Here is a 144,179-nt window from a genome sequence, read left to right as displayed (position 1 = left end):
TCCTATCTCTGGACCTGGTTCTCTATCCAATGAGCCACCTAGCTTCCCCCTGAAACTTGTTTTATTTTCACATTGGAAGGGTAGACCTTCATTATCTTCTATCCTCCTTCATGTTTCTTTTCTGGCTTGTGTTTGCATTTCTAAGTTTGTACTGTCATCTAGTCTTTTCATCAGAAATACTTGAAAGTCCATTCCACTAAAGATTCCTATCCCCAACCTCCCTTCTCCCCCTCCCTCAAATAAGATAGTAAGATAGTATTCATCTTTGCAGAGTTATTCCTTGTTCTATGCCTTTTGGGTTATTGTATTCCAAGATTTCCCTTTTACTGTTGTAGAAGTTGCCAAGTCTTGTGTGATTATGACTAAAGTCCCTTTGTACTATAATTGAATTGTCTCTTTCTGGATACTTGTAGCATTTTTTTCTTTGATATTTGGAACTCTGGATTAATCTGATACTTTGGGGATTTTCTTTTTTAGGACTTCTTTTAGGAGGTGATCAGGGATTCTTTCTATCTTTTCATTGACATCCAGTTTTAATAGATCTTGGCAGTTTTATTTATGATTTTTTGAAATTTAGTATTAAAGATTCTTAAAATCATGATTTTTAGGGAGTTAAATCATTCCTCTTTGACTTGTTTTCCAGATGAGTTTTTTAAAAAACCCATCAGCTTACATTTTTTCATTTTTCTAGCCTTTGGATTATGTCCAAATATTGCTTGTTTTTTCATTAAGTCATAGAATTTAGTCTATCACAGCCACTTAGTTGTAGCCAACTAGCATTTATTAAAGGCTCACCCTGTGCCAGACATTCTGATAAGCATTAATGAAAAATAAATAAAAGAAAAGCAAAACAAAACAACATCCCCTCTCACAAGAATGATTCTTTTTCTCCAGGAGCTGACAGTCTAATGGGGAAGACAACATACAATCATATGCCAAAAAAAAAAACTACATATATGAAAAATTAGAAACAATCTTGGAATAGTGTAAAATAATAGTTATATAGTGCTTACTCTGCTCCTGGCTTTGTGTTAAGTAACTTATAACTATTATTTCATGATATCCTTACAACAACCCTGGGAAGTAGATGCTATTATTATCCCCATTTTAAAGATGAAGAAACTGAGGCAGACAGAAAATGAGTTACTTGCCCAGGATTACATAACTTATTAAGTATTTGAGGATGGATTTGAATTCAGTCTTCCTGACTTCAGGCCTGGCACTCTATCTAATGCACTGGGAAGACTTCTAGCACTTTACCTAGGACTTCAAGGAATCCAGAGAAGCTAGGTGACAGAAATGAAAATGTAGAGAGTTGTCATGAGAGACAGTGAATGAAAATATTGAAGAACTGGGAAATGGAGTATTTTGCATGAAGAACACCAAGGAGGTCTGCATTACTAGATGACGAAGTACAAAGTAAATTTATTGTTACTGGATGATAAAGAAGCAAGACTTAAGATGACTGGAAAAGTACAGTAGGGAAAGGCCTGTCCTTCTACCTCTAGCATGTGGTTTGTCATTGTGTGGATGGAAGTAAGGCAGAATAGACATCTCCAGATTATTCTTTCCTCACCCTTCTCCAAGAGAGACATTACTTCTTGACAGGAGGAGAAGTAAAAACTTCAGACTGGATGCCACAATGCTCTCCTCAGAGACAAAAGGTACCAGACTAGAATTATATCTGCTCTTTTGAATAATTGCTGTCCAGGAGATGATGAGGTACAAGCTAACATGATTATTTTGTTATTGGGAGGGGGATTCCCAAGTTGCCAAGAGGACATCCAAGGTTGGCTTGATTTCTTTCTCACCTAATGCCATTTCCACAATGACCACAGGTACTGCATAGCAGAGAAAATCCATTTGTGCAAATTTGGTGACTAAATAGAAGAAGGTATACTTAGGTATATACCAGACAATACAGAGTGAAGGAGCTCTCTATTGAGAGAAAGATAACTGAGCTTAACCAAGAGAGAGAGAATACTAGATCTTACCCAAGGGTGAAGTCTTCTTAATGCCTATAGTATAGTAAGCTGGCAACTAGAAGAATAGGATTATGAAGACTGCCAGCTCCTCTCATGTCTTCCAGAGTCTTTTCCTTCAGCAACTTGTGGTCCTTTTTCATCTTCTCTCTTGAAGCTGGAAGCCAGAAGCCCTCAGAGGGATTAGATGCTCAAAGAAAACTTAAATTTTTTAGAATCCCAAAGGGAACTGAAAATGACTTGAGCTCTTCTCAGTTTTATGAACCCTCATATAGTGCAAAGCATCCATCTCCAACAATGAAGAGGAAGTCCTGTGCCAGTGGGTTTTGGGACAGGGATTACAGTAAGAAGGGGCAAAGTTATAAAGAGCTTTAAAAAACCAACAGAAGATTTTATATCTGATCCTGGATTTAATAGCAAGTCCACTGGAATTTATTGAATGGGAGGATGACATTGTCAGATTTGCATTTAGGAAGATCCATGTATCAGTAAAATGGATGATGGACTGGAGTAAGGAGAGTAGAGAGCTCTGTGATGATAAGGGCCTGCACCAGAAGGAGAGAAGGAAGTGTATACTAGAGATGTCAAAAAGCCTTTGCACCAGATTAGAAATGAGAGACAGTAAAGTCAAAGATAAGATCTAGGTTGTGGGTCTGAGGAATTAGGAGGATGATATTGCCCTCTACAATAATTGGGAAGAAAGGAGGTAGGAGAGGCTTTAGGGTACATTGAGTTTAAAGGTTAAAGATTTAGTTAAGGTCTCTTTAAGGCAGTTGGAGATGCAAGATTGAAGGTCAGCAGATAAGTAGACTTGAGAATTATCAGCATAGAGATAGTTAATTCCATCCATGGAAGCTGATGAGATCAACATGTGAAATAGTATAGAGAAAAGGAAAAGACCTAGGACAGCTTTTTCCCCCCCAGGAAGTAAAGGGCTTTTATTTAAGAAACTGGTTGTATGTAAGAGAAAATAAAACAGTAAAAAACAAGCAAAACAAAAAAACAAGGCATTGAACAAAAGGAGTTACTGGGCACGGTTTAGGCCCTATTTCTTCATCTGTAAAATGAAGTTGGCCTAAGGCCTCCTCTACATTTTTAGCTCTATGAAATTCAGATTTTATCTCAAGTATCTGGGATTTCAGTTGTAGTACAAGAAATACAACTGACTTCCTTGAAAAAACAGTACTATTCTTTGTATTAAATACAATCCTTCCTTCCTATTTTTGAGGAACCCTCCATTTGAGTTGGATCTCTTTCAGAAATGGAGAGGTTTCTACCAAATGAAGTCTATAATATTCAGCTGGACTTTCCTGTCATCATCTTGGGAAAAACTCCAGTTCTTATTATAATGGAGTCTTATCGGTTCTGAGGTGAAGTGGGGGTCCCTGAAAAATAAGAACAGTAAGAAGCCTGTCTGTTTAGGTGGATGAAGTTTCTATCAGCTCTTCTGTCAAGTGACAACCAATGTTACTGACCACACAGCCTCTGGAGGAAACCCAGTGGAGCAGGCTGCATAATTGAAAATCTGTTACCCTAATAATGAACTACATTTCACAGGAGCCCACTGACTTCCTGTGGGTAAGTACTTCTTGTAGACAGAGTATATTAGGGAGTGGGCAGTCCTCTTGGGCCTCTTTCTTGGGCTTGTAGCCAGCATGGTGGCAGTGGTAAGCTAAGTGCTGGGATTTTAAATGGGCTAATCAGCCATGGGCATGTGGTCTTTATTTTATATCTTCTTTATTCCTTGATTTCTAATGATCATTTAATAAATCTTTAAAATATAATATTTTTATTATTGATATTTCATTTTAATTTTTACAAGGCCCAGAGAGGAGGAGATGACCCTCAGATCCCTGCTCTAGGCCAGGGGCCCACAAACCATACTAGTCTTTTAAATTGGCCTGAGTTTTGTAGCTCGGTTTGCCATAAAAATGAAGGTAACAATAAGTGACTCCAGGAGCACTGATTTCCCCAGGTATCTTCCTCCCTTCTCTGGAATGGAACAAATGTGAAATGCTCAGGGTGGACTTCAAGGACCTCCGTGTCTCAACGGCACCTCTGATGTCACTTACAAAGGAATAATTAAATCTCCCCCTGAAACATGCTGGCTGCTTAAGAACTGAGCACAGGAAAAACAGTCACATATTTCATTTGGAAGAGGGTGACCACTGATAGTGAGCTATACCCATAAAGCAGACAAAGGACCTTTTCCAAAAGGTGGCCTCAGTCACTTCAAGCTATGTGATCAGATCCATTTTCATTGGACTGTCCCGGTAGCTGGCACTCCAAATACCTACTTCTTGGTGCTCCAGATGCCTTTAATTCCTAGCAGGTTTCCGCTCTGACCATCTTCATCCTTTCACTCTACAACAAAATTTCCATACTGGCACGGCCTGCTCAGTTCTCCGCATCTAGCAACAGCCTTCCTCACACAATGTGCAATCACCTTCTTTCTTCTTCCATTTCCCCTTTTCCCACACAACCTCACCACCACCAGTCCTCGGTCCTGTCCCCCCCATCCCCCATCCCCCACCCCCATCGCCTCCACCAAACACCCAAGCTCCCCGCAGTGGCCAAGCCGGATCTCTGCAGCTCTTCTTAAAACGTTTCCAGAGCGCCCCCTCCCCCCCCTCCCCCATCATGGAAAATGCCCCTGGAAAATGGCTCTTCCTCCTTTGCAACCTGGGGCGACTGAAAATATGCAAAGCACACCCATTGTCCTCCTCTTCCTAGTCTTTCCCAGACACTCAGACTCCAGCAGCAGCAGCACCTTTGTAGGACAGAGAAGGAAGCCGGGGTTTCAGCAGCAGAGCCACCGTGTGACGAGCGTAGATCAGTGACTCTGTGCCTGGGCTTTGGGAGTTGGGAAGGTTGGTAAATGAAAACCAGGGAAAGAAAGAAGTGGCTGAATTTTCTAGTTCCTTCCCTACTAAGCCATACCTATGAAAGGTTGACAGTTGATCCCGGGGGCAGCGTGTGTGCGCGTGTGAGCGGAGAATATCTAAAAGATCGATAAGCCCAGTGTCCATGCATTTAATGTTAAGGGCCAGACCAGAGAGGAGTGACGGTGCGGGTCTGATGTACTGGCTCCATTGGAGGAGATTTTTAGACCAATCTGCTCCAGAAAGCAAGAGATAAGCTTAGAGCTATTTAGTGTCAGCTACTCTGGGGGGCTACTCTCATGGTCGAAGGTCCCCAGCCCTTTCTTCGTTCGTCTTTCCGGATGTCTTTTAAAGCCGAGCAATATTATCAGATTCTCTCTCCGCTTTCCCGTAGGTGGATCTTTGCTGCTTTTCTGCTACCCACCCAGGTAACCAAACCCATAAAGGACATAAGCCATTATTCAGGTAAAACAATTTTTCATTGAGAATTCCCCCTCCTCTCCGCGGAGAAGAGAGGATGACATGTTTTAGGTGTACCGTAGAAGAGGCAATGCAGGAAGTTGCATTTGTGCTGGGCGAGGAGAAAGAAGTTAGAAAGATAATAAGTCTAATAAACAACGTCCCCCCTTCCCATTTTTTTTGTTGTTGTTGTTAAAGGATAAATAAATAAAATTTCCCCGAGCCATTGCAAGGGATATCAAGCAAACGTGTGTTCGTTGTTTTCGAGTTTCTTTTTTAATCCCCCCTTTTTTTTTGCAAACATCTGGTAAAGAATAACACCTAAGTACGTGAGCCTCTTGCCTTCCTCCTTTCCATCTTCCTTCTTTCCTTCTTTACCATGCAACGAGCCACATATGTGACAATGGCCAGTCATAAGGCTGGACAGCAAAGGAAAATGTTACCCTGGTGGCGTGCTTGGCAGAGGATCTGCGCGCGCTTCGGCGGATGTCAGAAGCTCGCCCTTCCTCTTACCCACCCCACCTGATTCCCTGGTCTACTGGGCCCTTCCACGGCGGGGCAGGCGAGGGTGGGGGTGGGGTGTAGCCCGGAACACTTAGCTCTGCAGACCTCGGGTCTGGAGGATCATGGTTTTTTTCTCTCTTTCACTCAATCTGTCCCTTCTCGGTGTGATGAATTCGGAGCAGGATTGCATACATGCACAATGACTCCTTGTTCATTTTCCGCCCAGAGTCCTCTCAAAATGGGGAGGAGAGGTCAGGGAAAGAAAAAGGAAATTCTTTCCTTTATGAGGGACTAGTGTGACTTGCCTGTGTTTGAATTATCCCTACAAATCACTTTTGAAGAAAACTCCCAAACCCACGCCTTGTGCCAGAGCTGAAGACGCCCTCCTTTCACAATGTGCAGTCTGTTTCATTGCTCGGTGAACCACCAAAGATATTGAACTCCCAGTTTCCTGCTGTGAAGACACGAGCCACATCTAAATTGGACGTTTTTTTACCAGTCCCCTCAACTACTACTCCTCCGCCACCGCTTGGCCACATGACTTCAGATTACATTAGCTTTCATGCATGTTGCTTTATTGAGTATTTATCTTCTTTAAGTGAGAATTAGGAACGGTAGGAAGGGGATTTGGAGACCAAAACCTTATTCGATTCTTTGGCACTATATTAAGGTTTTGTTCGTTCGTTTTTGTCTTTTTAAAGTGCACAATTCTCTATTAAAACAGATGAATTTTAGTCAACCTAGTGGAAGATGCTGGAATCAGACCCAAGAGAACTAGAAATCAGTAGACTTAATTGGATTCGAGTTTTGGTTTTTCCATTAACTGAGCAATAACTTTCCCTTTTTGGGGCCTTAATTTTTTAAGGAAGTTAGACATTGTAAAGAGATTTTTAGGGGTTCTTCTAGTTCTGAGTTTTTGTGGATAATGTTCATTTTCAAAGATTCAGCTCATTGGGTGAAAAAGGTGCCAATATTGTAATTGTCTTTGTGACATTCTTCTGGGTACTCTTGTATTCCATACAGTTTATTTTTAGAATTGTATAATCTTGCAGATATATACATGGGTGTTAATGTCCCCTGGGAGGGGCATTTAAAAAAAAAAAGACTGAGACCAGGGTTGGGGTGGTGGTAAGGAATGAGGAAAAGTATAGAGGAATAACAAAAGTAGAAATAATAGAGACCTTGGCTGTACAGGAAAAATCAAAATAATAACTGACACAGTGTGAGGTCGGAAGGGTTTTTGCCCAATGATGGCAGCTAAAATATGGTTTATTGCAGGCAACTAAAGGTTTTTAAAGGTACAGATCACAAAGAATGAAGTCATACCATTGAGAAGGGTCCTTGGGAAAGGCTGAGACAGTCCTTGGGAAAGTGCAACAAGGATGGTCAATATGACACCTGGTGCAGGATAACGATTCCAGGAAGTAGGGTGAGAGAATATTTTCAAGAAATATAGATGGGCACTTGCGGTAAGATTATGACTCAAACACCATCCGAGGTTCATGGAATGGATAGCAACAGCATGTCTTTGCCAGCAATAGACATGTATTACTATGAGAGGCCTACAGAAGGGGAGGGAGAGGGCACTTGGGCTCACTCTTAGACAGATTTTGAGTTTAGACCTCTTGTCAGAGGACACTCAGATCTATATCTAGATGAGCTCCAAGTTATTAATCTCTGCCACGTGGGCACATAAATCTGTTAGGTATTTTTAAAAAATGAAATGTTTTCTGATATCTTTTGTTTTTACATCATATCCATTTCCAAATATCTGCCACTAACAACTTGCCAGGGTTTCCCTGGTAACAAAGATTTTATTTCTTGAGGAAATTCCCTCCACTGATACAGATCTAGAGAGGAACATGCTCTGCTACTTACATAGCCTTACTTGGGTGCACTGTGAGGTTAAATGAATTACCCAAGGACACATACTTGTTTGAAGGAAGATTAAATTGAAAGTGGACATTGACCATATTTTTCCAGCCTCAAGGTATATATCACTCTTCTGCTGCACTCTGACATCCAGGCAAATTGGCCTTCTGACTCTTGAGCACACGGGATACTCCCAATCTTTTCTTATCTTTTTGCACCAGACATCCCCTATTCCTGGAATGCAACCTCTCTTCATCTCCAATTCAAAGATGTCTTTCTTCTTTCAAGACTATTACTCAAGCACTACCTTCTATTTGAAGACTTGAATCTCCACCCCGACTAGTGTCCCATGTCCCAAACTATCTTGTTTTTAAACAACTTTATATTTGTTCTCTGTTTATTCTATACACACTTAGGTGGGTTTTTTCTACATTAAAATGTATGATCCTTGAGAACAGGGAGTGTTTAGTTCTTTGTATTTGTATCTCTAATATATAGAAAATTCTACAAAGTAGACACTTAATAAATACTTATTTATTAATTGATTCCTAACTCTGAGACTAGTTTTCTGTTCACTCTGTCACGGTTGCCCCTTGTGACAAAAATTTAAATAGAAGAAAAACAATTGAGCAAGATCAACTAACACATCCATGGAAGCTGACAATAGATATAATAGTATAGCCATAGTTCTTCATTTCTGCAATGAATGAAAGAAGATATATTTTCTGGTCCAAAATTTATCTTACAATTATTTACATAGCAGTTCAGTTTCTTTTTGTTATTCTTTCTGTTTGTGTTATTGTACTTCTGAATTTTGTTTTCCTGATTCAACTTACGTGACTATCAGTTTATCTGACATTTCTCTGTAATCTTCATATTCGTTGTTTCTTATGGTACTTGAATGTTACATTTAAGCATCACATTTTGCTTAGCTACTTCTCAACCACTTCAAGTCTTTACTTCCATGAAATATGCTGGTCTATGAAATTTCACTTTCCTTCTTTGACCTCTGTGGATATTGTAGTCACATTTAAACATAATTACAAGTTGCTTTTCAGAATGTTTGGATCAATTCTTAGCTCTACCAACAGTGTATTAATACACCTGTCTTCCTGTAGCTCCTCCAATACTGTCCATTTCCATCCTTTTCTTCTCCCTATGTAACATCATTATATTGAGACAAACTTAAAACAAGCATAACCCCTTAATAATTTTATCTTAGGAAGAAAGTAGACATTAGGCATTTTGATGAGCCTTTTTTCAGTTTCCTTAAAGGAGATTGCAAATTTATTTTTTTAGAGTATAGTGTATCATGAAAATACGGTGCCACCTTTATGCAACAACTTGGGTTTTCTTTTCTTTTTTTTCTTTCTTTTGTTTTGTCACATAATAGAAACCTACCACCTCAATATAGATAATTTAGGTAACTAAAGTCAAAATGCCAAATTTCTCCAAGTCAAGGTAGAAAGTTAGATTTTATTGGAAGAGGGAAGAGGAAGATTTTGTTGGAAGAGGAAATGGGAAAAGGCTCCCAGATAAAACCAGTCTCCCACACATATTACATAATTGGACCCTGGCGAGAGACAATGCCCCGTGCCAGAGACCTGGTTTGTATACTGGGACAGTAACACAGTGAATATTTCCATACAAGTTTGATGACTTATATCATAAGACATATAGCATCGTATAGACTTTATTTAGAAACAGTTACCCAATTACACTGTTGATTGGTTAATTCATTTAGGAAAGCCCACATTAGTCTGAAGTTTAAACCACAAGGCAATACCTTTATTTAGACAGATAGTGATGACCATTACCTCAGACTCATCTGATCTGAGGGGAAGAATGATTATTTCCAAACAGGGAAGGGTGCATGAGGTTTGCACCATATCTGGACATGAGACTCAAATGGTCAGTATCTTATAATAAAGGGAACTGCAAACTAGAGAGAGGTTAGAAATCCCCTTAGAGGAGGCAGCTAGGTAGCTCAGTGGATTGAGAGCCAGGCCTAGAGATGAGAGGTCCTGGGTTCAAATTTGACCTCATACACTTCTCAGCTGTATGACCCTGGGCAAGTCACTTAACCCCCATTGCCTAGCCCTTACCACTCTTATGCCTTGGAGCCAATACATAGTATTGATTCCAAGAAGGAAGGTAAGGGTTAAAAAAAAAAAAGAAATCCCCTTAGAAGCAGTTTTATGCTTTAGTTAGAAATCCTTATAAAAATTGTTAATTCAACTGATTGTATGCATGTATATTTATACAGATTCCCTGGCAAACTTGAGTACTTTAGCTTAATACCAAAATTCTATCTTCACATCTCTATTATTATTGCCTGAAATTTGATCTCATCTCAGGGATTTTCACTATTGTCATCAAGAATCAACTAAAATGAAGCAGCATGGACAAGCAGAAATGAAATATCCAAAGGCAGCGTGATAGAGCAGGAGAGAACCAGGGGAAAAGATAAGGGAAAACACCTATTAATGATTAAGTATGAATAGCTCAAGGAAGTACGATGGGCTAGTCTAATGGAAAGAAGAGAGGGATAGAAATGAAGGTTTGGGTTGTGATTTACCACTAACTTGCTATGTCCGTGTCATTCTTTTTCTTTTTCTTCTTTGCTTAAAATTCTTACCTTCCACCTTCTAATTAATACTGTGTATTGGTTCCAAGGTAGAAGAGCTATAAGGGCTACCCAATAGGGGTTAAGTCATTTGCCCATGGTTACATAGTTAATGGAATTAGTTTTCTGCTTTATTTTCATTATGCGCAAAGTGAAGATAATAGAGACAATATTATTTATGGAAGCAAATGTTGAATTTGGAGCCAGACGACTTTGGTTCCAATCTCTATCACTCTTGCATTTATTGTCTATGTGACCTTGGATAAGTCATTTTAGCTTTAAGTCTCTTTCCTCATCTATATTCATTTGGGAGACAGAACATGTATACAAAGAAGAAAATGTAAAGTATGTAAAAACAATTACTGAGAGCAAAAATTTTTAACAATTGGAGGAATTATGAAATGATTTAAAAGATGGCACCTGAGCTAAGCTAAGCTGTCTTTGAAAGAAGTTAGGGATTTTAACAGGCAGACTAGAGGGAGTATATTATAGGCAGATGTCACTATAGGTATATCTATAAAATAAAGGTCTTGAACTAGATTTCTAAGATGTCTTCCAGCTCTAAATTTCAGAGTTTATGATTTCAGCAAACATTTATTAAGTACTTCCTGTGTGCCAAGCACTGAGGATGCAAAGGTAAAAACCAAAGTCTTCATAATCAAGAGTTTGACTTCTATTAGTAGGAAACAATTTATATGCTATCCTTTAAGGAGTTTGAAGTCTGTGAGGAGGGAAAAAGACACAAGCCTGTTGTGGTAACAAAAAAAAAGTAAAAATGTAGTAGATGTGAAAACATTTCAGGTTTTAAAGCACTGAAATATAAAGTATTATTCATCTGGAATTAACTTTTTAACTATTGGGTATCTCCTCACTTTGTGAAAACTTATTTTCCTTTTTTGCTTCTCTGTGATTTTAGAGATCAAAAGGCTTAATGATGTACTTTCCTGATGGCCAGCGATTCTTTCCACTATTACATTGCCTCCTTACTGAGAAACTGTAGAATCAAGGCTTTTAAATTGTTTTTCTTAATAACTGTGACACTTTTCTCCCACTTTTAATAATCTTTTCTTTTCCATTGGCATCCATTTTTAGTGAGGAGTGAGCTAGATTATTTGGATTGGGGCTAAAGAAAATTCCTACCTGGTTGAGTTTAGTTTAATTTAACAATTCTCTTAACAGAATTCATGATTTGTGCATTCACCTTAGCAAATCTGTGTTTACAAGGTGGTAGTAGGTGTAAAGGGGGTGGAACCTTCTAGGGTAAAGATATTGTAGACTGTTTTGCACCTGGAAGATGGTACATTCTTGGAAATTAAATATAATAAGTGTTTTTCACACAGGAAAAGAAATATTCATTATTTCTGTTGATGTTTACTCACAGTTTATCCTTCTCCCTGCTTGGCTAAATTAAACTTTAAATTTCATTTGTTTTCATGTAAGATGCAGCCTGGTTGATTTCACTGATGTATCAGCTTAAGCTGCTTCACTGTTTTTCTCTTATGATGAGATAAGAATAGTTTCAAAGCACTGGAAAATTGATAGGGTGATTCTCAAATATAGTTCAAGACCTATCTATTAACATTTCAAAGATCTATAATTGGTTGTCCTTTCTTCCTCTGTCATAGTTAATAATCCTTCTATAACTGGGTAGATGATTTTAGAAAAGTTAATATAGCTGGAAATTTTCACATTATGGCTAATCAGTCATTATTTTCATATTATGTTCCAGGCGTTCTTATTAAGGAGGCAAAGATAAAGGAAACAGTCCCTGCCCTCAAGAAGCTTACATTCTACTGAGGAGAAAACATGTACAGATAGGGTCATATATATAATAGGTGGGAAAATGTCATGAACTAGCAGCTTGTGGGTACCAGGGCAGTTTTCATGTGGAAGGTAATGAGCTGAACCTTAAAGAAAACAATGAATTATGAAAGGCTGAGATAAGGAGGGAGAGTTCATTCAATATATGGAATACAGACAATATATAATAAGCATGGAGAGAAAGGATGGAATGTTGTTTGTGAAGAACAAAGAGAAAGCCAATACAAAAGCATTTATATATATATATATGTTTATGTATAAATATATATGTATATATATATAAATGTGACAGCATGCACAAGATGTTTTGGGAATAGAAATGATGAAGTTTTGCAACTCATTATATACATGAGATGAAAACATAAGAGGCAATAATGACACCAAGTTTACAAACCTGGGAAGGATGGTGGTATCCTCAACAGAATTAGAAGAGGGTTAGGACTTAGAGGAAATATAATGCGTTCTCTTCTGAACATGTTAAATTTTAAAAGATTATGGTACCCATTCCTAAACGTCCAATAGTCAGTCATTTGTTAATGTGAGACTGGTGCTTAGAAATGAGAGCTAATAGTTGAATCTATGAGAGCTAATAAAATCATTAGGTGAAAGAAGACCCTTGAATACATCCTCAAATAGGGCTGATGATAATCTAGCCAAGAAGACTAAGAATGAATGTTTGAACAGGTAAGAGAGAACCAAGAAAAAAATAAGGGCATAGCTTTACAGTTAGAAAGGACCTTATATGGTCTATCTATCTATCTATCTATCTATCTATCTATCTATCTATCTATCTGTCTGTCTGTCTGTCTGTCTGTCTGTCTGTCTGTCTGTCTGCCTGTCTGTCTTTCCATCCATCCATCCATCCATCCATCCATCTATCTATCTATCTATCTATCTATCTATCTATCTATCTATCTATCTATCTATCTATTCATCTATCCATCCATCCATCGATCCATCTATCTATCTATCTATCTATCTATCCATCTAATTTTTTAAAACTCTTAACTCTTCCCCTCCATATAAAATTGCACAATTCTGAATAAGCTTAAAGTAAGTACCTTTATGATAACAGTTACAAATTCTTGTCCATCTGTGTGTCTGTCAAGTTTGATGAGTTACTTCAAAAATTCTCTTGGATTGTTGGAGCCTTGGTTTACACTGAAGGATTGCGGAAAAGGGTAATATTTTCTTAGGAGCTCCATATTTTTGTGTTTGTGTGTCTCTTTTCATTGTATCATTTATGTTTGAAATATATGATCCGAGTAGATTTCTTAGATCAGCTTTTGCAAGGAAATTCATCCCTTCGAAGAAGATCTCTCCAAATAGGAATGGACAATGTTCTCCTTGAAGGAATTTTCATAATCAGGTTTTTAAACTGTTTAGGGAGCTCCTTGCTAATTGACATTTTTCTGAGCCTGAAAAATTCTGAGTCTATAAGAGTCCTATGATTTCAGTCATAATTGTAGCCTCCATGGCACTCTACTGAAGTATCTTGATCTAGAAGGTATGACTCCAGCCATAAAAGTAGCCACTTGACAATCTGTTGAGGAGCTAACATCCCTTGCTGAAAAGTTTAAAGTATGGTGAAGTTTTTTTCAAGAAAAATTGAGAAATCTGGTGAACTGTCACCCTTGGGATCCTAACCTAGATCTTAGGGAAATATGGTGTGCCTATTTGTCTTTTATTTTATTGTTTTTTCTCTCTTTTCTTTCTGACAAGCCAGAGTAAATAGAAAATCTTTTCTTAAACAAAAACAAATAACAGCAGCTTTTGAATTATGAAATAATTAGGTTTGGATGAAAATAATTAATTAAATTCACTCTTTGGGGGGGGGGGTTCTTCATGGAGACAAGCATCAGTTGAAGAAGACAAAGGTGAATGTCACAGTTTTTAAGTGTGTTCCAGAGTGATAGCTTTTTATTAGCTAGGGAAATTGAAAAAAGTCATATTTTCCTTCCAGAACATAGACATTCTTTTTTCTTTGTAGTCACTGGGGCTCCCCAATTTTTGTGGCCATCAGTACTCTCCAATGTTATGTCATTGCTCTGGATAATATTCCTAGCCAGAGCGTCATGGAGTGTCTGAGAACTGAGGGAAACATTTTCAGCTGGAGTGTCATTTTGTGGTTTACTGTTGGTTCTGAGATTTCTAAGCAAGCTGGGGACGGATGGCAAAACTAAAAATTAATAAAGGCCGAAAAGTTTGGTATAGTATAGTCTTAGGCGACATCTAGTGATCTAAGGGGAAAATAACAGCATGTGTCTGTTCAAGCCTTGAGGAAAAGGTTGTTTCTGGATTTTTTTTCCTTTGCTTCACGTTTTTTCCTCAACAGAGATCAGAATTTATTGGCATCTATACGTTCAGCTAAGTAAGAAGAACCCCATGAACTCATTTGTAGAAGATAAGGGAGTACTGAGTCTATAGCCCCCTCTCTTTCCCTCCCTCCTCCCCACCAAGGTTTCCATGCATCTCATCCCTATAAGTTTTAGAGCTCATAGCACACAGTGAATAGAGCTCCAAGTCTGGAGGAAGGAAGATTTGAATCAAATCTGGCCTCAGACTCTTACTAGCTGTGTGACCCTGGGAGAGTCACTTTACCCTATTTGCCTCAGTTTCCTCATCTGTAAAATGAGCTGTACATAGGCAGCTAGGTGCTGCAGTGGATAAAGTTCCTGAACTGTAAAATGTGCTGGGGAAGTAGATGACCAACCTCTCTACCACCTTTGCCAAGACAACCCCAATTGAGATGACAAAAAGTTTGACTGAAAAACAAAATGGTCTCCCACCTGAAACCACATGGTCCCTCTGGAGGAATTATTGACTGAGTTAGAAATTAAATAAAAAGATTTTAGTCTAGGTCACATTTATGAAATTAATTATATATATCATACATAATGAGAACTAAGAATAGCAAAACAGCACAGCAGAGAGTTTACTTTCTAAAGTAATTTTTAAGGTTCTTCTAAGAACACCTGAGCCAGGGAAAAAAAATTTAAAAAGGCAAATAAGTCATCTAAAACATGTAACTACTTGGAAAAGGGTCATCTTGCCCCAAATTGAAAGAATTCTTAAGAAAGAAAAAAAGGTCCAAGAAATAAGATGGGAAATAACAATGGTAGGGTCCCTAAGAAGCATTAATGCATGAAAAGTGAGGGGGAAAGGGCTGTGGATTTCAAAGATAGATTTGCTTTGCCCCAAATCCTAAGCTCATAACCCCAACTTCTCTCCAGGTGTTCCCTTCACTCTTCCCCCCCCCCCACTAGTTTTAGAAGTTTAATAACTACTCTTTTCTATTGATAAGGTACCTGCTAGAAACTTAACAAATTCTAATTGATTGGGTGAAACTGAAGGTAAAAGGGTAAAAATAAAAATAGTAGCTAAAGAATGAGTTTTCTTCTTGTTTGAAGTCCAAATCAATAATTACAAAATGATCTTGAATGCTAGAAGTTTGTAAATCCAAGATAAATTCAATCCCCAAACTAAAGTTTGTAGATTATGTTCAATTTGAATTTTGGGAATTGTTAACCCTTTCCTGGTTTATGAAAAAGGGGAAAGGTCATTTAAAGAAGTGACTTGCAGATATGTGAAATTTTTGATTTGGGAGAAGAATTTTCTTGTTCCCCCAGGAGCTTACACCAGTTATTCACTAAGAATGGATTCTATGAGTCCCCTTTATAGAGAATCCTCCTTTCTTCTTATGCCTAAAGCCCCTGTGAATTACTGGGGATAAGATTTCCTGGGTAGACTTAGGAGTACTATTCTGATAGTATTCTATTCCCTACAAATTGCCCACCCAATATCTAACTTTAGGGCAGTGTGTTTAGAACTGCAAAAATAAGTTTTTGTTCTTTAACATACGCTTTGATAGTGTTTTCTCTAGAGTGGCCTTAAATGCCATCAATCTAGAATGCCAACCATTAATATATTTTTTCCAGTTTTAATTTTTATTTTTTATTTACATATAGAAACAATTATTAACAATTATCTGATACTTTATTACCCAGATTCTCAGTCCCTCTCCATCCCCAGATGGTAAATAGTCTAAGATTGGTTATATGCAATACATATTTCCATATTCCATATATAACATATTCCATGACAGAAGACACATATTGCACAAACAGGGAAAAAAACCATGGAGAACATAAAGTGAAAAATGGTGTGCTTCTATGGCATTTTTCATCATAAATCCCCTTGGGATTATCTGGGAACTTTGCATTGCTTAGTTTAGTCCTTCACAGTTGATCATTCTATAGTTTTGCCATTACTATATAGTGTTCTCCAAGTTCTGCTCACTTCACTTTTCATCAGTTTTCATAATCATCATCATCATAAGTCTTTTCAGGTTTTTCCAAACTCATCCTGTTCATCATTTCTTATGGCACAATAGTATTCCATTTCAATCATATACTACAACTTGTTTAACCATTCCCCAATTGATGGACATACCCTCAGTTTTCAATTATTTGCAACTACAAAAAAGAGTTACATACATATACATATTTTTTCTTTTCCTTTGATCTCTTTGGGATTCAGGTCCAATAGTAGTATTGCTAGGGCAAAGGTTATGCATAATTTTATGGCTCTTTGGACTTGGTTCCAGATTGCACTCCAGAATGGTTATATCAGTTCACAGTTCCACCAACAGTGTATTAATGTCATAAGTTTCCAATATTTCCTCCAACATTTATCATTTTCCTTTTGTGGTCATATTAGTCAATATGATACTGTGAGGTGGTATCTCAGAATTGTTTTAATGAGCATTTCCCTAATTGATGATGATTTGGAGCATTTTTAAATATGGCTATAAGCAGGTTTATTTCTTCCTCTGAGAGCTACCTGTTTATATTCTTTGACCATTTATCCATTGGAGAATGATTTATATTTTTATAAATTTAACTCGGTTCTCTCTATATATGTGAGAAATGAGGCCTTTATCAGAGATACTTACTATAAATTTTCCCTTAGTTTTTTGTTTCCCTAATATATAAAAACTTTAAGATTTAATGTAATCAAAATTATACATTTCATTTCTTATAATGTTCTCTATGTCTTGTCTGGTCATAAGTTCTTCCTTTATCCATAAGTCTGATAGGCAAACTGTGTTTCTCTAATTTGTTTTTAGTATCCTTTTTTATTTCTAGATCAAATATCCCTTTTGACTTTGTCTTTGAATATGGCATGAGATGTTGGTCTAGACCAAATATCTGCCATACTGGTTTCTAGTATTCCCAGAAGTTTTCATCAAATAGTGAGTTCTTTCCCTAAAATCTTGGATTGTTGGATTTATCAAATGTTTGGTTGCTTTGGTCATTTATTTTATTTGGTCATTTATTACTATGTATTGATTACTTAACATATTCTATTCATTCACTATATTTCTTAGCCAGTACCAGGCTCTTTTCACCATTACCATTTTATAATACAGTTTGAGATCTGATATGGCTAAGCTACTTTTCTTAATATTTTTTCATTAGTTCCCTTGATATTCTTGACCTTTTCTTCCTAGATGAATTTTGTCATCATATTTCCTAGCTCCATGACATAATTTTTGATAGTTTGACTGGTATTACACTGAATAGGTAAAGGGATTTAGGCAGAATTGTCATTTTTATAATATTGACTAGCCTTTAATGGAATTTAAAACATACGTTAGTATTAAAAGAAACTATTTGTGTGAGAAATGTTGTTAAGAATTGGAAAAAAAAATTCTCTTAATTTGGAACAGAATATTCGCTCTCTCCAGATTTGGAAAATGAAGGTTAAGTAAACAGAGATGAGAGTAAGTAGGATTTAATTTGGAAAAATGCTTTAAGTTGATCTTTGTGGACCACACAACTGACCTTGATTTAAAAAAACCAAAAACATTTACTTATTTATTCCGCTCCCATCTTCCTCTCCCCCCATACAGAGAAGGCAACACCCAGCAAAATATTAGATTATGTTTTTAATGTTTCCATTTCTCAGTTCATTCTCTGGAGGTGAACTTTCACAAGTTATTCTTCAAATATTAAATCTGTAGCTATATATAATGTTCTCTTGGTACTACTCATTTCAGTCTACATTATCTCATGTAGTTCTTTACAAGCATTCAAAAATTAATCTGCTCATCATTTCTTATGGTACAATAGGATTCCATGACAATTATATACCAAAGTTTGTTTATCCATTCCCGAATTGATAGACATCTCAATTTCCAGTTTTTTTGCCACCACAAAGGGAGCTGCTACAAATATTTTGGAACATATGTGTTCTTTTCCTTTTCCCCTGATTTCCTTGGGAAATAGACCCAGCAATATTGGTGAGTCTGAGGGATATACAAAGTTTTATAGCTTTCTGGGCAGAATTCCAAATTGCTCAAATGGATGGATTACTTCACAGTTCCACCAACAGTGTATTAGTCTCCATTTTTCCATATTCCCTACAGCATTGGTCATTTTGCCCTTTTGCTATTTTAGTCAATCTTAGGGGTAAGAGATACCTCAGAATTGTTTTGGTTTCTATTTCCCTAATCAGTAGTGATTTAGAGCATTTTTTTCCATGCATCTATATATGGTTTTGATTTGTTTATCCAAAAATTGTCTGTTCATATCTTTTGCCCATTTATCAACATGGACATGGCTCTTATTCTCATAAATTTGATAATGTTCTCTATATCTGAGAGACTGTCTTTGAAAATTTCTGCCCAAATTTTCTGCTTTCCTCCTAATCTTGGCAACACTTGTTTTATATGTACAAAACCTTTTCAGTTTAATATACTGAAAATTATCAATTTTACATCTCACAATGCTCATATATCTCTTGTTTACTCATAAATTTGTTTCCTAGTCATAAATCTGATGGTTAATATTTTCTTCTAATTTGCTTATGATATCTCCTTTATGTCAAATCATGTATCCATTTTGATCTTATCTTAGTGAATGGTGTAAGATATTGGAGTATTCCCAGTTTCTGCCAAACTATTTTCTAGTTGTGCCAGCAATTTTTACCAAATAGTGATTTTTTTTTTATCCAAATAACCTGGATCTATATTTTTGTTAAATACAAGGTTACTATAATCTTTAACCACTGTTTGTTGTATGTCTAGTCTCTTCCACTGATCTACCTATTTCTTAGCCAGTATCAGATAGTTTTGATAATTATCAGTTTATGATACAGTTTAAAATGTGATCCTTATTTCCTTTACATTTTTCATTAATTCTTTTGATATTCTTGATCTTTTGTTCTTTCAAATGAATTTTGTTATTTTTTTGTTATTGTTTATTGTTTTTTCCCTAGTTCAATAAAATAGATTTTTGGTAATTTAATTAAATAAAGGATGATATTGAATAAATGGATTACTTTAGATAGGATTTTCATTTTAATCATATTGATTCTGCCCATCCATGAGGAATTAGTATTTCTCCAATTGTTTAGATATAACTTCATTTATGTAAAAATGTTTTATATGTTCATATGATCTATTTCTTTCTGTGACTGTCTGAATAGTTTATATTTTTGTACATATCCTTCCATTTCACTTATATTGTTAATTTGTTGGCTTATACTTGAGCAAAATAACTCCTAATAAATTTATCTTCATTGGTGATATATTCACTCTTTTCATCTTAATGCTAATGATTGAGTTTTCTTTTCTTTTTAAAAATCATATTAACCAAATGGTTTGTCCATTTTGATTTTTAAAAATAAAAACAACTCCAAGATTTATATATTAATTGAATGGTTTTCTTGCACTCAATTTTATTGATCTTGCCTTTAATTTTTGGGATTTATAACTTGGTGTTTGGGGATTTTTAATTTGTTTTTTTTCCTAGTTTTTTAAAAGTTGTATTCATGATTCATTGATCTGTTCTTTATTTTATTAATATAAGCATTTAGAGATATATGTTTTCCTCTCATTACTGTCTTTGTTGTATCCCACACATTATATGTTATCTCATTATTAGAATTCTCTTTAATGAAACTATTTGCTATTTCTAAGACTTGTTCTTTTACCCACTTATTCTTTAAGATTTAAGTTATTTGTCTTCAATTAATTTTTGCTTTGTGTTTCCATGATCCTTTATTATATATAATATTTATTACATAATGATTTGAAAATGATGCATTTAATATTTATTCTTACCTACATTTAATTATAATGTATTTGTATCCTAATATGGAGTCAATTTTTACAAAACTACCAAGGACCCCTGAGAAGAAGGCATACTCCTTTCTATTCCCATTTAATTCTCTCTAGATATCTATCATATTTAATTTGCCCAAGATTCTACTCATTTCTTTGATGTTTTTCTTATTTATTTTTTGTTTATATTTATCTACTTCTGAGAGAGGAAAATTGAAACCCCCCACTATTATTGATTTGCTATCTATTTCCATCTATAACTCTTTTAGCATTTCCTTTAAAATTTAAATGCTACAACATTTGGTGTATAAAGATTTAATACTGATAATGCTTTGTTATCTATGGTACCTTTTTAACATAATATAGTCCCCCTGTTTATCTCTTTTGTTTTTATCTATTTTAGCTTTAACTTTGTCAGAGATCCTGATTGCTACTCCTGCTTTTTTTTTTTATCATCTGAAGTATAACATATTCTATTCTAACCCTTTATTTTTACTGTGTGTATCTCTCATTTTTAAATGTTTCTTATAAATTGCATATTGTTGGACTTTGGTTTTTGATCCATTCTGCTATCTATTTCTATTTTATAGGTGAATTTATCCCATTTACATTCAAAGGTATAATTGCTAATTGTGTATTTCCTTTCATTCTATTTTTCCTGATGATTTGTCCTCTTCTTCTCCTTTTGTCATATCCCTCCTCAGACATCCAATTTATTCTGCACACTACCTTTCCAATTTGCTCCCCTTCTTGGAACCCCTTCCTTATCCTTTCCCCTTGCCCTCCTAATTCTAAATCAATCCCACCTGTCTAAGGATCCCTTCCTTGTCCCTTCCCCCTACCTCCTAGTTCTTATACCATCTCCTTCCAAAAGTCCCTCCCTTATTTTCCATCTGCCTTTTTATATCTTGATATAAATCCCCTTAAAAAAATCCCTCCCTTATCCCATCCTGAGAGATCCTAACTTATCCCTTCATTTTGCCCTATTATTTCTTGATATGTACTCCCTTCTAGGAATCCCTCTTTGATCCTATCCCTTCACCCACTTGTTTCTCTGTATGTTAAGAAGCCTTTTATCCTTCTAGTTGTATATGTCTCCTCTTTAACTCAGATCTAATAAGGATAGAGTTATAGTACTACCAGTCCTCTGCCCTTTCCTCTCTGTCTCTCTTTCCACTCAAGCCTATTTTATATAATATAATTGTTCTATTTTACCTCTTCCTATCTTATTTTCTTATTATTTTTAGCTCATTCCATTAAGTTCAACATGATCCCAAGTCTTCTAATTATATATGCTCTTTCAAACTACCCAAGTAACAACATCATTCTTAGGGGTTATAGATACCATTTTTCTGTATGAAGTGAATAATTTCATCTTGTCAGGTCCCTTATAACTGCTCTTTTATTTTTACCTTCTTATTATTCTTGTAAATTGCATTTTCTGCTGAGTTCTGGTTTTTCCATCTAAGAATTATTGAAATTCCTTTAGTTTGCTAAATGCCTATTCCCCCCCTCCCCCTGGTGTAATTATGCTCACCTTTGCTGGATATATTATTCTCCACTATAAATTCAGTTCCTTTGCTCTTTGAAATTTTGTGTTCTAGGTAGCCTTCATTCTTTTAATTTTGAAGCTGCTAAGTCATGCTATTCTGATTGTAGCTATTCAGTGTTTAAATGGCTTTTTATGATATTATTTTCTTTTTTATTTTAAAGATATTTTTCCATGTTTACATATTTCATTTTCTTCCCTTCCCCTCTGCTCTCCCCACTCCTGGATCCCGTAAGTACTTCCTCTGGGTTATGGAAATGTTATTGATGAGATTCTTTTCAAAGAATCTCCTTACTGACTTTCTCAGAGTGAAAACAAAGTCCAAATACTACTAAATTGAGGCATGTTTTTTTTTTTCCTAAGCTAACCTGTCATACTAGTTAAATTTCAAGTGAATAGTAAGTTAAAACAGTCTCAGAGTTCCCTTATTGAAACTTATTTAGACTTTCATCTTTTATAGACACACACACAAAGGGCACATGAGACACATATATCTACATTAGTTTAGTGGTGGAGGGCAGGTCTAGGCTCCCTGTAGGCAGAAAAGCTCAATTTCTCTGGAATGAAAAAAAAAAGGCCAGAAAATCTGAAAACTCAATGAAGATGAGGAGGGAAGGATTTAGACAGAAAACAAACTCATTATCACTAGATTATCTACCAAAGATCTCAAACTTTAAACATATATACTTTTACATACACCCATGCCCCCTGGTGGACAGATAACAACTCCCCCATAACAGTTAATGGAACTCCAAAAGTTCTGGATACAGATATACAGAAGAGGTGAGAAGGGAATAGACAAACAGGAAACTCATTATCACTAGAATGCCTACAAAAGCTCTCAGCTTTTAAAGAAACACACACACACACACACACACACACACACACACACACACACACACGAACTACTCCTCCATGTTGTTTGCGTTTTATCTTTGAAGATCACCAGGATGTTGTTGTCCTGAGTCCTCTATGAATTGGATGTAAGTGAAGCAGAGTTACACAGAATCATCAGTCTCACTCTCTCTTCCAGAGATGTCATCGTCCAGTAGCAAGACAAGAATCAACATGACTGGCAGTGGCCTGGGATGCTCTAGATGAACTTGGCATCTTCGATGTCTGTCCAAACTCTACATGCTCCATTTAGCTGCCTTCATGGCCATTGGAACTAATTGTTCTCCTCTGCCCATTTGGCCAGGAGATTCCTTCATATGCTTGGGGTAGGCATCCCCTAAAATCACCAAAAGCCTGTTAGGTATCCCCAAGCCTGTCTGCAGGGTGGGTTTTACTGGGATGTGGCCATTGTACATAGTCCCACTTCTTGGAGGTACAGGTGAGAGCTAAGGGATGGATGGACACCAACGCGGGATCAGCAACCCTGGAGAGAGCTCAGTAAGCCCTCTGAACCAGAGGTGCTAGTCCTCCTTGAACACCCTATACATTCTCTCATAACAATTAATGAAAGTCATAAAAAGAAATTTTCTTTGTTTTCCTAATTTCTGCCACCACAAAATAAGCAGAAAAGTCTAGAATCAGTCAGACTTAACACCAAAAAACCAAAATAACAGGAACAATGGTTTTTAATACCCCAAACCCCTGCAAAATATGGGAACACAAACATCAGAAAAGCATCATGTGAGTTTGAATACAGAACTTTCTGATAAAATGAAAATGTGAAGTTTGAAAATCTTAGTTTGTTATGGATAAATTCAAGTACAGTAGGAACTTAGACTGTGATTTCATTGACATAGTATAGGCTCAGGTAAGGAAATCTTCTCTACAAATACAGGTCTGTAGCTTCTCTGCAAATTGCCTAGAGCACTGAAATTTTAAGTAGCTTGCCTATGGTTACAAAGCTACTATTTGTTCATTATAGGATTTGAACTTTCTGGACTTGAGGGTGACATTCTTTTTCCTATACCATTCTGTCTCTCAGTTTTAAGGAGACTAAATCTTCCTGGTTTTAATTTTTTTCTTTTAATTCTCTTTTGAAGAGTGATTTCAGTGAAGAGATTGGTGGATGTAGAAAACATTTGTTACTTTTTAGAACACAAACTTGTCTTACCTGCTAGATTATAAATATCATCGTGATACTGTTAGATTTAGATTTATGTTTTTATCAATCTGAGTTCCAAGTTTGAAGTGGTTTTGATACAGCAAAATAAAATTTTACTTTTGAGAAAACACAGATCATAACTAATTTTAAGAGGCTTTTTCTTGAAAAAGGGCTTATAAGAAGTTTTGTTTTGTTCAGTTTTTCAGGTGAAGATTCCAGGAGATGTCATATGTTATAGTTATATTATGAGATGTAATGGTTATGTTGTAGAAATGTTATAGTTATAAGGGGAAGGAAATTTATTGGAACAAGTACAAAATTAAGAGGCGAGACTGTAAAGTTCATATATCGAGATTGTTTTCTTTGACTTACACAATTGTTTTGTTAGGAAATTTGCCTATTATTTTAGTCATTATAAATAACAACTTAGCTCAGATATTTTAACTGCTTTCCACATTTTGTTTCTTTTAGGCTCATCAAACTTCCACTTTTGCTGCTATCTTCAAGCACTAGAATTGGAACAGATTTTTGACTCTATCCACTGCTTACTTCCAGGACCATGATGAATTTCAAAAGAAGGCTGGAATTGAAAGAATTGCCAAATATAACTAGGTCCAAGGATGATAATAATAGCAATGATTCTCATAAGTTTCCAGAAGTAATGGTTAGATAAGCAGGTGAGTATTTTGCTAAGAAGTCTTCTTAGATGACTTAGCTAGTGAAAGCTTTTGTAAAAATGTCTTTTGTTTTGATGGCACATTCATTTCTGAATATGTGTCCCTTCCACATCCAGGGGATTAGGCACTGGAAAATCCATGTTAAAAAAAAATCCACATTTTGGCCCTTTCTTCATAGCAGAGAAGTCTGAATTTTTTTCTTTTCTTTTATGGGATGTTTACAGTACCTTATTGTAAAATTTGGGTTAAGTATTTAGTCACAGACTGTATGTAGGTCAATGTTATATAAGAAACTTGAGATGCAAAGATCACTGCAAGTTCACCATGAGATGTCATGTGAGAGATTGCTATAAACATGTTTGACATCCTGAAATCAGTGTTCATTTACTTTAGATTTACTTGATTATTTAAATTTAATTTTAAGGAAAAAATTATGCAGCAGTTCATTTATGTTATTAAACAGTAAAATTCATGCTACACAGGTAATATTATACATAACAATGCATACATTTTATGTATTTATGAGTAATTAAACTAAGTTAGATATCTCCTTCACATTTCTAGCCTTTGTGTCATTTGCTGGCTTTCACATTATTTTGCAAATTTTAACTTTTTACTTATTTTAACTTTAAAAAAGAAATTGTGTATATTTATGGTATTAGAAGATAAAATATATTGATAGTATATAATACTATGCAGATATTTTATGCATTTCTAAGTTTCTGAACTTTTTTGTGTTGTCTTCTGGCCTTTGTGTGTCATCTGTGGTTTCTTCCAAACTCCCCCCAAATTCCCATTTCATTTCTTATGCTAACCAGCAGTATATTGAAACTGCAATAGGGGAAGTCATGATGTGGAAGGGAGACCTGTATATTCTTCTTCCCCTTAGAAATGGCTGAAAAAAATATTGTCATTTTCACATGTGAATTATTTATCATTAAATTATACTTTTTTGAAGACAACAATTAGAATTTCAGATGTAAAGTCTGTTGCGCATTCTTTAATAGAAGATGAAGCAAATAGAAAAGTCATTTATTTACATTTCCATATCCTTTAATTTTGAATCTAAAATATATATAAATGTAATATCCCCTAAATCCCACCTCATCCCCATTTAAAATATATACTTTTTGATATTAGCTAGAGATAGAGTTTTGAGTAAAGATTCCTTTAGCTTCATTGTCTTTCCTAATTTAATGTATACCACAAAAGAGTGAGCATCCCTGTGTATTATTACAACAGTCTAAAATAATTTAAATTAATATCATTGAACTCCATGTGCCATCAAAAGTTCAGTAGAAAAATTTTGCTTGAATATGGAAAAGAAAGGGAAGGAGTTATATTAGGGAAAGCAGAAAGAGGAAAGGAGGCTGATTTCTTACAAAGATTGTTAGAAATCATAAAAGATTACTAGAGAATTAGGCAAACTGTATACTAGACATAGCTTTGTTATTAATTAATGACTTTAGGCAAGTTGCTTAATCCAGCCTGTGACAGAGGCTGGCACTAGAGAAAAAGTGCCAAGCTGAAGAGTATGTGAAATTTATCACCTCGACAGGGGAGGGGGCCCCAGAAGTGGAATCGAGAGGAGGAGAAGACTCTGGCTGGGAGAGCAGTGAGGGGCTCTTGGTCTTGAGAAGCCTAAGAGAGAAGGTATAAAAAAGACTTTCTCCTGAGGATTGACCACTTTTCCTGCTGGTGACTGGAAATCCTTCCTCCCAACATTACCCAATTGAGGGGACTTTTTTTTTTAAACCCTTACCTTCTGTCTTGGAGTCAATACTGTGTATTGGCTCCAAGGCAGAAGAGTGGTAAGGGCTAGGCAATGGGGGTTAAGTGACTTGCCCAGGGTCACACAGCTAGGAAATGGGTAAGGCCAGATTTGAACCTAGGACCTCCCATCTCTAGGCCTGGTTCTCAATCCACTGAGCTACCCAGCTGCCCCCGAGGGGACTTTCTGAAGAAAAACCTGAGCAGACTTTACCTCAGCTCTGGTTGCCAAGGCCTGAGTTCCCCCCAAACTCAAGGAGGGAGGGGAAAGGGTTTAGATAGAGACAGGGACCCCTTTTCCCAATTCCTTTTCCCATTCTTCCCTGCCCATTATTCCTTTTGTATTACCTGATTGAGTTAACATTAAAAGTTATCTGTTCCCTAAGCTAAGTGGAGACCTTTTGGTCTTGAGTAGTGGGGGTGGGGGTGGGGGACAAGAGGGACAAGAGAGAATTGGAGAGAGCAGCTTTAGCTAAGGAGGGAAGGCAGAAGGGGGAAAAGCTTCAAACCCCCTCTCCTCTCTCTGAGCCAATCCATTATATCTGCTGTCTCCCCTGAACCCCGCTTTGAGAAGGGGGTTCTCTCTTTCCCCCTCTCCATACCAAAAGTCCAAGCTTCCCTGGAGGTACAAAACTTCTCTCTTTTATCTTTTTTTTTTAATACAAGCCCATTGGAAGAGTTAGGACAGAGACTAGGATAGGCCAGATTTTCTATTTGCAGTACAAATTGGTATTCTTGAAGATCAAGAAATAAATGAAAGAGTGGTATTTTTCTCATCAACTTCATAGTATTTCTGTAGATAATTTATGATACAGTGTGGCTATAGAAGATTAACTTCTTAACATGGCAGCATTTCCCCTTTGGCTCATCCTCATCTCTCTGAGGCCAGATTTGAATCCAGAATTGTCTGTCTCTAGGTCCGTCTCTCAATCTCCTGAACCATGCATCTCCCCCTTAGGAGTTTATATTCTAATAAAGATAACCCAGAAAACTTTGGAATGTCAGAAGCAGAGCCAGGAGAGTAGTAAAAGAAATCTGGGCTGAAGACTTAATTTAAAAAGAGGTTCTGAGAGGAATTCAGGTAAGAGATTGCTTACTTTTCTTTAAGTAATGGATTGCTGCTTGTCACTATCAGTTCTCCAACTAGGTACCTCTGGTTTGCAAGCTTAGAATTCAGGTTTGCCCATAAACTTGGAAGGTAAATGGTCACGAAGCAGACCAAGGCCAGGTAATAGCACATTGCTTCCAGATCATAGAGTCACAAAATCTTGGTTTTTGAAAGAGATCTTAGGGAATGGGCAGTCTAATATCACTCCTAGGTTGAGATCTATTTATGATATTCTCCACATAAATGTTTGCTTTCAAACCTTTCAGTGATGGAAGTCATCGCTTATAGACTGATAAAGTCATTCCATCTTTGGCCTGCCCTAATTGTTAGAAATTTCTTCCTAAATGTTAGAAAGTTCTTCCTTAAATTTCCTGAATTTTGCCTTCCCAGTTCTACACCTTGGAGCTACACAGAATAAATTTAATTCCTCTTTTACTTGTCTACCCTTCCAATATTTAAAGATAACTATCTAGTATTTCAAGACTTTTCTTCAACAGGCTAAACTTCCCAATTCTTTCAGTCACTGCTCAGGTACCCTCATATCCGGTTCATTCATCATCTTATTTCTTTTATTTTATGGATTATTTTGAGATTTCACTTAAGAAACCATGCTTTTAAAATGTGTTCTGTTTCAATGTCTCTTGTATATCTGATTAATCCAGGTAGTCAAGACTTTCTCTCAAATGAGTCTATTTTGGTTCTACTTCTTACTATTCCTTGACCTTCTGCCCCAATCAGGGAAGCCTCTTTCTTTGCTGTACCCCAAAAGCCTATTTCCCCTTTTTGTGCCCTTGGCCATGGCATTTTCCTCACTTAGAGTGGTTTTCCCCTTTCCTTTTGGCCTTTACACATCCTATCTATGCTCAGGTTAGTGACCACAGGCAAGAATTGTAGAATGAACGTGATATAGAAGAAAGAACACTGGTTTTATTAGGAAAGGGGCTTGGTTCAAATCCTGGTTTGGTTATATTTATGAACTGTGTAACCTTTGACAAGTCAAGCAATGTCCCTGGCCCGAAGTTTCTTCCTTTGTAAAATAGAAGAGTAGGGAGGAGAGAGGTTGGGCTGTAAGATACCTAGCATCCCCTTTAGTTCTAAATCTATATCTCTTCTTTAATCCTATCTGATGAACTATTCCTTCTCTGAAATCTTCATACGCCAATACCATGGTTACCCTGAAATAAAGAAATTGAGTGTGGACAACCAGGTGGCTCAAGGGTCAGAGAGCCAAGCCTGGAAATGGGAGGTCTCGAGTTTGAATCTGACCTCTCTCAGATACTTCCTCACTGTGGGACCCTGAGCAAACCACCTAATCCCAGTTGCTTAGCCCTTACAGCTCTTTTGCCTAGCCTTTACCACTCTTCTGCATTAGAGCCAACACAAAATATTAATGCTGAGACAGAAGATGAGGGTTTTAAAAAATAGAAACGAATATCATTCACATGACAATTCATAAAGCAATGCATAACAAACAGGGAACACGTATTTTGCTAATAGCTAAGGACCTTGACTATTGGTTTCTCTCCTTAATATACAATTTGGAAAGACAGAAAAATAGTAAAAACAGGATGAAGTGGTTATTTATGACAGCAGGGTTCTTACTGGTAAAGGATACTGAGAGATAATGAAGTGAGAGGTAAGGGGATATCATTGTGGTAGGGGAGAAGTGGTCTGGGGGAGTAAATTTGTGACTCAAAATCAAGTGACTTAGAAGCAATTGAAACTTAACTTCGAAAAATAGTGGTTAAAAAGCAAAATGGAGGGAGCAGCTGGGTGGCTTACTGGATCTAGAAGTAAGGGGCCTGGCTTCAAATATGGCCTCAGATATTTTCTACCTGTGTGACCCTGGGCAAGCTCCTTAAGCCCCATCACCTAGCCCTTACCACTCCTCTTCCTTAGAACCAATATTGGTTCCAAGGCAGAAGGTAAGGGTTTTATTAAAAAAAAAAGACTGATCTGATTTGAACTTACTAACTTATACTTATTAGCTGTGTGAACCTAGGCAGCTCACGTCATTCTCTTTGACTCAGTTTCCTCATTTGTAAAATGAGCTGAAGGAAATAATAGGGAAATAACACTGCCAAGAAAACCCCAAATGAGGTTGAAAAAAGAAGAGTCAGATTTGTGACCTCATTTGGGGCTTTCTTGGCAGTGACTGATATAAACATGCCCAATTCTGTCCTTATTTTATAATCTCTGTACACAAGGGGGCTATGTGGGTTTTAAAAATAGATTTATTAGAGTATGTGCATATTAAGCATTGTAATGTGCATATACACAGTTGCATGTGTTTTTATTATTTGCCAATTTAATAAATCTAATGTATATATCTTAAAAAATGAACATTAAAAAATTCCAGAATTACCTGTCCCCCATTGGCAGAGTCAGGCCAAGGGCATGGACAAATGAGTAACAGAGAGCCCTCCTGTTTCAGCAGAGCCGATATTATGGGAAGAACAAACAACCTGGAGCACAAAAGACACCTAGTTCTTGTGAAGATATTTAAAAATGCTTTATTATAGTTTTGATGTTGAACTTCAGTATAAATAATTAAACTTGTTTAATAACCAAAAAAAATAATATATATCTATCCAGTCACTTTTTAGTCATCATCCATTCACTTTAGATATAGATCCATACACACTCACATATACATATACATATACCCACAGACACTTACACATATACATGTGCACACACAGATATACATACATACAAACATATATGTGAATTGTTTACTTTTAACCTATACATGCAAACCTATATTTAGGTTTATTCTGATCATTTGAAGCAATGTTAAAAAAATTAAGCAATAATCTCAATTCATATAAGATCATCTAATCTAATATTTTTCACATTTGCTAATGGAAAAAATCATTTGGATAATATAAGCATTAGGGTTGAGATTTATAAATTTTAAAGCCCAGAAATGAGTTAACCTAGTGTAATGATCAAAATTAAGGTAAACTGAGGCACAAAGTTCTGAGTACATTCCATTTATTGAAGGCTGACAATTACCAATAAAGAGAGTCTTTAGCTCCTCAACAAGCCAAAAAACAAAACAAAACAGTGAATGAGGGCAAAAATATTTTTTGCAGACCAAGGGAGGAGCATTCAAAAGCTAGAAAGCATTATCATAGAAGGAAGGGGAAACAATACAATTGGTTACAAAGGCTATAGCATCATAGATGGGAAAACAATATGATTGGCTAGAAAATTTAGAATGTAGGGCTAGCAATGACTCCTTTCCATCTTGTTGCTATGGAAAGCTCATTGGTGATGTTCACCTTCATGGCTAGTTAGTGTCATCACAATAACTGACCAGACTTTCTTGAAGTACTGACTGTCATATAGGTAACAGACCAAACTCTCAAGCATCTACCTGCATCCTTCAAGGATAGTATTTCCTTGACATAAGACTAGAACAGGGATTATCAGAAAAAATCAAACTTCTAAATTTAACTTGAAGAGGAAAGCTGAAATTCTGACCCAATTTAGAGACAAAGACACATGATTTAAGCATTATCCAAAAGGATGATGGTGATACTGAATAGAATTGACAAAAATGGAGACAGTTTCAATTTGATTTTCACACCAGAATGGAAGAATGTTTCCAGAATGCCACGGTTTTATAGTTACTATCAAAAGTACAGTCAGAAAGCAATATTAAGTGTCTTTTTATGTGACAAATGTTGTATGATGGATGTGCAAAGAAAAGTGAAAAGGAGCTAGCTCATATTCTAAGGGGGAGACAACATGCAAAAAAATGTACAAATAAAATATATATGTGTGTGTGTTACTGTATATATGATATACTAGAATTAGTCAACAAAGAAAAGGTATTAGGATTAAGAGAGACTGGGAAAGGCTTCCTATAGAAGGTAGAATTTTGACTGAGACTTGGAGGAAGCATGACCTGGATAAAAGTAAAGTAGACTGAGAAAGAATGGTCAAGTTGGAGAACCAGGCGAGAATAGTGTCATGGAATCTAGGAGAGTGCCAAGAAAAGGGTGATTGATGCTATAACATAATTATAAATACATTTATAAAACATATTGGATAATAGTGGAGATGAAAGGATCAAGTGAGGGTTTTTTGAAGATGGGAAATCTGGTCTTGTTTGTAGACAACAGGGGAACAACAAGGATAGGTTTAAAATAAGTGACAGAATGGAGATGATAGAGAGGGTCATCTGCTAGAGAAGACAGGAGAGAATGGGATCATGTGTGCATCTAGAGGGATTTGCCTTGGCAAAGAGAAGGGTTACTTCTTCATGTGAGATGGGATGAAGGAAGAGTTAGTAGCAGAAGGCATCTATAGATGAGTTGAGGAGGCGGGGGAAAGCCCTTGGAGAATGGCTTCAATTTTTTTCATTAAATATGAGGCAAGCTTCTCATATGAGGAAGTGGTAAGGGGAAAGGATGTGATATTTGAGGAGGGATAAAAAGGTTTGGGAAAAGTCACTGTGATGAATGGGACAGTGTTTGATTAAAGGGATATAGAAAAATTGACTTACTTCTTTGAGGGTTTAGTTGAGATACTGTAACAGATTTGTAGTGAATCTAGTCACCATGGTTTCATGATTTTCTCCAGCTTCAATGAGCAGACACGAGTAGGAGAGAATGTTGGGAGTAATCTAGAGCTTTTTAGGCTTAGCAGAGCAAGATTGTTGATAGTATAAGGGATCAAGAGAAGAGGACAGTGTCCAGTTGAATTGTTTCACTAAGGAGTTAAGGGAAGGCGAGAAGAGTGCAGCTAGTCTAGGTGTCATGGCCAGAGAAAGAACTAAAAGATTGAGAAATTAGAGGTCACACCAAGGACAAAAAATAGGGGAAAGCAGAGGGCGATACAGAATGACAACAGACTGTGATCAGAGAAGATAATTTTAGAATTCATTAACATGGAAGTGGAACATTTATGATGGCAAAATCAAAGATTATGAACATGTCTCTGTGTCGTCCAGGTAGGGGAGAAATGAAGGCCATGGGAAATGAGTGATTTGTGAAACTGGAAGGTAAAGGTATTTGTTGAAGTTCTCTACTATGAGAATAGGAGGTGAGGAGAAAAAGACTGAACAAGTCACTGAACTAATTGAGAAAAGAAGGGGAGTGGTTTGTTCACAGAGATATGTTAGAGCTAGTTTGTCTATGAAAACCAATTAAAATTTTTTCAACGTGAGTGTTTTTACCTTGGAAATCAGCTGCTTCAAATAGGAGCTTGACTTTGTTGGTTGAATAGACTTAAGAAAGTGATGGGAGAAAATGGTAATGAAGATAAAAATTAAAAGCATGTTCTTTGTTTTTGGAGAGCCAGTTAAATACTAATTATTTATGCTTTTACCAACACATTCCTGGTCCTAGAGGTTGATATATATATATATATGTATATATATATATATTTGATATATATATATATATGACACTGTGTAACTAGTTTTTTAAAAATTATCCACTGAAGCAAATGAAATGAATACATAAGTGTTATATCACCTAACCACATTCAAGTAAACATACTCTCATATTGGCCACATTGAAAAATGTATTTATTATGCTTCATTTTAGTCCATCTATTTCTGTCATGAAATGGACAACATTTTTCTTTAGCAGTTCTCTGGAATCATGATTAATCATTGAGATGATTAGAGTTCATGAGTCTTTCAAAATTGTTTATTTTTATAATGCTGTTATTATAGAATAAATTGTTCTAGTTCTGTTCACTGCACTGGGCACCATCAGTTCTTGTAAGTCTTTCCATGTCTCTTTGAAACTATATTAAAACTTACAGTATAAAAGTGTTCTATTTTATTTGTATACCCCAATTTGTTCATCCCTTCCACAATGGATGATTATCATCTTAGTTTCTAGTTATTTGATTCTATACTATATATCACACCAATCATGCTACCAAATGATTACTTTATAGAACTAGAAAAATACAACAAAATTCAAAAAAAGAAATATGAAAAAATCAAGAATCTCAAAGGAAATAATGAAAAAGTTGGGAATAAGGAATCTCGAACTGTACTACAAAGCAATAATTCTTAAAGCAGTTATTGATTAAAAAACAGATGCAAATCTTTGGGACAGATTGGGTACACAACATATAAAAGCAAACCTACTAGGCTAGTGTTCAATAAACTCAAAGACGCTAGATACTAGAGTAAGAATTCACTTTTTAATAAAAACTAGAAAGCAATATGATGGAAATTAGGTTTAGATGAACACTTTGCACAATAAACTCCAAATGTATATGTGATCTAAAGAGTTATAAACAAATTAGATAAAAGAACGTGATCTATGGGTGAAAGAAGGATTCATTACCAGACAAGACAGAGAGGATAACAGAAGATAAAATTGATAACTGCGACTGCATGAAATTTTTAAGTTTTTGCACAAAAAAATCGGATGTATCTAAGTTAGAAAGAAACAGTAAAGGGCAGCGAGGTAGCTCAGTTTATTGAGAGACAAGCCTAGAAATGAGAGGTCCTGGGTTCAAAATCTGGTCTCAGACACTTCCTAGCTGTGTGACCCTGATGAGCCACTTAACCCTATTTGCTTACTCCTTGCTGTTCTTCTGCCTTGGAACCAATACATAGTATTGATTATAAAACCGAAGGTAAGAATATTTTTAAAGAAAGAAACAGTTAACTGGGGAAAAAAATTTGTAATCAAGTTCTCTGATAAAGGTCTCATTTCTTATATATAAAAACCTGATTTTAAATTTATAAAAATAAGAGCCACTACCAATTGACAAATATTCTAAGGAGATGAATAGTCAACTCTCAAGGAAAGAAACTCTGCTATCTATAGCCATATGAAAAAAAAATCTTTAAATCATTAAAATTTTGAGAAATATAAATTAAAGTGATTCTGAAGTTCCATTTTACTCATTAGACTGGCAAAACTGACAAAAAAGAAACTGATGAATGTTGAAAGGATGTGAGAAAACGTGTATAGGTGAAGTTGCGAATGAATGTTAATTATTCTAGAAAGAAGTTTAAAATTATGCACAAAAAAGTTACTAAATAGTGCATGCTCTTTGAATCAGACATCATTGGTAGACCTATACTCCAAGAATATGAGAGAAGAAAATATACCAAACAGATGTAGAAAAATATTTATAGTGGCTCTAATTGTAGTGGCAATAAAACAAAAATAGAAACAGTATAATTGTTAACCTTCTTACTATTTTATATATTTTTTCCTCAAAAGAAAATATACCCTTCCCAGATATATAATTATTTAGCTCCACATTTTCTGTTTCAAATTGACCAAGCAATAATGTATTGCATAATTTAGTGCCAATGCATCTATGAAAAATCAAAACCCAAGTGTCTGACAGTACTAAATTAACTCAGTTTATAGACCTTCATGCATTCTCATTGCTACAAATTTGTACATATTTTTCCTTCTCCCTGTCTAGCTTTACCTTTGTTTCCGACATCCTAACCCCACCTGACTGATCCTTCAAAGTCCAGCTCATAGTTTATTTCCTCTTTCTAGCCTATACTACCCATTCGCCATTAAATACATACCCTTCCTACCTCATTTCTTTGTCACCTTTGTTTTATTTTTTGGGTCATTAAGACTTGGAAATATATTTTGCAATTCTTTTTATCTCTTACAGCATCAAACACAATATCTTATGTAGGAGATACTTAATTTAAAAAATTAATTTGCTTATTTCTTTTGAAAATATTCTTTTTTAAGTTTTTTTTTTAATCTCAAGAGTGGGCACTCAGAGGAAAATCTGCATGAAGACCTTCAATAGATCAGAGCTTTGTGTAAGAAGCTACTGTTGTAGACAAGTTGGAAAATCAACCAAAAAATACTCTTTAAAAAAGTAGCTCATCCTATATAGTATATAGGCTATTACAGATGACTTTTATGGAATTGCTGATGATTTTCTGTATTATATTTCACTTATCACAGATATCTGCCTTTGCATCTTTTCATGATCTAAATGTATTTTTATTATAATAGTGACATTCTTAAATAGTTAAAATATTATCTTATAGCAAGTTTATTTCATATGTTGAAAGAAAGTCTTACAGTCATTTGGAAGCAAAGAAATGTGATGAATTTTAAAGTTTTATCATATAAATGGCTTCTAGTTTTTAAATTTAATATTCAAACTGGGATGGAGTAGACATAAGATGCATAATATAATACTATGGTATATAAAATCGCATTTCCCAAACTGCTCTGCAAACCCTGATGTTTCACACCAGAAAAAGTTTAGAAACTCAGAAATGTATAGTAGTTTGTAATATCAACATATCTTATTTTTTAATACCATAAATACCCACAATTTCTTTTTTTAAAGCTAAAATAAGTAAAAAAAAACCCCTTAATTTCAAAGAGAGCAGACAACAACAAAGGCTAGAAATAAAGAGATATCTTTAAAAACGAAGTAACTCATGAATGCATAACATATATGTAGTTTAAAAGATATCTTTTGTTATTCATGCATTATGTTCAATATTCTTTTTTTCCTTTTAAACATTATTTTATTTGGTCATTTTCAAACATTATTCATTGTAAACAATGATCATTTTCTTTTCCTCCCCCCTCCCCGTTCAGTATTCTTCTCCTCAAATTTGTTTCACTTAATTTTTTAATATATATTTCATATTTTTAAAAATGTCTTTTTCATATAGCATCTTAACATTGACCTAGATATAGCTTATGACCAAATATTTAGTCCAAATTTTACAATAAGGCACTCTAAACACCCCATGAAAGATAAAGAAGAAATTCAGACCTCTTTCTTTTGGGGGGGGGATTTTATTTAATTAGTAAATTTAGAAAACTTTTCCAGGGTTACAAGATTCATGTTCTTTCCCTCCCCTCCCTCCAACCCCCTCCCATAGCTGACACTCAATTCCACTGTGTTTTACATGTGTCAGACCCCTTTCTGGTATGAGGAGTGGACCAGAAAATTTTATGTGCATTTCCCAGATCTCAAGGATGCCTGTACTCAGAGGATGGTATCTTGCAGGTCTTCAGGAGGCAGCAGAGCTTGTTCACGTTCCCCGTCTGGCCACAGAGCTGAATGCTTGCTCTCAATTGAAGTGTATATAAAGGGTTAAAGCAATAACAAGGAATTTTAAGGGGGTGAGTTTTTTTTCTTGTGTATCTAATGTTTCTTCTTGCCCACAGCTAATTCCGATCTGCCTTCATAAGCTGCAGCCCCCAAATCACTCCATCCCCACCTCAACCCCTCCTTTCTCCTTCTGGACCTCCTCAACCCCCCAGCAAACTGAAGAAACTCCGCAGCTGTCCCTGGCTGTCACTTCCCATTTCCTCTTCATACGGGAAAATGTTGGTTAGAGGGTAGGGTCTTGTAGACAACGAAAAGGGGATCATCTTTGTGCCCATCTAGAGCCCCCCTCCCCCCACAAAAGGAATCAGTGTTTTTTTGGCCAGCTACAGGGCTGAAGACATGGACGGCTTGGCATCTCTGATGCCAAAGGAAATCTATGCACACACAAGAATGAACTTGCAAGAGGTAGTTTTGGGGAAAACGTATCTATGCACAAACTGCATGCCTGTGCTGGATTGTTAGGGGCTTAGAATGCTGCCAGCCGAAGCCTCATCCCTTCTCATTCCATTGTCTTCCAATATTCCAAGGACTCCTTATTTACTGGTTACTCTAACAACCAACACAATTCATGCCAGCCATAGAAGCAAGAGAGTTGCCTAGTGCGGTAGTGACCTATGGTGGCTGTTATATTGGAGGTACTTTCCTGTTCTCAGGCGATTCTAGCCTCTGTCGAATTCTGGGAAGGTCTCATTCCAAGTTATGTTATATTTTTTTCTTTCAGAGCCCTTGAGACATTGTCAGTTTGGGATATCTACTAAGATATAGTAGACTATTCGAGCGACCTCATACCAACGTCAGAGAATTTCAAGAGGATGTCGGAGCAGGTAGGCTGACTATCTACTTGAGCTCTGCCTGCTCACACCTCTCACACTTCTTTCTCCCCTGGGTGGTCAGGACCAGAGGTGGGAGAAGGCTGAATTTCATATGTTTGGTAGACAGGGGACTGAGAATGCCATGGAATCCCCTAGCACAGAGGGAAGGGAAGCACCCACAATACTGATGACCAGAGCAAATCAAGACCATCTTAGGTTCACCACAAAGGGAGGCTGATGAAGGCAATCCTGGGCACTGATGGCATGATTGTGTCACCTCCTCCTCCCCTCACGTCACTGCCAAACTACAGAGCAGTAAGCCATGAGGCCAGGAAAGCCCTTCACCCAACACCAAGGTGGCAGTCTCAGCTCTAACCAGGGACACTGAGCCTGTTTCAGAAGCAAACTCAAGCCAACGAAACTTCTCCACTAATGACACAGGACCCTCATGGTCTCCAAACCCTGATCATATAATCTGCAGTCCACTCACAACCAATGAACTCATGACTCAAGGGGCAATGACTCCTGGTTGATGTCCCTGTCACGCATCCCTGGTTGTGGAAGACAAGATAACCTCTAAACCCTCTCTAGCCTGCTCAGAGGCCTTCATTGACCCTATTCTATCCTGGGGTCCTCCAGAGAGCTCCCAGTCATCACTTCAAAAACCTCCTCATCCTCAGCACCAGCTGAAGAGGAATCCATTGACTTTTCTTTTCTTCTTCCATTAGGAGCTGCAGGAGAGAAAGGCCTCTGAACAGATGGAGGAGGTAAAGGAAGAGAAGGCAGCACATTGGGTAAGTAACTTGGAGTGCAAAAATGAAGGTCATTGGGTTGCCAAATGGAAACTTTTCCTCAAAATGCCCTCCCGAACCCCGAAACGCTGGAAACCTCAAACAAACTAGAAGTCCCCCAAGTACAGCATCAAGGAATCAGGTCTCTAGTCCCACCTGTCCCTAGGGTACCAGCCTCCAAGGTTCCTGGTCAAAGTGCTTTCTGTCCAAGACCCTGAACACTGATAAGTACAGCGCTCACAGCTATGTCCATTACCATAATCTTCTCAGTCTTGGGATCATGAGGACACTTCATGAGACCCATTGGGTCTATTCCACCCAAATTGACCCATCTTAACCAGCTAGCTCAACATTTTATCCAGTTACAAGTGGGGATCATCCAGACCCCTGCACCTGCTGCTCCCACATCCTGGCCACCTTCATGTCTCTATGTGATGGGTGATATCTGAAATAACTGAGGAAACAAACGTTGGAGCTTCCAAACATATCAATTTGTTAAGTAGTGCATGCCAATTGAACAACAAACCATAACCAGACCTCTTCAACTTGGCACCAGACCTCAAATTCAGGGGAAGACTGATTTTTAAAATGAGGATGAAAGACTAGATAATCTGAATTCTCATAGGAAGAAAGATTAGGGTTTTTCTAAATTGGGAGGGAGATGAGTGAGTGGAACTACTCAAACAAATCTTTTTTTTCCCTAAAGCTAGCAGTTAGATTGTGTTATATCACTGAATCAGGTCTGAGGCCTACTAGATCGGCCTTTACCTGATACAACCAGTGAACAGTATTTGAGCAATTACCATCTATATAGATCAAGTAACTTGCTTGAATATTTTCACACAGGGGAAAGGAGGGCCAAGGGAAGTTTTCCTAATCTCTAATTCTCTAGTTCTCCTCCCCCCAAAACTAAAAGTTCCTCACTGATCTATTATTCTGTTCTTGATGCTGCTTACTGCTAAACTGACTGTCTGTTAACCCAAAAATCCCTATCTGGCTTTCTTGACTATTGGCCCCCAAATATTATTGGTAGTCAAAATAAAGTTTAGGTTGCTTTGATAGGGTGAAGGGGTATGGCAAAGTCATGCTAACAGGTTGAGCCAAGTGACTGCATGTTTCCTTGATGACAGACAGATAGCTTCTTAGTATAGATAACTAGTAAGAAATTGGAACTCAGGAACACAGTCAGGTGGGAACAGATGTAACACCTATGGATAAATCTCTATTGGGAGACCAAATAGCTGATGGGAGAAATCTCGGGTGCAGAGTCAAATGGATTCCCAATTGTTAAAGGGGAAATGGAGGGAAAAGGTAGGGAAAGGAACAAAAGGTATCTAGGGGTCCCCCCCCCCGTAAGGAAATTAACTAGGCTTTTCTTTTCTTAGTATAATTATGGCTTGGGAATTAAACCAAATCAAGCCAGACTTCAAGGATTTTTAGATAGATTTATTTTTGCCAGAAAATAGAAGTCTGGAAAGGCTAGAGAAAATTAAATCCCTAGCCCGGGGGGTCAAAGGGTCTTGGGGCAAAAGGTTCTTCTACAGAAAAGGTGCCTTCTGCAGAAAAAGGTGCGAAACCCATGCTTCTCTCTTCTTTTATGCTTTCTCAGATACCTTCTACAAAGGAAGTGGGATGTGTCTGAGGAAGTTGGGGTAGAGAATCCTGGGAGATTTAGTCTCCCAGGGTTCAGAGCCATTTTTAAATGCACAAGTTCCCCCTGTGATCCTTTGGGAGATCAGTCTCCCCAGTGGATCAAAACAAATACAAATAATTTTATAATCACAATAAAATAAAGGATATATACATCAATGCAAGGGGGAAATGGCAGCAAGTTTTTACAATAAAATAAAACCAAATATTTGGCACTTTTTTTAAACCAAGAAATCAGGGGGCAGTCCCCTTCACAACAATAACACACACACACGTGTGTGTGTGTGTGTATGTAACAAATGGAATTTTTGACAAAAGAAATGAATTTTTAACTAAAATTAACTATTTTTAACCCTCCCAAAGTACAATTTTGAGCATCCAGGTTTTTTTTTGTCAGGATCTCCTAGAGAAGCATGCACTCTCCACAGGCATCACCATCTGGATTCTGGGAGACACCAAATTTCTTTTCCTAAAATGACTTAAAACTTTTTTTATATGAAAGAAAAACACATTCCTCCCTGAGGAGGATATAAATAAACATTGAAATCAGACAGGGAAACATGTCTGAGGCATGAGGCATATGAATCACTGTCGATTAAAATCATCAGGAAAAATATAGTTCCAAAAGGCCAAATAACTATTGGATGAAATTTCTAAATATCCAATCCTAAACTTCATATGAAGAAATTCTAAATAAGAAAAAATACAAAATTACAACAGGACTTTGAATAATACTCAATTAAAATAATCCATGTCCAGTGGACTTCACACTCAACAGCCAGGACCACAGTCAACCACAAGAAAGTTAGGAAAAGGGAGGGACTAGATTTTTATTCATTAGTCTGATATATTTCTTCTTTTGTCATCTTTTCTCAGGGATAGAATATGGAGCCAGAATAGCCAATTGTTAGGTACTTGATATAAATTTCACAATGAGTGTGATACAAGGAGTCCTGCATGTTAACATATGTTAAGTGCTGCAACCTCGAGTCTCATAGTAGGTTCAAGTCCTTTTTTATTGGCATAGAAGTTTCAACAAGTCTCAGCAATCCTAGCAGTATTGGTTTCTCTTTTTAACTTGTGTGCTCTTTTGTCACCATTCAGGTTTAAATATGTGCTTCTGTGGCACTGTGTAGATATCCATGCTTTGTTGGCACTGTGAGGATCGGGTCTGTGCTCCTATTTTTTTGTTCCCATTTCTTCAAATAACACATATATATTAAGTCCCAAAATATTAAAATACTAATGGTAGTTTCAGTAGTCTAAGGCCTTTTTGGGCAGGCAGTTATAGTTAGAACTAATGCACATAGCAAACCTACACTAATGTAATAATCTAAAATCTTTCCATTTATGTAGATGACGTGCTTAGGAAAATTAAATGGCACCTGCTATAATAAAAAATGTGCTAGAATTCAAAAATATACATCTACTATAATCAGTGACAATCAAATCAATATCTTACAATCTGTGTCACATAAGAAGGGGTAGAATATAAAGGTTCTTACCCAAGAATTTAGATGCATTTTCTCTTAACATTAGCCATGGTCCACAGTGTGAGTGCAAACAAGGTATAAAATCAATAATACATTGAAGTAAATATAAAAATTTCCACAAAAAATAAAAAATGTAAATAAAGTCAATGCAGTTCATTAATACAGTTTTTCTGTGAGGTAATATAGGTACAAAGAAAATACCAAATATTGATACACAAAATATAAGTTTTCCAAATTATCAATACAAGTTGTTATGGATTTCCATAAAGGCAAAAATGAAGATAAGAGTCAAATACAAGATGGCACAAATAAAGTAAGATACAATCAATTATTCAGTATCAACAGAAGGTACTCATTTCACATGGTTACAATGAATCCATGAGTCTTTTTCTCCTATTTTAATAAATGTTGGTATAGTCAATAGGACCTGGAATCATCCATCATAAGCAGGTTCAGTCTACCCAGTACATTTAAAATTTTTAATGTACACGCTATCACCTGGGTTTAAATCATGAAGTGCAAAGTCTATGGGGCCTGCCTGAACAGCAGCTCCAGAGTCGCGGAGTTCTCACAATTTTGTTTGTAATTGTTTTATATATGTGGCAATGGTTGTATCTCCTCTTAACAATGATGTATAGGCAGGGGTAATTGGTTGAGCCTGAATAGGTAGATTTCTGAATACTATCTCAAATGGTGAGATGTGTAATTCACCTCTGGGATGACCAAAAGTCCATTATTTCCAGTGGTAGGAAGGGATCTCTCCAAACTCCCCGAGAAAAAGGAACCAAAAAAGCCCTTTGCAGCACTGTGTTCTTCTTTATACATATTCCTGACACTCCTTGGAACCTTTCCTTTGTGTTCCATGCCTGAGCCACTGTGGATTGCAAAGCTAAGCCTCTGACTTCTGCAAACCTTCTCCCTTATTTTCTATCATTCCTATAAGGTAGTCTCCACTCAAACAGGAAGGTCTACAAAGCAAGCCGGCCTCAGAATGGTTGGCAGCTTCATACAACCTGCAACCTCCATTTCTGCACAGGACATACATAGTGTGGAAAGAGGACTTGTGAAATGGGCACAAGAATGCTCTTCACATTGAAGGATTGCTGGCCTTACATGTGTGTTGAGGAGGTGAGGTGTGGCAACCTACACAACATCACCAGAAAATGAAAGATAGTTTTGCATTCTGTCCCTAGACACATGGACTGAAGGGCAGTATTGTTAAGAGGCAAGAACGTGTCTCATCAAATTTGACCAGGGAACTCTATAGGGCTTTTCTCCTCTCAAATTGGAGCTGTGAAATATGCCCTCACATAGTAGGCATCGAGGGCAGCTAGGTGGCACAGTAGCTAGAGCACCGGTCCTGATGTCCAGAACACTTGTCTTCCTAAGTTCAGACATGACAGAAACAACGAACCAACAAAATAGACATTGATAAGGGACTTTGTCACTCATGTAGGAGTCCCATAGCCCATAATATCATCGCTGGACTGTCCAAGGAATTCCTTGCACCTCTTGGCCCTCTTAGAGCCAGCCATAATGGCCAGGACATACCTTCAACAGCCCAGATCATACAGCAAGGGCAGAGGACATTGGTATTTTGTGTGTCTTCCATTGGCTTACAGGTCCCAGGCTGATGATCTTATTGAAAAGCATAACAGACTCCTAAAAACCACCCTATTCAAATTTCTAGGGGGAAACTGGATTTCCAACTGGTTTTAGATAGTGCTGAAAATATTTAGCACACTGCACCCCAGCCCCATGTATTTTTTAGCCCCCAATGTAACACCTAAAACCCATTTCCTCATCCTTGCCCCTGGCCTCAGATGGCAGGTTGAGGGGATGCTAAATATTCCAGCCATCTACTTTAAGGGGAACATACACTTCTTTCTCCCCTGGGTGGTCAGGACCAGAGGTGGGAGAAGGCTGAATTTCATATGTTTGGTAGACAGGGGACTGAGAATGCCATGGAATCCCCTAGCACAGAGGGAAGGGAAACACCCACAATACTGATGACCAGAGCAAATCAAAACCATCTTAGGTTCACCACAAAGGGAGGCTGATGAAGGCAATCCTGGGCACTGATGGCATGATTGTGTCATCTCCTCCTTTCACGTCACTGCCAAATTACAGAGCAGTAAGCCATGAGGCCAGGAAAGCCCTTCACCCAACACCAAGGTGCCAGTCTCAGCTCTAACCAGGGACACTGAGCCTGTTTCAGAAGCAAACTCAAGCATATATCCCATGCTTAGAGAAGGCAGCAAGCACCACAGAGAGGGCCAAAGAAACTTCTCCACTAATGACACAGGACACTCATGGTCTCCAAACCCTGATCATGTAATCTGCAGTCCACTCACAACCAATGAACTCATGACTCAAGGGGCAATGACTCCTGGTTGATGTCCCTGTCACACACCACTGGCTGTGGAAGACAAGATAACTTCTAAACCCTCTCTAGCCTGCTCAGAGGCCTTCATTGACCCTATTCTATCCTGGGGTCCTCCAAAGAGCTCCCAGTCATCACTTCAAAAACCTCCCCATCCTCAGCACCAGCTGAAGAGGAATCCATTGACTTTTCTTTTCTTCTTCCATTAGGAACTGAAGATGTCGATAATGAAGGAGTCATTAGGAATAAATAATTCAGGGCAAGTGGTAAGAAACTTAAGAGTGCAAAAAATGAGGTCATTGGGTTGCCAAATGGAAACTTTTTCTCACTATGCCCTCCCCACCACCAAAATGCTGGAAGCCTCAAGCTCTACTGGCAAACTAAGTCAAGCTACAGAACAAATTACTTAGAGGACTCCTCATGGACTAATTTTAAGAAAGGAGCTTTACACATCTCCAAGGTAACCCAAGAAAGTTCAGTAAACATAAATGCCATGAAACAAAAGGTTAGAGCAATACAATGATGATCAATAATGATATTAAATAATATCATCTCCTTGTACCTTAGTAACCCATTCTCAATATCCATTGAATCATCACTTTTTCTATCCAAAATTTCTCATATGGTTATCTAGTCCTTGGAAATATCTTATCTTGGACATTCTGAAACAGAGGCCATCCTCAGAGGAGCTCTTAAGAGAGCTCTATTCCTGTTGTTCAGAGAAAGTTGCAGAGATTCCTAGGTAATTCTGGTAAGATCTACCCAAAGCAAAATTTAATACAGCTTAGAATACTGTCTTAAATTCTCCAAATCAGAAATTTCAATGAATTTCAGTTTTTACCTTTTATTTTATATATATACATATATATTTTAATGTTTAGCTGATATAAAAATCTTTTAAAAATTCATGAGGGTTTTACTTGTAAAACGAACCCCTTTGTATTTTAAAATATCTGACAGGTACTTTAAAATAGTCAAATAATTTCACTTTATGATTATCAATGCAATTTTGTATGTAAAATCTTTAATCCAACTTTCAAAACTTTTTATTAAAACATATTCAAAGCCTAATTTTTATACTAGATACATTTGAGATTCAATCTTATACAGATAAACTGTCTAATTCTGTTTCTCAAAATTCACTATTCCATTTAATTAGAAAACTTTTACATTCATCTTTGTCTTCTTTGTCTAATTTCCTCCTTAGGAGGTTATCATCCCTATATTACAATTTGACCACAAATATAAGTTAAAATAGTAAGATTTTTCATGCTTGCATCTTATTTCAACAACTCACATATGCTTTAGTATTAATTTGTTAAATAGACTTGGTATTGTACACAAAACTTCCACTACTCACCTGTCCTAATTATAGAAATTTTCTATGAAAGGAATAGGAGAGACATAGTTATAATGCCAAGGCATGACTCCTCAAGGAGAATAGACTTACCCAATTAAATGAATAATAATAAAAACAAATTGAGATTTATATAATGCTTGCCATTGTAAAAGGAAAAACTAAGAAACAATTTTATCAGCAAATATTGACTTTATCATAAAAGTTGTAAACCACAAAGTCAAGGTCTAGACAGATCCAGCATGGCCTTAGACCCCCCCATCCCCAGCCCATTTGTTGTCTGGTTTATATTCTTTATTCAAGCAAGTTAGAATTATACAAAACACTTCCCAAAAAGGAGGACTGGTCAGCTGAATATTTCTTCTCAGTGAGACAAACAGAATTTCACTTTCTACAAGGTTTCTTTCTTCTAAAAGTTCAGGTTTTTTTTCCTTATCTTCTTATGGGGGCAGATTACATAGTCCTCTGTTCTATTTATGGTGAAAATGAAGGTGGCCAAAATTATTCTATAATTTCAAAGCCAAATGAAATACCATATCTCAGGAAGTCTGGACATCTTCTTGGCAAAGGTATTTTGCTAGGCACACAGGGAATACCTCTTATTGTCTTACTCACAATATAATGATTGATTACTGATTCTAATAGACAATTAAATCAATTAATAATTAGAATTATTCTTTATTCTATTATGATTACAATTTTGTTATAATATTGGGTGCCTGATAGAATTACTTGCAAAAGTTATATAAAGCTCTAAATACACATAAAACAATTAATATAAACTGAATAAATCTGCTTAATTAATTTATTTTTACACTATATGCCAGGCATTGTGTCAAACAATTTAAAATCACTATATCATTTTGATCCTCACAACAACTTTAGGAGGTGGGTTCCATTATTTTCTTCTTTACAGGTAATTGAGGTTAACAGAGATAAGATCGTTTGCACAAGATAAAACAGTTAATGAATTTCTGAGACTGGAGTGTATTCATGTTTCTTTGATCCATTCATTTTTTCCAGCATTTTTTCTGCATTTGATTCTATGTTATTGTTGTTTGTTCGTTCATTTGTGTCCAACTCTTTGTGGCTCCATGCACCAAAGCTACCCATGAAGTTTTCAGTGAGGGCCAATGCCTTTAATTAATCCTAATAAATCCTAAATCTATAAATAACCAAGTTGACATGGACCCCCTTTTTTGGTTTCTCAGTATTCTCTCAGAGGGTATATCATGCTAGAATCAACATAATCAGTATAGAACAGTTCTGCCCCCTTACACTTGGCATAGTTGGCAGGAGAGTTTGGCCCTACACTCATCCCTCTTCTAATTTGGACTGTCCCTAATATTTCCTCTACTTGGAAATCAGATCACCTAATTTTGTATCTGGGACTATATCCAGTTGTTTCCTTTTAATACATAAAATGGAACAGCTAGATGATTCATTGGATAGAAAACTCATCTTGGAGTCTGGAAGGTTTGAGTTCAAACTATGGCTCAAACATTCACTGGCTTTTTGATTCTGAGCAAGTCACTTAACCCTTGTTCATCTCATTTCCTTCTCTGTAAACAGCAAACTGTGTAAATCTCTTGAAATTTGCTGACATGTCTAACAACAATGCCCTAAAAAATCCAGGCTACTCCTTCTCTGGCTGACCCAGTGTAGATGCTCTCTTTGAAAGAGCTGTCTCCACACGGTGATGGCCAAAGACTGCCTCTGCACAGAACTCCATCCAATACTGGGCATGCTGCAAGCCACTGGCATTTGGGAGAGGATGATTCACCAACACCTTGATACCACCACCTCCTTTCTAGTCAGTGTAGTAAGTTTATAAGCAGCCAGTTTAATGTAACAAAAGCAGGAAGTAAGATCACAAGGAGGAACCTAGATGTGACATAGACAATGCCAAGAATCAAAGGAACATTATTTGCATTCAATATTTCATATTAACCAAAAATCACATCCTGAGATTATGTGGGCTAAATGAGGGAAAGTCATCTAGGCTTTGTTGTCAGTGTCTTTAGATCCTATGAAATATAAACCTCAGAGCTCCACACATCCATAATAAGACCAGTACAATACCAAATGACTATAATTCTGGATGATGTGGAAATCTTAACTTTAAAGTTTTTATCACAACCTTAGGATATGTTAATGAATTAACTCTAAGGAGGCATGGATAAGAGTTAATCTGTTTCCCTCCCAAGCCTTATAAAATGAGATCCCCAAACTCCTGCTCCCCAATCCTAGCACTTTCCTCTCTTCATTTGGATCTATGCTGCTAAATAATCCCAACTCTAATCCATGGTTATATCAATACTATCTATGCCTCTTCCCCTCCCCATTCTTTTCTTCAAGCTGTCTGGCTTCCTCCAATACATTATCCCTGTCCCCCATGCCATCTACCTTTGTTCCAACTTCCCCTTTCATCACTTGTCTCTACACTTTCTGGGCTATTCATTTCTACACCTTCTATACTTTAATAAAATGGGATTGAAACCTCACCTCCAGATGCCATCATGTTCTTTCCTATTAAGTGCCCAAAGAATTGAGAGTGTCTACCCCATCTAATGATTTCATAAATTAGTTAGCAGTTCACCATATTAGTAATGTTTTACCCTTAAAACATAATAAATATGAAATAATGGACTTAATTTCCTCTATTTTGCTTCAACATTCCCTGAAACTCCCAGGTTGGTCTTTAGATTATATGACAAGGGCTTTCATAAATAACTTACATTTGTATAGTCTGTTAAATTGTATAAAACAACTTATATACATTGTCTCATTTGAGGCTCACAATAAACCTCTGAGTAATAACAGCTAAAATTTAAACAGTAGTTTGAGATTTGTAAAGTGCTTTATTATCACATTGAATCCTGTTATTGTCCACATTTTAGATGTGAAGAAGCCAGTTACGTGAAATAAATAGCTTGCACAAGATCTGGAATAGGATTCAAACTAGTTTTTCCTGGCTTCACATCTACTATTCCATACTGCCCTATATTTCATATCCATACTTATACCACTGCCCAATACACTATCATGAATGCTATTTTTTCTATTTCTCAACTTGAAGCCACTTAAAAATAGTGCAAAATAAACTCCCCCAAAAGGATCTTTCACCTCATGTTGTATTGTGAAATGTAATTTAGGTTTTATTTATGTTATTCTTAATGTTTTTTTTTCTTTTACGCAGCCAACTGAAGAAACCTCATTTCACATGTCTGTTTTTAACCTTATCAACTCCACTATGGGCAGTGGAATTTTAGGACTTGCCTTTGTCATGGCAAACACAGGAATTCTATTTTTTATGTAAGTATTAGCAATGAAATGATTTAGTTTTTATATCCATTCAAAAGTGTTTCTATTTATAAAATATGATTTAGAAAATATTTTTAGGTAGTTAAGTATTTTCTGACTTTCTTCCTACTAATAGGTGAAATTTAATTAGCACTCTATATTTTAAGATACTTCACATATATAATATCACTCTATATTTTTAAGGTACTATGGATAGATAGATAAATAGATAGATAGATAGATAGATAGATAGATAGATAGATAGATAGATAGATGGATGGATGGATAGATGTATATTATCTCTTTTCATCCTCACAATGATGCTGAGAGGTATATGTAGTAAGAGAATAATTATCCTCATTTTGTAGGTGTGGAAACTCAGAGAGGTTGACTTATCATAGAGCTAGCAAGTGGCAAAATTCATACTTTTTAACTTCAAAACTAGTGCTTATTCTATGTTGCCAATGGCTGCCTCCCTTTAACTTGGTTAAATCATTAGTTCCTTTTTCCCTACAAATCAAAAGTCATGATTTGGTAATTAGGTATGTCAATCTCAAAATGACTAACATTTTTTTTTACTTTAAGTTCACCTAATTATTAAGTAAAAAGGAAAGGGAAAATAATTTTTAAAAAAAGTACTGTGCCATGCATCATAATGACATTTGGAAATAGAAATTTAATATGTATGTCTTTTTCACTTCAAAACTACTTCATGTGGACCTAGTCACTTGAGTTCAACAAGAACTATTAGGTGCTCTCTTATTATGTCTTTGATGTTAGTTACCTAAGAGGAAGCTTTCAATGCTCTATCAGTCATTTTGTTTTTATTAGAAGAGTAGACAAAATTGAAATAAGTTTGATTAGTTTTGTCTTCTCTTTGTTGTCCATTATCATTGTTTCATCCATGGAAGTTTTTCCCTTAAAAAGCTACAGAAATGAATTGCTGATTTTCATTATCTTTGAAAGAGATATTATAAGGGTTTAATTAGGAGTTTTGATAATAATAAAAAAAGCCCTCTAAAGGCTAAAGCCAAAAAGTTCTCTCAGTAAGCTCAGGTCTGCCTTTATATTCCAGCAACTAAATGCCAACCACCAACCTAACACACTCCCAGCAGCCAACTTCCCCACAACTATCAGCAACTGTCTGACCAAAGTGTCAACCCTATCAGCAACTAACAGCCTTTTATACCCTTTTCCTACCTCACTTCCTGTCTCTATGGTTCCTTTTTCCTATCTCTATGGTTTCTCCTTCCTGTCTCTGTGTTTTCTACTTTCTGTCACTGCGGGCTGGTAATTTCCTACAAATTTCTATGGTAAGAGGACCTCCAGGTCCCCCATTAAATTAAAAAAGGGGTAAAGAATTCCTATTTACAATCTCCCCTATGATCCTTTGGGAGGCTAGTCTCCCCAATGGATCGATTAAATATATTTAACTTATACTTCCAAAAATCTTTGAGTTAAAGGTGCCTATACTAACTGATAGAAAACTAAAATAATAATAAAGGGAAATAAAAGAGAAAAAAAGCAAAACCAATGGTAGGTAGGTATATTGACAAAAAGCCAATTGGGGGCAATCTCCTTTGGCATAAGAAATTTACATTCATTAAATTCATTCAACCCCCTTAAGTTCAATCAATACTTCCCACAATTCACATTAGATTTTCCAATGTAGTGTAGGTTTCTTTATGGCATCTTCTTAAAACAGTTCACTTTTCTTGATTCTGGGAGTTAACAAATCCTAAAATTACTCTCAAAAGATTTTGAATCTTGGATTTTACAAAATACAGTTCCCAAATACAAATAATTACAAACTACAATTACAAATAATACAATCCTAGATCTTAGAATTTATGAAAATTATATAAAATTAAATATAAGAACCTGGAGATATCAATTTCAATCTAACAGATACTACATTAAAAAGTATACAATCTAATAGATAATACATGAAAAATTATACAATTAATTCCCCCTCTGAGATGGGTGTTGACCAACACTTATAACACTTTGTAACACTTATCATTTACTTATTTAACCTTTTTCTGTAGTCCTATAAAAGTTTAATAATAATAATAATAATTTTTAAACAGAATATATGACAGTATGCATAATTTAAAACAAAATACAAATTCTATAATATAAATTATACACTTACATATTGGCTAATGGATGTCTAAACTCATTCTATTGCAAAATCAAAAATTATTAATACTGGTATCATGTACTTCAAGTACAAGGAAAAATCAAATATCCTAAGAATAAAAATTCTGGAGTTCATTGTTGGTGAAAATAGTGTCCTGTTGTCTCTGTATGTCCTATGTCCACACATGTGACAAGATACAGTCAATCAATTTCAATGGAAGGTACTTTTTTTATGTGGGAACAATGTAACAATGAGGTCTTTTCTCCAATTTTTATAGCTGTTGAAGTGGTTAGAAGTACTTGAAACAGACCTTGCCAGGACAACCAAGTTGCCCCTATGAACTGGAAGTTCTTTATATATACACTTTGTCTCCTGGGCTAAGGTCATGAAGGGGAAAGTCTATAAGTCCTGCTTGTACTACAGATCTAGATTCTTGAAGTTCTCTTAATTTTATTTGTAAATCCTGTATATAAGAAGCAATAGAAGTATCTCCCCTAGCAATGATGTATATGAAAGGGGGAAAAGGCTTAGCTTATATAGGAGGATGTTCAAAAAACATCTCAAATGGTGAGATGTGTAGATCTCCTCTGGCCTGCTTCAAAGATAAAATAAGACTAGAGGAAGAACCTCAGGGCATTTTAAATGAGTCTCAGTGCACAGTTTTCCAATCATGGTCTTATATTCTCCATTTATTTTTTCAACTTTGCTTGAGCTCTGGAGATGATATGGTGAATGGAATTTAGGAGTTATCCCCAAACAGGAGTAAATTTGAGATAAAACCAAATCAGTAAAATTAGTTCCCCTGTCTGAATCAATACATGCTGGCAGGCCAAAACAAGGTATCTTTTCTTTTAAGAGCACTTTGGCAACAAAAGTCACTGTTGCCTAAGTGGTAGGAAATGCTGGTCTACCATGACTTGACAAAATTTATAATGCCCAATCTTTGGCATTATAATAAAATCAATTTGTAGATGTTCAAAAGGTGTGTAAACCAAGACATTCACCAAAATATTTTCCTCAAAGGCATGTTGGTTATTTGCTTGACAGGTGGAGCAGGCTACATACACTTTAGAGGCTATGACAGTTATACCAGGGACTATCCATACTCTTTTAGCAGAGTCTATAATGCCTTGGATTCCAAAATGACAGTTTTTGTGAATGGATTGATATATTTGGTGATAAAAACTTTTAGGGAGTAGGGGTTTACTTCAGATGACACCCATACTCCATTAATTTGTTTTGCTTTGAATTTTTGTTTCCATTTTTTCCACTTCTTTTTCATTATAAGAAAGGGTTAAATCTGATTTGTTACTAGTTGCCAAAGTTAGAATTAGTTCAGGCCCTTGTAAGACTCTCCCTTCTATCAGTCTCCTCTGCCTTTGATTTCCCCCCTTTCCTCCTAGTTCTCTTTAGAGAAAGATAAATTTCTATGCTTATTCTCTCTAAAGCCAATTCCAATGATCCTTAAGCTCAATTCCATTTCCCCCTCCAATCTAATAGCTATTCGTGCTTTTTTTAGGTAAGATAATTTACCCCATTCTCTCTTTCCCTTCTCCCTTCTCCCAATTCATTCCTCTTTCTTATTCCTTTAGTTTACACAGAAAAGGATCCTTCCTGGGTAAAGACCAAAGTGCAGACCAGGAAAAAAGTGATCTTATCTCCCTCTGAATCAGACCACTTTTGAAACATTGAAAACTTACAGACTCTCAAAATTAGCTCTGATAACAGCATCATGAAAAAATCCAAAACTTGGGAAAGGGTCACCCTTTAACCCCCAAAATGAGTTGAGCCTAACTTTAACATAAAGTTCCAAGTCAAAAAATAGGTTGGAAAAATCAGTAAATAACAACAACAACAATAAAAGATCTTGATCATAAAAAGCTACTACAGGATCAATGAAGACCAAAACACAAACTCAGAGGAAGACGACATTAAAATAACTATAAGCAAAGAGGCAAAGAAAATACAACATAGACCTAAGAATTCTTAGAATAGTTAAAGCAATAAGAGTTAGAGAGGAAAAATTAGGAAAAGAAATGAGAGTGATGCAAAAAAAAACTTGAAAAGAGAACTAACAGGAAATAAAAGAGGCACACACACACACACACACACACACACACAAATAAAGAAAATAAGACCTTAAAAATAGAATTGGCCAAATAAAAAAAAGAGGCAGAAAGATTTACTGAAGAAAATAATTTCAAAAAGAGGATAGATGGTACAGTAAATAGAATACTGGGCTTGGAATCAGGAATGTCTGACTTCAAATCCATCCTCAGATGTTACTATCTGTGTGATCCTGGACAAATCACTTAATCCCTATTTTTCTCAGGTCCTCAACTGTAAAAAAAAGGATATACCAAAGATGGAAATGGTGAGTAACTCCAGTCTCTGGAGTAACAAAGAGTCATACATGACTTTAGAACAACAACAACAACACCTAAAAAGCAGAATAGACCAAATAGAAAAGGGGAATCAGAGATTTACTGAAGAAAAGAATTTCTTAAAAGTTGAATTGACCAAATGGAAAAGGAGGTATAAAAAACTCATTAAAGAAAATAATTTCTTAAACATTCAAATTGGGCAAGTGGAAGCTAACAAATTCACACACACACACACACAAAATAGAAGAAAATGTGGAATATCTCCCTGGAAAAACATCTGGATCTGGAAAATAGTCTGAGGAGAGATATTAAAATTATTGAACTAGCAATATCTAAGTTGCATGCTAGGAATTAAAATGGTGACATGAAGGATGCTCCACCTAAACCCCACCTCATTACATTCAAAGAAAATAAATTGCCTCAACACAAAGGGAAGCAGGAAGAGCACATCTTCCTTGAGAAACAAGAGAGAATAGCCTAGGGAGTGTAGCATCTGTGAGAAATGGCAAAAATTCAGACTAGCCCAACAAATTCCTATGCAGTCAGAGGCAAAGAGATGGCAAAGCTGGAATGAGCCCAAGCTTGAACCCCTTGGCATGGGTAGTGAAGGGACAATGAACAGAAAACCAATACACATTTCCATGTGGCTTTGGGGAGTAAAGCTATAGAGCACCTAAAGTATCAAAATGGCAGAGTAGAGGATAAGGCAAGTCCAGGCCACTTGGTAGTGGTAGCAAAGCAGCAGAGTGGGAACTATCCCAGTCCATGAAACATAAGGGAACTGGCAACATGAGGAACAGAATATAATTGGACAAAACAGCTACAAGTCTCCATTCTGCAAATCAGCAGGGACACCGCCACTCCTCTGACAGACACTTTGCAGAAAATAAAGGCAGCTGGTCTGCTCCAAGTCCCAGAGAAGAATACTCATCAAGCTTGGAACAATGCTCTCTCTACTCTAGGGGCAGAGAAGAACCTCAATAGAAAGATAAGGTAACAAAAAAAAGTAAAAAAATGAGGAAAAGATAAAAAGAAAAAATGTGACCTTAGAAAGTTACTTTTACGACACAGGGAAGGTCAAAATATGAATTCAGAAGAGGACAATAATGCCAAAAAGGAAACATGTGAAGCCTCAAAGGAAAGTGTGAGATGATGTCAGGCCTCAAAAAAAACCCTGGAAGAACTGTTTAAAACAATTAAAAATAAAAGTATTATTGGAAAGACTCAAGAGCTGGGGGAAAAATTAACTGAAGAAATCAACTTCCTAAAAACTAAAATAAGCCAAAAGGAATAGAAGGCAGAAAAATACACTGAAAAAATCCAACAACTCCTTAAAGACTAGAATGGACCAAATGGAAATTGAAGACAAAAAGAAATCTGAAGAGAACTCCTTAAAGAGTAAAATTAGCCAAATGGAAAAGTACATACAAAAACTCAAGGAAGAAAACAACTCTCTAAAAATTAGAATTGTACACATAGAAGCTAATTAATTCATAAGACATCAGGAAACAATAAGAAAAAATCAAACAAATGAAAAAATAGAAGAAAATTTTAAATACCTCAATGGAAAAATAACTTCTAGAAAACTGATCCTGAGGAGATAATTTAAGAATCAGGGAAATTTGAAAACTATGATCAAAAGGAGAATCTGGATTTCATATTACAAGAAATTATCAGGGGAAACTGCCCTGAAATCCTATAACAAAAAAAGAAAATAGAAGTAGAAAAATCTACCAGATGTCTCCTGATAAAGACCCCAAAATAAAATATCCAAGAAGTATTATAGCCAAATTCCAGTACAGGCCAAGGAAAAAGTACTATAAGCAACTGGAAGGAAACAATTCAGATATTGTAGAACCACAGTCACTATTACATAGTACCTAGCAGTTTCTTCATCAAAGAACTGGAGGGTGTAGAATATGATATACTGAAAGGCAAATAATTATATACCTAGAAAAACTAACCATAATTCTTCAGAGGAAAAATAAATATTTAATGAAATAAAAGGCTTCCAAACTTTTCTGACCAAAAAACAAGAGCTAAAAAGGAAATTCCATGAATAAGGGATCCAAGATGGCAGAGTAGAAGCAGGGAAGCTCAAAACTGCTGTTAAGAATTCTCTCCAACCAATAATAAATTAACACCACAAAAGAGAAATATAAAAAAGTAAAGTGAAAACTTAAGGTTGAATTGAGTACATTCATAACAAGGAAGGTGATAAAGAAGATTCTTAAGATCTACAATACTTGAAATAATTAAGATACTTAAAGTACTAAAGATATAATACTTAAGATACTTAAGAACTTTATTACTAATAGGGCAATGAGAAGTATACATAGAAAGAAGGAAGGAGGTAAGCTGAAGAGAATGGACTGATATTAAAAAAATCAAGATGGGAAAGAGGATCATAGAGGGAGAAGAGAAAAGAAGAGATGGGGGGGTTACTCTCATGAAGAGGCTCATAGGAATCCATACTTTGAAGAAGAAATTTGTGGAGGAGGGCAGAAGGGAATATTTGAACCTTACCCTCATCAGAATTAGCTCAAAATGGGACTAACATCTATACTCAGCTATGGAAATCTTGATAAAATTCACTATAAATAATTAAATTATCAATAATAAACATATGCACCAGTTATAGGAGGAAACAGTAAAATATTACTCCTGGAGGACTTTAACCTTCCCCTCTCAAAAGTAAATAAATTCAACAAAAAAAAAAACCCAACACAAAACAAAACAAAACAAAAAGAAGCTAAAGAGGTAAATAGAACTTTAGGAAAGTTTGATATGGTAGACCACTGGAGAAATTTGAATGGGAATGGCACTTTCATAGAGACTGACCATTAAAACTTTACATCTAAATGTAGGAAAGCAGAAATAATAAATACATCCTTTCACTCCATAATGCAATAAAAATTTATATTCAACAAAGGGCAGCAGAAAGAATAAAAATTAATGGGAAACTAAATAACCTTATTCTAAAGAATGAATGGGTTCAAGAATAAATCACTAAGCAATTTCATTAAAGAAAATGACACAAGGAGACAATATACCAAAATGGAAGGGGTGCCACCAAAGCTATACTGTGAGCACATTTATATCTCTTAATGCTTACATCAGAAGAACAGAGCAAGAGCAGATCAGTGAATTGGGCATACAATTAAACAAGAAAAAAGAACAAATTGAAAATCCTGAAAAAATCAAAGGAGAGATAAATAAAATTGAAAGTAAGAAAATATTGAAATTAATAAGACAAGGAGGTGGTTTTATGAAAAAATAAATAAAATGGATAAACCATTGCTTAATTTGACTTTTTGAAAGTCTTTTTTTATTTGTATCACAAATGAAAAAGGCAAAATTACAATCAATGAAGAAGAAATCAAAGCAATTAATCAATGTTATTTTGTCCAAGTATATGACAATAAATCTGACAATCTAAGTGAAATAGATGAATATTTACAAAAATATAAATTAATCAATTAACAAAAGATTAATTTATATTTCCCATCACATAATATATATAATATAATATAATCCCATCACATAAAAATAAATTGAGCAAACTATAAAAAGATTCATAAAGAAAAAGACCCGAGAAGCAACAAACTGGAAAAAAAAATTTATTACGAATTTCTCTGACAAAGGTCTAATTTCTCTAAAATATAAAGAACTAAGTCAAATTTATAAGAAATCAATTGACAAATGGTCAAAGGACATGAACAGGCAGTTTTCAGAAGAAGAAATCAAAATTAAGTATAGTCATATGAAATATAGTCATATGTATAGTCATATTACTATTGATTAGAGAAATGATCATTAAAATAACCCTGAGGTACCACCTTATATCAGATTGACTACATAAAAGGAAAATGACAAATAAGAGATATGAAAAAAATTGGGACACTAATGCACTGTTGGAGTTGCAAACTGACCATTCTGGGGAACAATTTGGAACAAGTCAGGGTGCTTTCAGAAAAACCTAGGAAGATTTATGTGAAATAATGCAAAGTGAAGTGAGCAGAACTAGAACATTTTATATGGTAACAGCCATATTATATGATGATCAAGTGAGAATGACTTAGTTATCCTCAGCATTTCAATGATCAAAGAAAATTCTGGAGGACTCTAATTGAAAAGCACTATCAAAGAACTAATTGCAAACTGAAATATACTTTTAACTTTTTTTTCAGTCTATGTTTTCTTTTCCAACATGATTAATATGAAAATATGTTTTAAATTACTACACATGTATAATCTATATCAAATTGCTTACCTTCTCAAGAAGGGGTGAGGGGAGGAAGAGAGGAAAAGAATTTGGAAAAAAAGTAAAATAATTCAATGAAAGAATTCTGGATAGTATAAAATAATTAGGGGGCTATTTGGCAACAATCACAGGAACTACACGAACAAAATTACAAAGCATTTTTTCAAACAAAAACAGATCTGAATAAAAACAGATACTTCAAGAAATATTACTTGCTCATGGGTAAGAGTCAATATAATTAAAATGGTAATACTGCCTAAATTAGTTTACTTCTTCATTGCCTTACCAATTAAAATACCAAGGAGTCACTTTGTAGAGTTAGAAAGCATAATTAAAATATTCATCTAGAGGAAGAAAATGTAAAAAATATCAAGAAAATCAATGAAAAAATGAGAACAGGGTGCAAGATATCAGACTGTACTATAAAAATTTAATTGTCAAAAACAATTTGGTACTAAGATATTGAGAGTTTAATCAGTGAACCTAATTAGGTACACAATAGACAGTTGCAAATAAGCATAATAAACTAATATTTTTCAAGCCTAAAGGTATTTTAGGATATGAACTCACAGTAAAAATTGCTGGGAAAATTAAAAAGCAGTCTGGAAGAAAATAGATATGGACTAACTATGTACCAACATAAGTTCTAAAAGACAACATATTAAACAAGCTATTGGAGCACAGAAGAGATTTCTATTGCAAATTGCTTTCCTGGACAATTTTTTTTTATTCTGTTCTAGCATTTATGACTTATGCCATCAAGTGGATTGGGTTTTTAATCTTCTAAATATTTCCTATATGTTCATGGGCCATCCTTTAAGCTTAAGCAAATCTCTAAGCCTGTAAGTTATAGCTTATTAATAACATCTTCATTAATGTGAAATTGTTTTTTCTATAATTATATATGCAAATATAATGTTGCTTAAGAATCTTCTAAACAGATCTAAGGAGAGGACTGGGGCTTTGAACTGGTTAAAGGTTTTTATAGCTAGCTAGGTTCTGATGAGAACTTTTCTTTCTTTTTTTAAAAAGTATATTCTTAATGTATATTTTTAAAGAGGGGATGGGATAAGTAATAGACAATAAACATTGAGTTCTCTTAAAATAACTCTGTCCATTTAAATAAACCTTTACTTGTCTAAAAGTTCAATTCCAAAGAAACATTTCTGGTCTAATTATAACAAAATATTCTTTGCCTTGTTTTAGAATCCTTTTGACTTTAATGGCATTGATGACTACTTATTCAATCTATCTTATGTTGCTATCTGGAGTTAGAACAGGTAAGTTGAGACAAAATCCAATTTGGTTAAGTGGAAGAAGGTCAAAGGGAAAGATTTTCATCATGATATTGTTAGCTGGATTTCTTTTTGCCCTTTCAGCAACCTGGTCTGTAAAAATGGCAATTGGGAGGGCAGTCAAGAAATTCCTTTGGTGCTCACCTGGGGCCAAGACAAAATGCAATGTCAGTTGCATTATTTCAGTACACATAAAACAAGTGAGAAGTGCAATTTATTTTTAAAAAACCCTTGTCTTCCATCTTAGAATCAATACTGTATTTTAGTTCTGAGGCAGAAGAGGGGTAAGGGCTAGGCAATGGGGGTCAAGTGACTTGCCACTTCCCTGCTAGGAAGTGACTGAGGTTAGATTTTGAACCCAGGATCTCCCATCTCTCAACGCACTGAGCCACCCAGAGCTGTCACCAAGAGAAGTGCAACTTAAAGGAAACTTTTGATTAGACTTATTTTTCTCAGTTGGAGATCATCTTACACTTATGAGTTCTACTTTATCTCTCAGTTCACACCAACTGCCCCAGATTTTAAGAACAAGTATCTTCTGTCTTCAAATTGTCATCTCCAAGTTTTAAAAGGAAATAAATTCATTCATTCTCTGTTGGGCAAGTTCCAAAGAGAAAACATTACTTCTGTCCTAACCTGGAAGCAGCTACTTTGAAGCAAAGCAATTATATTATCTGAAATATATAATTCATGAAATGTATTATTTTGCTCTCTTCTTCCATACTGAGTTCCATTTGCAATATATTTTCTACATTAACCAGAGAATTTAGATTCCTGTTATAGTATACAGAATCTTACAAAAACATTCAGTTTGAAGTTGAAGATGTACCTGTTGCTTTCTTTTGAATATTTGTATTTAGAAGGATTAAATTACAATGTCATTGTAACCTGTCTTTCCTTGTTTTGGAAAAATATTTAGAGTTTAAATCATAAAGAACTATAAATAATATTTTTTAAAAAATGAATGAATTTATCTTTTTAGATTAGTCTCTTAAATGCTTAGAGTTTCTGCTCATGTATTTTGTGTTCTGGCAGACATATCTATCATGCTTTCATTTTGTCTTTCTAGTATTTTGATACCTGGATTTAACTAAGATCATTATCAAAATTATCAGTTTCCTAGTGCCACAATTTCTATGAGCAGCCCATGTAAATTCTTTTATTTATCAAGCGTATGTCCTTGATAGAATCAAATTTTAAAAAAATATATCAGCCCCAAAATAATAGGAAATAGTTGCAAAAAAAACCCCCAAATTCCATAAACTTAAATTACTTCAATGGAGGCAAAAAACTGCAACAGTCCAAAATGGATTATTAGAGCTTATTAAAGATTAGAACTTATTAGAATAATGCATTTTTATGGTAGTGCGGGTGGGTAGGGTATCAGCATAATTGCTTCAATCATTTTGGTTTGGTAAACTGTGCCTAAGAATAAGATTTAAACAGTAAGAATATCCAAAGAGACAGTGCCTACTTGAAAAAAAGTACAAATAAGCCACATGACCTATTAGGTCAATTTATATGCTTTTGAAGTCAAATCAAAAAGTAGAAATGGTGATCACTTTGACACTTAAATATTTTTAATGAGGATGTTTAGAAATAAGACTTTATTCACCCTTGTGACAGTCCAGAACACCATCTGATTTTGGCAGGGCAGGAGTAACAGAAATAAAGAATGATCACCGAGTCTTGGTTGTTTTGATTTTTTGACTTCTGTCATTTTTTTGTATTTTAAACAGGATTTATGAATTATGAAGAGGTAGGTGAGAAACTCTTTGGCCTCAAAGGGAAGTATTTGGTATTTTTAACCATCTTTATGCAGAATCTAGGAGGTAAATACAACAGAATCTTCCTTCCTTCTTTTCTCCTTAAAATGCATATATATATATATATATATATTTTAAAATGGAGTGACGAAAAATATTTTTCCTTTTAGTAGTTGTGTTTGGGTGGTCTTATCAATTAATTTAATGTAATACAATAAAAACATTCCCTACCCTTATAGCTAAAATGACAAATGATGTGAAGTCTAAACTGGTCTCACCTTTTGTTTATAGATAATTGTTAGAATATATAAAACTATTTGGTATCATAATGGATCAACCTAGGAATAAAGCTTTGTAGTCTTTTGTATGTCTTTCAACATGCCCTATAAGATCTCCTTTCTGAAGATGTTCTTATTTCCTTCTTAGGTATATTGAGTTATCTTTTTATAATAAAAGAGGAAGCACCCAGTATTATAAAAGCTTTACTAGGAAAGGAAGAAACATTTTCGTAAGTTACAAGACTTTTTTTTTTCAATTTTAACTTTAAACATATGCAGACCAATAAGAGTTCTTATTTTAATAAAATTCCAGTCAACTGAACTTATAGTAGACTGGGATGAGAAAAATAAAGGAAAACAAGAGAAGTATAGGTAGAAAACAGGTTTGGTAAATGGAAAACCATCTAACAGGCAACAGAGGGATGCTATTGTAATTTTCCAGGACTCTAAACTGAAGCCATTATCTAGTTTACATGAAATGAAATTTACTGCAGTATTTTCAATAAACTTAAAGCATGCAAAAATAGAAGACATAGTCATTTTGTTAAAGAAAGAATATAGCATGCTAATAATGTGTGTTTTATATGATCTACATCTCACAAAAGATTAAGGTAGTCTTAGATAACATTATGATTCCATTTTATTTAGCAATTTCCTTTCACTATTATTTTTTCTATTTTCCTTCAAGGGAAAATTATAGAAGCCTGTAGTCCCAAACCACGCATTCTTATACTAACATGAAATGTAGGGCAGCAGTGGGAAATAAATACTTACCTCTAATTAATTTTTACTTGCTAACATTAGCTTTATAAAACCAAACCCCCCAAAGGCATTTTCTTTCAATATATGATAAATTGATAAAAAATAACCTAACTGAATTTGATGTGTACATTTAGTTTCTAAGCCATTTAAATAATTCAAAATAAGTGCTTTATTTCAAGCAGTGGGAAAGAAAAAAATATAAGGTAGAATTACATAAAATGTCTTAGATCATGTAAAAAGGAAAAATATTATAAATTTGTTATTTGAGTGAAAATAAGCTAACAACATTTTAAAAAATTTTTAAATATCTTCTAGAGCATGGTATTTGGATGGACGATTGATAATAATATTCATTACCATTATTTTAATTTTTCCTCTCTGTCTCATGAAGACATTAGGTAAGGAAAGATTCTGTATTACCATAGTTCTAATTGTGCCTAAGTGATATAAAGTTTTAGAAAAAATGATGTGTTTTTTCTATTTAGGCCCACTCTGTGAAGTAAAAAAAAAATTTTTTTTCTCATAGTAGAACCAAAGAACTCATATAATGCTTATAAAATATTCTTTTCAAGTCAAGCAGTGAAGTTGAAAAATGTCTATTTTAAAGTTTTTTTTATTTTCCCCAAATGTAATTGGTTCTAATTAGCAGTAAATTTAATTAAAACTTACTAAAAAGATTAAAATCATATTAGAATGCATAAAAATAAAATAATCATGTTCATCTCATAAATTATAGATATATGACAACCTATAGATATAAGAATGTTTTTATAAATGCTGGAATCTTCCATTGTCTTGTAAGCAGATATAAAAACATATTATGCATAAATAAATTAATGAACAAGTCTTAATTTTACATAATACTTGATTTTTGTGGATTCAACTAATTTTTAAAATTATGGTATTCTCCAAAGTGGGGTCTTAGCCGGACTAAAGGATTTTTGGTATGATACCAAAGGATCATTAGCCATTGGAGAGTAGGAAGATGACTTACATTCTATCCTCCCTGAGGCTTGTCTCCAACACATCTATATCTACCCTTCATCCATGAAGATCTAGCATTTCTCATTTCTTCTGTCTCCCTGCTGAATAATCTCTCAACTTTCTCACCTCTCCATGGCACAGACCAGTGATTAAGAGCCTCATTCACTCTTTTCATTTTGGATGAAATGTTCCAAATTGGAAATTTCTAAAATGGAAAAAAAATGTTCTAGAGATGGGTTTTAATCTATATCTGCATTTCTTATTACATTCTCTCTTTCCTCAAATCTTGCCCATCTTTTGAACATTTCTAATTATTTGGATAGCATCCCTCACCCCTCCTTCTATTCATTCAAGGTCACAACTTCAGGATCATCATCATCATCCTTACTTGGACCCACTAAATCTTATTGCTTTATCTTCACAATAACTCTTGCCTTCTTTCAACTCACTTGACCATCTTAGCGCAAGGTCTTATTAGCTTTTGCCTAGGCTACTGCAAGAGCTTCTTATTTGCTCTCCCTTCTTCAAATCTTTCTCCACTCCAATTCGTCCTTCACATACTTTCAAAGTGCTTTTCCTAAATTACACATCCGACCAAGCATTACCTTACACAGTAACTATTGGCTACCTATTGACTCACCTATTAAATGTAAACACCAGCATTTAAAGAGCTTTAGAATCTAAATCTACCTTTCCTATTTCCTTGCTCTCTTTCCTCCATTTTATTGTTCAGCCACGCCATCTTTTCTCATGTTCTTTCTACATAAATATACAAAAAGGATAATGACAGATGCTAGACCTGTTACTTCATGACAGAGAACTCTCAGGTGAAATTTCTCCCTTTACCAACATAGGTCTGCCTCTTCTCGGGAACTTAAAATCTTAGAGAATTTTTTATAGCACTGAGAAGGTAAGTGACTCATATAGGGTCACACAGCCAAGTATATGCCAGAGGCATATCTGAACCAAAAATTTCCTTCAAAGCTAACTCTATCAAATACATTACACCATGGGTTTTTTTTCCCCCTCTACACTCATACAAAAACACAACTAAAATATCCAATCATGAATAAGAAATTAAAGCATGATACCATCCATTACATAGAATTAGGCAAAGAAAGATACAGAAAATGTTCTGCTGCATTGAAGGTTAAAGCAATTCACTTTTTTCTTTTTTTTTCTTTTGGCACTATATGGTGAATATCCATTACTAATTTGTGGTCCTTCCAGCTGGGCTTGTTGAAATGTAAACATTTTATTGTTATCTAATTGATTCATTATCCTACTTTCCACAGAGACTGTTTTAAATTTTTTTGACACAATAATCCCACATATTCCCTCCCCTGCCCTCTCAGCTAAATGGCTAGTCTCCTAATTCACTGAAAAACTTCAGACCATTCACCACTCTCCCTTTTCAACCTTCCTCATTTTTCATTAATATTACATTTTCCTTCACTATCTCCTCTGAGTTGAAGAGGTGGTTGAGTAATTAATTGAATGACGGATTGCTAAGAAAGTGACTATTTACAAACCTTCCATATCCCTCCACAGATATATAGGTATTTTTCAGCAAAAACATGAAGTATATTCAATCACATTGCTCCCGCTAATATTTTTTAGTGAAAGCAAAAAAGTTTTCTAACATGTTAAATGAAAATATTTTAAATATGTTTTTTATGTCATCTTTAACTCATGCTTATACAATTTTTGTGTATATTTTACAAGATATCTAACATTGATATAGTATATATGTCTAATTTTTACATATGTAATTTATATAAAACATGTTTATGTTTTATACTTAAAATACTCAAAAAAACTTTACAGATAAGTTTGAATAGTCAAAAATGGAGTCTACTGCTTTGATTATTAAATTTAATAAAATATTAACTATTAATATAAATGGAAACAGGAATAAAAATAATTCCAAAGTTATTTTAATTTAATCTTGGAATGTATTTTTTATTTAAATTTAAATATAGATATGTCCAATGTTATAGGAACCTATTTCTAACCAAATCTACATTGATTTAGGAAGAGTTGAAAAAGCATCCTGTCAATAGGCAACCGATTACTTTTTTTGAGTTCTGAGCTATCTGTCCAAGCTGAAAACTTTTATGACTACTTTACTGAGAAATGTCTAGCTTCCATATCTATTATACCAAAAGATCTTCAACAAGATAAAAATTAATGCTGCTCAGTTCTTCATTCCTTAGATTACTTTTTATGCATTTATATGTTGGGGATAGGGGACCAGCAGAGGAAGTTTTTCTACTTGAAGTTTGAGAGAGTGGGGTAACATCCAAAAGATAATTGATAATGCTTCTTGATGGCTATATCTGCTGTCAAAAAGAAAAATGCTTAGAAATAATTAAGTAATCTACTGAAATCAGGTTGTTCCCTAAGAGTTTTCTCTTTCTTTTTGCATACAATTCAGATTAGCATAGAAGTGTTTAATAAAATAGATGGATTAATCTGAACATAGAACTTCCACTATAGGACAGCATTTAAGATCTCTGGCCTGAATTTTAAGGTTTTCTGTTTATAGGTTTAGAACCTGTTCTCCTCAGTGTAAAGGAAGAAGGGATTTCATTACAAACCTATATTTTAGTATTTGAGTCTAGTGTCTTAATTTCTGCTAATTAAAGTAACGTGAAATAATATATTTAATAGTTCCTCTCATAATTTGGCATTTGTGTAATATTGGGATTTCATTTATATTTTGGAATTCTGATCTGAAAGTTGCATAAGGAAAAGTGATAAATGTTGTAACAATGAGTAATTTTTGAATTATTATTTCACTTAGGGTATCTTGGTTATACCAGTTCAATGTCTGTGGCTTGCATGATGTTCTTTCTCATAGTGGTAAGTGTTGAAAAAATTGGATTGAATTTTCCATAACCGTTTCTTTTAATAACTATTCTTACTTTGCAAAATATAATCTATCATGTTTCTTGTTTTATATAATTATAGGTAATAGTCAAGAAATTTCAAATTAGTTGCTCCTTTCCAGGAAAAGGATTATCATCCTGTCAGGCAAAATTATTTGTACTAAACAAAAGGGTATGTCTTAAATTAAATTATTTTTTCATTAGTGAGAATTAGTGATAATTTTGCTATTATTTCTCTTAAAAAATTATGTGGAGATGCCTCCTTTTCTCTTTCTGCCAAGGGCCTACATTGTTAGAGAAAGACTAGTAGAAAGACTCATTGGGTGATGTTAAATATAATTGTCCTGGTCTCAAGATTTATTCTTATAGCTTAGCTTTGTATCCATGGGAAGGTTGCTTGATCTTTCTGAAACTATTTCATCATCAAAAAAAATGGTATAACAATATTTGAATTATCAAACTCACAAAGCTGTTGTAAGGAAAGTATTGTGAAAAATTTGAGTACCATGTGAATAGGAGTGATTATTATTAAAGGATTTTCAACCTAAACTCCATATTAAATTATATCAGGAGTGAAGAACTGAAAGTATAGGTGTGATACTAAGATGATGTTCAATAAAATCATGTGGGATAACACAGATGAAGCATTTTGGTATTGTGTAGTAAGGATCCTGAGCAGTATAGCTCAGGAAGTAGTGGAAGCTAGAATCTGTGAGAATAGTGACAGATGCTCAGCTTCTATGTTATGCTACTATTTTGTTTAAAAAAATGTTTTAGTATTGTTTGTTTCTAAATATATATCTTCCTGCTTCCCTATCCAGTTTCCCTTTATTCAAATCCAGCTATTTCTTACAATAAAGAATAAAAAAAGAAAGAGAAACAGATAGCTTAGAATATGTAACCAGTACATCAACTGGGTGGAGCCGTATAGGCCAGTGATAGTGAACCTTTTAGAGCCAGCATGCATGCCATGCCCCCACCCCCCACCCCCCCGCCCCAGACCAAATGCCATGCCTCCCCCCAACCACTCCCATTCTACTGCTTTACCCTAGACAGGGGAGGGAGAAAAGGAGCTAGTACATTATATATATACATATAATATATATATATATTATATATATATATATATATATTACATAGTATATAGTATATTATATATATACTTTAATGTTAAAATAGTGCAAAGTAAACTGTATATTTTATGTGTGCGTACACACACACACACACACACACACACACACGAGTTTACCTTATACCATTTTAAGACCAAATTTAAGACCAAATAGTGGAGTCGGCTAGGTAGCACAGTGGATATAGTACCAGGACTAGAGTCAGGAAAACCTGGGCTCAAATCTGGTCTCTAACATTTCCTATCCATATGACCCTGGACAAGTCACTTAACCCTAATTGCATGGCCACTCTTCTGACTTAGAATTAGTTTTAAGACAAAAGTAAAGTGTTTAAAGGAAAAAAAAAAGACCAAATTAGGCAGTTAGATGGTGCAGTGGATAGAGTACTGGGTTAGGAGTCAGGGAGACCTGAGTTCAAATCCAACATCAGACACTATCTGTATGACCCTGGGCAAGTTGCTTAACCCTGTCTGCCTCGGCTTCCTCATCTGTAAAATGAGTTGGAGAAGGAAATGGCAAACCACTCCAATGTCTTTTCCAAGAAAACCCCAAATGCGGTAATGAAGAGTCAGACTGAAAAACAATTGAACAATATCAACAACCTTTTAATACCCAAGGCTTTATAAAAAAAAATTCTTCATGATAGATGAACTTTCTTGGAAAAGATACTGCTGTTAGATAAATCAAATTCTTCATAATAGTAATTTAAGAGCCTTAGAAAGACTTAAAGAATAAATGAAAGCTCCAGGAAGTCAGAGACAAATATTGTGTGGAAAAAATGTATTTTCCTAATACATTACCTTTTTTTCTTGAAGTCTATTTATGCTTTACCCACTACTGCATTTGCATTTGTCTGTCATCAAGCAATCTACCCAATTTACAGTGAGCTTGAAAGGTAAGACATACAATTTAATTTCTATGGCTAAATAGTTTACTTATAAAAATCAGTTGTTTTGCAGTGGCTAACCTCACTATACTACTGTTACTGTGAAATATAAAAATGAGAATATTTTTTAAAATCTGTAAAATCCAACAGAACACAATAGAGCCAATATCTTAGAGAAAAGGCAGAGACATGCCTGAGCTTCCTCAACTTTCTCTCCAAACAACTTTAAAATAATGCCTCAAGACATATTCTGGAGCAACCAAACACACATAAGCCAGAAAACAATTTTTCAATTCAAGACAACTTAGAAAGCCAGCAGGAAAGATCAATTGCATCAGGCAAGAGTGGAGCTCAGTCTCCATGGCAGATCCCACCAGGGTGGGCTCCGCCTTTGCAAGGCAAAAATAGGCCATGGGGACAACAGAATCTACAGCATCTTTTCTGGAGCTCTCAATACACAGATGGTAAAAGGGGTGGACAACCAATGAGAAGGTAAGTACAAGGTCCTTTTGCTGATACAGGACTTGTTGCACTGCCCAAAGCCTGGTCTTAGTTGCAGTTCTGGGGTGCGGTCCCAGGGATAGGAGGAACACTAGCATATGAAAACTTGTGACTGGCTGCAGGGGAACAAGAATCCTGGTCACAGTTGCAGGAGGGGAAAGTATTTCTGCAGTAACTCATAAACCAAAACACAGAATCTCTCCTCAGATCATACCACCTTGGAAGAACTTGAAGCTTTGGATGATACTCCATCAACCCCAGAAACAGAGCCCAAATTTAATCATTTTTAAAGATAAAAATCAAGACACAGGCTGCAAAAAATGAGCCAACAATAAAAAAGACTATAGAAACTTACTATGGTGATGGAGAAATCAAAACACAAACTTGGAAGAAGACAACAAAATCAAGAATGCTACATTCAAAATTTCAAAGAAAAATCAGTTTCAATCCAAAAAACAATTCTTAAAAGAGTTCAAAATAGATTTTAAAAAATCAATTGAGAGAGGTAAAGGAAAAATTGGAAAAGAGTGATGCAAGAAAATCATGAAATAAAATAGATAATAGCTTGATATAGGAGGTATAACAATAAATACTAAAGAAAATAACACTTTAAAATATAAAATAGGCCAAATGGCAAAAGAGGTAGAAAAATTCAGTAAAGAAAAAAACTGTTTATAAAGAAGAATTAGTCAAATGGGGGGGGGGGGGGGAATACAAAAATTCAATGAAGAGAAAGCAGAATTAGCCACATGGGGGGAAATGTACAAAAATTCACTGAAGAAAAGAACATTTAAAAAAGTAGAATTGACCAAATGCAAAAAAGATCACTAGAAAAACAATTTCTTAAAAACTATACTGGGCAAGTAGAAGTTAATGATTACATGAGTCATCAAAAAACAATAAAACAGAATCAAAAGAATGAAAAAATTGAAGAAAACATGAAATATCTCAGTGGAGAAGCAACTAACTTAGAAAATCAACTGAGTAGAGGGACAGTTAAATGCTTCTGTGGATAGAGCACCAAGCCAGGAATTTGAACGTAGGTTCAAATCTGGCCTCAGATACTTCCTAGATGTGTGACTTGGAGCAAGTCACTTAAGTCACCCATTTGCCTGGCCCAAACTTGACCTTCTATCTTAGAGTTGTTAATAAGAGAGAAAATAAGGGTTAAAAATGGATGGAGGAGAAATAATTTGAGAATTATTTTAAAGCTTGAAACCCATGATCCAAAAAAAGATTCTAGATATCATCTTTCAAGAAATCATGAAGGAAAACTCCCCTAATATTTTAAAACCAGAGGATAAAATAGAAATCTAAAGAATCCACAGATCACCTTGTGAAAGAGCTCCAAAAATGAAAATTCCCAGAATTTTTATAGTCAAATTCAAGAGCTCACAGATCAAGGAGAAAATCCTATAAATAGCAAAAAAAAATTCAAATATCATGGAGATACCGTCAAGATCATACAAGATTTAGCAGCTTCTACATTAAAGGATCAGAGGGAATAGAATATGATATTCAAGAGGGCAAAGAATCTAGATTACAACTAAAAATCATTTGCCCAGCAAAACTGAGTATCATCCTTTAGGAGAAAAATAGATATTTAATGAAATAAAAGACATTTAAGCATTCTTGGTAAAAAGACCTGTGCTGAATAGAAAATTTTACTTTAAAATATAAGATTTTAAAAGACATAAAAAGGTAAACAGGAAAGAGAAATCTTAGGACATTTAGTAAGGTTAAACTGTTTTCATCCCTACATGGGAAAATATTGTTTATAATTCTTAAAAACTATCATTATTGAGGCAATTTGGAGTATACTTAGAGGGTATAGTGTGACAAGGAAATCACCTTAAAAGACTGATATATATTAATTTAAGGTTGCCAAGGAATTCAGCTATGTAATTCCTTAATGAAAACTCAAGTCAGCAGTCAACCTTTTATGGAGTTTAATTACAAACAGGAGGAAGAAAGGTATGAGAGAGAGAGAGAGAGAGAGAGAGAGAGAGAGAGAGAGAGAGAGAGAGAGAGAGAGAGAGGAGGGAATAGGGTTTAAATACCCCCTCTGTTTAGGCTGGGCCAAAAGGCCCAAGCCCTTAGATAGCTGAGGCAAAGAAAAGAGATCAGTCCCTATCACTCACGTGACCAAAATGGAGAAACAGTCTCAGGGGCCTCCACCTCCAGCTTCCTTCAGAGCAAGCTTCTCAGAGCACAACCTCTCAGAGCAAAAACTCTCCAACCCCCCCTCAGTCCTCAGACCCCTTCTATCTTTAAGGAAACCATTTCAGTTCCCTCCCCTCAGTTCTCACATCTACCAATCACTGTCCATGTCTTCCCTGTCCCAATGGTGGCTCTAGCTTAACCCAGGACCGCCCAGAGGTCTGTGGCTTTGCACATGTCTGTTGAAGGTCATATTCTCAAATAATTAAATCTTGATCCTTTGCTGCAGCCCTTCCTAAATCTTGTTACTCTAAGTAGGGTAGAAATTGTATTTTCCAAGACCTGGTTCTGTCAAACCAAGTATCTCTATTGTATCAATTCTAAAATCAATCATGACTCAAAGAACTTCCTGTTCTATGCTTAAGCATAGGTCAAAGCCCTTTCCATTGTTCAGCAAAAGGTTTCTGTCCTAAAGTAATCTTAAGTAGGGAGGAGAAGGACCCTCCCATGCCAAAGGGGGGTTCACATTCCAATAGACTATCAGTAGGAAAATTTTCAAGTATGAAATTTCCCAATGGTGAAATTTCCAACATTTTTAAGTCTAAGAAATTTTAAGGTTTACAATAGTTATGATTTGAATATGATGGGATGATATCTAAAATGATAAAATGAAGAGATAAGAAATAAGAGTGTACTAGAAGAAGGAGGAAGAAAGTGAGAATGTGATGAATTATCTCATATACAAGAAGCACCAAAGAGCTTTTACATTGAAGTGGAAGATGGAGGAGGTGGAGGCGTAATTCTCATCAGAATTAGCTCAACGAAAGACTCACATATAGAAATCTATCTTACTCTTCAGGAAAGAAGGAGGGTAAGGGTTAAAAAGAGAAAATTGGCTACTGGTAGAAGAGAATATATATCAGAAGAGGTGGTGATCAGAAGCAAAACACTTGAGGATGGACAAGGTGAAAGGAAAAAGAAAGCAGGATAAAAAAGAGGGAAATCATATGGAGGACAATGGGATTTATTAGTGTGAAAAAATTTTTACAGAAAGTTTCTCTGATAAAATTTCTCAAATATATAGAGAACGGAGTCAAATACATAAAAATGCAAATCATTCTCAATTGATAAATGATCAAATGAACAGGAAGTTTTCAGATAAAGTTATCAAAACTATCTATGGTCACAGGAAAAACTGCTCTAAATCACTATTAATTAGAGAAATGCACATTAAAAAGACTACCCACACTTTTGATCAACTAATATTACAGAAAAGGATAATAACAAATGTTGGAGAGGCTGTGGGAAAATTGGAATACTAATGCACTGTTGGTGGAATTGTAAATTGATTTAATCATTTTGGAGAACAATTTAGAACTAAATACAAATTGCTGTAAACTGTGTACACCCTTTAATCCAGCATTGCCACCACTAAGTCTGTATTCCAAAAAGATCAAAGAAAAGGGAAATGACCTCTATGTACAAAAATATTTATAGTAACTCTTTTTGTGGAGGCAAAGAATTAGAAAATGAGAGGGTAGGATGCCCATCAATTGGGGAATGGCTGAACAAGTTGTGGGATATGATTGTGATGGAATACTATTGTGCTATTAATAAGGATGAGCAGAATGCTTACATAAATTAATGCAAAGTGAAATGAGAAGAACCAGGAAAACACTGAATACAATAATAGGGACTTTGTACAATGGTCAGTTGTAAATAACTTAAGCTAATCTCAGCAGTACGATGATCCAAGACATTTTTGAATGACTCATGCTGAAAAATCCCATCTATCTCCAGAGAAAGAACTTATTGAGTCTGAATGCAGATCAAAGTATGCTTTTTAAAACAATCTATTTTTCTGGCTTATTTGGGGCTTTTTGTTTCAGTTTTCTTTCAAAACATATAGAAACATGTTTTCCATGACTACATATGAAAAAGCGACATTAAATTTGGCAATAAATTTACTCTGGTAGTTCTCAATTAAATTTTTCTTCCAAATTTTGTGATATATATGGGACAAACCTATTTTTTCCCTGTGAATTACATTTTAATGTGCTTTTGACTTTTTAAAAAATACTCTGACAAAAAAATTAATTTGTTTTTTATTTTCAAATGTTAACTTTAATTTTGTCACATTGTTCACAGTTGTTCTCCAAATGTTTATGGCCTACCAATTTGCCAAGTTTGATATGTGCTCAAAAGACAGAAATATAGATTTGGGTATTCTAACAAATTTTAGAGCACACTTTAACCAGAGTCATCTTTCTACTAGAAATTGTCCTGAATCATCAGGGAAACCTTAAATGTCTCTCTGCATTACTATGGAGAATATCTGAAGTACCAGGAATATTTTTTTACAAGGCCTTTTAAAAAAAAGTAGTATCTTTAGAAGTGTAAAAATACCTGAGTTCCAACTCTCACTGATATCTTCTGGGAATTATAATACAGCATTTTAAATGTACTATGTCAACTTTTTATACATAGGTAATAATGGAAAAAGAATTACCATGAAATATGAATACTAGTGTAATTTTTTCAGATCCACAAATAAAACCCTTTTAAAAAATGAAAGTTCATACATTGATTGCTGGTGTCATGGGTTCTTTCTCTAACAATAACTATGTAGTATATTTTAAAATATCTAATCAATATAGATACACTATGGCAAGTCAGATGGCTGTTTTTGCTTTTACCTGAATTAATTGAGTAATTCCATCTGTATATCCTAACTATAAGTCTATGGAAGAACATAGAAAGCTCTTAACTGTTTCTTGAATTGAAGTACATATTCTACATTGTTAATACATTGAACAAATGCCATGCACATATCTATTAATATTTCAAATTATTTTAAACAGGACTTCAATGGAAAGAATGATGTTGGTTACTTATATTTCACTTGGAATAGTATTTTTCATTTATTTAGCATCTGCACTCTTTGGCTACCTAACATTCTATGGTAAGCAAGGAACTTTTGTCAACCTCCAGATATTCATATTAACTTTTGTATTTAAATACACTTATTTGTAAAATACATACTAATTTATATGCATTTAATTAATTCAGTAATAAATAATCAAAATAATCTGCACCATTAAAGTCAAAGAAAGCAATGAAATGTTATGTAATTATTTTTTTCTTAAAGACAATAGGGGACAGGTTTTTATATATTCATTAAGCTAAATAAGTACTTATATCCTCTTCTATTTTTTTCTTAGGAATTTCCACAGAGATAAATTAGATTTTCAATAGACATCTTTATTGAGATAATTTGTTAATGTATTAAAAATTTAAAGGAAGATCTCCCAATTGATATTTGCAAATTAGAACAAACTACCTTAATAGAAAAGCAATGCTGGGATACATGTTGAAAACTATAAAGAACAGTAATAATACTGGAGAAACTATTCTTTAGTTAAAAATATAATTCCTTTTTGTTCATGAAATTAAACCATCACAATGATTTGAAGGATGAAATAGAAAGTTAAAAGAAATGATCTTTGAAAAAGACAGTAAGGAATTTTAATTTTATTGGCACCACTGAACTGGAGTCAACTTGTCTTATTTTTTTTCTTCTCCAAAGTTCAGACACTCATTAGGGCCTTCTACTCTTTGCCTTATTTATTGTTGAATAGCTACCTTTTCATTGTTAGATTGTAATTTTTCAGTAACATTTGAATATATTAGTTATATTCAATTCAAATATATATACAATTAAACCTTAGTATTATAGAATAAAATGGAGAGAAAACAGGCTTTCATGAACTATTCAGTAGTCTGAATTTTAGAATCTTTTAAGAAAAATGCTTTTGTATTTTTAAGCATTTCTGTATATTATTTTAAGCACATAGCATAACAAGATTAATTAGTCATTAATACATTTGTTATTTTATGGTGATGTGCCTTCAAAATTTTTAAGTTTGACAGAAGAACTTGTAAAGTCATCTAAATATTCTTCTTGCTCATATGATTAGTTTCCTTAATGCATATTTCTTCTCTCTACCATAAAAGTAAACCATTCATGTATTTTCATGTATTTTTAAGTGACCAAGAATTCTGAACACAAATCAAAATCATTAAGGCCAGGTTTTATGCATACACTTTTGCTCATGTGACTAAGAGATAAAGTCGAAAGAAAGAAATTACTCTTGGTAAACATAGTAAATTAGTTTTATCTAATCCCAACACTAATCATAATTAATAACAATTTTATATGATGATTCCTTCCAGAAAAAAATAAAAAAAGAAATAAATCTGTAAACTTATAGGATAGAGATATGGAAAAGCAAACAGCTATTTTTCTGATGGTTTTCAAGCTCCCTTTAAATACTTTGTTACCTTTATAAAGAGGTCGGTTACAAGTAAGGTGGGAAATATTACACTTTGGTCCTAAGCTCTTTAAGGATAGTTGAACAGCCAGAAAGACCAGAATAACAATAGCAATGAGAAAAATAAACATTTATTTTAAATTTTATTTCACTCTGTAATTGATCCTATTATGTTACCTAATTCCATATTTTATATAGAAACCAATCCCTTTTCTCTGTCTCTGAGAATAGAAGCTAGGGGTTTTTGAGTTCTTTTTCTCATGAGTTGTCTCCTCTTAAATTCGATGGAAAGCTTTAAGTTTTGCCACAATTACTTTTAATTAAAGAAAAACTCTGAGCTAAGTTTACATTTTCCATGTTCTCACAAACCATTTTGATTCTAGGGGAATTGTTTTTTCAGCACCACCTGCAAATAACTTTGTGCCAAGGAAACTTCACTTCCTGGGAAACTCCATGATATCTCTGTATTCTTTTTGAGGGCTTACAATCTCACCCAGTCCCATCTTAGTACATTTTAGCCCAATTAAAAAAGTGTTGTTTTTTTTTAAAAAATCTCATTCCCATTTTACTTTTTCTGGTCAACTATCAATGTCCTTAGGATATATCTGGGTCCCATAAATCAATAAACTAGTCCTGTAAAATGGAGAGGAGTGGTCTTGGCCACACTTGTATATATGCCTGCTTTCTTTAATGCAACCAATTATGTTGTCCTCTCCTCCACGATACTGCCAACCCTTTAACCAGTTGTATTATTCCCCCACCTCTGCTTTATTCTTTGTTCTATGCTTATTAAAAGGAGTTGCATCTCCATCTTGGAGTCTTTTGACCTAAATTAAGTTAGTCATTGGGCAGCAAGATGGCACATTGAGTAAAGTACTAGGCCTGGAGTCAGGAAGATTCATCTTGCTGAATTCAAATCTTGTCTCAGACACTTATTAGCTATGTGACTCTGGGAAAGTAACTTAATCCTGTTTGCCTCAGTTTCCCAATTATGAAATGAGAACACAGTGGAGAAGGAAATGGTATCTTTCAGTATCTTTGCCAAGAAAACCCCATGAACAAAATGAAACCTTTAAAATATCAGTTTATTCTTTGATAAGTACTTTTGTTTATAATCCCAGTTTATAAAACACCTTGTGGCTTCTTTTACTTTAAATTGAAGAAAATTTACTAATAGCTTTTGAAATCTCATTTGGTTAAAGCTATGTAAATATTGGAGTCCCTCTCACTGAGAATTAATCTCAATAGGTTTATAAAATTGTCTCCTAAATTCAAATTATTCAGATCCCTGCCCTATCATTTGCTTCTAAACCACCAGTTGTTCAGGAAAAGTTGTGGAGTGACATGAATCTTAAAATATTTGTTTCTTTTTTTCCTTTTTAGAACATGTACATTCAAGTCTACTTCATACATACTATAGCAACGATCTTACTATCCTATTAGTACGAGTGGCAGTAGTACTGGCAATCATCTTCACAATTCCAATGTTATATATCACAGTAAGTCAGAACAGTTGAAACTACAATAGGGTAAGGTTCTTGGGCTCCTGAAACTACATCAGAGCAGAGTTCCCTGGAAGTTTAAGTCTATTCATGGAAAAAAGTGACAGGTAACAAGTTTATTCTACAATAGATCCTAGTTCTAATATCTATCCCTATTTTAAAATAATTGCATAATAGATAAAGTAATTGGAGCCAGGGTCACAATTTTAAAAATTATTTTATTATTTCATTTTTATTGTCACACAGAATACTCTTCTGTATTGGTCATTGACGTAAGAGCAAAGTCATACATAACCAAATCCCAAAATAAAACCAACAATACACTAATGTAAAAAATGACTCCAACTCTTCTTTCTCTGGAAGTGGATATCATTCCCTGTCATAAGCCTTTCAGTATTGTCCCAGGTCATTGCATTGCTAAGAGTAGCCAAGTTTTCACAGATAATCATTGCCCAATATTGCCGTTATTGTGTACAATGTTCTCCCAGTTCTGCTTATTTCACTCTGCATCAGTTCCCGCAGACCTTTCCAGTTCTTTCTGAAATCATCTTGCTTACCATTTCTTATAGCACAATAGCATTCCATTGCTAACATGTACCACAATTTATTCAATCATTCCCCATTTGAGGGACATCCCTTTAGTTTCGGATTCTTTGCCCCCACAAAGGGAACAGTTATAAATATTTTTGTACAAGTAGGTCCTTTCCCCTTTTTTGTTATCTCGTTGGCATATAGACACAGCAGTGGCATTACCTGATCAAAGGGTATGTACAGTTTTATAACTCTTTGGGTATAGTTCCAAGTTACATTTCTCTAATCAAGAGTGATTTAGAATGTTTTTTCATATGATTATTGATGGTTTTGATTTCTTCATCTGAACACTGCTTGCTCATATCGTTTGACCATTTGTCAATTGGGGAATGTAAGGGCACAAAATAACAAGGAAAAAATTCAAAGAATAAAAGAGAAACTAGTTTTAAATTAAGTATTCAGAGAAAAAAAATCTTTTTACCTATCCCCCAAGAAGCTCCACACATTTATAATCATTGATGCCTTTAGTCTTAAGGCTTAATCCAGGCTCAACTCACTAAATCTGAGCTATTTACTGCAATGGTGGCAGCCAAAATGTTGGAGTAGCAAGAAAACATATTGCTAACTCCAACACAACTCCTTCACAAAAATTTAGGAAATACTCTAGACTAAGTCCTGACCAAGAATCAAAGAAAAAAATTATCATAATATATCCAATCCAATTTGACATAAAGAAACAGATAGAGCTGAGAACTCTAAAGGCAAAAGTCCTATCAGAAGCACATCATGCAGAGTACCAGGGCAAGAACAGATTCCAAATCCACATAAAGGGATGCAGTTTTGTGTAAGATGAAGGAATTAATGGAGATTGGGAATGTGGTTGATCATTCTCCATTTCTGGATTACTTATACAGAACAGATTAATGTAGGGATCTATTCCTAGGGGCGGAGTTCCAGGGATAGGATTGACTATACATTTTTTGTTGAGTACTAAGAAAAGATGAAATTCAGAAAGAAGTACCAACTGTGTGACTTAGACCCCAGGAGTGGAGAGAGGTCTCAATTCCATCTTCCAGTCAAGTTTGAAGCCTACATGAGAATAATAATGACAAACAAAAGGTGTGCCTTCAGTTCTGCCACTCTGAATTGGTAGAACTTTCTAACTGGCTGATAGTGACTTAATTCTAGTAGTAGTCTATTGGAGATAAGCCCACAATCTTGTGCCTCAGATCCAAACCCAGGTCAGAAACTTAAAGAAGTCTAATCATGAGAACAATGATCAGACTATTCCCTAGATGAATCTACTTCTGAAAGTAACTGAAAGTTTGTAAGTCCCCGGCCTGAGCTGTCCCTGAGATCCTAGAATAACATAACATTTAATACTCCAAAAAAGCAGCAAAAACTCAAGAGAACAAAAACTTAGCCCAGATAGTCACTCTAGAAGTATGTCCTAACATAAAATCTGAAGTCAGAAAGCAGACTAACTGAAAGAATGACCAAAGTAGAAAAAAAAATCCTTCCTTAAAGTGTGATTATGGTGGCAGGTATGGAAAGTGGAAAAGAAGTAAAAGTTATGGAAGAAATAATTGTAAAGCTAATTAATAGCCTGACAAATATTTTATCCAAGAAAAAATTCCCTGAAACTTAGAATGAACCAAATATAAGCTGGTGACTCCATGAGGCAACAACAACAACAACAAAAAATACTAAATCAAAGTCAAAATACTGGAAAAAATAGATAAATATATAAAGTATCTCACATGAAAAATAATGAAAAGATCAACTAAAGCTAATTTAAGAATTGTTGAACTACCTGAAAACCAAGACATGATATTTCAAGAAATCATGAAAGAAAACTGCCAATAGGTATTAGAACCACAAGCTGAAAAGAAAGAATTTACTAGTCAGCACTTCAAAGAAATCTCAAAATGTAAACTCCCAAGAACATTATAGTCACAATACTTATTTTCTAGATCAAAAAAGAAATACTGAAAGTAGCTATAAAGAAAAAAATTGAAATACTGAGAGCCATAGTTGGTTTCATACATGATTTAGTAATCACCAATATAAAGGAGCAGAGATATTGGAATAATATTTTCTGGAAGACATATATAGATAGAGGAAGAAATATACATGAAATAAAGGGAAAAAGAAAAATGGAAAAATATCTTACATAATTGAGGTGGATAATATGTAGAAATCTATAATAAAAAGCAAAAAGAGGGAGGGAGGGAGAAGGAAACACTTGAACTTTACTTTTATTTGAATTGATCAAAAGAAAAAATACACACATTTTATTCAATGGAAAAACTAGGGGAAGGGGAAAAGGAGGTGGAAAAATGATGAAATGTTAGAGAGATTAGTCTTAAAGTGGCCAAACTCTTAATTAAAGTGGGTGGATCTTAGAAGACAGAGGAAAACATTCAATAATCCTTACTAGGAATTGGATGTACTCACCCACAAAATTGAAGAGGATAGAAGACTGGATTAGAAATCAGAATCCAACCATATATTTGTATTTATTTTAAAAGTAAATATTTACTGATATTTTCTATTTCTTACATCACCATAGTATCTAATATATCCCTCCCCATACTTCTTCCAGACAGCCATCTCACATGATAAATATTTTTAAAAGGAAAAAAAGTCATCACAACTGGCCAAAACATGAAAAAAGTCCAAAAACATGTGCAATATGTAAAACCTATAGACCTCTAGGGAGGGGTAAGGTAGAAGTATCTTATCATAACTCATCCTCTGAGTCTTATTTGATCTTTATAATTTTGTCACATTTACTTTTGAGTAAATGTGTAATGAGTAAATGAGTAAAAAAGTACTCTTTACATTTACATTGTTGTAGTTACTGTATATTTGGTTTTCCTGGCTTTGCTTACTTCAGTATGAATCACTTCTTCCATTACATTCAGGTACCACACTGTGTTTATCCATTCCCCAATTAATGGGCAGGTAACTTGTTTCTAGTTCTTCACAAAAAAGAAAGCCTTAAAAAATTGACCACATGGAGAGAGAGATATAAAGATTCATTGGAAAAAAAAGAAACTCTCAAGAAACAGAATTGGCCAGATAGTAAAACAAGTACAAAAACTCCTTGAAGGAAATAATTAAGAGTTAGGCAAGTGGAAGCTAATGACTCCATGAGACATCAAGAAGCAATGAAACAAAGGCAAATGAATAAAAAAAAGAAGAAAATGCAAAAAAAAAAGCAATTGATCTGGAAAATAGATCAAGGAGAGATAATTTCCAGAGGTTTCCCATATGTAACTTCTCTATGATTTTATTCATCATCTTAACTTCTTATTTATCTTAGGGTTGGATTTATATATATCTGATAGGGGGAGACTGAGTTCCCCTACTCTTACATTTCAAAGTCAGATTTCTAGTCACTTCTAGTCTTTTTATCAAGGAGGGTTGGAAGTCCTCTACTTCATCAGATAGACATTTTTTTCCTTGAAGGACCATATATTCAGTTTTGCTGGGTAGATTATTGCTGATGGTAATGCTAGATATTTTGCCTTCTCAAATATAATATTCTAAATCCTACACTCTTTATTGTAATAAATGTTAAATCTTGTGTAATTCTGACTGTGGCTTCACAATAATTGAATGGCTTTTTTTCTAACTGTTTGAGGTATTTTTTCTTTGATCTGGGTGCTCTGGAATTTGGCTATAATATTCCTGCAAGCTTTCATTTTAGTATGTCTTTTAGGAGGTGATCAGGGAATTCTTTAATTTATATTTTACCCTCTGATTTGAGGATATCAGGGCACTTTTCCTTGATAGTTTCTTGTGTAAAAAGGAATTCTTTATTCCTTTTTTTAATTTAACAGGGGGACCTGGAGGTCCTCTTACCAAAGAGATGTGTAGGGATTAACCAGCCCACAGTGATAGGAAGTAGAAACCATAGAGACAGGTAGGAGAAACCATAGTGACAGGAAGTGAGGTAGAAAGAAGGATATAAAATGAGCAGGGCATAATGGGTTGGTTGGTCTGTCAGTTGCTGACAATTAGGACTGGCAGTTGTAGGAAAGAGGGATGCTGGGTGTGAATTGGTCTTTGGGAGTTGGTTGCTGGTGGTGTGGGTTGGTGATTAGTTGGTGGTTGACATTTAGTTGCTTGAATATAAAGGTGGGCCTGCTTACTTAGAGGGCTTTTGGCTCTAGCCTTTAGAGGGCTTTTTGCCTTTTGGGTTTTGGGCTGTTAGGTTTTTTTCCCTTCCTTGAACTTTTTGGAAGGTGGCTGGTCTTCATTGAAAGACCTAATTGGGGTTGGAGTAAACACTGATTGGGTTGGTTTTGATTGGGTGAACTGGGTTGGAACTTTGTGGGGCGATTGTTATTAGCAGTAGTTATAGGAAAATATAGGCAGTTTTAGATAGTATTATAGGTAGTTATAGGATAACTAGTATAGACATTAGGAAACTTCTTTCTCTACCTCTTTCCTATATTTCCTTCCTTTACTATATCCATTTTAATATATTCTTTTACAATCTCTATTTTAATTAAACTAAATTTCTAAATTTTTAAAAGCTGCTAGAAGTTTTCTTTTCTCTGGCTTAAAGAGATAATATTAATTTGCAATTCTTCTATATTCTCATTAAAACTTAAATTATTAAAAGCTGCTTTCTTATTTTATCAAAACCCCTATTTTAATCCTTACACTTGAAATATCATGTCTAGGCTCTTTATTTTATTATAGCATTCAGGTAATCAAGTAATTCTTAAATTCTCTCTCCTTGATCTAATTCCCAGGTCAATTAATTTTTCCAATAGCATATTCCATATTTTTGTCTATATTTTAATTCTTTTAATTTTGTCTTATTCTTTCTGAATGTCTCACAGAAGAATTAGAATTAGCTTCCACTTTCCCAGTTCTCATTTTTAAGAAATCATTTTCTTCTAAAAGCTTTTGTACCTCCTTTTCCATCTGCCTAATTCTGTTTCTTAAGATGTTATTTTCTTCATTGTTTTAGTGCCTCTTAATTGTGTTTTCATAATTTCTTACTTTGCTACTACTTTTATTTGATTTTGAAAATTATTTCATACCTATTTCAGGAATTTTTCTTGGACTTATGTCCAATTCACAGTTTTCTTTGAGGCTCATTTGTAACTGTTTTTTACTTTTGTTTCTTGTTTTTGCTTACAGATGTTTTGAATTCATTGTATTCTGAGTTTTTGTCTTGATCTTTGTTGTTAGTATGGTAATTTTTTTGTTCCTAGGTTCTTTTGGTTGTTGTTTACTCAGTTTTTGCACCTTGTTTATTGACTTGTAACTTAAGGTTAATTTTGAGCTGTGTTTTGTAGTAGATAGTAATTCTGAGGGTGTATATTGATAGATATTAGATAACTAATCGATCAATGTTTGCCTACCCTCCTCCCTATTTGTCTCCCTTTTCCTCCCTCTCTTCAGAAGCCTTTCAGCTTTCCCTCCCCCTTATTCTTTCTCCTTTAAGTCACTCAGGGTGAACTATGAGGTTTCAGAGGGAATACTCTTTTCTCTTGATTTCTCAAGTAAGGGTTTATTGAGGAAAACAGAAAGGGTGGAGATTAATGTAAGAGGGATGGGGTTTTCCCTATTATCTACAGGGAACCTTGGTTAAGAGGATATTGGGAGAAATGGCCATCCAGTCACTCTTGTGAAACAAAGTCAGTCAGAGAGATATGAGGACAATTGTCTTCTTCTTCCTTCAGCCAGGTCACCTCCAAAGATACAATTAACTTCTTTCCTTCACCTCAGCCAGCCAGCCCTGTCACCACCAGAAGCCAGAAGCCAAAAGCCCCAGCTTCTTCTCCACCTCTGTCAGAAGCCAACAAACCCAGTTCACTCGTTGGCTTGACTCCAACTGTTTTCCCGGTACCATTCTAAAAGGAATGTTCATTTTGACAGACACATTATCCATCTCAGCTTTTTCTGTCCTTTGCGTGCATGGCTCTTTGACAATACCTCCATTTTTTGTCTTAAAAAATTTGCAACCACAAATTTTAATGGTACTTACCTTTCATATATTTCTAACTAATTCTTACCCCTTGTACTATCTTAAATATTCCTTTACCCTCCCCAAATATCAAATCCTAATCTTATCTTAGCTATTCTTGACTACCTATTTCAATGCTAAGATTGGGTATAGGAAAATGATTTAGGAAATAGGGGTTGTACATGAACATGGTTTTGACATAACAACAAATCATGTAACAATTTTCAAACCATTCCAACAATTTCAATAACATTTTGAATATGCAACTGTTTTATCTCCTAATGTCTATAAATTCAACTAAGTGAAATTTTCTATTACTAACAATTGCTAACCTGTAATTATAAAGCAATCTAACTTCTATACTTAAGTAGTTCTATGTCTGTCTCTACTTCTCTAAGACTTTGAACAGATTCTCAAAGCTATCTCTATAGTTAGTTATTAGAACATTAATAAATTATTCTAATATAGTTAGTTTGTTAGTACATTAGTATCTATGTGTGTACATAAGTTGTTTCTATATAGATTTACATATGTACATCCATATACAGTGTTCTTGATTTCTGTGCAAACTCATGCAGATAAGAAATATCTTTGTCTGTTTGAATTTTCCACAGAAATTTATATCAGTGTGCCTTTGTGTTTTGCCACTATGCTATACATTGTATACTTACCCATTCCATGAGATATCTTCCTATTCTATGTAGGATGTGTATGCATATATGTGATGTTAATATGTATGAGGCATTCTTACATAACCTCATGATCACAAGTCCAAAATTTCACAATCCTTCCATGTCCTTTTATGTTGCTTGTATAAACTCTGTCTTCATCATCTGTTCCTTCGTCTCTTGTCATCTGGCCAGCATGCCATTCTTGTTTTCCTTCTTCTATAGTCATTATAGTTATTTCTATCAGTTCTAAAATTGTGATTTCTATGATCATTATCATAGTCATTTCTATAGTTATTATTTCTAAAGCTGTTATTATTCCTTTTTTCCCATAGCCATCTCCTACAGACCATCATTACATGGCCTCTCTTCCCACAGAAAAGGCATATTAATGATTTATCTGTGGATTCCTGCAAAGGGGATATGATCTCTCCTTTATATTTCAATTGTCCCTTTAACGTTTCAATTTCTTTCTTTAAGTCTTCCACTGACGTATTGTGTTCCTCAGGTCTTTTTACATGACCCTTATAAACATAGGCTGCTACTCTCCTCAATTCTTCGAGGTCCATAGAGTCCCAATTAGGACAGCTAGTTTTAAAGTAGTCTTTTACCACTGAACAACAATTCTCAATGAATTTCCTACATATTTGCCTAATGTCCATTTCTCTGGATAAGTCAAGGTCCATATATGTATTTCCTATGTCAATAAGTCTGTCCATAAACTGGGAAGAGGTTTCATCAATTTCTTGTTGGGTTCTTTCAAATTTTTACCATTTTTCTGGTCTATCAGAGAAAACTCTCATGGCTGTCAATAATGCTTCTCTGGCCTGGTTTAGTTTTGTGTAATCTAATTCAACATTGGGGTTCCAATGTGGATCTTCAGTTGGCCAATAATGTCCTCTCCTACCTTGTTTCTGATTAGCCAGAGAGATGAGATTATTTTTCTCTCTCTTTGTCAGAAATTTTTCTAATAAATTTTCAACATCCATCCAAGTGGGGTCAAAAGTTCTGAATATGTTCTCTAATCTTTTTATAATTAATATTGATTCTTCCTCAAATGATGGAAGATCTTCCTTAAATTTATTTAAATCTTCAGGGTTAAAAGGTGTATGGTGTCTTATAGATATCAAGTTCCCATCTTTATTAAAAGTGGGTACTTCCCTTAAAGGAAATAAACTATCTGAATTATTTGGTACTCCTGTCTCTAGGCTTCTTGCTCTATTCTCAATGGGGTAGGTGTGAAGAAGGGAAGGGTTGGGCACGCTAAGGGGGAAGGTTTGTTGTTGTCCCACAGTGCCAGAAAGATCAGAGGTAGGAAGGGTATGAGAATTGAATTGGGCAGGGTGGGAAGGAGGGGCAAAGGAAGAAGGGTCAGTAGCTGGGAGAGAGGATGCAGAGGGGTTAGGGTTGGAGGAATGAGTAGGGTGTGAATGGGCAGGGTATGAACTTAGGGTTGAGGGGTTGGGATGGTCAGTATGGGTGGGGTAGTAGTAAGTTGGGTGTGGGAGGGGCACATTTGTGAACTAGGAGCCATATTGTCCAGAGCAGGGTGGGACAGAGATTCTGATAATGAGGAATTATGGAGAGATAAGTCACTTCTATTCTGGGATGTTATTGAGTCCCTTTTAATGCTTTTCATAAAAGCTATGATCTCCCCCAAACTTTCCTCTATACACTCAAGCCGAGTATTTAGCTCTGCATTTTGTTGAATATTAGAAGGAACAATCAGTTGGTTTGACTGAGAAGTTGGTTTTTTAAGGAGATACAATATTATAGCTACAACAATTAAAATCCCAAGGGGGAGTAGTGTGTTGATTAGACTTTGCCATAAGCTCCATGGGATGAGCCACTTCAGAGAGACAAGGAGTAATATATTTACAAGTTTGGTCATGGATCTGATAAGCCAATTGTTAAATAAGTTGTGGACTGGATGTAACCACATATCTCTAAAGTAAGCACGTGGGGAGCAGGACAAGGCCAAAACATTCTCCAGGTTTTGTAGCTAAACAGTTTCCCCAGTCCTGCCACTTTTGGTTTTTAAAAAAAGAAAAACAGCTAAATTCTATCTAATTTAAGGAGAAATTAAAATGTTTTTACTCACCTGCTCTAGCAGCTGTGCTTTAAAGCCGAGTTAGCTGTTTTAAAAAAGACTGACTGATTTGAGCAAGTAATAAAGAGAGAAAGGAAAAAGATTTCATAGAAATTTGAGGGTTCTCATCACAACCGACATGGTCAGCCAAAACTGTAAAGATAATTCTATAGTTGTGACTTAAATCTAAATTAATTTGGTTGCCAGGGAAAATCCCAAATAATAAAATACCCACGTCAGCTAGAAATTATAGTGATTTTAATTAATATAGAGAGAAGGAATTAAGGAGGAGGAGGAGGAGGAGGAGAGAGAGAGAGAGAGAGAGAGAGAGAGAGAGAGAGAGAGAGAGAGAGAGAGAGAGAGAGAGAGAGAGAGAGAGAGAGAGAGAGAGAGAGAGAGAGAGAGAGAGAGAGAGAGAGAGAGAGAGGAAAGAGTTAATTTAAATTGCTCTGGCTCAGGCTGAGTCAGGCAGGAGTTAAAGGCCTTGGACAAAGTGGCCTCCCTGAGCCCAAGGGAAAGTAAGTCAGTCTTACCCAAGTCTCCACAAGACTGTCTGAGGGAGCTCCTTCAGGCTGAGTTCCTCACCTGGACTCAATCGTATGTCTGAATCCGAATGTCCCCTTCTGGCCTTTACATCCTCTTTTTAAAGATCTTTTCTCTTATGTCACCTCCCCTAAATTTTCACATCTACCAATCACAGCAGATTCTTTTCTCCAGGACTGCCCATTCTTTATTTCTCACCTTCTTTGGTTATATTTTCTCCAGGATTGTCCACTCTTTAGTTCTCACCTTCTCTGGTTAGATTATATCTTTTGAGCTACTTCACACTTCTTTGTTAAGTTCACCTTTTTCTAGTTACTTGACCTTTTTGTGACCAATTTAACCTTTACAGGTACTTAACATCTTTTTGTATTAAGATACTAAAAATAGACTTAGCTTAATGTTTTAGCTTCACTATAAGGTGAGAACTAAGTACCTTCATTGTTCAATCAGGAGATTACAACTTTATCTTCCCCTAAAGTACTAAGTAGGGTGGAGTAATTTTAAAGTTCACAATCCCTTGTCTTTAGGCATGTTGATATAATCAATTTGAATACATTGGAAATGCTCTTAAAATGTCCTTGATTATACCTTCTGCATGTTTTATATGTCTGACAAGTTCTAATGGCATTTGTTGTTATTCCTGGTGCTGTCCAATACCTCTGTATGGTATCCAGAATCCCTTGCACTCCTTAATGTCCCTTTGCATGAATTACGTTGCATAGAAGTTGATACAGCTTTTTAGGGAGAATAGGCTTACCTCCTTGAGCAATCCAGATGCCTTTGATTAGTTTAGCACCTAGCTGCTCTTTCCATGACTATATTTCTTCTCCGTCATAGACTTCAGTGAGATTATGCCTTTCAATCAGAGAGAAATTCAGCACACGGTGGGGTCTGAACCTTGCAGAGCATTTTGATGTTATGTCTGCTCTGTCATTCCCTAGGGATATTCTGTCCTTTCCATGACTATGTGCCTTACAATGGATTATAGCCACCTCTTTAGGAAAGTCTACAGCACTTATAATATGGTCTATTAGTTTGCCATATGCAATTGGTTTCCCAGCTGAAGTTTTATACCCTCTGTTTTTCCATATGTAGGATGACCAATGTACAGTGGAGAAAGCATAGTGTGAGTCTAGAAAAATATTAGCTCTTTTCCCTCTAGCTAATTCTAAGGCCATAAACAGAGCCTTGAGCTCGGCTCCTTGGGCGCTGACATGACATGGCAATGTCATTGTCAACTACAACTGCCCCTGTGAATTTTCTCCCATTGCAAACATAGGAGGACCCATATGTGTATAACTCTATTTCTGGATTGATAAGAGGTGTGTTTTTAAGGTGTTAATTTGGCTTATGCATGAGTTCTACTATTTGATCACAATCATGCAATTCTTCTCCACCCATTAGCAAATCAGGAATCAGAGTTACTGGGTTCAATGGTGCACATCTATGAATTGTGATGTTATCATTGCCTAACAGAATTTTATACTGGGATATTCTTGCATTGGTGAATGAATGCATATTCTGTGGCCATAACAGTTTTTCAATTTGGTGTGCAGAATACACATGCAATTTACATCCCAGTAATATATAATATATTACTTAATATATATATATAATATAATAATACTTCTTGACCATTAGAGCTGTAGCTACTATGCTCTTGAGGCAATGCACCATTCCTTATGCAACCGAGTCGAGGATAGAACTATAAAACACAATGGCTCTTAAATTTAACCCAAAATACTGTACTAGCATTCCAGAAGTGATACCTTTTGCTTCATGGACATACAAGTGGAATTCTCTCTTATAATTAGGTATTCCCAAAGCTGGAGCTGATAGAATAGCTCCTTTCAACTGCGGCAAAGCATGTAAATGTTCTTTGTTCAAATGTAATAATTCTTTAATGTCTTTCTTTGTCAAATCAGTCAAACATTTGGAAATATGAGAATATCCTACTATGTACTGTCTCAAGAAGCCAGCAACCCCTAGAAAAGCTCTAAGTTCTTTCTTAGTTCTAGGGATGCCTAGCTTCTGTGTGTCTGCTATTCTTTTATTAGAGATTTTCCAGGACAAATCCTAAATATTCTACTGTTGGAAGGACCCACTGAATCTTCTTTTTTGAAACTTTATGTCCTCTCTTATGAAGCTCTATCAACAATTTCTTTGAATCCACCAAACATGTTTTGGGGTCAGGTGATGCTAGCAGCAAATCATCCACGTAGTATATTAATCTGCTACGTTTGAAAGTTATAGTGGCTAGATCTCTTTGCAACAGTTGACAAAATATTATAGCCAACTCACAACATCCTTGCACTAATCTAGTATAGCACAGCTGAGTTTGTCCCCATTGGAAAGCAAAAATATTTTGAGAATCAGGGTAGAATGGTATGATAAAGTAAGCATTGCTCAAGTCCAACACTGTGTACCACCTAGCTTCTGCAGGTATTTGGGTTATTATATCATTTGGCGACAGTGTGACAGTGTGTCTTTTCCTTATAAAATTATTCATATCCCTCAGATCCATGATAAATCTCCAGGTGGGAGTGCCATCTTCATTTAGCTTGTTCTTTTTAATAGCTAGAATTGAGCTATTATAGTCAGATACCGTAGGTCTCAATATGACTTGTTCAAGCAAACTATTTATGATAAGAGTTATTCCTTCTTTTGCTTCTCTACTCAATTTGAATTGCAGTATCTTAGGTGGTATTCCTTCCCTGACCTCAATCCTGACTGGAGTAATCGACTTGATCCTACCTACATCATTATGATGTTTTGTTAACACCCCTTGTGGTATATCTCTTGGTATGTCATACATAGATGTTATAACCTGAATTTTTTCAGTTTCTTCTTCTAGTTGTTCTAAGTATAACAATAGGTAGTGTTTCAGTGAATTCTTGGGTAAATGCAAATAAATTTTCCCAGATTTTTCACATTGTAAAGTAGCTTGAATCTTACACAAAAAATCTCGCCCTAAAAGGTTATCTGGACATGATGGAATTATCAATGGAGAGAGGACCCAGTTTGACCATAGTGCTTTTAAGCTCAGGGACCTGTTGTATTTGTCCCATTGCTCCAGCTACAGAAACCATACCCCCTATGTTGGTATCCCCTGGACATGTCTTTAGGACAGATTTTGAAGCACCAGTATCTAAGAGAGCCTTGTAGTTTTTCTTTCCCACCTTAATCCATAAATATGGTTCTGGCCTGCGTGTAGCTAAGGTGTTTATTGCCACCAAGTCACTGTTCATTCCTTTGCTACCGTCTGCCAGCTGTATGTGGGGATCAGTTAATTCTTTTAGATTCAAATAATTTCCTCTGAAGTCTTCATGTGAGGTTGAATGTACAATATCCTTTACTACATTGGAACATGAATTTAAATCATAGCTGTTGCTTATCTCACATAAGTTTATTTGGCCAGATTCCCCTCTGCCACTTAGAATGTTGGATTCAAGTCTGCCATTTGAATCCTTGGTTGTTCTTTCAGTTACTAAGACTTCCATTCCATCCCCTTTTTCAAATTCAACTGTCATGTCACCTCCATTACTTTGAATAGGATTATTGTTTTCAAATGTAATTTCAGCTTCATTTTCAGTGAATTTTATCTTAACTAAATCAGTCATTGATGGATGGAAAATTTCTGCCTCTGGATTCAAATTAGATGTTATTTCTAAGGGTATCTTTGCCATGCCACTATTGGAGGAATTAACTGAGTTCGGTGGGATGTCATGCAAATCTGTAAATGGTTTCAAAGTATTTTCATTTTTAGTAACAGTAACCTGTAGGGAATTGAAATTTTGTTTCTCTGTATCTCTCACTAACTCCTGCTTGAATTTTTTGTGACTTTGTCCTTTTCTTTTACTTCTACAAAATTCAATCCCTCGACCCAATCTACATTGAAAAAAGTTCTTCAAGAATGTTTTGATTTGGTTTGCACTTTTTTCTTGTGTGGTTCCTCTTTTGCACTATCACTTCTATCTCCATGCACCAAATTACATACATTAAAGGCCTGGCTTCATAATTCTTTCCTAACCATGTCAGAATACTTAGGTTTGGCTCCAGTTTTAATGGTGTTTTGCATCTCTTCTAAATCATTTTCTTGCTTAGTGAATTTTAGCTTACAATGAGAAAAGCAAGTGGAATTCTGTTTTGTGTATCTATTTTGTGTGGGTTTGTTGTCTATTTCACGTCTCTTCTTCAGAACACAGTCTTTTTATAAGGTGTTCTCTCTTGTGGCAGAAAAAGCATTGCCTAGTCTCTCTAGTTTCTCTCTGCGCTGGTTTTGGTTTTGTGTAACTAGATTTTATATTAAGTCCTAACCATGTTGAGTTTCTTGATTTCCTCTATCTTCTTTTCTCTCAAAGTTTTCTCTGTTATTTCTAATTTTTCTTTTAAGTCTTGCATTTGTTTATGCTGTTCTGAATGATTATCATGTAGGTAACTAGCTATTTCACGTAGTTCTATCAGACTGACAATGTTGTATTTAGGAAAATAGTGTTTAAAAAAGTTCTTTAAGTGAGGTGTACAACCCCTCAAAAACTGTCATCTCACATGACTAGAAGACTCCTCACTATTAGCCTCTAGACCCATAATTGATTCTGCCATTTCTGAGAGACAATCAATGAATGTGGCTGGATGTTCCCCCTTTGTTCTGCATGTTTATCAAATCTAGTCCATGCATTCGACTTTGAGCAACACTGCTTTATAGCTTGGAGTAAATCTTACCTACATTTTCTTAAGTATGACATGCTAGTGGGATTTGCAAATTCTAGATCTTCCCTTTGCTCCTCTGTTGGCCAACTCGTTGTTATTAGTCATGGTCTTTTCAAGGAATTGCCTTTGCTCATGGGGACTAAACAGTTCTTACAGGAGAAACTCTACATCTTCAAAGTCTGGGTCAAAGATCCTAAAAAGCATGTTTAAGTTCTTTGTGTCTTAAAAAGGTTGTTCTATGAAATTTGGAAAATGTTTCTTTAGGGATTCAAGTTCCTGAGATGTAAACTGTCTGTGTACTTTAGATTGTAGAGATTGTAGTACACCAGTTATACTTGAAAGCTTGGTGACCTCCTTTAATGGACAAATTTTTTCTGGTTCACTATCAGACTTAGGTGTCCTTGTCACCTTCATTTCCCTTAGCATTGACCTTAGATTTCTTTGCCTTTATTTCCTTTGTGTACTATCTGCCTGGCCATTGTTCTTGTCCTTAAACTGATCAAGCCCTTTTTACTTGTTCAATTTCTCAAACAAGTTCTTAATAATGTTTTCCAGGTTATTATCTACGAGTATCTTTTCTACCTTTTGGGGAATCACAAATCTATAAATCTTTTTCAAATGGGTCAGAGTCTATAAAGCTGCCATTAAGATAACGTAAACCTGAGCCAAAATCTGCCATAGTATGGTTTCAGTTTGAAATGGCAACTGCAGTGTAAACATTGTTGTGTTGCCAATGTAATCCAGAGAATCAAAAATCATGTGGGTCATTTTGCTATAAAGTATATTGTAGACCTAGAATCCAGCAATGGCTGCTAGTATCACAGCTCCACAGAGAATTTGCTTAAACATCTTTCTGCTTTTAAGGGATTGTGGAGTTCAGTCATTTTAGGGGTGCCAATCTGTAATAGATAGATATTTCTGAGGGTGTATATTTGGTGGTATATGATAAACTAATGGATCACTGTTTGCCTATCCTCCTCCCTATTTGCCTCCCTTTTCCTCCCTCTCTTCAGAAGCCTTTCAGCTTCCCCTCCCCCTTATTCTTTCTCCTTTAAGTCACTCAGGGTGAACTATGAGGTTTCAGAGGGAATACTCTTTTCTCTTGATTTCTCAAGTAAGGGTTTATTGAGGAAAACAGAAAGGGTGGAGATTAATATAAGAGGGATGAGGTTTTCCCTATTATCTACAGGGAGCCTTGGTTAAGAGGATATTGGGAGAAATGGCCATCCAGTCACTCTTGTGAAAAAAGTCATAGAGATATGAGGACAACTGCCTTCTTCTTCCTTCAGCCAGGTCACCTCCAAAGATACAATTAGCTTCTTTCCTTCACCTCAGCCAGCCAGACAGCCAGCCCTGTCACCACCAGAAGCCAGAAGCCAAAAGCCCCAGCTTCTTCTCCACCTCTGTCAGAAGCCAACAAACCCAGTTCACTCGTTGGCTTGACTCCAACTGTTTTCCCCGTAACATTCTAAAAGGAATGTTCGTTTTGATTGACAGATGATCCATCCTCAGCTTTTTCTGTCCTTTGCATGCATACCACTTTGACCATTTCTAGCATGGGGGATGTGGAGGGGCACTGACTCAAGACTCATGGTTTTGGGGGGTTTTTTGCCCTGCTGTTTTCAGCTAGTTTTGGGAGGTTGAAAATTTTTGATGCTTCCAAGATGATGTGATATAGAGAGAGGTTTGATTATTGCTCTCCTGATTTGCCCTCTGATTCTTACTCCGGAAGGATCCCCTGATACCTTGGAATTGCAATTGAAGCTTTTCTTCTGGGGCTATATTCCTTTGGAATTGGAAATGATACTGTTTCTCAGAGTCTCTGATCCCTTGGGGCCAGAAATGGTACTGTCTGAATATTATTTTAAAGTTGTTTAGAGTCAGATGTATGGAGGAACTCAACTGAGCCCTTTCAATATTCCACCATCTTGGCTCCACCCCAGAAGTTTCTATGGAATGATATTTATAGAAAAAGAAGTGATAGTCTTCTTATATTCAGATCTAGTAAAACCAAATCTAAATAATGATGTTAAGTTTGGGAAACCACATTTTAGGAGGGCAAGTCAGATAAGTCAGGGTGTTAGCTAGAAAAAAGTAATCTGTCCTTTAAAGTAGCAAGACTAGAGACTCTTCCATATGAAGACTGACTGAAGGGCCTAAAGATATATTGCCTTGAGAATAGGAAATTTAGGATGACATGATAACTATCCTTCATGAATGGAAATGATTGTCAAGTATAAAGGAAGATAAATTTTAACTCAGTGTATGATAAAACTTCCTAACAATTAGAACATGAAAAGGAACAGGCTGCTTTTCTCTTCATTAGAGGTCTTTAAGAAAAGGCCAAATGGAAAAGCTTTGGATAGTGCTCAGGAACCCTCCTTATCTTTCACAAATTTCCCTTCAAAAAAATTAGATGAAATACCTGAACATGAATTCTAGAGTGGTAGAAGCCAAAAAGGACAGGGTGAAACAATTTTCTATTCCAAGACAACTTAGGAAGTCAGTACAAATATCTTACACCAGGATGGTAATAAAGTAAAGAAACCAGTATTCCAAGGCAGCCTTCACTTCTGCAAGACAGTAAAGGCATTAGGAGTAGTTGAATCAGCGGCAACTTTTGGAGTTCTAAACCCACAAATAGTAATGAATAACTGATAAAAAGGAAACTACAGGGGTCCCTTTGCTGACTCTGGGTGTAGGACTCTGTTGTATTGCCCATACATAGATCTAGGTAGCAGCAGTCTTGTGTCTCAGTCTCTGGTTGCAGTTCTAGGGAGAGGAGGAACACTAATACACTCATGACTTGTAGCCCCCAAAGAGAAAAAGAGAGTCATAGTACCTGGGCAAAAAAGAGTGCCTGAGATCTCTCACAGATTACAACACAGGTCAGGAGAGTATAAATTAAATATTCTTCTCTTTAGATAGTTCCACCTTAAAAGTACTGAAAACTTATAGATTCCCAGACCTAGCTCTGAAAGCAGCTTGGGAGATGTTCCCTTCACCACAGGAACAGAGACCAACTTTAACAGGTTTTTAAAAGCTAAAGCTCAAGAAAAATGCTGGAAAAATAAGCAAGCAACAACATAGAAAGTTATTTTGATAACAAGGAAGAACAAAAAACAAACTCATAAGAAGAAAATGAAGTCAATACTGAGGTATTTAATGCCTCAAAGAAAAATGTGAATTGCTCTCAAGCTCAAAAAGAAGTCCTGGAGGAACTCAAAAAGAATTTTTAAAATCAAATAAGAGAGATAGAATTGTGAAAAGAAATGAGAGTGATACAGGAAAATTGTGGGGGAAAAAAATCAACAGTTTGATAAAGGAAGCACAAAAAAGAAGAAGAAAAAAAATCTTTAAAAAACAGAATAGGTCAATTGGTAAAATGGGCACAAAAATCAAGAGAAGGGACTAATTTTCTAAAAGAAGAATTGGCCAGATAGAAAAAGATGTACATTCAGTGAAGAAAATAATTTATTAAGTAGAGTTGGCCAAATACAAAAGGAGGCACGACTCCACCAATCACCCCCCTGAAAAAGTCCCAGGAATATTAGAGCCAAATTCCAGAGCTCCCAGGTCATGGAGAAAATATTTCAAGCATCCAGGGAGAAACAATTCAAACACCATAGAGCCACAGTCAGGGTGACACAAGAGTTAGCTTCTATATTAAAGGATCAGAGATCCTGGAATATGATATTCTAGAGAGCAAAGGAACTAGGATTGTAAACAAGAATTATCTACCCAACAAAACTCAGTATCATTCTTCATGGGGGGAAATGGGCATTCAATAAATAGAGAAATTTCAAGCACTTCTGATATTAAAAAAAAAAAAGAGATCAGAGCTGAATAGAAAATTTTACTCTCAAATATAAAACTGAAGAGATGCATAAAATGGTAATCAGGGGGCATCTAGGTGGCTCAGTGGATTGAGAGCCAGGCCTAGAGATGGGAGTTATTGTATTCAAATCTGGCCTCAGACACTTCCTAGCAGTATGACTCTGGAAAAGTCACTTAACCCCCATTGCCTTTTCTCCCTTGGGACCAGTACACAATAGGAGGTTGTTTGTTTGTTTGTTTGTTTGTTTTATAATCAGGAAAGAGAAATCATAAGGGATTCAATAAAGTTAGACTTTTTACATCCCTACATGGAAAGATGCTACTTATAACTCCTAAGAGCTTAATTGTTATTATTAGGGCAGGTAGAAGTATACACAGACAGAGGGCAAGGATGTGATTTGTATATAATGGGATTAGATTTTTAAACAATTAAGAGGGGAGTAAAATAAATGCACTGGGAGAAGGGTCAAGGGGAAGGTGGAATTGGGTAAAGCAACTCACATGAAAGAGATGTGAAAGAGTTTTTACAGTGAAGGGAAAGATGGGGAAAGGAGGGAGAAAAATGCTTGTATCTTACTCTCATTGGAAGTGAATCAAAAAAGGTAGAACATACATACTATGTTGGTAGTAGAAATCCATCTTAGTCTTTAGAAAAGTAGGAGAGGAAGGGGATGGGAGAGGAGAGGTTTCCAATTGAAGAAAGGACAAATTGGGGGAAGTGGTAGCCAAAAGCAAAACACTTTTGAGGACAGGCAAGGTGAAAGAAAAGAGAGAACAGGATAAACATGGAAAAATACAATAGTAATCATAATGGTAAAAAATTACATGTTTCTCTAATCAAGGCTTCATTTCTCAAATGCATAGAGCAATAAGTCAAATATATAAGAATATAAGATATTCCCCAACTGAAAAACAGTCAAAGGATATAAGGAGGGGGTTTTCAGATGAAGTAATGAAAGCTATTTATAATTATGTGAAAAATGCTCTGAATCACTATTAGAGAAATTCCTCCCACCTCTCAGATTAGCTATATTATGCTGGAAAAGGGAAATGACAAAAGTTGGAGATGTAGGAGAATTGAAATTCTACTGTGCTCTTGGAATTGTGAACTGATTATTCTGGAAAATAATTTCGAATATGGACAAAGGGACAGACTCAATAATATCATTACTAGATCTATATCCCAAAGAAGTATAAAAACAAAAATATCTATAGTAGCTCTCTTTCGTGGCAAAGCCTTGGAGAGTGAGGGGATGCCCATCAATTAGGAAATGGCTGGTTAATATGATTGCAATGGAGTACTATTGTGCTAAAAAGAAATGAGAAGCAGGATGATTTTGAAAAAACCTAGAAATCCTTACATGAACTGATGCAGAGTGAAATGAGCAGAACCACGTAACAGCAATATGGTATATTGATCAGCTGTGAAGGATTTAGCTATTCTAAGCAATACAGTGATCTGAGACAATCCCAAAGGATTCATCATGAAAAATGCCATCTGCCTCCAGAGAAAGAAATGGAGTTTGAATACAGACCAAAATGCATTATATTTCATTTTCTTTCTTCATTTATTAATCTTTTATTTGTTTTGTTTTGTTTTTATTCCACAAAAGGACTACTAATGTGGAAAAATGTTTTACACAATTTCCATGTAAAATTACTACCAGAATAATTACCATCTCAGGGAGGGGCAATGAGAGGAAAGGAGGGAGAGAATTTGGGAATCAAAAAAAAAATTTTGGTACTATAGTTGTTTTTTTAATTGAAAATTTTTATTTAATTAATTAATTTAGAATATTTTTCCATGGTTATATGGCTCTCAGTGGCTCTCAATCCACTGAGCCACCTAGATGCCCCCTTTCCCCTGTAGTCAATGTGCAATTCCACTGGATTTTAATTGTGTCATTGGGGCATCAAAATTTTTAAAAGAAGGTTAAAAATTATTTTACATGTAATTAGTGAATTATAAAGTAATAATAATAATAATAAAAAGAAAAGATCAAATTACCACTTGTAAAAGATACTAGAAAGGAGAGACCTATTCAGTTACAAGTCAGTAAGAGGACTTCTGATGTCCCTTCTAACTCTGGTATTCCACAAATATAAAGTTTATGAACTACTAGAAAATATTTGTGCTTTATATGCTATCTACTGATATGTTTTCTTTTCTTTCTTTCTTTTCCTATAGAGTCGTAAATCTCTAAATCAGATGATTGAGGACACAGAGTTCAGTTTTCCTAAGCGTATACTTATTGCTGCGGTAACCTTATCTCTTTGTGTCCTTTTGGTAATCTTAATACCCAGCTTAAAAGATATTTTTGGAATGCTAGGTACAATGTGGCTATTTTACACAAATTATTAAGTAACAGCTTTTGGGGAGCTTTAACTCATAATAACAGAAAATGGTTTTTTTTTTCATTTTATAGGAGCAACAACTTCTAACATGATGATTTTCATTATTCCTTCAATTCTGTTTTTTAAAGTAGCAACCCCGAAAAATGACAAATACAATCGAAAATGTGTGGTATGTTTCATGGTTACCGCTATATTTTTTAAGATTTTGTACATCATTAAAACTTATAAAATGATTCTTTTGAAAATATATGGTCATGCTTGCAAATATGCTATAAATTACTTATTAGAAATTGATTAGTTGAGTAAAAATATAGCATCATTCTCAATTCCCTTAAAAATGTTTATCTGAGGGGGCAACTGGGTGGCTCAGTGGATAGAGAGCCAGGACCAGAGGTGGGAGGTCCTGGGTTCAAATCTGGCCTCAGACACTTCCTAGCTGTATGACCCTGGGCAAGTCACTTGACCCCCATTGCCTTGCCCTTACCACTTCTTCTGCCTTAGAAACAATACACAGTATTGATTCTAAGATGGAAGATAAAGGTTTTTAAAAAATGTTTATTAGATTTCAATTACATTATCATTGATGAGGAATAAACCTTGATTTTCATATTGGACAGAGCAAATTATCTAAGTTTATATACTTCTTTATGTATCCATAGGTCAATGCCTGCTTATAAACCACTTTTAGGAAAAACCATGAAGATGCCTCATATAGCCAAAAGAACATAAAATTACATAACTTAAATAAAAAAATATGAATGAGTTTTTAAAATCTTATATTGAGTAGGTATGATAAATGTCAATTAATCTCTACATTGATGCCTTATTGTAGCATGAAGGTGATACTGGGTATTTGAAGGTTCTGCTAGTAGAGCATAAGTTCTGGCAGGTAGGTGCTACTAATCTGGAAAGAAAAATATAAATAGAAGGAAAGGATTGAATGATTATCATATAAGGATCGGCCTAGCTATATTGAGAAGTGTGGCCATTAGTTATGTTTTTTTCTGGCCATGGCAACTTATAGAAACTGTGTACTAAGGTACAGAGGTATTATGATCTTTCTTTGAAGAGGATAAGACCTAGATACTATTTAAGGAAGATAATATTTAAGGAAGTAGATTGACAGAAGTGCTTTTGTACAACAACAAGTTTCTGAATTCAGAAACTTCTTTTCTATTATTTGGGATACTTATTTTTAAATCTGATGAACTTCAATGGTATCTTGAAGTTCTTATACTTAGAAGCTACACAGTGAGGAAAGCAGGTGTGCAATGACTATTATATGAATCCATTCCTGAGCACCATTTTTGTTATCCCAAGAAGGGCTTCTGAGTTGCTTTTCCAGCTAATGTAAACATGATTGCATGCATGTGTTACTTGAGATGATAGTTGTCTCAAAATGAGCACAGGGTAGTTTCTTAGAAATAGTCTATACTATTAGAAGTAAGTTATTAATAGGTAACATTTTTCATATCTATTTGAGAAGCGTTATCTGCACTGATAAAAATATGAGACTTAGAGCTGGATTCCTAGGTGATCATTGTTATTTGCTTGTTTAGTCATGGCTAAATAGAGAAGTTTGCCATTTCTTTCTCTATGTCCTCATTTTATAGATGAGGAACTAAGGTAAATAGGATTTTAGTGACATGTCCCTATAGATGAGGAACTGAGGTAAATAAGTTTTTAGTGACTCACACGGATAGTATCTGGGCTCAGGTTTGAACTCAAATTTTCCTGACTCTTTTACCCAGTGCACTATTCAATGAGCCACCTAACTACTAAAAATGACCAGTAGGAGTTAATGAGGAAAAATGGAGAGTTTTGACAGAATTCATTCCAGATCTTCCTCAACTAACTGTAACCTCTCTCCTTATCTCTCTTGAATTTATTTTTAAAATTATTTTTATTTAAAAATGTATCATGTTTTAAAATTTTTTTTTCATTCTATGTATATTTTGCTATATCTTCCCAGAATAAGAATTATTTTATTTTTCACATTTGTGTTTCCAGTGCCTAGCACACAATTAATACATGCATTTGGATTGATCAATTAATCTAGCATTATATTGAGGGGAGAATTTAAAATGATGGTGTTAGTCATAAATCCCATTTGTCAAGATACCTTCATTTTCTAATAAAAACTGATTGCATTATTTTTTTAACTTTATTCACCCTCCCTTCTTCCCTGACCGGTATTGTTCTCATCCTATTCCAGTTTTCAATTTTAACAAGTAAAAAAAAAAACCAAAGAGGGAAAGTAGTTTAACTTTCTAAACAATCTTTGTTCTATGAAAATACCACTTTGCTTAAAATAATATGTACTTTATTTTTATTTTCCTTCCAGGTCGTTTTCTTAATATTAGGAATTGTATTCAGCTTATTGACCATTCCTTTAGTCATCTATGATTGGGCAACTTCTACATAAAAAACTGAATCAGAGCCCCATTAAAATTGGAAAATGATATACTCCTGTTGGCAGCTTATCCAATTTACCTTCAATCAAGTTTTCTCCTCAGTTGCCTTTTTAACCAGTTTCAACAACGAAAAGAAATCTATAAATAGATGAAAATATCTAATCAGACATCCATTTGAAATAATTATATCCTCCTGATGTTTGGAATTACTTAAAAGGATCTGACAGTATTTCATATTTTTTTTGTGATCTTATTTTTCATAACCATTTACTTGTAATTTGTCCACCTCTAGTTCATAGTCTCTTAGGCCTTTGAAAAAAAATCTTCAATCCTTGAGCCCGGAATTTTATTTATTAAACATTCTAATTAAAAAATAATTTTCCTACTGATATATAACAAAGACACGAAGTAGGTGCCAGTTCCTATTCTCAATACTTGAGACTTTAATGGAAATAGTGAAGAGCACCACTCCCATAGCTTGGCAGATATAAAATATTTCATCATACTCCTATACAGAGACAAAACGATCTCCCAGATGAAGTGGAATTATAATTTTGAAACACATCTTAAAGGCCAAATTTGTGATCATTTCCTTAAGAATGACAAAGTATAACCCTTTTATCTGCCTATGCCAAAACTTCAATGCTCCAAGTCAATTTCAATTAAGGGTGTAGTGCCTTTGTAGTAATGCATATATAAGGAATCATTTAATATTTTGCCTAATATGTCCAGAAAATTATATTTTGCTGATGTGATGTAAAAACCCTATAGTTTTATTCATACCCCCTAGTTTTTACACCAAGAATACCTTAATGTCTTGCTAATTAAAGATGATTTAAAATTTGTGATTCATGTTGTGTATTGAATACTTTTCAAGTCTTAAAATAACATTTTAATCTATAACTTTAGGCTTAAAAAACAGTATTTTGTACATTAATAAAGTCTTGGGGGCAGCTGGGTGGCTCAGTGGATTGAGAGCCAGGCCCAGAAATGTGAAGTCCTGGGTTCAAATTTGGCCTCAGATACTCCCTAGCTGTGTGACCTAGGGGAGTCACTTTTCTGACTTAGAACCAATACACAGTATTGGTTCCAAGATGGAAGGTGAGGGTTTAAAAAAAAAGGAAGTCTCATTTCTATTTCTTCAAATATTCCTCATCCTGATTTTTAAATTTTTTGAAATTTTATTCACCACAATTACAAATAAAAACAATTTCTTACATTTTAAAAATAATTTTAAGGCTTGAATTCTCTCCTTTCTTCCATGCTGAGGTGGTAAGAAATCTGATATAGAATCTTCACATATAATCATGTAAATCATTTTCCCATATTATTCTTTTTGTAGAAGTAACATTGAACAAAAAGAAATTGAGAAAGTGAAAAAAGTTTGCTTTGACCTGGAGTTAGACTTCATCAGTTCTTTCTCCGGAAGCAGGTGACATTTTTTAAAATCATGAATCCTTTGGGATTGTTTTGGATCATTGTATTATTGAGTATTGCTAAGTTATTCACAATTATTCATTGCACAGTATTGATGCCACTGTGTACAATGTTCTGGTTCTGCTTACTTTGCTCTGCTTAAGTCTGTGTAAATCTTTCCATGTTTTTCTGAGGTCCTCCTGCTCATCATTTCTTACAGCACAATAGTATTCCATAACAATGATATACTATAATATGCTATTACATTTACTCAGCCCTTCTGCAATGAGTATCCCCTCACTTTTCCAATTCTTTGCCCCCATAAAAAGATTTACATACTTTCGTACATATATATTCTTCTTCTTTTTGTTATTTATCTCTTTGGGATACAAACCTAGTAAGGTATTGCTGGTCAAAGAATATGTACTATTTTATAGTCCTGTAGGTGCAAAGTGCTCTCCACAATGTTTGAATCAGTTGACAAGACCCCCAATAGTGCATTAGGAAGTACTCAAGAATAGGAAGGGATTGTCATTAAGAAGGATCTGGAAAGACCTCACAGAAGGAGGCATTGAGACCAGAGTTAAAGGGAATCTATAAGACAGAATTGTGGAGAGAGAATTAGAAGCTTGGGAAGCAACCAGAGCTGAGAAATTGAGTTTAATGTGGGAGGAACAACAAGGAAGCCACTGTTACTGGATCAGATTACATGGGGACTGAAGGAAGTATGGTATAAGGAAACTAGAAACGGTAGGAGAGAGTTAAATTGTGGAAAGATTTGAATGCCAGAGTGGTTTTTATATTTGATGGGGGGGGGGGGGTTACAGGGAGTCACTATAGTTTATTGAATTGGAGAGTAATGACCTGGTTACTACCATGTACTTTGGGAAGATAAATTTGGTAGTTTAGTGGAGAATGAATTGAAATAGGGAGAGATTGAGGCAGTGAGACAAATGAGCAGGTTATTGCAATAGTCTCTTCGTCAGGAGATGAGTGCCTGAACCAGAGTGGTAGCAATGCTAGAAGATAGAAGGGGGTATACAGGAGAACTGTTATAAAAATAAAATTGACACAACTTGGCAACAAATTGGATATGAGAAGGAGAGGGGAGGTGAATTGAGAGACCGTAAAGAGTTGAAGACGACACCAGGGTTGTGAACCTGGGTAACTGAGAGGACGGTGATGTTGTCAAAAATAACAGGGAAACTTGAAAGAGAGAGGGTTTAGTGGGAGAACAAGAATGAGTCTCATTTTGGACATGATGAGTTTAAAATATCTACAGGATGTTTAGTTTGACTTTGGTGGTTTTTTATATCTGACCAAGTTCAACATATATAAATCTATTTCAGCTACCTTTCTGGCCATTGCAACAGATTTATTCTCATCTGTCAATTCTGCCAGGGGAAGTCTTCATATGCTTAAGGTAGACAAACCCCATTTTCAACAAGGAGTGTGAAGTCTGGTGGGTACCCTCCACCTAATCACTTGAAATAGAAAAAATAAGAAAGGATAGAAGTATAAAGCCTAATTTTCTAACCTAACTGACCACACGTGTGGCTTCTTCTGCCCTGTTCTGGGAAGTAGAGAGAGGGGGCGGTGCCACTCCAAAACTTTTATCCTCAGTCCCCACCTCCCCCCACACATGTGCATTCACGTCCATCCATTCACACAGCTTTTCACACAGGATAAGCACACAAATGGGATGATGGGTCAGATGAGCCTGGGGGGCGAGGGGAATAAATTCTATCTACATAATCCTCCTATGATTCTTTGGGAAATGAGCATGTTGAAATCTTCCAAATTTACATGCCTAGTCTCCCCAATGAATCATTTCAAATAACCATCTTATATTTCTAAAGATTTCTTACTAGAGGTGCATACAATATTGCACTTTCTAAGGGTTGGAAGTCAGACTATAAAGAGTAAAAAAGAGTGAGAAGAAAGAAAGTGAAGACATTAATTGTAGATGTCTTTTAAAGTTTATCCACAAAATATAGGAGACATATGGGATAGTTAGGTGGAAGGAACAAGTGAATGTTTTGAAGGAAGAAACAAGAATCTTTTTGTAGGAAGTAATGAAGAAGTCAGCAGACAAGAAGATATAGAAGATAAGTGAGAGAGGTATTGAAAAAGGAGCAATCTTCTGGAGAAATCTGGGTAAATTGAGATCACTTGTACATATAATAGGATTCTCCTTAGCAAGAAGAAGGATATCTCATTTCACACAGGTGTGAAAAGGAGAGTATATAAGAGACATCTGGGTGCTTTGATATGAGGATTAGAAAAGAGGGTTATTTTTTTCCTAATAAAATATAAGGTAAAGTTTTCATCTGGGAGGTTCAAGGGAGGGGGAGCCATGGAAGACTTCAAGAGAAAAGAAAAGGTTTGGAAGAGTCCAGTTTAGGTGATGTGACATTATAGTTGTTCATACATCATTTTTGAAAAGGTCAAATGATATCACAGGGTGATGTCTTGATTTGTGTATGAATTGAATTTAAGTAAGGAAGTTGTGAGCCTCACATTCTCTTTCAGAGTCTTTGAAGTCTAGTGGTAAGTCAAAAGTCAAGATGACTTGTAATAGCTCAGGATGCAGTGCATCAGTTTGGCTTCTACAATGTCTATCCAAATTCTGTAGGGGACCCAATCAACTTGATTTTTCCTCCCAACTTCCTTTAGTAGTAAGTATGTAAGTAGGAGAAAATGCAATGGGTGACGGGACTAATTTAAGGCTGAGATATGGCAGGGCAAAATTAAAACTAAGATAAGGGAGGCTAGGGACTGGGGGGGAAGAGGAGATACTAGAGTTGAATGAATTCACTAAGCAATCAGCATCAGAAAGGGATGACAGGACACCTAGTGCAGAAGTAATGGCTTAGGAAAGAACTGAGGTCATGGTGTAGATGAAGAGAATTGGGGGTTTTAAGGCAAAGGGACACATGGAAACAGAAGACATGGGAAATTCAGAGTTCACAAAATGGATATGCTGGATTTTAGGTTGATGGCAAGATCAAGGCTATGATCATTTCTATGCATAGCTGAGGAGTCATATGAAATTAGTTGAGAAACTGTGAAGTTAGGGTATTTGAGGGAGTATCTATATATGTTTAAGTCCCTCTTATGAAGGTAGGAATTGGAAACAAGAAACTTAAATAGGCACTGAACTCATTGAAAGAAGGGGAATGTTCCAAATGTTTGTAAATAAAAGGTACCAGAATTTTTATTGGGTAGTAGATCTAGATTGAGTAAACCTCACTTCAGCCATGCACAAAGATTGGCCATACCCTTGATCTTGCCATCTTCTATAAATGTAACACCTATACATTTAAGAATTCTGAAATCCTCTTATTTGAATATAATCTATTGGGTTTTTACCTCTTCTACTACATTCCCTTACAAATCTTTATTTTCATCTACATCATGATTTCCAATCCCTTGAACCTTCACTTCTCTCCCAGGTCATCTCCACAGCATTGACCCATCTCTTTTTTTCGCTCCATACTGAACTCTAGATGAACCAATGCAACTCTGACTATCATCCTCTCTTGAATATATAACTTCTTTATCTTACTGCTGATTATGCCTAGTCAAGCCTCAGCACTGGATTCCTCCCAGCATTTACTACCTTGCCTCCAAAACATGTGCTACTGAAAAAAGTACTGACTAAGGGAGAAAATCATGAAAATATGCTGACCTGGTTACCTACAAATTTATGTTACACAACTTTAACTGGGCCCTCACTATTCCTAGGCTATCTTACTATATGCCTCCCTTATCAATTTACTATCTCACTTTCCACATTAGCTCTTCTAAACGTTTCCATCTTTCAAACTGGCTCCCCTTCCTCTACTGTTTTGGCTAAGAATCCTGCATTTATAGGAAAAAAATTAAGGTCATGCACAATGAGTTCTCTCTTTTCCCCTTTTCTTCACGTCAGCAAGTAATCCCATTTTGTCCCATCTCCTCTGAAAGACTATCCTTTCTGCCATCCTCACTCTTTTACATATCTTCAATCTCTCCCTGTTTACTGATTCATTCCCTACTATCTATAAAGATACTAGCATCTCCCCATTCTGAAAACAAAACAAAAACAAAAACCTCACTTGGTTCTTCTATCTATCATCCTGGCTTAATTAATTCTTCAAAAAGGAAACTCTTACCATCCATCTTCAAATCTTATAATTCCACAAAAACTGCTCTCTCCAAATTACTAATGATTTATTGGAGGCCTAATCCAAAGGCCTTATCTCAATTCTCATTCTTTCTGACCTTTCTATAGTCTTTTGATACTATTGATCCATCTCTCCCCCTAGATACTATCTTCTTTCTAGGTTTTCAAAACACTCTCTCCTGGTTCTTCTACATGTCTGAGCACTCCTTCCCTATCTCCTTTTCACTGGATCCTTCTCTGATCACACATCCTAATCACAGGTGTCCATCAGGGTTTTGTCCTTGTCCCTCTTCTCTTCACCCTCTGTACTACTTCACTTTGTGATTTCATTGAGCCCCATGGATTTAGTTACCATTTCGTGCTGTTGATTCTCAAATCTACCTATACTACCCCAAATTCTCTGCTGTGCTTCTCCCACTACCTTTTAGACATCTCAAACTGGATTCTACTGAATGGCTAAAACATTAAGAAACTTTATATAATCCCTTTTAATTCCAGTGCCTTCCCTCTATTAATTATTTCCAATTTATCCTCTATATAGCTTGCTTTGTATACTTGCATAGTCTCTCCTTTAGATTTTAAATTCTGTGACCGTGAAAATATGGTTTTCAAGACTGTGAATTGCCAAAACTGTAAAGATAATTTTTAGTGTCTTGTTTTAAATCAAAAATAAGTCATCGCCATGGGAAAAATTCCCAAATATGAAAATACCCAAGTCAGCTGGGTTTTTATGGAGAATTTAATTAATACAAATGAAGGAATTAAGGGAAGGGAGAGAGACAGAGTAATAGGAAATAATAGGAAGGTCCTAGGCCAAATGGCCTAGGCCTGAGCCTTAAGAGAGACTGGTCAGTCTTTATCCACTCACCACAAGATTTGTCCCAAGCAAAACTCCAGTCCTTCCCTGAATTCCTCAATTCCTGAACTGAGTTCAGAGACCCAGCTCTGAACTCCTGACCTCCTCCAATTCAGCTTCCAAACTGAACTAAAAAAACTTCCACCTTGAGCTCCTTCCTTTTAAAGAAAATTTTCTCTTGTGTCACCTCCCCTAAATTTTCACATCTACCAATCACAGTAGATGTTTTCCCCAAGATTGACCATTCTTAGTTCACATCTTCTTTTGTTATCACCTTCTCTGGGTAGACTAAAACTTCACACCTCTTGTGTTAAGCTTGCCTTTTGTAAGTTGTTTGACCTTTTAGTGATTAATTTAACCTTTATAGGCACTTAGCACCCTTTTGTATTAGATCTAAAAATAGACCTAGCTTAAGGTTCTAGCTTAACTATAAGTATGAGTTAGGGACTTTTTCATTGTTCCATCAGGAGTTTACAACTTTATCTTCCCCTAAAGTATGCCTAAGTATGGGTGGAGTAATGTTAAAATTCCCAATATATTCCTGATCAAGTACCTCCATTTGTTACAATAAGGGAATAGCTTAACCAACTATTCTAAGGTAGAGTCTGAGCAATTTTTTAAGATTCACAGTTCCTTGAGGGTTATCTTTTGCCTCTTTTTGCATCTCCAGGGCTTAGTACAGTCTGATACACAGAATACAATTAATAAATGTTAATTGATTGATTGATTGAAGAATGCAGGTTGAGGGAGGCCTTGGAAATGGCATTGAGGAGTCAGGGATATTCCAACTCTTCTACCTTGACCACTAAATCAAAAAGAGGTAGTGGGCAATGAGTGAAAATAGAAAAGGTCAGGGACTCTTTGTCATCAAGGGAGAAATAGGTTTCACTGAGAACCAGAAGATGGTAGGTGTGTTTAAGGAAAAAGCATAACTATTAAACATACATCTCAGAAAGCATAGTGGAAGAGGTGAATAGTTTTATGGTAAGACATTAAAGGAGTTGAGGTTAAGGTAACCAGAATATATGATTATGCAGTGAAGGATGGAAAATTGGGTTTAAATGATGACAGGGATTCAGAATCATTGGGATGGAAAGTTTGTAAATCATTGGGGAATTAATTCAGCTAGGTTACCAAGGTCTCTACAATCATTCCCATTTTACAGATGAGGAATGTAAACCTCAAATTTCCTTAGACTTATAAATGTTGGAAATTTCACCATTGGGATATTTCATACTTGGAAAATTTCTTACTGATAGTCTATTGGAATGGGAACCCCATTGGCATGGGAGGTCCTTTCTCTTCCCTTCTTAAGCTTACTTTAGGACAGAAACCCTTTGCTGAACAATGGAAAGGACTTTGACCTATGCTTAAGCATAGAACAGGAATTTCTTTGAGTCTTGATTGATTTTAGAATTGATACAATGGAGATACTTGGAATAAATCTCCACCCTATTCAGTCCTAATAGGATTGAGTAAGGGCTGCAGCCTAGATCAAAATTTAATTATTCCAATCTCTACCCTACTCAAGTTAACAGGATTTAGAAAGGGCTGTAGCAAAGGAGTAAAGATTTAATCATTTGAAAATATGACCTTCAACAGACATGTGCAAAAGCCAGAAACCTCTGGGCGGTCCTGGGTTAAGCTAGAGCCTCCATTGACAGGGAAATTGATGAACAGGGATTGGTAGATGTGAGGACTGAGGGGAGGCAACTTGGAGGGTTTCCTGAAAGATAGGAGGGTCTGGAGACTTGGGAAGGAGGAGAGAGAGGAGTCTTGGTCGGTGTGATTCCTGTGGGCTCTGAGAAGGCTTGCTCTGAGGGAAGCTGAAGGTGGGGGCCTCTGAGACTGTTTCTCCATTTTGACACGTGAGTAATAGGGACTGATCTCTTTTCTTTGCCCCAGCTATCTAAGGGCTTGGGCCTTTTGGCCCAGCCTAAACAGGAAGCTGAGACTAAAAGAAATTAAGTGACTTTTTCAGAGGTATATAACTAGTAAATGTCTGAAGTTTTGAATTGAAAGAAGTCTGCTGTAGGTTTAACATACTATCACTGCCCAATCTAACTATTCTTCCTTGTATATAATATTTTAAAACCTACTTTATCACCACCTCACAGAATTCCATTAGCTCCTTCAAAAGTCTTTTCTTGATTCCCTTAATTTTTAGTTCTCTCTCCCATCACTATATTTTGTATATAAAGGGAATAATCATCTCTCCTCTCAGTTTTCTCAGGCAGATCATGCCCCATGGAATATTTGTGAAGATGATCTAAGCTTTCTTGAATACTTCTCTAGATATATATATCCAGCACTGAAGGAACTTGAGATGATGTAGTAATCCCTTGGAACCTGTAGGGGGAGCATAGGAAAGGTGTTGTGTCAAAAAATATTAAACTAAATCCGGAAAAATGGTCCACTTTATTTATGCCTTAAAAAAGTGATTCTGTCCCCCTTGCTTCTTTTATCTTATTGTCCCCTGGGCATGTGGGAACTTTTCTAATTTCTCACATCTGGTTCCCATTGTGGGAGAAGTTACTCTTTCCCAGACTAGTTACAGTTATAGTGGCTGTTCACTCATGGCAATGAGCATATGCTACCTAGACAAAGGTGAACCTACGCCTCAGAGGCTATTGGCTGTTCCATCTTTTTTTTTTTTTTAGTATAGATGACTAAATAACATGGATGTTTCTAGCCATGGAGGCAATATGGTAAATGCAAGAGATCCAGAGCTTTTGAATCTTTCAACTAGAGCTCATTGGCAGTAAAAGGAGAAAGCTGCAATTACATCCTTGACTACTATGGTCAGGATGAATCCAAGCCATCATGCTATAGCTTTTCAAGAGATGTAGACTTTGAGGTAGTTATTTAGAAAGTGAAAGCTAAGATAAAGATGAAGTGGATTTTCAGAAGTATCATTAAGTGCTCCTTCTTTTAATGTTTTAAGTTTTAACCTTGAAGGTTATGAGATATGATTATTTTACATTTCAATTCTTTATCAATTCATACTTTTGACTATAAGCATTTCTTTTGTATAGAGGAAATAGCTTTCCTATATCTGATCTTTGTTGTATATTGAATACTTCTCCGATCTCTCTTTGAGGAGACCCTGGACAAGAGTCAAACCCAACTTTTAAGATGTTTTCTCTAGAACTGGTATAAGGGAATAAAGAATCAGACTTCTTTCTTTTGGGACTAGTCTTCCCAGAGACTGACCCTTAATCTGTGTGAGTCCAAAACAGAAAGAAAGTTCATCAGTACTTTAGGCCCAATGATCCTGTTGTTACCTGTATGTATCCTATACTAGTTGATCTGTGAACATGCTGAATTATTCTTAAAACCTCTGCAGAATGTAAGTCAGGGGACTTTATTACTTTATCCTTGTATCTCTAGTGCCTGGCATGTTGTCCCTCACAAAGTAAGTGCTTAATATATTATTGCTATTTATTATAACATTCCAGGAATAGAACCAAAATTTAGGTTTTAGTCTAGACAAATTAATTTGGAGGTTTTAATGCAGTTAGATATAATGACATTTCTTTTTGAGATATGCATAGAACTTCAAATGTGCACATGCTCTTAGGTGGTGTGAAGATAGAATTATCTCTTTCGTTATTTCTAATGTAATCAATCAGCAACCTTTAGCTTGATTAAGCTAAAGTCAAAAACTGAAGACACCTCTACTTAACACTTGACCAGTCACTAGGTGGAAGAGTTCATAAGTCAAAGACTCTCACCTCCAAAGGGGACTGCCCAGCCTTGCTTAGGGCTAAGCAGTTTGGAATCTGTGATTGCTTCCTGTGAAGAGGGGAAGAGACAGGATGTGACATTGTCAAAGGACTATAAAAAAGTCCATGGCTTCCTGGATTTGGGACTTCTTCTCTTTTTGGACCTTCTGGCTTGGAGTTATTGCTACCTTGGTGCTTAAAGAGATACTTCTCTTGGATCCTACTGTGGTAAGTGGAGTGATTCCTTCCTTGGTTCTTGGCAAGAAGACCCTCTCTGTTCATTGGCACTTCAGTGGGACACTCCCTTCAGCATGAGTTCTGGTGAGATTCTTGGTGGTCTTAGCCTCATATGCACTGAAGATTCTTGGCGGATTCTTCAGTGTCTCCTGGCTCTTCATATTTTTGGCTTCCCAATTATGACTTTGGATTCTTGTGAGATTCTCTTTCAGAGTCACATTTGAGGTCTGCAGACATTAGGATTAAACTTAGGGTATTTGTAGCTGGGCAGTACTTTCTGTCTCTTACATTTCTTACTTTCAACCTTTCCTACCTTGTTGTAAAATAAAGCTGCTACAGTTATTTTGACTTGAGGGATAATATCTTAAATTGGCAAATACAATATTACTTTAGAATTCTCATATTTAGCATAAAACCTAAATTTAAACTCTTACAGTGGATGTGTGTAATGGAAAAATGATTTGTTGCCTGGATTCTGTCCATTTTTTTCCTCAGTGACACTCATTTTTTAAATGTTCATTTTGGTTATTATGAACTGAACAAGCACCAATAAAGACATACTTCCTTATACAAAGCAAAAAAGTATGGGTGACTCCTCAAATACTATGTACACAGGTATTTTGCCACAATGTTTTCTAGATGGGTGCCTCACGACACTGAAGCTAACTCTTAACCCATTCTTCCCATGGACTATGTATATATTTATATTAGAATGCACCCTACATGGCAAACTTTTAGAGACCAAGTGCCCAAACTGCAACCCTCCTGTCTCAAGTGAGCTCCTTGCTTTACCCCAGACAGGGGAAGGAGGAAGTGCTCCCATTGGGCTGCTGGGCAGAGGGGCAGGTCATATGAGAAATATTCTCAGGTATGCATGGAGAGGGGCAGGGGAGCAGCCTCTTTGGCATGATCCGGCATGTGTGCCATAGATTTGCCAACCTAGACCTGGACTTTTGGTGAAAATGTTTTTGCAATTATTATTCTTGCTAAACCTTCTTAGCAAATATCCTTTTCTAAAATTTAATTGAGAATACTGCCTGATTTTTGTTGAGAAACACTATTGGAGACCCATGAGCTCTTGTGATAGAAAGAGTCTATAGGGTTATGCCCAGAACTCCTAACCCAGTAGTAGCAGCTGCCCCCAAGAATATAATCTATCAATGCTAGTGTTAGTTGGAAGAATTTTGGGAGGGAATTACAAATTGTTTTTTTTTTCTGAGGGGTCCTTTCTTCACTGGTCCCTTTGGAAGCATGTGCTGAATACTAGTATTTCCAGGTCAACTGTAGTTTAATGATTTCAATCAATTTGTGAATATTTATTAAATGCCTAATATATGCCAGACTCTGTAAGTGCTAGAGATATAAAAAGAGGCAAATGAAAGTTTCTGCTCTCAAGGAGCTTACAGTCTAAGGGAGAAGATGGCATGCAAACAAATATATACAAAGCAAGCTATATATAGGACAAATTAGAAATAATATAAGGAAGGCACTAGAATAGAGTGGTTAGAAAAAAGCTCCATGTAAAAGATGGAATTTTAGTTGGGCCTTAAAAAAGATTCAGGGAAGTTAGGTGGTGATGAGGAGGGAAAGCATGCCAGGCATGGGAGAGAGAAAGAAAATGCCTAGGGTTGAGAAATGGCATATCTTGTTCTTGTAGCAGCCAATAGGCTAGTGTCATTGGATCATGTATGAGTGGGGAGGAAGGTGTAAGAAAATTGGAAAGGCAGGAAGAGAAAGGTTACTAAGATCCTTGAATGCCAAGAGAGCATATTTATATAGATCCTGGATGCAATAAGAGCCACTAGAGTTTAAGTTGGGAGTGGCATGGTCAGACCTTGTGCTGTGGTGGCTGGAGGATGAATGAATAATAATGAGACTTGAAGCAGGCCGACTTTCTAGGTCTATTGCACTAGAATTGCAATCTGTTAGAGCAGAGAAGGGGACATATGTGAGAAATGTTACAAAGGGGAAATCAATAAGCCAAGCCAACAAATTGAATATGGAGAATAAAGGACAGATAGTGAGGAGTCTGGAAGGACTCCTAGGTTTCAAGGCCAAGGGAATGGGAAGATAGTATTGCCCTCTGTTGGTGTTTGTCCTTCATTTTTGTAGAGGACCAGTGACATCAGAGGGTGACTTAAGCATGAATTAAATTTAAGTGAGATAGAGTGGTTGGCCTCACTCTCTCTTCCAGAGTCATCAAAGTCCAGTGTCAGGACAAAAGTCAAGATAGCTGGTAATAACTCAGGATGCAATGGATGACCTTAGCTTCCTTGATGTCTAACCATGCTCTAAATGTTACCCAGTTCCTGATCCTGCTGTTTTCATGGCTGTTGGAATAAACTGTTCTCATTCACTCATTCCACCAGGGAAAGTCTTCACATACATGCCTGAGGTAGCCACCCCCTAATTCACCAAAAGGTTTTTGGCCTGTCAGTTAACCTCAAGCTGGTTTAGCCTGGCTGATGAGATGGTTACTGGGATGTGGCCACCATGTATGCTATAACTTAATGGAGTCACAAGTGAGAGTTGATTGTCAGTTGGACACCAAAGGTGAATCCAGCAGGCCTGAAAAGGGCTTGGCAAGTCCTCACACTGGAGGTACTAGTCCTCCTCGAACACCCATACATTCCTCTGTAGAAATAGGGAACATAGGAGTAGGAGAATTTAGGGGAAAAGATGAGTTGAGTTTTGGGCCCTTTGAGTTTTAGTTATCTACCAGATTTGGAGTCTGAAACTGAAAGCTGGATTTCGGCTGAGTCTGGGAGAGGACTGGAGAATCATCAAATAGAGATGGTAATTCTGTTATTTACTTATTTATCTGTAAACCTGTGAACATATTTGCAGCATTTTTAAATATGGCTGTTGATAACTTGCCTTCTTACTCTTGGGACCTGCCTGTTCGTATTCTTTATTGGAAAATGTACCCTACACATTTGTATAAACTCTCTACATATCTTGAATAGCAGACCTTTATAAAAAAAAAGTTACAAGTAACTAGTACAATAAAATATAATTCTTAAAAGTTGCTACAAAGATTTTTCCCTCTAGTTAAGATTTTTCCAAATTTAAGAGAATTAACCAAGAAGCATTTATTAAAGCCCTACATGTGTCAGACACACATCAGTCCCTGCTATCAAGGAGCATCATCGTTGGTAGAAACAATGCACATAAAATTACAAAGGAACAGGGACTGGGGCTTGTGATTTCAGAGATATAAGGAATTGCTGGAAGAGAAAATCATAATTTTTGGAAACTAGCTTCCTGAAGTTGCCTATGACTTTAGGAGGTTAAATGATTTGCCCTGTTACACACCTACAAGTCATACTTGAATTCAGTCCTTCTCACTGTGTTCTCTACTTCACCTCACTTTCTCCCACAAAGATGAAAATAAACAAAAGTTAAGGGGTAGGTGAGGGAATAAAAAACCCTCAAATAAGAGTTGAAGCTTGAAGTGAATTTTGGAAAACAAAGCAAGGTAAATTTGTTAAGATTTGGAGGTAAAGAGGGATTCTATTCCAAGTATTGGGCAACCTACGCAAAAACACCCGAAGAGGAATGGTGTTAACGGAACCCGCCCCTCTCAGAAGGGGAGGCTGGTACTCTCCTCACAGTATAAAGACTAGATACCCTACTTTGTCGAACTTCTCCGTCCAAGTAGCGATTAAACCTGAGGTTAACTTTCCCCATTTTCGGAGCAGCTGAAATTTCCTGCGGCTTTAAATTTCCCTAGATTCCTTCTGGACTCCGGGGACTATTTTACTCTTGTCGCGCAGCCACAAGTTAGCCAATCCTCTGCCTGGACCAGGGAAAGACACGTGCAGTATTTGTAGAAAGCCAGTGAGCAGCAGGATAGAAACACACTCCTCTTTCCCCCTCCCGTCCCCTCTCTCCTACCCGCCCCCACCTCCTTTCCTCTAGTGTACGGTTCCCAGAAGCCTCTACTCAGCCGCTCCCTCTCTTCCGGTCCCAGCTGGTGTGACGCGCGACGCTAGCTCGCCACGCTATCTTTAGTCGAGATAGCAGCGCCGCCCTGTGGTCTCCTTGGGTGTAGTAGAACTACCCGAAAGGGAAGACAGGGGCGAAGAGCAAACGCTGTAGTGAGCAGGATTGAGGTCCAGTTGGTACCGCATGCCGACATGTGGTCGCGTAGCTGAGCAAGGGGAATCAGAGGGATCGGCTGGTGGGGGGGGTGGGGGGAGGAAAGGAAGAGGAAGAAAAGGAAAGAAGGGAAGGCGAGGCGAGGAAGCAGCGGCGGCGCCCGCGGAACAGAGAAGCTTAGCCTTCCTTCGGTCTCTCTTAACCCCGTCGCCACCTCCTTCCGGCGCGGCCCAGCTCTTGCAGCTCTCTCTAGTACCGGAGACTCGGCGCTCCCCGGAATAACCTCCGGCAGCGAAGTGGAGGAGTCCATGTTGGGGAACTTGGAAACTGAGTGACGGTGACCCAGAGACGTGTGTGTAGGAAACATCGCAGCCCCCCCTCCCTGAGCGGGAGCCTCATTTGCAGCCAGAGGTAAACATCGGGTTGGTGGGGCGGGTGGAGGGAGGAAAAGAGTCTCTGTGGCTTGGATGGCCTTCGGATCCGCGGGTGCTCGGCCGAAGGGGAGGGAGCGAGGGATTAGAAAACTGCTTGGGGGCGGGGGCAAAGTTTCAGCACCACGCGCGGCCTACTAGGCACCTCACTGGGAGTGGAGAGAAAAGTTGGAGCTTTTATCTCTCATTCCCTCCCCTCTCCCACTGGGGAGGCTGCAGCCCCCCTGCTGATACGCGGAGTTCGTCTGGCACCCCAGTTCTATTTCCTCCTTGTGGCCTATCCGCCCCCTACTGCCTCCCCAGCCTGCAGCGTTTGTAGCAGGATGGGGTGGGGGAAGGCGGATGAAGAAGAAGCGGGTGCAAAGCTGGACCCCTTTATTTCTTCCTCTCTTTCCTTGGAAGTCGACCCAATTTCCGTGCTTGTTTGACCCTGGGTCTTTTAAGATTGTGTTCCCCGATGTTTTCTCAGTTTTCTTGAGAAACCAAACTTTAAGACTGTGACCTTTCCATGTGGGCTAGAACAGCAACTTCTAAGCATTAGTGCGTATCTTAGCTTTAATTTCTCCCAACTAAACTGCTTCCTAACTGATTCATTGCTGTAATAATAAAAGGTCCAGATTGTTAAACTTAGTGGTATATCTGTACCCCGTTCTCTTCTAAATGGAAGCCTTATGTTTTTTATGAAAGGAAAAAGGAATACCTTTCATCTCTTGTGTTTTACTATCCTAAATTGTCTTTAAAATAAACTTCTAAATGTAAATTTCTGAACTGGATTAATTGCTGAATAAATTTACAGAATTTAATATTTTGTCTTTTGAAGCTCACCAATTGGTATCTAAATCAGTATAGATTGTTTTTTTAAGGTTCTGTCCTAGTCACTGCTGCTATTATTTATGTTATTCAATTGAATGAGAGAAAGCCAAAAATGTTACCAAAAAAACACCGCTGAGAACAAAATGAAATTGATTACTCCTGAACGTTGTAGACACCCTAAGAAGCTTATGGTTCAATTACGAATTTCCAGTAATAAGTTTTTTGCATGCGAAAAACTAGAAAAATTCGAACCAATTTTAGGCTTGTAATTTAATTTTTCTTTTGCAGAAGTGAGAATGCTTCTTATCCTAAAGCTGGGAATAAAGATTTTTTAATATATAAAATAAAATTCTTTGCAAACTTTAAAGCACTCCATTGTAACTATTATTATTGAAGATATAGATAAAAGTAAACTTCTTAATTTCAAAAAAGTAGAGGTATGCATATCATTGGATATTAATTCAAATCTTAATTGAATATGGAAAGCAAAAGAACCGTGCCTTAAATTCAATGGTTTCTGTTATTGATATTTTTGTTAAAACAGTTTCTAGAGCAGTCACTTCACTGCCTTTGAATTTTCCCTATGATGGATTCAGTATTTGTTAGCATATTCCATTGCAATATTTTAAATTTATGAAATAGTTTTACTTTTCCTGAAAAGGTTTATTTGGTTGGCAGGTAAGTGGATGTACCATTGATTAAAATGAGATTTTTGAATACTATTTGTGGCATTTTTTCTAATGCTACCTCTTATTGGCAATTTAGAGAAATCAAGAGAAGATGAGTTACACTGCATACAATTTGACTATCACAGTATTAATCCTTTCATTTTTCAGAGAGTAACTTTTTGTGCTGTGGCCTAAGTGAATTTAATTATGTAAAATTGTTCTGATATAAGCTTTTAACTTAAATACTATGTTGATAGGCTATAAATAGAAGTAATCTCAATCATGGAATTTGACAGTTGGAAGGGAATTGGGTGATTATCCAATTTACATCTAAAAGGAATTACCACTATAACATCTGAGGTGTGGATATCTATTCTCTGCTGGCAGCTATATAATAAGGGGGAACCCACTACCTTTCCAGGTAGCTCCTTCCAGTTGTATACAATTCTTAATTGTTAGGAAGTTTTTCCTAATAGCAAAGCCTAAATTTGACTTTTTACAACCTGTATTTATTTCTCTCAAATTCTAAGTCCAAGTAGAAAATAATCTGACCCCCTTTCCAACATGACAGCTCTTCAGATGCTTCAAAGAAACTATTGTGAACTTCTTAAATGTTCTTTTCATCTTTCACTGCATACTATAACCTTTTCTTTATTCACCAAAAGTACTACCTTATTACTATGTTCTGAATAATCTCTGATTTCATCTGTTAATAAATTGATCATGACCAAAATAAAGTAACCACCAAGTATTTACATCTCCATTCACATCATGAAAGGATCTAAAAATAAATGTGAACTCCCATTATTTAATGTTCAAAAGGGGATTATGTTCAGTGGTATCCAAATTTCTATAACTCTACTTTGTTCACAGTCATTTAGAAATTCAGTACAAACAATATGAAAGTAGAAAGTCCGGTGTAAAGTGAGAGAAATAAAATCTTAAATATTCAATGGGGAAACTACTCTCAGCAGGATCGGACTACATGCTTTGGGGACTTAGGGTAATGAGGGGGAAAGATATGAAGTCAGAAGGTCTTCTAACATCTTGGTATAGAGTTTGCTCCTTGTATCTCACAAAGCCTAGATTAGCCTATGTGTCTTTCTAGTTTAAGTTTCTATTCTGTTTTAAAACATGATTTCCTATAAATAACCAATATTCATGCAGAATTTTAAAAATGGGCTTAGCATGAAGAGACATAAGCCTAGTTTTCACTTTTTATTGCCTGAAAATTTTTATTAACACTTAGATCTGGGTTTGAATGCTTCCTCTTAATAGCTATGTGATCATGACTTAGTTTCTCTTATGTAAAATAAGACTAATTATCTACTTTGCAGTTTTGTGGTGGGGAAATTAACAAAGAAAGTATTTTATAAGTGATTATTGATTAATGTAATTGAACATTTATTAAGGTATTTCATCATCAAAATCATCCTGCTTTGTGAATCAAGTACCACACTGATGAAATCCTAGATCCCTAAAGCAGGGAAGCATTAAGTTACTTGACTTCTTTATGTGTTAATCTACCCAATCTTAAAGTGAGGAAATCCAGAATAATCCTATCCCATGGACAAAAACTTAATCCCTTTGGCTTGGATTTTAAGAGAAACTTGTAGAATTTTGCATCTGAAATTACCATGTATTTACTGGTACTAATAAAGAGCTGGCTTTGGAGTCAGGAAGAGCTGGATTTTAGTCTTGATGTATAGTTCAACAATATAACCATGGACAAGTGACTTAAGCTCTCAGTTACCCATGATAATTCTAAACTGATAAATTACAGAGTCACTGATTTGCTTTGGTAAAAGGAATTTCCAATGTAGTGGTTTTCTACATGAGTGAAATAATGGATTTGGATTACTCTGACAAAAAATGAGCATTTTATCCCCTCAATGGAATGTAAGCTCCTTGAGGGAAGGGACTTTTATTTTTGTTTTTGTGCTTTCCATGTTTCATAGATAGTACTTAATAGATGTTTGTTGAATTGAATTACTAAAACATGAGTGAAAATTCCTTAAACAACTTTTAGTACAAAGGTTTTGAGGCAGGTGTTGGAATGTCATGTGTGGAACAGAGAAGGCTAATTTGAGAGGTAGCTAGGTGTCATAGTAGATGGAGTGCAGACTTTGAGTTGGGAGGAATTGAGTTCAGATTTGGCCTCAGATATTTCCTAGCTGTGTGACCCTGAGTGTTCATGTGTTCATATTCACATATAAGTGTAAAAATTTGGTTTAAAACTACATATAAATGTTTTGGATTTGTAGGTTATCCTTTCTATCTTTAATTTGGCTCCCTGAAGTTCCTTTCAGCCCTGACGTTCAGCAAAAATTAGAGGGAGGTAGATTTAGGCTTAGTTTCTGACAATTTGAGCTCTCTTAACAGTGGAATGAATTAACATCCATCTCAATAAAACATTTATTAAATATAATGTGCTTGGGGAAATAACTATACAAAATGCATAAGAGTAATAAGCATACAGTGAATAAATAAAAACATATACAGAGTAGCTAAATATAGCAGCTAGGGGGGTGCAGTGGGTAGACCACTGGGATGGGAATCAAGAAGCCTTACCTTCCTGAGTTCAAATATGACTTCAGACTCTTAGCTGTGTGGCATTGTACAAGTCACTTAACTAAATTGAGCTGGAGAAGGAAATGGCAAACCATTCCAGTGTCTTTACCAAGAAAACCCCAAATGGGGTCATGTAGAGTTAAGATATGACTGAACTAACAAGTTAGTTTGGGAAAGATAGCAACTAGCATTGGGGGGGGATGTGGAAGAACTTCATGTAGAAAGTGCTTGAGCCATCTTAAAGAAGAGGTAAAAGTAAGGGAGGGGTACTTTTATTACAAAGGTTTTGAGGCAGGTGTTGGAATGTCATGTGTGGAACAGAGAAGGCTAATTTGAGAGGTAGCTAGGTGTCATAGTAGATGGAGTGCAGACTTTGAGTTGGGAGGAATTGAATTCAGATTTGGCCTCAGATATTTCCTAGCTGTGTGACCCTGAGAGAGTCACGTCACCCCTTTTGCTTAGTCCTGGCCCTTCTGTCTTTGAGTTGTTTCTAAGACAGAAAGTAAAGATTTTGAGAGAGAGAGAGAGAGAGAGAGAGAGAGAGAGAGAGAGAGAGAGAGAGAGAGAGAGAGAGAGAAAGTTTAACTGGATCTCAGTAGGACAAATGTCCATTGAGTTTGACAAGAGAGGTTGGGACCAGTTTTTGTAGAACTTTAAAAGTTAAAAACAGAAGCTTATATTTTATCCTAGAGATTAAGCCAAATTGCCTTTGCATTCCTGTGTAGGATGGATTGTAGTAGTGGGATACTTGAGATAGAGAGACCAATTAAGAGAGTGTTGTAAAAATTTAGGTGATGGGTGGTGAGGGCTTGATTGTGCTCAGCTTTTTTGGTGAAAAGAAAAGCAAGAGATATTGTGAAACTCAAAACAGCAATATTTGGGACCCGTGGGGTTAGAGAGGGAGATTGAAGAATCCAAGTTAATGTTGGGAAGTTGAAGTATATACTACTTTGATTGAAATATGGATACAGTAAGCTGCTAGGCAAACATGTGGATAAGTAATCTGTCCCAGAGCTTGGACTAAGAGACCCTTGTGTCTCCTTCCAAACCTAAGACTGGGTGGTTCTGTATTAATACCAATGAGATTATAATAAATGCCTGGATATTAAATGTAGCATTAAAATGTTGAATTTTTATGTGCCTGTTTCTTTTGCTATTTGGTCTATACTGATTTGTTTGGTTAATGAATGTTTTTAAACCCTTACCTTTCATTTTAGAATCAATACTGTATTGGTAATAAGGCAGAAGAACAATAAGGGCTAGGCAATGGGGATTAAGTGGTTTGTGCAGGGTCACCCAGCTAGAATGTATCTGAGGTCAGATTTGAGTGTAGGATTTTCCTTCTCTAGCTCTGGCTCTTAATCCACTTCGCTGTCCTTGGTAAATGAAATTTAAGGGGAAAAGACGAGCCTTGAAATTAGACTAGCTAGGTTTTATCTAGACAAGATTCACTAAAACACTTAAAATTCACTTGTTAAAGCATGAAATATTAAAAGAATGGTCACTATGTCTTTACAAGGAGAAAATCATGCAGTCCATTTAATTTTCCTTAGTAACAAAATTACATCACAGATTATTAAATTTTTGACTTGGCCACATTTTTCTTGATGTTAGGGAAAGTTCTGATTCAATGTTTACAGAAAAGTATGTTAGTTGGTTTGGGGGGTGTTCAACTGCCTTGAAGACTTATAATTCAAGGAGTAGTTATCAATAGTAATATTAATAAAAGAGTAGCATATTAACTGATATTTTCAGAGGTTGATGTTAGCACCTAATCTATGAAGCATTTTAATTCTCTTTAATTCTTCCAACACTTTTCAGTCTGGCTTCCATGTCATATGTCACACAATTGCAACTGTGTTCTACATTTTACTTAAGTCTATCACCTCTTTTAAGGAGGTAGGCAGTATTCTTCCTCATCTGTTCTCCAAAATCGTTAATTGTTGATCAGAAGTCCAAAGTCTTTCATAATTGTTTTTATAATGTTGATTACTTCTTTCTGCCTCATTCCATGCATGAATTTTTTTTTAAGCACTTATGTTTTGTCCCAGTAACAAGAAGGGCAAGGGCAAGGGCTAGGCAAAAGGGGTTAAGTGACTTGTCCAGGATCACAAAACTTGGAAGTGACTGAGGTCATATTTGAACCCAGGTCCTTTTTGACTCCAGGCCTGGTGCTCTATCCATTGTGCCCCCAAGCTGCCTCTCATACATGTGTTTTTAAGTTTCTCTGAAACTTTTCTTTCATCATTTTTTTAATAGAATTATAGTTTTGCATATGCCAGTTTCCAATTTCTGATTCTTTGCCACAAAAATGCTGCTCATATAAACGTTTTTTCACAAATAGAACCATTTCTTTTTTCTTTGGTCTCCCTGTGATCTAGGCCTAATAGTATTGTTGGGTCAAAAGTTATGCACACAGGTTAGTAACTTTTTTGGGCAGAGTTCCAAATTGATTTATAGCAAACTACCAATTTGTAGTTCCTCCAACAGTGTATTAATGTGACTATTTTCTTTTTGCTCTTCCCTGATTTGTTATTTTTGTTTTGTTTTGTTATTAAAGACTTTGATGGGTGTGAAGTGGAACCTCTGGGTTGCTTTAATTTGTATTTCTTTAATTGTTAGTGATGCAGAGATCTTTTTCACATCACTACAGGTAACTTGGACTTAGAGGTTCTGTGGATTGTCTGGATTTTTTCCTTTGAGAACTACCTGTTTATTTAGTTTAACCTTTTATTTATTGAGGAATGCCTTATTCTTAGAAATTGAAATGAGTTCCTTATCCTTCTTGGAAATAAGACCTTTAACCAAAACTTGTTGCAGAGAGGTTTTTCCCAGTTGATTGTTCTCCTTCTAAACTTAGTTGCCTTGGATTTATTTGCCCAAAAACCCTTTTGGATTTTAGGTATTTCTCCTCATTTTGTTTTCTTCTACTTTTTCTTCTCTATCCTTCTGGAACCCTCTTTACATCGAGGAGAAGGGGAGACAAACAACATTCCCCTCCTCAGTCTCTTCTCTTCCCATATCCAGATCTTTATCATAGTGTTTTATCCTTTCTTTCTTCTGAGCCCCTTTTTCCTATTCCTTCTTTAAATTCAGGGTGTGTTTTGATTATGCCTAATCCCTCTATAGATTTTCCCTATTTTGAATATCTAATCAAGCTCTTTGCACATGTGTTTGAATGCTCTACCTTTTGACCAATTCAGATGAAATTGAAGCTCAAGTGACTTCAAGCCCTCTCGTCCTCATTTGTGTAGAGTTGTACTTGTACCTCTGATTATCTGAGATAAGTTGCCCTACAACAATTCTCCTTTTCATCTCTCCTTTTCTCTTTCTATAAAATGATCAAAACATAACAAAAATTTGTTAGACACCTCCTATGGCCCCTCCTCACATGAAGTTCTATGGGGAACTTCTCTACCCGTTAGAATGCACTTTATTCTTAAGTATTCTGATTGCTACCTTGTATTTACCTTTTTAGGTTTCTTTTTGCTTTTGAATATTTCAAAGTTTTGAATGTGTTCTGGTCTTTTCAACTGGAATGCTAAGAAGCATTTTTCATTTTCATTAAATGTCCTTTTTCCTTTTCTTCCTTCTCCTGTAGGGTTAAACTTAGCTTGGTTAGTGAAATTATTCATGTTTGCAATCTTAATAAGCCTAGATCTTTTATGTTTTAGAACACCATTTCAAACACTGCTTCTTTATAGTCCTAGCTGTGAAATCTTGTTTCACAATTCCTTGGAGAGACTAGAAGGAGGGCAATGTCTATTGTCAAGATAAGAGAGCATGAAGTGTATAGGTTGGTTTATTAGTTGTCATTGTCCTTCATATTTGAAGAGGACCAAAATAATATCACTGACAAAATATCTTTTGACTTAAGCATAAATTATATTTAAGTGAGACAGAGTTGCACAAAGTAGTTGGCCTCACTCTCTTTTCCAGAGTCATTAAGTCCTTAGTCGGGACAAGTCAAGATGACTGGTGATGGCTCAGGATACAATGGACATCCTTAATATTTGCTGACTGACCAAGCTTTAAGTGTTCCACAGTGCCCTTTTCTACTGCCTTCATGGCCATTGGAACAAATTCTTCTCATTTACCCCTTCCACTGGGAGAAGTTTTCATGTGCCTTGGGGAGACTCCCCTCTAACGCATTAATGAGTTTGAGGTCTGTCAGTTATCCTCAACTTGGTTTAGCCCATCTGCTGAGATGATTTACTGGGGTATGGCCATTGTACATATTACAGATTCTTGGAGCCACAGGTGAGAGTTGGGTGCCAAGTGGACATCAAAGATGAATGAACAACCCAGAAAAGGGCATGGTAAGCCCTCACACCAGAAGTGCTAGTCTAGTCCAGATGAAAAAGAATTTTTTTTACAGTATACCTTTACAATAGTTTACCGAATTGTACCACATCACAAACAATTTTAAGAATTTAAAATATGAAACAAAATTTATTATTAAATTATTTTACAAAGAATTGCTTCAGCTTTTTGCCCTTTGTATTGTTTTATCACATCTAAAACCCTGTGTAAAGTTATCTGTGACATAATTACATTCCCTTAAATAGATAATAATAGCAATAGTAGTTAACATTAACATAATGTTTGCCAAATACCAAACAGGATGTTAAGCCCTTCAGGTATGGTCTTTTTGATTTTACCCATTAGACCAAGAAGCCACATGACTAGGAAAATTATTTTTTTGAAGCCATGTATTTATCAATGTATTTATAAGAATAGTTTCAACTAACAAATACATTTATCATTATTATTATTATTCACATTGAGTTCCAAGTCAATAAAATTATAACCCAGTAGGAAAACATACTTCATTGTTAATGAGACCACAATATGATTTAGTTTTAGTATCAATCTGGAGTGATAATGACAAGTGAACAGTTAAGTCCCAACTTATAAAAGCTTTAACAAAGTTATTCTAAGTTTTCTGAACCCAGGGTATGGATTCACAGTAATGATAATGGTGCAAAAAATTTTACAAATCTCTCTAATAAAGTCATAATTTCTCAAATATATATAGAAAAATGAGTTGAATGGAACAGAGTACAAATCATTCCCCAATTGATAAATGGTCAAAAGATAAGAACAGGCAGTTCTCAAATAAAGTAATTAAAGCTCTCTATAGTCATGCAAAAAAAATGCTCTGAATCATTATCAATTAAAGAAATGCAAATTTAAACAACTAAGAGATACCACCCCATATCTAAGAAATTGGCTATTATTACAGAAAAGAAAAATGACAAAACTTGGAGAGGATATGGGATAACTGAAACAGTAATGCATTGCTGGGGGATTTATGAACTGATTAAGTCATTCTGGACAGATGTTTAGATATATGCCCAAAGGACTATAAAAATAGTACATAACCTTTGACTCAGTAAAATGATTACAAAGTTTGTATGCCAAAGAAACAAAAAACAAAAAGGGGAAGTACCTCTATGTACAAAAATATTTAAAGCATCTCTTTTTGTGAGGGCAAAGAATTGGAAAGGGAGGTGATACCCATCAATTGGGGAATGCCAGAATAAGTTATAGTATATCATTGTAATGGAATACTATTATTGTGTTGTGGTGAATAGAGGGAGCTCAGAAAAAACTGAAAAGACATGCAAATTTAAGCAGAGTGGAAATAATAAAGAATCAGAATATCTTATACAGCAACAGGATACTCACTATACAATGAACAACTGTGAATAACTTAGTTATTCTCAGCAATACAATGATCCAAAACAATCCTAAAAGACATATTCCATATGCTTCTAAAGAAAGAACTGATGGAGTCTGAATCCAGAAGTAAGCAAACTTTTTCAATTTTTTGTTCGTTTGTTTGAGTTTCCTTCACCAAGGATCAATGTGAGAAAATGTCTTACATGACTATACTTGTAAAATCTATGTAAGTCTGCTAACCGATGGGTGGGGGGGTGGGGGTGGCAGGGTAGTTTGAGACTCTTCTTAAAATGTTAAAAACTGTTTTTATATGTAGTTCAGGGGAAATAAAATTTAAATTTTTGAAAATACCTCAATTTACCAATTTATTAGTGTAACATAAATGTGATAATTCATGGCATTAGGAAGTATTCACATAACCTGGGTTATAGTTAGTGTGATCCTTAGCCATTAAACCACATTGCCTAAAACCTTCAGTTTATTGCAGGTAAAACAGATAAGTATCTAGGCGAGTCACCTAGTCCTCTAAAGTCATTTATAAGGAATTTTTGCTTGGCTTCAGGACTTTGCATCATAATATATATCAGATACTATATGATTGTTGGTTATTGTGATCTTTCGTGCTTTATTATGTTAATTGAAAAATATTGCATTAAATCGCTTTTAAAAATGTAAATTAATTTATTTAATCAATTTAGAACATTATTCCTTGGTTACAAGAATTATATTATTTCCCTCCCTCCCCTACTCCCACCCTTCCTGCAGCTGATGTGGAATTTCATTGGGTATTACATGTGTCCTTGATCAAAATCTATTTCCATGTTGTTGGTGTTTGCATTAGGATGTTCATTTAGAGTCTACATGCCCAATCATGTCTCCTTGACCCATGTATTGAAGCAGTTGTTTTTTCTTCTGTGTTTCTACTGCCACAGTTTTTTCTCTGAATGTGGATAGTGTTTTTTTCTCATAGATTCCTCCAAGGTGATCTGGATCACTGCATTGCCACTAATGGAGAAGTCCATTACATTTGATTGTACCACAGTGTATCAGTCTCTGTGTACAATGTTCTCCTGGCTCTGCTCCTCTCACTCTGCATCAATTCCTAGAGGTCATTCCAGTTCACATGGAATTCCTCCACTTTATTATTCCTTTGAGCACAATAGTATTCCATCACCAACATATACCACAATTTGTTCATTCATTCCCCAATTGAAGGGCATCCTCTCATTTTCCAATTTTTTGCCACCACAAAGAGCACAGCTATGAATATTCTTGTACAAGTCTTTTTCCTTATTATCTCTTTGGGTACAAACCCAGCAGTGCTATGGCAGTCTTTTAGCGCCCTTTGGGCATAGTTCCAAATTGCCCTCCAGAATGGTTGGATTAATTCACAACTCTACCAGCAATGCATTAATGTCCCCACTTTGCCACATCCTCTCTAGCATTCATTACTTTCCTTTGCTGTCATATTAGCCAATCTTCTAGGTGTCAGGTGATACCTCAGAGTTGTTTTGATTTGCATCTCTCTGATTATAAGAGATGTAGAACACTTTTTCATGTGCTTATTAATAGTTTTGATTTCTTTGGCTGAGAACTGCCTATTCATGTCCCTTGCCCATTTATCAATTGGGGATTGGCTTGATTTTTTGTGCAATTGGTTTAGCTCTTTATACATTTGAGTGATTAGACCTTTGTCAGAGGTTTTTGTTATGAAGATTGTTTCCCAATTTGTTGCTTCCCTTCTAATTTTGGTTGCATTGGTTTTGTTTGTACAAACCCTTTTTAATTTGATGTAATCAAAATTATTGATTTTACATTTTGTGACTCTTTCTAAGTCTTGCTTGGTTTTAAAATCTTTCCCTTCCCAAAGGTCTGACATGTATACTATTCTGTGTTTACATAATTTACTTATTGTTTCCTTCTTTATGTTCAAGTCATTCACCCTTTCTGAGTTTATCTTGGTGTAGGGTGTGAGATGTTGATCCAAACCTAATCTCTCCCATACTGTCTTCCAATTTTCCCAGCAGTTTTTATCAAATAGTGGATTTTGGTCCCCAAAGCTGGGATCTTTGGGTTCATCATAAACTGTCTTGCTGAGGTCACTTACCCCAAGTCTATTCCACTGGTCCTTCTCTCTGACTCTTAGTCAGTACCAAATTGTTTTGATGACCACTGCTTTATAATATAATTTGAGATCTAGGACTGCAAGTCCTACTTCCTTTGCATTTTTTTTTCATGATTTCCCTGGATATCCTTGATCTTTTGTTCTTCCAAATGAACTTTGTTATGTTTTTTTCTAATTCAGTAAAATAGTTTTTTGGTAGTTCGATGGATATGGCAATAAATAAGTGAATTAATTTGAGTAGGATGGTCATTTTTATTATGTTAGCTCATCCTACCCATGAGCAATCAATGTTTTTCCAGTCATTTAGATCTAGTTTTAATTGTGTGGAGAATGTTTTGTAGTTGTGTTCATATAGTTCCTGTGTTTGTCTTGGCAGATAGATTTGTAAAGTATTTTATATTGTCTAGGGTGATTTTAAATGAAATTTCTCTTTCAAATTCCTTTTTTTTAACTTTCAACATTATTTTATTTGGTCATTTTCAAACATTATTCATTAGAAACAAAGATTATCATCCCCCCCCCCCCCCCCCCCCCAGTATCTCTTTCAAATTATTGCTGCTGAGATGTGTTGGAGATATATAGAAATGCTGATGACTTATGTGGTTTTTGTTTTTGTTTTTTTGTATCCTGCAACTTTGCTAAAGTTGTTATTTGACTAACTTTTTGGTTGATTCTCTAGGACTCTTTAAGTATACCATCATATCATCTGGAAAGAGTGATAGCTTGGTCTCCTCATTGCCTATTTTAATACCTTCAATTGCTTTTTCTTCTCTAATTGCTATAGCTAGTGTTTCTAGTACAATGTTAAATATTAGAGGTGATAATGGGCATCTTTGTCTCACTCCTGATCTTATTGGGAATGCATCTAGTTTATTCCCACTGCAGATGATGTTTGCTGATGGTTTTATATATATACTGTTTATTATTTTTAGGAAAGGCCCTTCTATTCCTATGCTTTCTAGTGTTTTCAATAGGAATGGTGGTTGTATTTTGTCAAAGACTTTTTCTGAATCTATTGAGATAATCATGTGATTTTTGTTAGTTTGCTTGTTAATATGGTCAATTATGTGGATGGTTTTCCTAATATTGAACAATCCTTGCCTTCCTGGTATGAATCTTACCTGGTCATAGTGAGTAACCCTTGTGATGACTTGCCTGGAGTTTTTTTGCTGGAATCCTATTTGAGATTTTTGCATCTATATTCATTAAGGAGATTGGTCTATAGTTTTCTTTCTCTGTTTTTGACCTGCCTGGCTTTGGAATCAGTACCATATTTGTCTTGTAAAAGGAATTTGGTAGAACTCTTTCTTTGCTTATTCTGTCAAATAGTTTGTATAATATTGGGATTAGTGTTCTTTGAATGTTTGATAGAATTCATCTGGTCCTGGGGATTTTTTCTTAGGGAGTTCTTTGATGGCTTGTTCAATTTCTTTTTCTGATATGGGGTTGTTTAGGTAATCTATTTATTCTCTGTAAGTCTAGGCAATTTATATTTTTGTAAATATTCATCCATATCCCCTAGATTGCCATATTTGTTGCCTATTTTAATACCTTCACTTTCTTTTTCTTGCCATATTTGTTGCCACATAATTGGACATAATAGTTTTTTTTTTTTTAAACCCTTACCTTCCATCTTCTAGTCAATACTGTGTATTGGCTCCAAGGCAGAAGAGTGGTAAGGGCTAGGCAGTGGGGGTCAAGTGACTTGCCCAAGGTCACACAGCTAGGAAGTGGCTGAGGCCAGATTTGAACTTAGGACCTCCCATCTCTAGGTCTGGTTCTCAATCCACTGAGCTACCCAGCTGCCCCCGGCATAATAGTTTTTAATGATTAATGATTGCCTTAATTTCCTCTTCATTAGAGGTGAGGTCTCCTTTTTCATCATGCTTACTGTCAATTTGATTTTCTTCTTTCCTTTTTTAATTAGATTGACCAGCACTTTGTCTATTTTATTTGTTTTTTCAAAGTACCAGCTTCTGGTCTTATTTATTAAATCAATAGTTCTTTGACTTTCAATTTTTGTTAATTTCTCCTTTGATTTTTAGGATCTCTAATTTAGTCTTCATCTGAGGATATTTAATTTGTTCACTTTCTAGTTTTTTAATTTGCATGCCCAATTCATTGACCTCTGCCCTCTCTAGTTTGTTAATATATGCACTCAAGGATATAAATTTCCCCCTGAGTACTGCTTTGGCTGCATTCCATAGGTTTTGAAAGGATATCTCATCATTGTCAATTTCTTCAATGAAATTATTAATTGTTTCTACGATTTGTTCTTTAACTGATTTTGGAGAATCATATTGTTTAATTTCCAATTAATTTTTTATTTGCCTCTCCATGTACCCTTACTAATTATTATTTTCGTTGCATTGTGATATGAGAAGATTGCATTTATTATTTCTGCTCATTTGCACTTGTTTGCAATGTTTTTATGCCTTCATACCTGGTCAATTTTTGTGAATGTACCATGTGCTGCTGCAAAGATGTATTCCTTTTTGTCCCTATTTATTTTTCTCCACATATCTACTAACTCTAATTTTTCTAAGATTTCATTCACTTCTCTTACATCTTTCTTATTTATTTTTTGGTTTTATTTATCTAGTTCGGATAGAGGAAGGTTCAGGTCTCCCACTAGTATAGTTTTTCTCTCTGTTGCATCCTTGAGCTCCACTAGTTTCTCCTTTATAAATTTGAATGCTATGTATGCCATTTGGTGTATACATGTTGAGTACTGATATTTCCTCATTGTCTATACTGCCTTTTATCAGGATATAATTACCTTCCCTATCTCTTTTAAGTAGGTCTATTTTTACTTTGGCTTTGTCAGATATCATGATTGTGACTCCTGCCTTCTTTTATCAGTTTGTGCCTAATAAATTTGGCTCCATCCTCTTACTTTGACCCCATGCGTATCTACCTTCCTCATGTGTGTTTCTTGTAGATAGCATGTGGTAAGGTTTTGGATTCTAATCCACTCTGCTATTCACTTGTGTTTTATGGGTGAGTTCATTCCATTCACATTCAGAGTTATGATTACCAGCTCTGTATTTCCCTGCATTTTGATTTCTACTCTTAGTCTTGCCTTTTCTTCTTTTACTATTTCCTTCTACCCTAATGTTTTGTTTTTAATCAGTCCCCCTAATTCCCACCCTTATTTTACTTCCCTTTCACTTTTACCTTTTTGCCCACCTCCATTCTTATTTCCCCCTTATTTTCTTTTCAGTCTCTTTAAACTATCCCCCAACCCTCTCCCTCCCTTGTACTGTTTCCCTCCCCAGCAGTCTGTTTGTTACCCTTCTACTTCTTTATAGGGTGCAAATCAATTCTCTGCCCCAATGGATTGGATTGTTCTCTTTGGGTCAATTTCAATGCATGTAAGAGTTGAGTGTTTCTATCTCCATTCTCTTTACTCTTCCAGTGTATTGATGTTCTCCCCCCCTCCCACCATGTGCTTCTTTGTGATATATAAATTTATCCCCTTCAGTTTCTTTTCACATTCCTTTTAGTATTAACCTCTTTTTTAGCTCTAGTTATACACACACATATCTGTATTTATGCATACATATATCTGTATACATATTCATGTCTTTTGTCATTTCTTCCTATACAGTTTGTCACTGTTCCTTCTAAGTGTACTTCTTCTACCCAGTTGATAATAACAATATTTAAGAGTTACAAATGACCCGTTTTCTTATAGGGATACATATTTTAACTTATTGAGTCTCTTAAAAAAAAAGTTGGTTATTTTTGTTTTGTTTTGTTTTTCTTTTTTCCCTCTTTTTAAATTACCTTTTGATGATTCTCTTGAGTTCTGTGCTTGGGCATCAAATTTTCTGTTCAGGTCTGGTCTTTTCTTTAAAAATTCTTGGAATTCTTCTATTTTGTTAAATGACCATACTTTCCCCATAAGAATATAGTCAGTTTTGCTGGGTAGTTGATTCTTGGTTGTATACCCAGTTCCCTTGCTTTCTGGAATATCATATTCCATGCCATTTGGTCATTAAGTGTAGATGCAACCAGATCCTGTGTTATCCTCACTGTGGTTCCATGGTATCTGAATGACTTCTTCTTAGCAGCTTGTAATAATTTTTTCTTGGTCTGATAGTTCTTGAATTTGGGTATAACATTACTGGGTGTTTTCAGTTGGGGATCAAGTCCATGAGGTGATCTGTGATAATTTCCACTTTTCCCTCTTGTTCTAGAATATCAGGGCAGTTTTCTTGGATAATTTCCTGTAGTATGATGTCCAGGCCTTTTCTTTTGTCATGGCCTTGTGGTAGACCAATGATTCTTAAGTTGTCTCTCCTGGAACGTTTTTCTAAATCTTCTGTTTTGGGAATGAGATGCTTCATATTTTCTTCAATTTTTTTCATTCTTTTAATTTTGTTTTATAGTGTCCTGCTGTCTTGTGAAGTCACTTGATTCTAGTTTTTGTATTCTGGTTCTTAAAGACTGGATTTCATTCCTGTCTTTTTGGTCATCCTTCTCCTTCTGGTCTGATTTTCTTTGGAGGTCATTTTTCATCCTCTTTACTTCATCTTTCATCTCCTTTGCCTCATCTTTCATCATCTTTGCCTTATCTTTCATGTCCTTTGCCTCATTTTCAAGCTGCTTGATTTTGGCTTTCAAGACACTATTTTCTTGTTTTAGTTCAAGTGCCTCTGTTTCCAAATGACTGATCTCAGTTTTTAAGTTCTTTTCCCAATTGTCTTCAGCCTCTCTTAATTGTGTTTTGTATTGTATTTTGAGTTTTTCTAAAGCCTGTATCAAATTCATTGGCTTTTCTGTTTTATTGCTTGGTGTTCTCTCCTCCTCTGTTCTGTTTGCTCTTTGTTCATTGCCTTTATAGAAGCTGTCGATTGTAATTTCTCTTTTCTTTTTCTGTTGTTTGCTCATATTTACCCCTTCTTTACTCCTGCAGTTTTCTGTGCTCTTGCTCTTCTCTCTCTCTCTCTCTCTCTCTCTCTCTCTCTCTCTCTCTCTCTCTCTCTCTCTCTCTCTCTTCTCTCTCTCTCTCTCTCTCTCTCTCTCTCTCTCCCTTCTGTCTCTCTCTCTCTCTTTTTTTTTTTTTTGTTTTGGGCTTTTCTGTCAGTCTTCCCTTTTGAAATTTTGTCAGAAAATCTCTCAATGCATTCTGTGGGGGAGGAGTATTGGAGCTTGAGCTTCTTGCCCTCTGGAGGCTATGATTGGATTAAAGACCAGCAGTCTGTGGGGGAGGGGTATTGGAGCTGGAGCTTCCCTGCACTCTGAAGACTTTTGATGGGATTAAGTGTAGCTGGGTTGGGCTAGGTGTGCCCTAGGCCAAAACCTCCTGGAAAGGGGGAGCAATATGGAGGGTCTCCACTGCTGCAACTAGGTTGCCTGCTCTGCGCTCCTTCTCTAACTTCTTCCCTACCTCCTGTGTTCGAGGCTCTGAGCCTGGCAGAGCTTTGCCTGCAAGGTAAGCCCTCCAGATCAGTGCCTTTGCCTGCCCAGAGGTTCCAGCTGCAGCTGGAGGCTTAGCATTCTAGGTGGGGGGAGGGTCCGGGGACCTTCCTTACCCCTTCCCCTTAAACTGGAGTGTTCTCAAATTCAGGCTTTTGGGAGACATACCTTTTAAATTGAGTCCAGCAGGAGTGTTCCTTGTCTCTGTCTAGTTAGGTTTGATTTTCAGTCCCCTAAGAGCATTTAGTTTGTAATTGGTAAGGAAGGGTTTTCAGAGGTCTAAACTTTCACAGCCTCTACTCTGCCATCTTGACTCTGCCTAAATCGCTTTTTATTTATTTGAATCTATCCTCCACCCATACTCCTGCATTTCAGCTGAGATTAGAATTTGAAAAGCTTTACTTTTTGTTTGACAGTGTAGTGTGTTTTCCTAGTGGTTTATGATTTTATTGACTCAGAACTCAATGGGAGAGAACTCAATGTGAAATAATAATGATAAATGCATTTGTTAGTTAGCATTATGAAAGAGTATGTTACTTTTCATCCTATTTTCCCCTTTTACCAATTGTTCTATTCCTTTTTTTTAATGTATTAATTTCCTTAGTTTTTTTTTTTTGGTACCTCTTTTACCAAGTTGACCCCTTTTTTTCATGATTTTCCTGTGTCACTTTCTTTTCCCAATTCTTCTTATACCTCTGGTTTTAAAAATCTACTGCATTAATACTTTTGGGGTTTGAAAGCAATAAGTATTGGAGGCTTTGGATGACACAGTATTGACTTTCTTGTCTTTTTTTGAGTTTCTGTTTTGGTCCTTATCACCAATGTAACTTTCTAAGTTAAATGTCTTTTTTTTGTTGTTTGCTCATTTTCTGGTCGTCTTCTGTTAATTAAAAAAAAAAAACTGTTAAAGTTGGGTTTTATAACTGTGATGAAGGGAGCACTGTTACAAGTTTCAAGTTCTTTATGCTGCTTCCTTCATAGCTGGTTCTAGGTATTTATCAGGATTTATTTGCTTTTAGTTCTTTCAGGTGGCATGATGTAAAGAGAGGTGTATATCTCCTGGCCTATGTTCTGGTCTGTGAATAATCACCAGCATTTTTTTCCCCCCTTTGAACTGTGACCAGGGTTCCCTGCTTTTGCTGTGACTGTAAGCACTGGTGTGTGCTGGTATTTTTCCCCACCATGTGACTGTGCCCCAATACTGTAACCTGGATCTGTTTATGGATAGTGTGCATGTCTTGCACCCAGAGCCAGCAAAGAGATTCCTGTAAACTCCTGAGCAATTATCTGATTGCCTCTTATTGTCTGTGGTTAAGAACTCCAGAAGCCTTTGCTGCTGATTCAGCTGCCCCCAATGCCTGTTGTGCCACTGAGGCCTGATTTGGCATACTGCTTTGTGCTCCCTTTGCACCCTGGTGCACTAAATCTTTCATGCTGATTCTTATAAGTTCTTTTGGGCCTGACATTGATGTTGGAAATGACTTTATCCAATATTTCCTTGCCTGACTTTTAACTTCTCTCCTAACCTCCAGGCTCACATCTCCAATTTATATCTAGGTATCATTCTCCCAACTCTGAGCATTTTCACTCCTGTTTCTCATGTCTGGAACTTGCCTTTCTTATCCTTGCTTCCTGATTGCTTTCTTTTTTTTTAATTCTTTTTTTCTTTTTTTAATTTTATTTAGTCAATTTAGAACATTATTCCTTGATTATAAGAATTGTATTCTATCCTTCCCTCCCCTCCCCCCACTCTTCCCATAGCTGAGGGCAATTTCATTGGGTATTACATGTGTCCTTGATCAGAACCTATTTCAATGTTGTTGATGTTTGCACTAGGATGTTCAGTTAGAAGTATGCCCAACCATATCCCTTCGACCCATGTAATCAAGCAGTTGTTTTTCTTTGGTGTTTTTACTCCTACAGTTTTTCCTCTGGATGTGGATAGTGTTTTTTTCTCATAGATCCTTCCAAGTTGTTCTGGATCACTGCATTGCCACTAATGGAGAAGTCCATTACATTTGATTGTACCACAGTGTATCAGTCTCTGTGTACAATGTTCTCCTGTTTCTGCTCCTTTCGTTCTGCATCAATTCCTGGAGGTCATTCCAGTTCCCATGAAATTCCTTCAGTTTATTATTTCTTTGAGCACAATAGTATTCCATCACCAACATACCACAATTTGTTCAGCCATTCCCCAATTGAAGGGCATCCCCTCATTTTCCAATTTTTGGCCACCACTAAGAGTGCAGCTATGAATATTCTTGTACATGTCTTTTTCCTTATTATCTCTTTGGGTACAAACCCAGCAGTGCTATGGCTGGATCAAAGGGCAGACAGTTTTTTAGTGCCCTTTGGGCATAGTTCCAAATTGCCCTCCAGAATGGTTGGATTAATTCACAATTCCACCAGCAATGCATTAATGTTCCAACTTTGCCACATCCCCTCCAACATTCATTACTTTCTTTTGCTGTCATGTTAGCCAATCTTCTAGGTGTTAGGTGATACCTCAGAATTGTTTTGATTTGTATCTCTCTGATTATAAGAGATTTAGAACACTTTTTCATGTGCTTATTAATAGTTTTGATTTCTTTGGCTGAGAACTGCCTATTCATGTCCCTTGCCCATTTATCAATTGGAGATTGGCTTGATTTTTTTGTACAATTGATTTAGCTCTTTATAAATTTGAGCAATTAGACCTTTGTCAGAGGTTTTGGTTATGAAGATTGTTTCCTAATTTGTTACTTCCCTTCTAATTTTGGTTGCATTGGTTTTGTTTGTACAAACCCTTTTTAATTTGATGTAATCAAAATTATTGATTTTACATTTTGTGATTTTTTTCCCCCTAACTCTTGCTTGGTTTTAAAATCTTTACTTTCCCAAAGATCTGACATGTATACTATTCTGTGTTCACCTATTTTACTTATAGTTTCCTTCTTTATATTCAAGTCAATTCACCCATTCTGAGTTTATCTTGGTGTAGGGTGTGAGATGTTGAACCAAACTTAATCTCTCCCATACTGTCTTCCAATTTTCCCAGCAGTTTTTATCAAATAGTGGATTTTGGTCCCCAAAGCTGGGATCTTTGGGCTCATCATAAACTGTCTTGCTATTGTCTATTCCACTGATCCTCCTTTCTGTCTCTTAGCCAGTACCATATTGTTTTGATGACCACTGCTTTAGGGTATAGTGTAAGATCTGGTATGGCTAGGCCACCTTCCTTCACATTTTTTTTTCATTATTTCCCTGGATATCCTTGATCTTTTGTTCTTCCAAATGAACTTTGTTATGCTTTTTTCTAATTCAGTAAAAAAAAATTTTGGGAGTTTGATGGGTATGGCACTAAATAAGTAAATAAATTTGGGTAGGATGATCATTTTTATTATGTTAGCTCATCCTTCCCATGAGCAGTTAATGTTTTTTCAATTGTCCTGGCTGCTTTCAAATCTTAGTTGAGTCCCCTTTTTCAAGAAAACTCTTTCTATCTTGTATGTAGTTGTTTTCATGCCTTCTCCCTCATTAAACTGTGAGCTTCTTGAGAGCAAGGATGTGCAGGGCCTGGCACAAAGTAGGAATTTTAATAAATGCTAGTTGTAGTGCTCACTGTAAAATTTGTTCTACAACATTAAAAACTGATTCTTTAACCTCTGATTGAAAACTCAGTGACAAGAAACCCAACTCTTGTACCACATAACATATTTAATTTTTTTGGACTACTCCAGTTGTTAGAAAGTTTTTTTTTTTAAAATATTGAGTTGAAATGAATTATTTTATGTAATTTCATGGTTTCCTTTAAACAACCCTGGTTGCTTGGACAGCGTAAATATTCACCTTGTAGAAAGGAACAACTTTTCTCTATGTCCTATTGTGATGTTTTATCATGGCACAGAAGCAACCCAGGTTATAACCAACTTGTCATACCATTCCATTAATCAGCAGTATTTGATTAAGTGTTTATACAAGCCAGGTACTGTGCATGGTTGCTAAGAATACAAAGACAAAAATGAAAATGTCTCTGCTTTTAAGGAACTTATATTCTGTTGGGGAGAAAACTTACTCATTGGACTTTTCTTTGTGTGTCCTCTACTTTTTTTAGAATTTTAAGAACCAGGGTTTGACTGGTATGTATCAGGTCTAATCCTTTGTTACTGTGTAATGTTGGAGTTTCTGAGAGATCCTGATTTCCCAGAATATAGAGGCTATAGAGCTACTGCCTACCTTTGTTAGTCAGGAATAGGGCTGTGAAATTATAAAAGATTTTTCTTTTATCTAGTACATGGTTTTTCTTTTAGTCTTGCCATCCTTTTTACACATTAAAATATACTAGAAATGTGAAGATTTGAGTGTATACTATATGAAGGAGAAATGATAGTATAACTGAAGAAATATTTTCTAATACCTAAGAACTAGAAAAATTTGCTTCCCCTTCAGAATATAGCTTTTATAGTTATATAGTTTATAGTTATTAACTAATTAATACATTGAATAAAAATTAGTCAAAGCCCTGAAGGGTACTTTATGCCTAAGGATTTTCAGTCTTCAATTTTTCTATATGATAATGTTCTAATATTTCCTGGTGTCATACCCATTGGTTTTTTCTTTCTTTCTTTCTTTTTTTAAATAATATTTTATTTGATCATTTCCAAGCATTATTCATTAAAGACAAAGATCATTTTCTTTTCCTTCCCCCCACCTCCCTATAGTCGACGTGTGATTCCACTGGGTGTCATATATGTTCTTGATTTGAACCCATTTCCATGTTGTTAATATTTGCATTAGAGTTTCATTTAGAGTCTCTCCTCTGTCATGTCCCCTCAACCGCTGTAGTCAGGCAGTTGCTTTTCCTCGGTGTTTCTATTCCCATAGTTTATCCTTTGCTTATGCATAGTGTTTTTTCTCCTAGATCCCTGCAGATTGTTCAGGGATATTACACCACTACTAATGGAGAAGTCCATTACGTTCGATTATACCACAGTGTATTAGTCTCTGTGTCCAATGTTCTCCTGGTTCTGCTCCTCTCGCTCTGCATCAATTCCTGGAGGTTGTTCCAGTCTCCATGGAATTCCTCCACTTTATTATTCCTTTGAGCACAATAGTATTCCATCACCAACATATACCACAATTTGCTCAGCCATTCCCCAATTGATGGGCATCCCCTTGTTTTCCAATTTTTGGCCACCACAAAGAGCACAGCTATGAATATTCTTGTACAAGTCTTTTTCCCCATTATCTCTTTGGGGTACAGACCCAGCAGTGCTATGGCTGGATCAAAGGGTAGACATTCTTTTGTCGCCCTTTGGGCATAGTTCCAAATTGCCCTCCAGAATGGTTGGATCAGTTCACAACTCCACCAGCAATGAATTAATGTCCCTACTTTGCCACATCCCCTCCAGCATTCATTACTTTCCTTTGCTATCATGCTAGCCAGTCTGCTTGGTGTGAGGTGATACCTCAGAGTTGTTGTGATTTGCATCTCTCTGATTATAAGAGATTTAGAACACTTCTTCATGTGCTTATTAATAGTTTTGATTTATCTGAGAACTGCCTATCCATGTCCCTTGCCCATTTATCAATTGGAGAATGACTTGATTTTTTGTACAATTGATTTAGCTCTTTATAAATTTGAGTAATTATACCTTTGTCAGAGGTTTCTATGAAGATTTTTTCCCAATTTGTTGTTTCCCTTCTGATTTTAGTTACATTGGTTTATTTATTTTACGTTTTGTGATTCTTTCTATGTCTTGCTTGGTTTTAAAGTCTTTCCCCTCCCAAAGGTCTGACATGTATACTATTCTGTGTTTACCCAATTTACTTATGGTTTCCTTCTTTATGTTTAAGTCATTCACCCATTTTGAATTTATCTTGGTGTAGGGTGTGAGGTGTTGATCTATTCCTAATCTCTCCCACACTGTCTTCCAATTTTCCCAACAGTTTTTATCGAATAGTGGATTTTTGTCCCAAAAGCTGGGATCTTTGGGTTTATCGTATACTGTCTTGCTGAGGTCGCTTTCCCCCAGTCTATTCCACTGATCTTCCTTTCTGTTTCTTAGCCAGTACCAAATTGTTTTGATGACTGCTGCTTTGTAATATAGTTTAAGGTCTGGGACTGCAAGGCCCCCATCATATGTGTTTTTTTTTTCATTATTTCCCTGCATATCCTTGATCTTTTGTTATTCCAAATGAATTTTGTTATGGTTTTTTCTAAATCAGTAAAGAAATATGGGAGTTCAATGGGTATGGCACTAAATAGATAAATAAGTTTGGGTAGGATGGTCATTTTTATTATATTGGCTCGTCCTATCCATGAGCAGTTAATGTTTTTCCAATTGTTCAAGTCTAGTTTTAGTTGTGTGGAGAGTGTTTTGTAGTCGTGTTCATATAGTTCCTGTGTTTGTCTCGGGAGATAGATTCCTAGGTATTTTATTTTGTCTAAGGTGATTTTGAATGGGATGTCTCTTTCTAGTTTTTGCTGCTGAGCTGTGTTGGAGATATATAGAAAAGCTGATGACTTATGTGGGGTTTTTTTGTATCCTGCCACTTTGCTAAAGGTGTTGATTATTTCAATTATCTTTTTGGTTGAATCTCTAGGATTCTTTAAGTAGACTATCATGTCATCTGCAAAGAGTGATAACTTGGTCTCCTCCTTGCCTATTTTGATGCCTTCAATTTCTTTTTCTTCTCTAATTGCTACTGCTAGTGTTTCTAGTACAATGTCAAATAGTAGAGGTGATAATGGGCATCCTTGTTTCACTCCTGATCTTATTGGGAATGCATCTATTTTATTTCCATTGCAGATGATATTAGATGATGGTTTTAGATATATACTGTTTATTATTTTTAAGAACGACCCTTCTATTCCTATGCTTTCTAGTGTTTTTAATAGGAATGGGTGTTGTATTTTATCAAAGGTTTTTTCTGAGTCTATTGAGATAATCATGTGATTCTTGTTGGTTTGTTTGTTGATGTGGTCAATTATGTGGATGGTTTTCCTAATATTGAACCAGTCCTGCATCCGTGGTATAAATCCTACTTGATCATGATGGATGACCCTTCTGATCACTTGCTGGAGTCTTTTTGCTAGTATCCTATTTAAGATTTTTGCATCTATATTCATTAAGGAGATTGGTCTATAGTTTTCTTTCTCTGTTTTTGACCTGCCTGGTTTTGGAATCAGTACCATGTTTGTGTCATAAAAGGAGTTTGGTAGAACTCCCTCTTTGCTTATTATGTCAAATAATTTGTATAGTATTGGGATTAACTGTTCTCTGAATGTTTGATAGAATTCACTGGTGAATCCATCAGGCCCTGGGGATTTTTTCTTAGAAAGTTCTTTGATGGCTTATTGGATTTCATTTTCTGATATGGGATTATTTAAGAATTCTATTTCCTCTTCTGTTAGTCTAGGCAGTTTGTATTTTTGTATATATTCATCCATATCACCTAAGTTGGTGTATTTATTGCCATATAATTGGGCAAAGTAATTTCTAATGATTGCCTTAATTTCCTCTTCATCGGAGGTGATGTCCTCCTTTTCATCTTTGATGCTGTTATTTTGCTTTTCTTCCTTCCTTTTTTTAATTAGATTGACCAGTACTTTGTCTATTTTGTTTGTTTTTTCAAAGTACCAGCTTCTTGTCTTATTTATTAAATCAATAGTTCTATCACTTTCGATTTTATTAATTTCTCCCTTAATTTTTATGATTTCTAGTTTGGTTTTCTGCTGGGGGTTTTTAATTTGATCGCTTTTGAGTTTTTTTATTTGCATTTCCAATTGATTGATCTCTGCTCTCCCTAATTTGTTGATATATGCACTCAGGGATATGAATTTACCTCTGATTACCGCTTTGGCTGCATCCCAAAAGGTTAGAAAGGATGTCTCGCCATTGTCATTTTCCTCAATAAAATTATTAATTGTTTCTATGATTTCTTCTCTAACTAAACAATTTTGAAGTATCATATTGTTTAATTTCCAATTAATTTTTGATTTGGTTTTCCACGTACCATTACTGATAATTATTTTTATTGCCTTATGATCTGAGAAGGCTGCATTTATTATTTCTGCTTTTCTGCATTTGTGTGCTATGTTTCTGTGACCTAATGTATGGTCAATTTTTGTGAATGTGCCATGTGGTGCTGAGAAGAAGGTGTATTCCTTTTTATCCCTATTTATTTTTCTCCATATGTCTATTAATTCTAATTTTTCTAAGATTTCATTCACTTCTTTCACCTCTTTTCTTATTTATTTTTTGGTTTGGTTTATATAAATTTGATAATGGTTGGTTTAAGTCTCCCACTAATATGGTTTTACTGTCTATTTCTCCCTTCAATTCTCCTAGTTTCTCCATTAGAAATTTGGGTGCTATATTATTTGGTGCATACATGTTGATTAGTGATATTTCCTCATTATCTAAGGTCCCTTTTAACAAAATATAATTATCTCCCCTATCCCTTTTGATCAGGCCTATTTTTGCTTTGGCTTTATCAGATATCATGATTACCACTCCTGCCTTCTTTCTGTCAGTTGAGGCCCAGAAGGTCTTACTCCATCTTTTAATTCTGACCTTGTGGGTGTCAACCCACCTCATGTGTGTTTCTTGAAGACAACATATGGTAGGGTTTTGGATTCTAATCCATTCTGCTATTTGTCTACGTTTTATGGGTGAGTTCATCCCATTCACGTTCAAAGTTATGATTGTCATTTGTGGACTCTCTGGCATTTTGATATCCTTCCCTGGTTCTAACCTTTTCTTCTTCGGCTCTACCTTTTAGTACAGTGACTTACTTTAAATTGGTCCCCCTTGTCCCCTCCCTTGATATGTTTCCCTTTTTGTTCCCTCCCCTTCCCCTCCTCTCTTTCCCTCCCCTTTTGTTTTCCCTCTCCCCCTCCCCCCCTTGGTTTTCCCTTCTCCCTACCCTTGTTGGGTAAGATAGAATTCAAGATCCCAATGGATCTGGATGTTTTTCCCTCTCAGAGTTTTTATTTCCCTGAGATTAAGGTTTAAGTAAAAATTCTCTTCCTCTCCTTCTTATAGGAGTTTTCTTCCCCTCCCCTTCCCATGTGAATCTTTGTGTGAGAAAGATTATTCTATTTGGTCTTTCTTTTCCCCCTATTTACACATTACATTTCCCCCATGTGTTAGTATACATAGATTTATATAAATGTAGTCCTTATAGAAGAGAGTTTGAGTAAAAGAAGAAGATAACATTTTTTCCTTTTCCCTTTCCCTCATATTTACCTTTTCAGGTATTCCATGCTCTTTGATTTTCGATATCGAATTTTCCACAGAGCACTGGTCTTTTCTTTGCAAAAAGTTGGAAGTCTTCTATTTTGTTGAATGCCCATACTTTCCCTTGGAAGTATATAGTCAGTTTTGCTGGATAGCTGATTCTTGGTTGAAGACCCAGTTCTCTTGCCTTTCTGAAGATCATGTTCCATGCCTTACGATCATTTAGAGTAGAACTTGCAAGGTCTTGTGTGACCCAGATTGGCATTCCTTTATATCTAAATTGTCTTTTTCTGGCTTCTCGTAGGATTTTTTCTTTTGTTTGATAGTTTTGGAATTTGGCAATTACATTCCTGGGAGTTGTCTTTTGGGGGTTTAGTGTAGAGGGTGTTCTGTGAGCTCTGTCAGTGGCTGTATTGCCCCCTTGTTCTAGAATCTCTGGGCAATTTTCTTTGATTATCTCTCAAGTTTGGTGTTTATTTCTGGCTTTTCTGGAAGTCTAATTATTCTTAAATTATCTCTTCTCCCTCTATTTTCCAAATCTGTTACTTTGTCAGTGAGATATTTTATGTTCTTTTCTAATTTCTTGGTCTTTTGGCTTTGCTTTATTAGTTCTTGCTTTAAAGCCTGGTTTTCTTTTACAGTTTGGTCAAACTGGTTTTGTAGATGCGTGAATTTCTTTTGCATTATTTCCCACTTTTCCTCCCAGAAGGCTTCCATCTTTTTGCTCATTCCAGATTCAAATTCTTCATGGGTTTGTGGAGGGTTTCCATTTCCTTTGGAAGGTTTCGGAGCATTTGCTTGTGTTTCCTCTTCTATCTCCTCTGTGTTTTGTATTTTTGCTCCATAAAATGTATCCAAAGTTGCCCCCTTCTTCTTGTTTCTTTTGGACTTTTGGGGCTTTTGTGCTTCTGTGTAGTTTGCCATCTCTATCTGAATGGGGAGGATTAGCTTTTCTTATCTCTGTCTGGCGTTCAGAGGTTTTAGCCCTAGGCAGATTGTCCATTCTATGCAGTTGTTATTCTGTCTTCCCGGGAGCCAGGAACTGCTGGTGTGTCCCTGTTACTGCCCTCCTCTCCTCGGCACCCTCCTGTAGCTTCTCTGTTGCCTTATTTCCACGATCTGAGCCTAACTTGGCCCTTGTTCCTGTGCCTTAGCTGGTCAGCTGCAGCACTCTGTGGGGGGAGGGGCCGCGGCCTCCTGGAGCTCTGAGGGCTCCTAATGAGATTAGCTTTCTCTGGGTTGAATTTAGTATGCCTTGAGGCAGGGACTTTTTTCGTGAGACTCCAATGGAAGGATCCAGCCAGGGGGTTACAAGCTCCCCCCTCTCTCTCTCTCTGTTTCCCTGCTATCTGGGTGCCTCCTCGACTGGGTCAGGTTGTTTTCAGGATGTGACCTTCAGAATAGCCGGCTCCCGAGGCCCTTTTGCCAGCCCTGAGGGTTGCTGTTGTTTCAGATGACCCTGCTCTCTGAGGGGGAGGGGCCGCGGCTTCCCGGAGCTCCGAGGGCTCCTCCCAGGGGGTTAAGAGCTCCCCCGTCTCTCTCTGTTTCCCTGCTGTCTGGGTGCCCCCTCGACTGGGTCAGGTTGTTTTCAGGAAGCGTCCTTCAGAATAGCAGGCTGTGGGGCTCTGAGGTTGCCTCTGCTGCCTTGGACTCGGACTCGGTGCCCTGGGTTGGGGGGGATGGGTCTTAGGACCTTCCTTCTGCCTACCTCTTAGGTCTGAGTGGTCTCGGGTTCTGGCTTTTGGGGGGGTGCATACCTTTTGATTCAGGTCCAGGTCCAGGAGGAGGACTCCCGAGGTCAATGTTGTTGATCATTTTGGATTTCGGTGCCCTAGGAGCATTCGGTTTGAGATCGGTAAGGAAGGGTTTCAGGAGATCTGGACGTTAGCTTTCTCTAAGCTGCCATTTTGACCGGAAGTTCCATTGGTTTTTTCTATTCTGGTTGATAGCATTTACGTTTCTTGTTACTTAAAAAACAAAAACAAAACAAAACCTTCTTGTTTTCATAATTAAGTCATTTGTCCATATTGAGCAAGCATGGGCCATTTTAATCTTTGTGGACTCACTGAACTATTACAGTTTTTTAATAACTTTGAGGACAGCTTGAAGTATGTCTCCATCTTTGGTATTATTATTTGAAGGTGGTTTTATTGTAAGGTCTGAGGGTGAGTGAAGCTTGATAATATCCAGTTATTCAGTCAAGATATTGAATTCTTTGTACAGACAAGAAAGGGACATAGTAAGTGAGGCACTCTGTGTTTTGCTCTGAAATTTGGTCAAATAGGAAGAGTTGAATGTGGGAAGATTCCTAGAAATCACTAGTATTAATCAGCTACCAAGACACTGAATGCCTAATATAGTACATGAATTAGTCATTAAAAATGGAACATGTCAGTGAGTTAAATAGAGCAACTTTCTGGGTTCAGCAATTGTTAAAATGAAAGACAAGGTAACTTTGTTCAAGTAGAAGTAGCTGAATAGTTTTATTAGTAATCACATGAAATGGAATGAATATAGAAAATGAAACTACAATTCTTGTTTTTTTCATAGGTTTTCCTATCATAAGTACAATGTTCATGCTAAATACTATTTGGATATATTGTTTCTTTGAATTATTTGTTTCCCTGTTTAAAAGGGCAGACAAAAATTAACAGGAACAAGAATATATTCAAAACTATCCTTATGTTTTAGCTTCTTTTCATATCATTGACCTAAGGTTTTCCCCCAGATCTCTTCTTTTCTCTCTTGTTTGCTTGATTCTCTCTTCAGAAAGAGAAAGATCAAATGATTTTTGCTTTGTTATTTATCCTGGCTTATCATGGACTTTGAACTGTTTTTAGCTTGCTTGAGACTTTGATGTGTTGTCCATGTTACAAGTAAATATTCCCTACCTTCAACCTGCAGAACTAGAACACATTTATTGATTAATACAATCTGAGTACTTCAGATTTTCAAAAGAAAATCATAAAATTGCAAAGAATTTAGTAATTGAGCTGAATAAAACTGGTAGTATATGGGTAAAAGTTATTACTTGGGATTCATGATTGTTTATAGGATATAACTACTTATAGGATTCTAGTTTTCAAAAAAGGAAAACAATTATTTATATAGACCTCTGGTGCCTGCTATTTTCTTTTTCTTTTCTTGCTATAGTTTTGAGATGGCCTGGCCAATAGGAAAAATAAAAATGAAATGGGTTAGTGAATTTTGCTGTTAGCTGGATGTCTTTTATAGTTTTTCGAATGGGTTATAGAGACATTTTTGGCTTTCTCTTTATTGTAATTGAGAATTTTGTTTTTGTTGGGAACATTTTTGTGACTGGAAAAAAACACAATTTAAAACTTTTGGTAAATGAAAATCACTCTCTTCTTTTTCTTTTTTCCAACTCATTAAACAAAGAATTTCTATAGGGAGGGTGCCAGAGTAGTTGCAAAGGAGGAAGATGGTGATAAGAATTACAGTTTTTATTTAGATCATTGACAAATTTTAATTTGACTATTGGTATTCTAAAGGTGAGTTCATTGTCTACTGACCAATGAGTGCATATGTATTACAGCAGGAATTTTATAATAGTAATGTTATAATAGTGTTTGCAGAAAGATTACCATGAAAACATCTCTAGCTTATGTACCAATATTGATTGCTGAAGCAGAAGGGTCAAATTAAATTAACATAATGGTCTGATACTTGATTATTTTAATGCGAAAGTGGTAAAAGTAAAAAATGGGAATATGAGAAAGAATGCTTCAGGAACAAGGAATGAGATAGGACAGCTAGGTGACTCAGTGGATTGAGCCAGGCCTAGAGACAGGAGTCTCCAGGGGTTCCCAGGGGTAAAAATTAAAAGACTTGTTTAAATTTATAAGAGTGTGGTTGCCATAAATTATTACTCAAGTCAGAATGACTTTTTAGCAATTTATTTATAAAATAGAGGGAAAGAATGAAAGTAGAGAAATGAGAAAAGAGGGCAGAGTAAGAAATCTTGCTTAAT

The 144,179-nt window shown here is 35.9% G+C and overlaps 2 protein-coding genes across 4 annotated transcripts in view; both read left to right on the top strand.

Moving 5' to 3' along the window:
- The first annotated feature begins 37,067 nt into the window (after positions 1–37,067).
- On the top strand, positions 37,068–99,592 carry LOC103095126 (sodium-coupled neutral amino acid symporter 1). Of its 2 annotated transcripts, none has more exons than XR_008912163.1 (17): positions 37,068–37,174; positions 37,261–37,363; positions 38,080–38,145; positions 43,878–43,934; positions 48,225–48,340; positions 58,326–58,399; positions 60,154–60,246; positions 60,607–60,688; positions 61,536–61,618; positions 65,011–65,069; positions 65,178–65,267; positions 67,041–67,120; positions 72,634–72,734; positions 75,487–75,602; positions 96,164–96,235; positions 96,402–96,499; positions 98,675–99,592. XR_008912163.1 is itself a non-coding variant. In XM_007503878.3 (17 exons), the coding sequence occupies exons 2-17, from the start codon at positions 37,352–37,354 to the stop codon at positions 98,753–98,755; spliced, it is 1,350 nt and encodes a 449-aa protein (XP_007503940.1). In that variant the 5' UTR covers positions 37,068–37,174; positions 37,261–37,351; the 3' UTR covers positions 98,756–99,592. The 2 variants fall into 2 exon arrangements, 1 of the variants encoding a protein (XP_007503940.1); XM_007503878.3 differs by having other exon boundaries at positions 96,164–96,305.
- Positions 99,593–113,520: 13,928 nt separating this feature from the next.
- Positions 113,521–144,179, top strand: part of SCAF11 (SR-related CTD associated factor 11) — a 113,077-nt gene continuing 82,418 nt past the window's right edge. For both annotated transcript variants that reach the window (XM_056799025.1, XM_007503879.3), the window contains exon 1: positions 113,521–113,658. The gene's annotated coding sequence lies outside the window, so the exon portion shown is untranslated. The remainder of the gene's footprint in view (positions 113,659–144,179) is intronic.

This window comes from Monodelphis domestica, chromosome 5, assembly GCF_027887165.1.
Source record: "Monodelphis domestica isolate mMonDom1 chromosome 5, mMonDom1.pri, whole genome shotgun sequence".
In the NCBI taxonomy this organism is placed as follows: domain Eukaryota; kingdom Metazoa; phylum Chordata; class Mammalia; order Didelphimorphia; family Didelphidae; genus Monodelphis; species Monodelphis domestica.
The sequence above is the reverse complement of the archived record's forward strand: the minus strand, read 5'-3'. Positions and strand labels throughout refer to the sequence as shown.

Bases quoted from the DNA above. Each gene is read 5' to 3' on its own strand.
- LOC103095126 (XM_007503878.3), top strand. The intron at 38,146-43,877 runs GTAAGTAACTTG...TTCTTCCATTAG, and splicing joins AAGAGAAGGCAGCACATTGG to GAACTGAAGATGTCGATAAT. The intron at 96,306-96,401 runs GTACAATGTGGC...TTCATTTTATAG, and splicing joins AGATATTTTTGGAATGCTAG to GAGCAACAACTTCTAACATG.